Source organism: Trachurus trachurus (genome assembly GCF_905171665.1).
Source record: "Trachurus trachurus genome assembly, chromosome: 10".
Lineage (NCBI taxonomy): Eukaryota > Metazoa > Chordata > Actinopteri > Carangiformes > Carangidae > Trachurus > Trachurus trachurus.
Genome location: NC_139894.1, coordinates 37,188,832 through 37,333,010, shown reverse-complemented (window position 1 = coordinate 37,333,010; position 144,179 = coordinate 37,188,832). Strand labels below are relative to the sequence as shown.

The following is a 144,179-nucleotide window of genomic DNA, read 5'->3' as shown; positions in this document are numbered from 1 at the left end:
TTATTGCCCTCCACTCCCAGTGTATTTTGTCTCTGTGTCTTTGTTCTTTTATATACTCTCCATGTTCAGCCATAGAGCATGTATGACAATGTTTCTTTAGGGACGCACAGTTTAGTTTAGCCTTACTCCTTGAATTTATTACCAACCTGATGAATGACCTCTATGCCAATCAGAAGGGAAATGTGAGAGTAGGCTATTCTTAAAAAAAGAGAAAAAAATCATAGTTTAATTGTATCTATTTATTTGATACAATCCTAACAGAAACATTTCGGAATTAACTCTTAAAGAACGTGAAGCGTACACTGTAATAAGTTTGTGATTGCGGTCCAAGTATAAATCTGAAGCCCCGACATGAGAAATTGTTCCGCCGGTCAGGAAGAGCAGTGAACTGAGACACTGGGAGCTTCTGCTACAAACAAGCTTAAAATATAGACTTATTTCATTTTTTTCAGAACAATTTCTCATGTTGGGGCTTCAATACAAGAGGGACATTACATACGAGCAGTATGGAGGTATTTGGATGTTTTTTGGTGTATATTTTTGGACGAAGAAAGTTGGTATCCATTGACAACCATTATATGGACAAATACTGCTGTGCGGACCCCCCCGTAACTCAGAGAAGGAACAGAGGACTCTGAAAATTCTCCCAGCCCTTAGTCCACATGAGGGTGAGTAGATAATGAGTGAAATTTGAATTTTGGGTGAACTATCCCTTTAAAAAACAAAGATGAATCCGTACATAAAAAAGAAAAGAAGATTGTTGTTTTTGTTTTTTGAGAGTGGAGCAATGTTTTTCTTTTTTTTTTCTTTATCTTTGATTAATTATCCCAGCCTATTTTGAATTCTGTTGTACCATAGTGGTCTATAGTCTTTATCACAAACTAAAACTGTGAAGTTAAAAGTGTCACTGATGTAAATGGTTGCAGCTTGAAGTGGCGGTGAGGTATTAAAAAATATTGAGGTCTTAAAAACTCTTAAAAGGTATTAGAATTAACTTCAAGATTCCTATACCCTGTAGTAGAATGACAAGGCAGTGGTGTAACAGTACTGTATGTTTGCAGCAGGGAGGAGGGAGTGGGGGGGGGGGGGGGGGGGGGTTATGTCGATTGGCTATGTATGAATGCAAAACCAAAAGAAAAAAATCTCCCTGCCCTGTTCTCTAATTGGCTTCTCGTCAGGTATAATCTGAAGACGTCCCTGACAAAAACGTATTTACCTCGCTCCAACAATGAATGATACACTGGAAAAGTGGCAAGAGAGGACAGCGCACGCACATCCAAGACAGTAGGTGCAGGACAAGAAACAACAAGAAGGAAAAACAGACAGAATGTCCACACACTGCTATTATCAAGCTCCCAAAATGTATTAGGACAACGTTTGGACCCCTTGGGTCTTCATCAGGTCATCTGATGTGTGGGGGGGGGGGGGACATAAATAGGGGGAGGTTGCCAATAATTAATATCACCTGAAATCCACACATGTTTACACATCCATAACAACCCATAATCACAGGTAGAAGGCCTGGAACAATTAAAAACATCCAAAACATCTCATGGATTGTATACATCAAAAATCTGAGCGATTACAAAGAACATAACAGGATGGGACCCACATATACACATAGCCCCAAATATTATCAGTTACTAAACAAGAGGCAATCAGTAACAAGAGATACAAAATATAGTAGGCTATTATAGAGAAGAAGAATGAATAGAAACATATATATAATATGTAGAAAGATATATAGATATATCCACAAGCTGTCAGGCTCCTGAATCAGAACATGCCATGAGCATCTCTCCATCTCTCTAACCCTCAAGCCCTTTGGTTTGCACCAAGGGGGCAGTTGTGGGTCTGAGAAGTGAAGCTCACTTCCGCGTTCAAAAAACTGCAATCCCCCCGGCTTCCTCTGGGGGCTGGTCAGAGGCGCCGTTTGTGAACAGGCAAGGCAGGCAACTGCTTGGGGCCCCGAGTTGCCAGGGGGCCCCCGAGACTCGGCCCGAGGGCTGTTTTATGAATGTTTAAAAAATCAATTTGATGCCCCCCCCCCCCCCCCCCCCCCCCCCGCCGCCGCCGCCGCCGCCGCTGCCGCTAAAGACCACAATCGAAGACAGAATTAAAAAAGATACTTTTTTTTTCAACCGACCTCCTCATAAAAATAAAGTGTAAATAAACAACAACAACAATGGGCGATTTGCATTGACATCTTGAAACCTCCCGAACGGGGCCCCATGTCAATCAATCCACCTCACGTCAACCTGTGGACTGCTATGGAAAAGAAGCTGATGGAAAATGAAGAGGAGTTATCCATCTGGCAGTGAGAAGAGGAAGAAGAAAAAAGAAGATGAAGAAAAAAGAAAGAAAGAAAGTGGTAAGTGGAGCAGATAATGATATAAGCATAAGATTAACAGTAACATTAAATGGTGTTACTTTGTGTAACTAACGGGAGCCCGGCCTGAGCTAGCCCGACCTGAGCTAACGTTAGCTTAGTTAGCTTCAGAACGTGACCAACAGATGCTAATGCTAGCAATGTTTGCTGCTGTTCAAGTGTCTCCTATTAGTCTAACGTTATGTTTGAAATGTAAAAACGGTAACATTTAATTCACATTCGGTTAGTTTGCAAGCTGAGCTGGACCAGCCGCACTCCATTGGCCGTGACCAACTCGAGTGCGGCTGCCTGGCCACTGCCATGGACGCGGTTATGGTCACTTTGGTCAAGAAAAAAAAAAAGAAATGCAAGTGTCACCTAACGTTAGTTGCTGTCCTGTCCTCCTTGACAGGAAGTAGCAGCACTCTATTAAATTAATAGAGCTAGCAAAGTAATAGTATTAATTTGCTAGCTACTGTATTAGGGTAGAAGAAAGTAAATAAGCAAACTTATTAGCCTATATTACAGTTTTGAAATGGAGTATTCAATATTACAATATCAGTATTGCAGCCCCCTTAACAGCTATTTATATATGCAACCATTTTTCTTTTCTTATCTTTTTACTTTTTTATTCAGTATTTATTGTAGTTTACTTGTGTCCATGCTTGCTGTGTTTGTCTGCTGTGTGGAAAATGGGTGTTTGTTGAAGTACAACATATTTGGAGTGATTTGGAAACAGCATTTAAGCAATAATCTATGAATGCTGTCAGCAATGAATAATGAAAGCTATGCTCAAGGAGAACAATTAAAAATCTCTCTCGTATCTCTCTCCAGGATCATTACTTAAATTTATGACCACAAAACAGACAGCTGTGCCCCTACCAAATGCTGAAGATGAAAATCGTAAGTCCAGTAGTATTCCTCTCTAATTTATAGCATATGCCATGCCCTGTAAAGAGTCATTATGTTTATTATTATTTTTGTTATTTCAGTCCCAGGAACATCCTCCTCCTGTGGGACAGTGGCCACTGGGCAGAAAGAGGCACCAACAGAGGCACATCGAGCGCCCACTCAAAGTGATAACACTGATGACTGTGAGTTCAATAGAGTCTACTTCAATTGATAACATGTAACATGTCCTGTAACAGTTCTTTATGACATATATATACTCTGTTGTTATTTTTTGTCATAGCAGTTCCAGGAACATCCTCCTCCTGTGGGACAGTGGCCACTGGGCAGGAAGAGGCACAAACAGAGGCACATCGAGCGCCCACTCAAAGTGATAACACTGATGACTGTGAGTTCAATAGAGTCTACTTCAATTGATAACATGTAACATGTCCTGTAACAGTTCTTTATGACATATATATACTCTGTTGTTATTTTTTGTCATAGCAGTTCCAGGAACATCCTCCTCCTGTGGGACAGTGGCCACTGGGCAGGAAGAGGCACCAACAGAGGCACATCGAGCGCCCACTCAAAGTGATAACACTGATGACTGTGAGTTCAATAGAGTCTACTTCAATTGATAACATGTAACATGTCCTGTAACAGTTCTTTATGACATATATATACTCTGTTGTTATTTTTTGTCATAGCAGTTCCAGGAACATCCTCCTCCTGTGGGACAGTGGCCACTGGGCAGGAAGAGGCACAAACAGAGGCACATCGAGCGCCCACTCAAAGTGATAACACTGATGACTGTGAGTTCAATAGAGTCTACTTCAATTGATAACATGTAACATGTCCTGTAACAGTTCTTTATGACATATATATACTCTGTTGTTATTTTTTGTCATAGCAGTTCCAGGAACATCCTCCTCCTGTGGGACAGTGGCCACTGGGCAGGAAGAGGCACCAACAGAGGCACATCGAGCGCCCACTCAAAGTGATAACACTGATGACTGTGAGTTCAATAGAGTCTACTTCAATTGATAACATGTAACATGTCCTGTAACAGTTCTTTATGACATATATATATACTCTGTTGTTATTTTTTGTCATAGCAGTTCCAGGAACATCTTCCTCCTGTGGGACAGTGGCCACTGGGCAGGAAGAGGCACCAACAGAGGCACATCGAGCGCCCACTCAAAGTGATAACACTGATGACTGTGAGTTCAATAGAGTCTACTTCAATTGATAACATGTAACATGTCCTGTAACAGTTCTTTATGACATATATATACTCTGTTGTTATTTTTTGTCATAGCAGTTCCAGCAACATCCACCTCCAGCGGGACAGCACCTCCTATCCCTCATCATGATGCGTGCCCTGCTACTAAAACAGGTTTGACCACATCAGAGGATCCTGCAGAATGGCCAACTGTTCTAAGCCATACCGAACTGTGCGCATTAGTCACAAAAGGACCCATACAGATCAGAGATGTAGTTTTCCCCCAGAATTCGGAGAAAAATCCACGTAGATTCACAAAAGAAAACTACGAAATGGTAATGAAAAATGGGGAGAAGATACAGCGAACATGGCTTCTTTATTCACTTAGCACAGATTCTGTCTTCTGTTTTGCGTGCAAACTTTTTGGTAAACAAGAAAATGCACTTACCAAAGGAGGTTTCAAAAACTGGAGGAATCTGGCTGGACATCTAAAGGATCATGAATATTCCAAAACACACATTACCTGCATGACAAGTTGGCATGAACTCCAAATGAGGCTCAAAACTAAAACGGCAATCGATCAGCTTAACAAGGATTTAATGCACCTTGAGATGCAGCACTGGAGAGGTGTCATACTCAGAGTGGTTGCCATAATATGCCACCTTGCTGAAAGGAACCTCGCTTTGAGAGGCCAAACAAATGTGCTATATGACCCACACAATGGCAATTTCTTGTCACAGGTGGAATTAATGGCACAGTTTGATCCAGTCATGAATGAGCATTTGAGGAGGATTCAAAACAAGGAAACAAAGGTGCACTACCTCAGCAGTCAAATCCAAAATGAAATCATAGCACAAATTGGAGACAAAATAATTGATGAGATAGTCAAAAGGGTGAAAAAAGCAAAGTACTTTTCTGTCATAATGGACTGTACTCCTGACATTAGCCACACTGAGCAACTATCTGTTGTCTTGAGAGTGGTTAACTGCGAGCCATCAGTTGGTGCATCTATCTCTGAACATTTCGTAGGATTTGTGGATGTTCAAGACACTACTGGCAAAGGTCTGTGTGACACACTACTGGAGAAACTGAACAACTTGAGCTTGAGCATTGCGGACTGCCGTGGACAATCCTACGATAATGGGAGCAACATGATGGGACATAAACAAGGGGTTCAAGCAAGAATATTGCAAATGAATGAGAAGGCACTGTGTGTCCCATGCAGTAGTCACACTCTAAATCTGGTTGTTGCAGATGCTGCAAAATCGTCAGTCATCTCCATTTCCTTTTTTGGTGTTCTCCAGAGACTGTACAATCTTTTCAGCTCCTCTGTGCAACGCTGGGCAGTTCTACAGGAACATGTCAAACAGTTAACAGTAAAGTCTTTGTCAGTGACCAGATGGGAGGCTAGGATTGACAGTGTGAAAGTGGTGCGTTACCACCTGCCAGATGTCATACAAGCTTTGTCTGGTCTCCAAACACTTGCAGTGCAGAAGAAGGACTCAGAGACACTGTCCACAGCAACCAGCATTAAGGGTGAACTGATGACATGGAGTTTTGTACTATGCACTGTAATCTGGTACAACATATTGTATCAGATCAACCACGTCAGCAAGATTCTCCAGAGCCCCACTGTTTCACTTGAAACACTCAAAAGAGAAACAAGCACAGTGAGAGTGTATCTGGAGAAGTTCAGGGAAAATGGGCTAGCTGGCTCTAAGACTGATGCTAGAGAGATAGCAGAAAAACTTGAGATTGACATGACATTTCCTGAAAAAAGAAAGCGCAAAACAACCAGGCAGTTCCTGTATGAGGGCAGAGAAGAAACCCAGTCCACTCCAGATGAGCACTTTAACAGAGAGCTTTTTCTGCCCCTAGTGGACACAGCCCTCACCAGTTTGAACGAACGATTTTCAAAAATGGAGGATGTTTATGCCCTTTATGGTTTTATCTTCTCCAAAGAAAATATGTCCAAGACTATTCAGAGTGGCAAACTTGAAGACAGCTGCAAGAAACTGGAGAAAAAGCTACATGACATTGATTCTGAAGATTTGGTTCTTGAGATCAGGGCTGCTGTCCATGCTTTTCCTGATGAAGCCTCTGTCTCCCCAGAAGATATGCTGAACTACATCTACAGAGAACGGCTTCTTGATCTGTATGGGAACCTCAGCATTGCCCTTCGCCTGCTCGTGACTCTTCCAGTCACTGTTGCCTCGGGAGAGAGAAGTTTCTCCTCCTTGAAACTAATAAAGACATATCTCAGGTCAACCATGTCTCAGGAGAGACTTGCAGGACTGGCTCTCCTGTCAATAGAGCGCAATGTAAGAAGGGCTTTGGATCTGGAGGACATTGTTTCTGGATTTGCTGCAGCCAAGGCCCGTAAGAAGCACTTTTAGAGCCAGTGCCGATGAGAATTGTGTGGGTTTGTAATCATTGTTTTGCACATTTTGTAGATGTATATTTTCAACTAAGGCTTTGTTAAAGTTATTTCTGTTATTTAAATTTGTATTTTATATTTGATGCCAAATGTGCAGACAATCACCTTGTTATTTAGTTAGTTATTATATTGTTTTTATTGTTCTTGACATTTATATGCACATTTTGAATATAAAAAACGTTGGTTTCATACATCTTTCGTTGGCGTCAGATTATTTAGAAGATTATTATTGTTATTGTTTAGTCAGAAGGGCCCCACTGAAAATTTTGCTTGGGGCCCCAACAGACTCTAGAATCGCCTCTGAGGATATGGGACAGGGGGCAGGGTCTATAGATGGACAGATAGACAAGAAACGAAGTGAGGAAGAAGAGGAGGTTTGTGTGGGAGGATATTGAGTTGGGACTTCTGTGTTTCCTCCTGTCATGTTTTTGCTGTTGTTGTTGTTGTGTTCCCAGCAGAGGAGTTTATCTCGAGGATCTGGTTCTAAGTGAATTACTGTAGCCTATCTCAGCACAGCAGCTAAGCAGCGCATGCTGCTTTTAGGACAATCAGATCTGCATCAAGGTCTCAGGGCATTTTATTGACCATTGGAAAGTCCCCGTGGAGTTAATATAGAGGTTAGATTTGTGTGTGTGGCATTTAATTCCTGTCCTTTTCATGTTGTTGCTAAGTTACTCTGTCACCAGTTTACATCAACACTTTTTATTACCACAAGAGCACACAGACCGGCCCAGACACACGTGTGCGCACACACAGCCATTGTGTGTCAGCCATGTAATTTCCCACCAGAGGAGAAGGTGTGTATCTGTGACATGGTTGTGTGTCTTGCCTTTTGATTAAGAGTCATAACAGCCATTTCACAAAGAGATACAAATAAGTTTGTGTTCACTGTTTACTGCAGTGACAGTGGTCACTTCAATAACACACAGATGTCTGATTGCATACAGCACAGTCACCTCAGTACAAAAGGATTTAATTACATTGATCTTGTACAGTTGAAGGTAAAGAAATTATATAAATGTGGATGATCTATTCTATCTATTATCTATTATGTGGTTTATTCTTGATAGACAAAGTGTATATCTCAAAGTGTATATTGGAGGACGATAGGGTTTTAAGAAGATATTATTATATCTTCTTAAAACCCTATCGTCCTCCAAACAGATCGCTGTGAAAATTAAATCACAGTTAATCTTTAAAATGGGAATACAAAGTGGAATGTGTCTGAAAACAAATGTATTCCAACTTTATGGGTAACTGTAGGCCTATACATTAAACTCTAGCCAGCAGCCAGTCTGTGTAACACTAACCGTTCCCCGGGACAACAGCAACTAGGAATATCAAACCTATTGTTACATCTTTCCTTGTTTTCATTGAAGTAACTTCCTTTATCCCAAACAAATAACTACATATTAGTAATGGTCAGAGAGGCAGACACTCTCTCTATATTTAAGTCCAGGATTAAGACCTTCCTCTATGACAGGGCTTTTAGTTAGGGCTGGTTCAGGTTCAGGTAGCTCTGAACCATTTTATAGCTACGCTGCTATAGGCTTAGACTGCTGGGGGACACATCTGGTTGCATGGAGCCCTCTCCTCTCCTCTCCTCTCCTCTCCTCTCCTCTCCTCTCCTCTCCTCTCCTCTCCTCTCCTCTGTCCTTTCTCCATTATCTGTTGCACCTTAAAGGTACATTGTAGGGGTGTAACGGTACACAAAAGTCACGGTTCGGTACGTACCTCGGTTCAGGGGTCACGGTTCGGTACGGTTTCGGTACAACAGACACTATTGAATGTAAAACTAAAATCTGTCTTGTGTTATAAAAGTAAAAAAAAAAACCATTGCCATTCATTAATTCTAGAGGGAAAAAAACTTGCACTTGACAACTGACAACTATTACAAACAAAACAAAACAAGAAACTAACATCAATGTTGGTTTACACAGTTAATTTAGACTAGATGCCAGTTGCTTTGGTGATGTTTCTGGTGTCTGTGTTCATGTCAAGAGGCTTAAAAGCAGCGGGATAAGTTGTTACACACTTGTCTTCTTCCTTGCACCAGTGATTGACATGTGGGAGGGAGAGAGGGAGGGAGGGGAGGCGGGTGAACATGCGCTACGTGTTTGATGCGTTTCTAGCGACGCAGCGCGCATCCGTGAAATAGCGCCAATGGACTTTGTCCGGTGGACCAGTCAAGCCGTCGCCGTTGTGTTTCATTGAGAAACCACATGACATACGTGACATGAATGAAGCAGACAGCTCTCCTCCTCTAACTTCACAATCTCATCACTTTTCTTCTTCGTCTGTTATGACGGTTGTGGCAGCTTCGAGGCTCATTACCGCCACCTAGATTGGAGTGAGGACTCGACTTTTTAAAAAAATTTTATAATTCATTCAGACGTATTCGTCGTGTGACTGTGTGCACCGAACCGTGACGGCACAGGACGAATACATATACCGTTACACCCCTAGTACATTGTGTAACTTCTTCTGTTATCTATTCACGAAAATCGATTATTTGGTTCAAAAGTTTTTCATTCATCAATAATCCCCCCCATCAACAAAGTGAAGTGTTCCTTTCAGCTCTGAATAAGCCGTTCATATCATTCATATCTCCATGGAGCGGGTAAGCTCGGTGCTGCTGCCATGTGGTGTCTCCATGTTTTTACGTTCAGTGGCAGCGTGACGGTAGGAAACCACGGAAACTCAGCGGAGACACCGGAGCTGTCGGCTCAGGTGGAGGTGGCGTCTGTGAAAAGTCACCGCGGTAACACAGTGAGGACTGTGAGGACTGCACGTGAATGCTGCATTCGGGTGCAGTCGGAAAAACGGCCGTCGGTAACAAACCAGATGTCATTTTAGTCACAGAAGTCCAGAGAAAGCCGGTAAAACGTGGGTCAGGTCAACAATAAGACATCACCATGACAACATATTGTCACGTGTATTGTTTTGCCTCGTGCTGACGGACCACTTGTTTACATAGAGGCTTGTTTATGCCGTTACCTGCAGCGGCTGTCGTCCGTCTGCCATCTAACCGATTTCACGTGAATGCAGCATGAAAAATACGACTGAGTTGCTTGCGATCTACAACCGCACCGCTAGATGGTAGTAATTCTTTCACAATATACCTTTAAGGAGGGTACAGGATAATCAGGTCAATTTTTGTGCCAATCACCCCCTTCTGATCAAAGCCAGCAAAGCCCAGATTGTCTGATGTTTGCAAACGACATCGTGTCTGGTTTTCCTGTGGTGTGGAGTGTGTTAAGAGTGATTTTGTCCGGTCCGACCTGCTCGGAAGGAGAGATCGTAAGTAATTATCATGTTCAATATTTGCGACTAGAAATCCTGTAGTGTGTGGGGTGTTCCGATGCCGATGTCACATGTACTGGACCAACAGCCAATCAAAACGCTGACTGACTATTTTCCTGTTGCCATGGTGACTTGCTGTATCGCGAACAGGATACATTAGTATCAGTCTCTTAGGTGCACTGGACAGGGGTTTACTGTGAATGTTCTCTAAAAGTTAGTGGTCAGTCAGTCAGTCACCTGTCCGCCATCAGAATCAGAATACTTTATTGTCACTGTCAACATTGTCACCAACATTTACTGTGAAAATACGTTTAGCAGCTCCACATGGCAGTAGGACAGTAGACAAATAAAAACAATATATATAAAAGATACACAGATCAACAGTATAGAAACAAGTCTCCATACATATGGACATGTGCATTAAAGTGCAAGGTGGTGCAAAAGTGCAAACAGTGGTGGGCTCAGTAGTGGGAGGAGGAAGGGGGGTGTATTGCACTTGTGTGTGTATGTGTGTATTCACATAATACACACATACACTGTATTGTTTTGCCTCGTGCTGGCGGACCACTTGTTTACATAGGTTGTTTATCCTGTTACATGCAGCGTCTGTTGTCTGTCTGACGTCTGCCCGATTTCACGTGAATGCAACATCAAGAATACGTTCCGATACCTTTAAACAAAAATATTGTGGTGGAAAATTGCTGTGATTAGTATTTTCCTTGTAATGAGTAGTAACGTAGTCTTTGGACAATCTGATAAAACATAAATTGCATCTTGACAGCATGGAAATGTTGGTGATTTCTTTCAACGATAAGTGTTTTGCGTCATAAGAGAAAATATGATGTTTAAAAATGCCACTCTTACACTGACTCCAGTTGTTCCCATGAGAGCAGAATTCAAAATGTTTTCAAAAATTCAGTTTTTGAGATAAAATTCTGGTATTTGCCAAACTTCATCAACCACAACTCCAAAATATTGTCCTTTTTTTTCAGGAAAATTGAAAATGTTTTTAGCAAGAACTGGGTGGTGGTATACCTTGAAAACAACTCTGTCTCATAACATTCCATGATTATCTCATAGCGTGGTGAATGTGCAGGTCACAACTTGTCCACCAGAGCGTTGTGGAGTTGTTGCATTGTGTATTTGATGAGTTTGATGAGGGAAACCAAGAAATCCCATCAGCCTCCGTAGTGTAGCTCTGAGCAGCTCACGGCTCTGCTCCGCCGTTCTAAAAATAGCTTGCACCGACAATTAAAGGTAACAAACCTACTGCTATGACTATAGGGAGTATGGTAATGGGCCAATTTGCCAAAATGTTGAACTATCCCTTTAAACCTCTGCCTCTTGACCTAAAGGTCACTTCTGTGGTGGTTTAGTCTGTAAAGATGTTCCAGTGCAAAAATCCAAACACACTTGAGTCAATTTTAGATTAAAAGGACACATCAGCTGATGTTAGAACACATGTTGAACTGTGGTGACACATCTTGATCATAGTTGGTGACAGAGCTGTCATGTCTGCAGGAAAACCACTCAGACATCTAGGTGGTAAATACAGCAAGCATCTCTGTAGCTCCGACGATCTCTCTGTCTTTCTCAGTGTGTGTGAATGTGTGAACCATCACCATAATCTCAGCAGCAGCAGCGTTTCCATTGGCAGGATGTGAAAAGTTTCATGAGAGACTCATGTTGTCTTCTCAGAGTCAAATTAGTTTGTGAAAATCTGTCAGTCTGTTACTATGAAGTGTCAGCTGCTTAGCGACAGCAGATCCTTAGCCGCGGGGCATTGTTTGACATGCACACAACCATGTACAAACATACACACACACACACACACACACACACACACACACACACACACACACACACACACACACACACACACACACACACACACACACACACACACACACACACACACACACACACCAAAGCTACATGATTCCCATGTACACACTTCAGCTTGTGTATATGTACATGTGTCCATGCTTGTACTGCACGCTCATTCTCTCTCACTCTCTCAGACACACACACTCAGACACGCGCACACACAGACATACACAGCTGTGCTCGCTGCCTTCCTCATCTAAACATCAGTGGGGGTGATCTGTCTTCCCCATTCTCACCTGAGGCTGAGCCGCCAGCGTCAGCAATCTGTCGGCTGTCACTCTCCATCACTTTTCAATCCTCATTCCCCCCGATACACACAAGCCAGGGACTGGATGTGACAACTCTTTAAAGACTTTGAAATCAACTTGAATCATCTGACTGCAGTTCAACAGCTGCTCAGTAATGAAGAGACCTTGATGTTGGGAGCCCCAGCCCTGTACAATCTCCATCTCCCCTGTTCCTCTTTATTCTGTAATGATCTCTTCACTCTCAAAAAAAAGAGAGAAAGTATAAACTTTGCGCTGCATCCAGCTGTGCTGGATGGGTTGAAACGGCATCTTAAAGGTACATTGTGTAGGAATTCCTCCCATCTGCGGTTGTATATCGCAAGCAACTCAGTCGTATTTTTCATGCTGCATTCACGTGAAATTGGGCAGACGGCAGACGGACGACAGCCGCTGCACGTACTGTTGTGGCATAAACAAGCCTCTATGTAAACAAGTGGTCCGTCAGCACGAGGCAAAACAATACACGTAACAATATGTTGTCATGGCGATGTTGTATTGTTTACCTGACCCACGTTTTACCGTCTTTCTCTCGACTCGATCTGGTTTGTTACTGACGGCCGTCTGCCTGACTGCAGGTGAATGCAGCATCAGTGTAACGCTCCATTCCTCCTCACTGCGTTACCACGGTGACTTTTCACAGACGCCACCTCCACCTGAGCCGACAGCTCCGGTGTCTCCGCTGAGTTTCCGTGGTTTCCTACCGTCACGCTGCCACTGAACGTAAAAACATGGAGACACCACATGGCAGCCAGCACCGAGCTTACCCGCTCCATGGAGATATGAATGATATGAACGGCTCATTCAGAGCTGAAAGGAACACTTCACTTTGTTGATGGGGGGGATTACTGATGAATGAAAAACATATTGAACCAAATAATCGATTTTCGTGAGTAGATAACAGGAGAAGTTACACAATGTCCCTTTAAACTCCTATAATATGAAGTATGTCTATGAAAGAGCAGAGTGTCATTAGAGAAACCCCCATCACACCACCCTCACCTTATTTTTAAAGCCCATATTTGAGAGCCAAGTTCATAAATTAACCTACAACCACACATTTATCAAACGTGCATACAGCAAAAAAAAGGGTGTACGCCAAATCAACCGCAAGGATTGGCATTTATCAATCGGAACGTGAGCGTAGTACGGTGGCCCTGAGGGGTCAGGACGCTGCAAACTCCACAACACAACACATTAAGAAAAACGTGCTGCAAAAGTCACAACAGTTGTGTTGTGGAGTTTGCAGTGCGTTTTCTTAATGTGTTGTGTTAAGGGAATTTATGGGAATTCACTGAAATTGGGGGTAGTTTAAACAAACTGTATTATATCCAAAGATAAATGCAAATATTTTGTTTTATGTATTTTATTTGTGAGTAGAACTTTATCAAGTTTTAATTCTTGTATGAACAATCAATTATTTTACTGAGCAACAAAAACATGAATGTTGAGTAAAATATTACTCCCCCCACTGTGTGAATGTGATTGAGGAATAGCATAGATATTCAAGTATACTTGCATTAAATCTGGTTGTTTTAGCCAAGATTATGCTCCAATATATTTTCCCTAACTATATTTAAGTTCCCTGTAAAGGGCCAACCTTCAATTTTTTAAATTTCGGATTTATTCCTGTTTATTCCCATATATTCCCATACATTCCAGTTAATTCCCATGGAAAGTTTCCAACTTTGAAAATTCCTGGAATTTTGCAACCCTATTTGTAGCACATCCCAAACAGACACAGACACAGACACACACACACACACACACTGACCCACTGACGCACAATCAATGCAAGACGTTGTTTGCTGGTGTCTAACAGTGACTGTAATGCGTATCACTTCTGTGACAGACTCTACCTGTGTTGTAATATTGTAACACACGTAGCGGTGTAGAGCAGGTCTCTGATCTTTGACTTGTCAGACTGATCAGCAGGACGTTAGACTGTTGTTGTGGTGGAAACTACTGTATCATAGTCTCCAGACAGTGTGTGCTGTGTGTCAACAGGTGAAACAAACACTGTCCCTTCTAATCTACAACTGAGATAAGAACTCTTCTACACCTGTCATCACCTGAACGTTAGAAATAATCATCTACAATCTGTTTATGTTCATTCATTTATTGGATTTTATTTGATGAATGTGTGTGTGTGTGTGTGTGTGTGTGTGTGTGTGAGAGAGAGTGGGTCTGTGTAAGTGAGTAAGAGATTTCTGCCGCACAGCGAGTTACTAGTGGCTGATATTTTTAGTTAGCAACCATACTACGCTCTGGTTCCTCTTCCTTCTTCTGGGAACATGAGGTGGAAAATAAACACATAAAGAGAGGAATTAGTTTCCTTTAAAATACGACACAGGACGGACCCTAACAGACACCTGCACTTTTGCAGTGTGTTTGTGCGTGTGTGAAGTGTGTGTTTGTTCACCCTGCCTGTGATCAGTCTGACAGACGGAGGCTAATTCATCCAGGTGATAAGGTGTGTCATTAGCTCTTTGCACTGTGACTGTCACTACTGTGCTTAATTTGACCTGCTGTATGTCGCCGAGCGCGCTGGTCAATATTAGCTCTGCAGCCACTAACTCAAAGGGACATGTTTGTTCAAGCTCCACCCCCCCCCCCCCCCCCCCCCCCACCACAGACAACAAACACACACCAACAGACAGGGTGGAGATGGCTCTGATAGCAGCATGGAACTGTCACTCAGCAAGCCCCAGAGCCACAGAGAACACAGAGAACACAGCAGCACCAGATGTCTGTTACAGGAACATTCAGGGCTGCAGCTGGATGACACGTGTTTTCATCAGTCACCTGGGTGATGATAGTTAGGGCCCCAGCCTACCAGAAGCTGCTATAGGACCCTATTGTAATTGTACTCTTTATTATTATTCTTCATGTCAACAGTAATTTTACTTTTATGAGTGCATGGAAACTCTTGAATCTTTGCACACACATCATGCCTGCAAAAAAATGTACATCTTTTTTTCTTCTTCTTTATTTAACCAGGTAAATACGGTGGCCCTGAAGTGCAAATCACAACAGCAAAAGAGAAAACACAACGGCCAAAGAGAAAACATCACAAAAAGAGAAAACACAACAGCAAATCAGAAAACACAACAGCAAATCGGAAAACACAACACAAAAATAGAAAACACAACGTCGTGTTTAGTAATTTGTCGTTGTCTTTCCGATTTGCTGTTGTGTTTTCTCTTTTGCCGTTGTGTTTTCTGATTTGCTGTTGTGATTCGCACTTCAGGGCCACCGTATAAGCTTATTGAGATGTAGAACAGTGGTTCCCAACCCCCGATCATTTGGTACCGGGCCGCAGAAAGAGATAATTTACTTTTTTTTTTTTTTTTAATCGCTTGTTTCGTCTATTTCACACTTCCGGTCGTTTTATTTTGGAAATTTTGCCACTTCCGTTTGTGCATCTTCCCAGTGCTGCGCAATTGACAGGCAGGTCCACAAACGTAAAAGAGTGAAAAACACACGTCGCCAGGCCGGGAAAAACTCTATAATGAGACGACAGAAGATCCGACGCCTGCCAACAAGAAGAAAGCTGTTCTAAAAGAAAACGAGTCCTGTTTAAATTACGGGTTCATTGCAACAGGTGATTCACATGCTCCAAGCTCCACAGTGTGTAATACATGACCGGCTCTCTGCCGCTTCAATACTTCACAGAAAACGTATCTCCCTGCGTTCTGGATTTAAGCAGAATATCCTGAGATTGCGGTAAAATTTTCCATCGGTGAACGGTCCGCGGGGAGAAAAAGGTTGGGAACCCCTGATGTAGAATCTCTTTTTCAAAAGCGACCTGGCCAAGAGGCAGCTAAAATACAGATAAATAACAATAGTTCAATAAATAGATTGAATAGACTAAAGGAGGTGCAACATTTGATTTTAAAACAGTGAGCCCAATGCTTTGGAGTTCCTTAGTTTAAGAATCTTAACAAGGTTATCAAGAGGGATCAGGTTCGACATCTTTAATTCATCTTGCAGAGAGTTCCATGCAGAGGGGGCAGCGAAACCAAATGCCTTTTTCCCCAGTTCTGTGAAAACACGAGGGACAGTTAGAGTAAAAAAGCCAGTGGAGCGTCGTCTGTAATGCATGATTCCTAACAAGGTGAATACCAAGGTAGGATGGGACCATCCCAAGTAGAGCTTTATGAATAAAAGTCAACCAGTGAGTGGATCTCCTGACAGACAGGGATGACCATTCAGCTTTTTTGTGCAAGGTGAAATGATGGGTCAGATTTTTGCATCCAGTGACAAACCTCAGGGCAACAATGACACACAGTATCCAGAGAACGTAGACATGTGACTGGAGCATGCATATACAGCACATCACCATAATCAAGCAGTGGAAGAAAGGTTGCAGACACAAGGCGTTTCCTGGCTCCAAGAAAGAAGCAAGATCTATTCCTAAAGGAAAAGCACAATTTTACCTTAAGTTTAGAAACTAGGCTTGAAATAGGCTATACCTCTAAACAGCTCCGTCTCGTAACGTTCCGTTATTATCTCATAGCGTGGTGATTGTGCAGCTCACAACTTGTCCACAACAGCGTTTTTGAGTTGTTGGGTTGTGTATTTGATGAGGGAAACCAATAAATTCCCTTAGACTCCATAGCATAGCCCTGAGCAGCCTGCCGCTCTGCTCCGCCGTTCTAAAAATAGCTTGCACCGACAATTAAAGGTAACAAACCTACTGCTATGACTATAGCGATTATGGCAATGGGCCAGTTTGCCAAAATGTTGAACTATCCCTTTAAGTGATCAATCTAAGGCAGAGGTCTCAAACTCAAATGAGCTGGGGGCCATTGCTGGCACTGTCATCTCAGTGGGGGGCCACTAAAGTTTTCAAGACAAGTATAAAAAAAAAAATCACAAATATTTCTGAAAACGGGGTTTATTTTCAAATATTGTATGATAATTAGGGCTGTCAAGCTATTCAAATTTTTAATCACGATTAATCTCAAAATTTCCTGAGTTAATCGCGTCTTTTTCGTTTTTGCTTGAAATACCAGCAATGTGAATGGAAAGCATAGGAAACATCCAGATCTGGACATTTCTTATGCTTTCCATGCTTTCCAAATACCATTTTCATGGTATTTAAAAATCAGCTGTCAGAGAGAGAGCAGCCTCGTTTAGTGAACTGCAGGAACTCGGAAGAGAAAAAACATGAAGGAAGTTTGGCATATTGTGGCTCATCGCTGAATACGAAAAATAAATGCAGCAGCAAATGATGTTTATTTTGGAGGCAAATGAAGAGGAGGAGCCGCTGAAGATGAGTGCACATATAATGTTATAGCCTTGATAACAGTTAAACGTTATTTCCGTCACATACGAGGAACACAATTTCACACAATACAACAATCACAGCTTAATATAAACGTATTTCATATAGGCTACTGCAATAATACACAACAACAAATATGCATTAAAGGGATAGTAGCATTTTTTTAAAAGTGGGGTTGTATGATCTACAAATAGCCCCTAAGTACTTTAATTGCAGTAGAAGACTCTCTGCACTCCTCCCGTTAGCAACGCCAGCCCATAGCCCTGCCCAGAGATTTACAACATACAGTGTTGTGAACAGACCCAAAGAAACGGCCTATTTTCACGGCCTAAAAGAGGTTTTACCTGAAAAAAATACACAGTTCCATTGTTCGCTATAATATAATTTTTTCCAGCCCTTCAAAGTGCAGGAAAAACACAGTTTTTATTTGGACCTAACCAACTGCTGATCGGCGGGCGCTAACCCTGGGCGGAAGGATACGTGAGTGCAGAGAGTCTTCTACTGCAATTAAAGTACTTAGGGGCTATTTGTAGATCATACAACCCCACTTTTAAAAAATGCTACTATCCCTTTAAGACCTCAACAAATAACTTAAAATGTCTATATTCTAACCGTTTAAGACGGGGGCTGCCATGTTTTGATGTTGTCATGACATCAAGTTGGAAAGTCGGAGCTCTGAAATGATACCCGAGTTTTCAAGAGCAGCATGCTTCCCGTGCTCTACTGAGGTGATAGCAGCACTAGCAGGTGTACACATGCTCCTAATAAAATGCTAAATGAGCATACGGTGAGGTCCAAACCACTGTATATTGCACAGAATTGATCACTTGGGCATTTATGTGACAGTAAGACACTGCAATGATTGACAGGGCAGCAATAAAATAAAGTCATATAAATGAAAACTATAGTTTAGAATTTGAGTTATTTGAGAAATACGGGATGAGTCAGACATGATCACACTTCATTTCTTTTGAATTCAAAGGTAAAAAGAAAATTACATATTTGTTGTCTCACAGCGTGTGTGTGTGTGTTGAAGTGTCTAAATCCTAGATGAGGATTTATGGTGGGCAGGTGGGGGCAGACTGTGTCACTGTTTCAGCTCATATCCTGTTTGTGGAGACGGTGGCTCTTTGAGCAGCAAGGTACCAGCTCACTGGGTTTGGATTGTTTGTCATTTGGCATTTCAAGTGGAACTAACAAGCCTGTAAAATGGTAACGGTGAGAGCAACCTGGAGAGGAGGAGGGAGAGACATACAGAGGAGGGAGGGAGGAGGTGAGGAGAAGAACAGGAGATGGACGAGGAGAGACAAAGGCTATGACAGGAAATAAGAGCTGAACTTCAAAGAGATGGGAAGAAGCCGAGTAGGAGAAATGGTCAGATGTTTTTTTCTTTATTATTTGCATAGTAGGCTACGATATACAGGTGATAAGACAATATGAAACAGGAAACAATACAAGTGTAAAACAGGGGTGAAAAAGAAACATACATAACAACACAAGACAAGAGGGGATGTTACAGTAAATTATAATATGTCAAAATACGCAATGATAACTATAACCATCAAACAAAATAACAAAAACAAACAAATAAATAAAATAACACAATCAAAATAACAAAGACGATGTTTTCGCTTAGAATTCACATAAGTGTGTGTGTGTGTGTGTGTGTGTGTGTGTGTGTGTGTGTGTGTGTGTGTGTGTGCGCGTGCATGTCTGTGATATGCATGAGTATGTTGGACTTCTGAGGCAAATATGGCAAATAGGGGAGAGATAGCAGAACAAAAACAAAAGAAGACAAGGAGCAAATATCAGTATTAAAGAGATGAAGGTGGAATAAATAAATAAAGATAAAAAAAAAGGGGTAAACCTAGAGCCATGGTTTGGGGCCTCCGGCTGGCCCCCGTGGACCCAGGGCGAGACCAGTCAGTCATTTTTCAACACAATTCAATTGAAATAATTTTAGTAGTTTAATTTGGTATGATTCCTTGTTTCCTCTTTTCTTTCCTTCCTTTCCCTTTTCCTTCCATCTGCCTCTCAGCCTTAGCTGTTGCTGGCCAGACTTGGTAACAATATCAGTCTTTTCATAGAGATATGCCCCTTCTCTCCTCCTCACCACTTCTCCTCTAGGAGCAGTTGCGTGAATCACTGTTTTACTAAAGCAGAGTACACAGGTCAAGTACATTTCTAGTCCAGATCCAGATTCAGATCCAGATCCACACTGATTCTGAGACCAATTCAGTTCACTCATGATAAATGCAAATAGTAACTGTGATGTGAAAGGTCATGCGTAACAAAAAGCTGTGTTCATTTTAGTCTTGTTCATGTTCAACAGGAGAGAACAGAAGAGTCGTCAACACAACACAAGTGCGTGATGCCACCTCAATTCTGAGAGCCTCACAGCAAAGTTAATAATAATAATAATAATAATAATAATAATAATAATAATAATAATAATAATAATAATAATAATAATAATAATAGTAATAATAATAATAGATTACATTTATATAGCGCTTTTCTATCATTACCCGATACCCAAAGCGCGTAACCATTATTCATTCATACCACATTCACACACCGGTGGTGGTAAACTACGTGTGTAGTCACAGCTGTCCTGGGGCAGACTGACGGAAGCGTGGCTGCCATTTCGTGCCAAACGGACCCTCTGACCACCACCATGATCATTCATACACATGCACACGAGGCAAGTTGGGTAAGGTGTCTTGCCCAAGGACACTACCACAGAAACTGGGAGAGAGCGGGATTCGAACCGCCAACCCTCTGATTATTGGACGACCCGCTCTACCTCCTGTGCCAAGAACAAGCCTGCAGGAGAAGTGTTTTAACATCCTATTGGCTATTGTGAATAAACATTAAAGGGATACGCCAACATTTTTTTTTTTTACGTATCTTGCCTCACTCCCGAGTCCATAACAAGCTGATAGACACCATCCTTTAGACTGTGCGTGCAGTAACAAAGGAGATGCGGGCAGAGCTGGCGCACAGCTCATTAGCTTAGCTCAAACGCCGGACGTCTATGGGTAATGCTAGCCTGCCTCCTCCTAAAGTCATCAGAAACACTCTTCAGCAACTCTAAATGGACCGATCTTGGTCTCAGAGCTGACAGAACTCTCCGGTAAGGCATCTTGAGCGGTCAAATGCCGCTAACGGGACAAGATCGGTCAAAACGGAGGGTTCAAGCAAAGACGGTTTATTTTGGTTGAAGCTAGCTACATCGATCGTTGTGATGATTTCTTTACAAGTCATGGCTTCAGAGGAGCAACAGATGTGGATATCGAAGTCTCCAAGAATGAGAATGCTATCATATCGAGGGGTAATGTGGAGTAGGCAGAGGACTGGTGGGGAGGCATCAATCGCAAAGGCCAGAGATGCAAAAGATGAATATGGGCCAACTGGAATAGTGGAGCACTTGAGGTTATTTTTGTGGATTAAGGCAACCCAACCACCTTGGGTTGATGAGAATGAGAGTAGCCTGAGGGAGTGGCTTTGAGAGGGGAGGGGTCTTTGGGGGTAAACCATGACAGATACATCATTTGTTAGACAGTGATCTTACATTGAGCAGAGCAAATTTAGATGGAAGAAGAGGCAAGGATGTATTTTTTTATGCGAGCAATGCTAATCAGATAGGCAGGACTGGTAAACACACACCACCAGCTGTCAAAGGAAATCACCAAGGCAACCGGGCACGTGACGTGAACGCTTTTTTTTAGAATGCAAAACAAACGGCTTCCTCTTTGCTTTGGATACAATCTAACTGGCTCTATAAAAACATAATACATTATGTTAATTTCAAATTCAGTGGTGATGTATATAACCATGGGCATGCTCTTACATGTTTTGCTCCTCCATGAAGCCTATCTTTGTCTTTATGAGGGTGTGCTTCTCCATGAGCAAACTGTTTCTGTCAGTCTGTCCATTGTCCTCTGTCACTACATTGATTATGTCCATGGAGTAATGCTCCATGGTCATGTAGGTACAGTATTGGGTGAAATGACCTATAAAAAACAGTGTCAACTATTGATGTTCTTGCAGAAAACCTGTTTTTTAATCCATGTTGAAATCAAATTTGAATAATCAATAGCTGACCTGGGAAGTCCATCCTTGCACCACCTGAGAGAAAAACAACTACTTGATAAGCTGTGATGTAGGTTGGTGCCAAGGTTAGTGTTGTGGTACTCCAGACCAGTCTTGAGACCACATTTTCAAGGTCTTGGTCAGGGACTCAGAATCAACTACATTTTTACTTGGTCCTGCCTCAGTCTCAGTCGAGCTGGAATCAAGACCAGTCAAGACCACAGCTGCAGTGACATCTCTTTTTTTAAATGCAAATTTCACTATAAAGTGGAATTCAATTACATTAAGAAAATTGAAATTGTTTTACAGAATTATGTGTAACCATCTGAAAAACTGGTTGCACCAGAGGGAGACTTTGGCAGGTTCTGTGTTGTGTTTTTTGGTTTCAATTAAACATGGCTTGTATATTTTCAAAATGTGGCCTGATAGAACCGTTTTTCCAGGATCTCCAACCCTACCTTTAATGTTACTAGGAGGGGTAGATTAATTTAAACACATATTCATCTTGCCTCAACCAAGTTTCAGTGAGGGTTAATATGTCAATTTGGTGATTTGTAATCAAATCATTCACCAGCAGAGACTTGGATGGGAGAGATCGAATATTTAGTAAACCACATTTAATAGTTTCATTGGGTTGGTTTGCTGAAGCAGTGGTTTTGATTTTAACTACTAGGATGACTCCTCCAGATTTGGGTTTAGGCTTATAGCCTACAGCCTCGAGGCAGACACAGTTTCTATGGGGTATAATGAGGGTTGGATGGCACAAAGGAACCAGCAGAGGGCCGTGTTAAACTGCAGCTCTGCCTGCTGGTCTGAACTCTGGGTGTTTTTCAGGGGTTAGGATGGCTAACAAAATGTGCTATGTTTCTAGATAAGAGCAGTAGCGTGCGGTGGCGTTTCAGTCAGGGCCAGCAGTAACAACCCCCACCCCCCCAAAAAATAAATAAATAAATGTAAATGTACATTTCTTTTCTGAACCAAATCAATCTTTCCTTAGCCACAGGCTACGTGCCACAGGCCTTCAAGGTGGCTGTCATTAACCCTTTACTTAAAAAACCTTCTCTTGACCCAGATGTCCTCGCCAACTATCGGCCTATATCCAACCTTCCTTACATCTCTAAGATCCTTGAGAAGATTGTCCTGGAGCAGCTACATGAACATCTGCACAGCAACAAGCTCTTTGAAGCTTTCCAATCTGGATTCAGAGAACACCATAGCACTGAAACAGCACTTGTCAAAGTCTCTAATGATCTTCTTATAGCTTCAGACAGAGGTCTCGTCTCTGTTCTTGTACTTTTGGACCTCAGTGCTGCATTCGACACCATCGACCACAGCATCCTGCTGCAGAGACTAGATCATGAAATAGGGATTAAAGGGCCCGCCCTGAAATGGTTTAAGTCATACTTATCTGACAGGTTTCAATTTGTTAATGTTAATAACGACCATTCAGAGTATAGCAGAGTTACGCATGGTGTACCGCAGGGTTCAGTCTTAGGGCCAATCCTCTTCATTCTTTACATGCTCCCATTAGGTGGCATCATCCGGAAGCATTCAATCAATTTTCACTGTTATGCGGATGATACGCAACTCTACTTGTCCATGGAGCCAGATGACAGAAGCCGGCTCATCAATCTGCAAGACTGTCTGAAAGACATTAGATCCTGGATGTCCTCTAACTTCTTGCTACTGAATTCAGATAAAACTGAGGTAATTGTGTTTGGACCTAAACATCTCAGGGACACTTTCTCTGATCAGATCGCTACTCTAGATGGCATCACCCTGACCCCGAGTACAACCGCGCGGAACCTTGGAGTCATTTTTGACCAGGACCTTTCCTTCAGCTCCCACATAAAACATGTGACTAGGACCGCCTTCTTCCATCTGCGCAGTATCACTAAGATTAGGAATATTCTCTCCCAGAGTGATGCTGAGAAACTAGTGCATGCATTTATCACTTCTAGGCTAGACTACTGCAACTCTCTCCTGTCAGGATGTCCGAAAAACTCTCTAAAGAGTCTCCAGCTGGTCCAGAATGCCGCAGCGAGAGTTTTGACAGGAGTTAGGAAGAGAGAGCACATCTCTCCCACCTTAGCTTCTCTCCACTGGCTTCCTGTAGGATTTAGAATAGACTTCAAAATCCTTCTGCTGACTTACAAGGCTCTTAATGATAAAGCTCCAACCTATCTGAAAGAACTAATCATTCCTTACTGTCCTACCAGAGCACTCCGCTCCCAGAACGCAGGTCTGTTAGTGACTCCCAGTATCTCTAAAAACAGACTGGGAGGTAGAGCCTTCAGTTACCGGGCTCCTTTACTGTGGAACCAGCTCTCTCCATGGGTCAAAGAGGCAGACACTCTAACTACATTTAAGTCTAGACTTAAGACCTTCCTCTATGACAGGGCTTTTAGTTAGGGCTGGTTCAGGTAGCTCTGAACCATTTTATAGCTACGCTGCTATAGGCTTAGACTGCTGGGGACACATCTGGTTACACAGAGCCCTCTCCTCTCCTCTCCTCTCCTCTCCTCTCCTCTCCTCTCCTCTCCTCTCCTCTCCTCTCCTCTCCTCTCCTCTCCTCTCCCCTCCCCTCCTCTCCTCTCCCCTCCCCTCCCCTCCCCTCCTCTCCTCTCCTCTCCTCAGTATATTTTTAAACTGTCATTTTCTGTTGTCATTTTCTGTTGTACTTTGTAGTTTGGCCTTGGTGTCTCGCACTCTCTCTCTGTGTTTCCGCAGATCCACCGGAGCTCCATCTCTCTGCACCAGCCGCCGCCTACATCGCCCCCCTCCCACCCCTTCCCCTGCCGTTAGACCGGCCTCCCCTCCCTTCCCATGGACCAGTCTGCCACCCAGTCCTCCCATCGAGCTGACCGGCTCTCCCTGCCCCCCCCCCCCCCCCCCCCCCCCCTCACTAGAGACTGCCCTCATCAACCCCTGCTAACATTTCCATATTCCGCACATTCTGTGACAAACTGTAAACTGTTTTCTTGTCTGTAACAACATCTATTGCACGTCTGTCCGTCCTGGGTGAGGGATCCCTCCTCTGTTGCTCACCCTGAGGTTTCTCCTGTTTTTCCCTGTTAAAAGGGTTTCCATGGAGTTTTTCCTCAGTCGATGTGAGGGTCTAAGGACAGAGGATGTTGTTACGATGCCATGTAAAGCCCTTTGAGACAAACTGTTTGTAAAAACGGGCTATACAAATAAAATTGCCTTGCCTTGCCTTGCCTAAAAAATGCAAGGCCACTACTGTTCAACAGTCGTCATCACACACCTGCTGTTTTAACCCAATGGCAGCGTCCAGCTTCGACCAAAGGTTAGCAAAGTAACTGCTGCTGGCCCCAGCCGAGGAAAGGAGCTGTGACGCGTTCATAGGACATAGGAGTTTTGAGTTCCACAAAATATAACCAATCGTTTTCTAGATAAAGTTGCATACTGAACAAGTAATTGACTCCAGACACATTTCAGAATCACTTTTTAATTATGAAAAAACAGTCCAAAGTAGGATGGACGCCATCTCTGCTAAAATAAAACTAACTAACTAACTAACTAATCAGACCAGGCTTTCCCCGGAAGGTGCTCTAATTGTCTATAGGCCACGTTATTTGTTAAGAACCACCTAGACATCCAGCGATGAAACACACGCGGCTAAACATGTCGTCACTGGTCAAATTGGGCAGCAGGCCAGAGAAAACTATGGAGTCCGACATTGTTTACAAACCGATTCCAGGTTATGCAGACTAGCGAAGTTGGGTGTCACTAACTATATTCGCTGCGCTGGAGTCTCTTCACGTTCTGGAGGACAGAGTCTAATGACTAATATCTAGGGCTGCCCCCGACCAAAGATTTTGTTGGTCGACCAGTAGTCGTCACTTATGGCGATTAGTCGACTAATCGACCCCCCCACCTTGAGGAAAAAAAAAAAAAAAAAAAATTCTTTTTTTTTTTTTTTAATAATTTTTTTTTTTTTTGCCCGCGGTCAGGTTGAGAATTAATTAATTAATGCTCGTGACTCCGGCCGTGTTGGGTCCGAGATTCAACAACAAGCCGGTCGGGTTTCACCGTTATTACCGGCAGAATGCCCGTTAATCACCAATAAACACAGTAGATGAGGAGGGTAAAAAGTTACTGAGCTCAGGCTGTGACGGGGGTGCGGGGGTGGGGGTCCGCGGCGTGGAGCGGTGCGGGCATATGGGTGTGGGTCTCTGACTGCAGCGGGGACTATCATGGATCCGCTCCGTGACAATGAGACTGACCGCCGGTGAGCGCTGTGGGACGGGACCGGGGCTCAGACAGCACCCGCTAATGGTGACAGCTGTGATACGAGAGAGAGACTGCCGTGCCGTGTAAAAAAAAAAAAAAAAAAAAAAAAAAGTGTCACGTCACGACTTCCTGTATCTGGCCCTTCAAAATAAAAGCCCCATAACCTTTCCTATACAGTTCAGTCATTGATGTTGGCTTAACTTTGACAAGACACGGCTCCAAATGTTTTTTTTTCTTCCTGCGACCAATCGACCAATGAAATTTTGGTCGGCTAATGATTTTTTGGTCGACCAGTGCTTGGTCGACTATTTGGGGGCAGCCCTACTAATATCGGCTTCCCAGTGGCAGTCATTGGTCAGCCATGCCCACCCTGGACTGGAAGCTGTTTATTTTATTTTGGTTTTTACCTCGGAGTGGCCAACTGTCTATTAATCCTATCTCGATTAGCGACGGTGACCACTTGTCATGTAGGTTCTCTATCGTATGAGAATATCTCTCCACCACATATAGAATATATGTTATGGGATTTACTGACATTCTAGCAGCTGACGTGAAAACTTCTTTAAGACACACCACGCCTACCGTGGCTTCCCCTGCGCCCTATAAATGGACCCAGCTGCGCAGGGATCAGCTGATCCTCTGATTTTCACTGCAGATCAGACGGCGTGAGAGCGAAAGAGACAGAAGAGACGAATTGTGTGAGAGAGGGAGTTGATCGGTGGCTTTTTGTGCATCCACATACCTTCGGGTAGAGAGCTGGTCTGTGTTGGACTCCTCTCAGGGTGAAAAGTCGCCTTTGCTCCCTTACATTTCTTGGGGAAGAGGAGTTGAGCTGGGGGTACTGAGCGTACAGTTGGTCTGAGGAAGCGACGATGTCGCGGGTGCAGCCAGCGTCCTCTCTCATATCTCCTTTTTCCCTTTTGTGTGGGGAAGTTGTCCATTAGGAGGATTGTGCCGTGTAGGTACAGCTGGCCGGAGAAGCGACAAGTCGCGGGCACGGCCAGCACTTTCTTCCTGGGCGGCTTTCTTGCCATATAAAAAAAAAAAAAAAAAAAAAAACGCTTCCGCGCATTGTGTTGTGTCGGGGAGCGGCACAACAGCGGCAAAAGCGTCCGTTCCCTCCCTATATCCAAGTTAATTCTTGTGGGTAGCATATAATACACAACAACGAACAAGAAGTGAAACAATAACAAACTTTTCCACCATAAACTTTTCCGGGTCACGTGACGGTGACGTCACCGCCATGACGAGCCGGGAGAGTCCATTATGCCTGGGCTGTGGGGGGAAGATCCCCATAGATGATTCCCATGACTTGTGTGTTTATTGCTTGGGGGGGGAGCATGCATGGGCAGCACGGGAGGATCCGGCTGCATGTATGAGTTGCTTTTGCATGTCAGCAAGGCAAAGGGAAGCACGCTGCCGGTTGTTTCAGAAACAGGGCATAATAAGGGAGACCCCTAGTGTAGGCTTGCAGGCCACCAAGCGGTTCAAGCCTGCAGCTGCAGAAATGGGGCAGGCTGGCATGGTTTCCGCTCCAGGCCCCTTCACTGTGCGAACAGTGGGGGGGGTGCGGTCTGTGTGCAGGGCTGGCCCAGCCGAGGTGGTGCATTCGCCCCCAGGGCCCTCATATGAGGAACGCCCCGCATCCCCCTTCATAGATGTGGAGGGTGATGACGAGGATGCAAGTGTTTCCCTGTTTCCTTCAGATGAGGAGGATGTGTTTGCTGCTGACCAGCGAGAGGAGGGGGAGCTTGAGGAGAAGCGGTCGCCTCTCCTGCAAGGTCTTATTAGTAGGGCAGCAACTGCTCTTGGTGTGGAGATGCCGACTATACAGGGTCTCGGCCCTTCACGATTTGATGATGACAAAGGGGGGTCTCAACCTTCAACGCGCTTCTTGGTGCCCCTCCTCTCAGACTTTGAGGAGGTGGTCAGGAAGCAATTTAAAACGCCACGGGCAATGGGTCACTGGTCCGGCCTCTGTCGGGCCATGACTGTGGTTCACGCTCCAGAGAGGATTGGTTGTGGGCCGCCACCCTCTGTGGACGCAGCTTTGGCAGCTCTGGTGGCTCCCTCAAAGTCAGTTCTGGGGAAAGGGAAGAGCCGGAGCAAAAACTGCAACGCGATGGATGGGTTGCTAGAGAGGATGCATGGGGCTATGGCAGTTCAGACGAAACTGGCCAACACGGCGGCCATATTGTCCCTGTATCAGCGGCACTTAGTCCAGCAGCTTTCAGAGGAGTGTGGGGGGCAGCTAGTAGAGGAACTGCAGCAGGTCTCCTCACTTCTCCCCAAGCTCATGAGAGAGCAAGGGGAGGCAGCTGGCAAGGCCTTGTCAGGTCTCTGGCAAGCACGTCGTCATCTGTGGTTGTCACAGTCCCAGTTGCAGCCGGAAGACAGGGCATGTCTTCTCAGGCTGCCTGTGGAACCGACAGCTATGTTTGGGCCGGATGCGACAGCCATGATCCAGCAGGCGCAGGAGGCCCGTCGTGCGGCTCGAGAGATGGCAAATGCCCTGAGGCAGACCACAGGCTGGCAGGAGGTGCGTAGGCCACAGCAAGGGCACCAACAGCAGCAACAAGCCAGTCAGGCCCAGCCAGATCTGAGGGTCCGGCTGGATGCAGCGCGGCGTGGCAGGAGAGGACCGAGAGGGCGCGGGGGCAAAGCGCCCCAGGGCCCCAAGTCCCAGTCCTGACGCCAATTTTTCCCCTGTCGGCCCAAACCCTCAGGGGCCTCATGCAGAAGCATGGGAGTCCTTAGGGGTGGACCCCTGGGTCGTTTCAACAATGACCCAGGGCTATCGCCTTCAGTTTTTGAGCGCCCCTCCTGTGACTTCAGTGCCTGCTTTTACCATGGTTGCAGATCACCAGCGCAGAGAGATCTTGCGCTCAGAGGTTTCCACTCTCCTGGACAAGTAGTCCATGAGCCAAGACCCCAAAATTGGCCTCCCGCAATCGAACGGGTGGGCAATTTCTAGTTTGTTTTTTTGACTTGGTAGACATCTCTAGTGAACAGTTTGGCATGATAACCATTGCAAACAGGTAGCTTAGTGGTGGTTATCATGTGTTGAATAGGTGGACCGGTAGAGTGGAAACTTGAAAACTGTGTATAGCGCTTGTTCGGTATTATGCTGTTTGTTGACCACTCAGTGCCTAAATCACTTCAAGGATGTTTTTCCCTTTTATCAAGACCCTACTGTAATAATAACAGACTCACCTCAGGAATATGTGAATGAAAATGTGATAAAAAATTAGAACATACACATGAAATAGCCAACGTCTTTAGAGTGTTTTACTTTTCATGCAATAACAAGAACAAACAAATATTTTTTTACACAATTAAAATCAACTAAAGAGCTTGCTCCTTCTGTCACAAATAATGTGGAGCATACTGCCAGTACAGTATTTCAAGTGTCCCTCTGTCAACGACCTATGCCTGGCCAACAGCCTGAACGAGTTCTACTGCTGCTTTGAAAGACAATGGGACAGACCTGATATCCCCCACACCTCTGACCACCAGCCATCGATCAGCAACAGCTCCTCCACACCTGGATCACCTACACAGCCCCACACCCAAGTGCCACCCTCCCCCACACCTCTCACACCTCTCTCCATCATAGAAATCAAATCAAAGAAGGAGAGGTGAAGAGACTGTTTAAACGGCTGAACCCGTGCAAAGCTGCAGGCCCAAACTCTAGCCGTTTTCCTACTAACATCAGTGGGTCGACGCAGGTTTTTTAAATGCAGGTCGACCCGCTAACAATCAGCATTTGGCTCCTTTCCCATTGACCAAAATGAGCCGGGTCTGTCTGTCTAACCCCCGCATAAACCAGTCGCCCCGCTTTCATTCGCAGTGCGAGAAACACCGTGTCATGCCCCAGCCGCCCGCCACGGAGGACAGCGAGTTTGCCGCGGCCGCCTTATGATGGACGTCCGCGGCACAACATGTCAGTTAAACAGACTGTCGCTTCTTTTTTTTCAATCTTTTTTGGTCAGTGTTCTTTGATCTTCAAATCCCAGTCTTGAATGCAAGCAGAGCTTTGTTTTGGTAGCCTACGTGAGACGCGACTTGATTTGATGATTTGGCATCACGTAAATTAGCGGGTTGAGCCGGGTCTGGTGTTCCCACTGCAAGCCGATCATAGCCGAGCCGATTGAAGGCGATTTTAACCCGCGTCGCTTGCCGAGTCATTTGACGCGGGTCGACGGGGGGGCATACATCAGTCCGACTGAAAAGTCCGACGGCTCATTTCTCCGACTACCCATTCTACAGTGTTAAGGTTAGGTTTAGGGTAAGGTTGAGGGTTAGGGCTACTTAAGTCGGAGAAATGGGAGGTCAGACTAATGGACGCAAAAATAAAGAAATGTATGGTCGGAGAAATGGGTAGTCAGACAGACGTCCCGGGTTGACGCGGGTTGGTGCGTTTGTGGGTTTAAACAGGTTTTTTGGCCAGTGGGAAAGGGGTATAAGTCTCCCCCTCCACCCTGAAGCACTGAGCCAATCAGCTGTCTCCGGTGTTCACACACATTTTTAACACCTCAGATTATCTTCCATCGGCATCTCCCACACTCCACTCAACTGGTTCAGATTGTACCATTGTTCCAGTTCCCAAAAAGACAAGGCTCACAGGCCTTAATGACTACAGACCCGTTGCTCTGACTTCTGTGGTCATGAAGACTTTTGAGTGCCTCGTCTTGACCCACCTTAAGGACATTACAGTTCACCTACAGAGCCAACAGATCTGTAGATGATGCTGTAAACATGGCCCTCCACTAGCACCTGGACTCCCCAGGATCCTACGCCAGGATACAGTTTGTGGACTTCAGCTCTGCCTTCAATACGATCATCCCAGCTCCGCTCCGTGACAAGCTCTCCCAGCTTAATGTGCCTGACTCCATGTGCAGGTGGATTACGGACTTCCTGACTGACAGACGGTAGTTCGTGAGGCTGGGGAAGCATGTCCCTGACACCCAGACCATCAGCACTGGATCCCCCCAAGGTTGCGTCCTTTCTCCTCTGCTGTTCTCCCTGTACACCAACAGCTGCACATCTGGACACCAGTCTGTCAAGCTCCTGAAATTTGCTGACACCACCCTCATCGGCCTCATCTCTGATGGGGACGAGTCGGCCTACAGCAGCGAGACGGACCCTCTGGTGTCATGGTGCAGCATGAACAATCTGGAGTTGAACGCTCTGAAGACAGTGGAGATGATAGTGGACTTCAGAAAGGACCAAGCTGCCCTCCCCCCTGTCATCCTCTGTGACTCTACAGCGACCCTGGTTGAGTCCTTCTTCTTCCTGGGCACCACCATCTCCCAGGAGCTCCAATGGGAGCAGAACATCAGCTCCCTCACCAAGAAGCCTCAGCAGAGGATAGGCTATACTTCCTGCTGCAGCTGAAGAAGTTTCACCTCCCTGTGAAGATGCTGGTGAACTTCTACACTGCCACCACTGAATCCATCCTCACTTCCTCCATGACAGTCTGGTGTGCTGCAGCTACAGCCAGAGACAAGGCCAAACTGCAGCGTGTCATTCACTCTGCCCAGAGGGTGATCGGCTGCAGCCTCCCATCTCTTCAAGAGCTGTACATCTCCAGGACCCGGAGACCAGAGCCAGAATAGCTGCTGACCCCTCTTACCCTGGACACAAACTCTTCCAGCCCCTCCCCTCTGGCAAAAGGCTCCGGTCCATCCGGACCAGGACCTCACACCACAACAGTTTCTTCCTCTCTGCAGTCAGCCTAATGAACAATGCCCCAGTTCCCCCTAAATAACCCTAAACCTATGGATGTAATATGCTATAATGTTAATGTCATCTTTACTCACTACATCTTAGCCTTCTTAACCTTGGATGTATATATAAACCATTAAAAATGTTCCCTGTATAATGTGATTTCACAAAAGTCCTCTGCTACTTCCTGCTAACAGCAGTATTAAAGCCGATTTTCCCCCTCGCTCCCTCATGCACCCAGTGGAATTAGCGCCAACTAGTGGTGCAAACAAATATTATCTGCAGGGCCTTTCTGCAACTGCAAAGGCGCTCTAAATCATCAGTAGTGGCACACAAATTATGAAATGTGCAACATCGGAGAATGGCCATAATTGGTGTATATGGCATTTTTATGGTCAAAATAGTGAATGCATGATAAATATTGTTAAGCTACTCTTGTGCGAAGGTTATCATACCAATTAATAATCTGGACATATATAGGAATAATAAAATAGCAACAAGAATTTGCCCACCCTTTCGATTGCGATTGGTGGTCTGGCTCATGGACTAAAGAGGGCCATCAGAGAAGTGGATCACGGCGACAGGCGGGCAGGGTTCTATTCACGTTATTTTCTGATCCCAAAACGCGATGGGACACTCAGGCCTATTTTGGACCTCAGGGGTCTGAACAAGTTTCTTCGACCCCTGAAGTGCAAGATGTTGTCCATTCCACGGGTGAAGCAGGCGGTTCTTGTGGGAGACTGGTTCGCAACAGTCGACCTCAAGGACGCATATTTCCAGATTCCAATCTGGGAGGGCCACAGAAGATTCCTCAGGTTTGCCTTCGACGGCAAAATCTTCGAATTCTGTGTCCTCCCCTTTGGGATATCGCTGGCTCCCCGCACCTTTACCAGGTGCATGGATGCGACCTTGGGGCCTCTGCGGGTGCAGGGCCTCAGGATATTGAATTACCTGGACGATTGGCTCATATGCGCTCAGACAGAGGAGCAGTGTCGCCGTCATGTCCAGATGTTGTTGGTGCACATCCAGTACCTGGGTCTGCGCATCAACGAAAAGAAATGCAGTTTGCAACCATCTCAGGCCACCCAGTTCCTGGGCATGTGGCTGGATGCCAGGACTGGGTTGGTCACGTTGACTCAGGTCAGACAGGATTCCCTCAAGGATTGTCTGGAGAGGTTTCACCTGGGGGCCGGGGTCACATGGAAGCTGTGTCTTCGCCTTCTAGGTCTCATGGCCGCTGCTGTACAGGTGGTGCCGCTAGCTCTCCTGCACATGCGGCCTGTACAGAGGTACCTGTACGGTTTGGGGCTCTGCCCACAGAGGAATCTGCGGGCGTCGGTGCTCATTACCGGGGAGCTGTGCACAGCTCTCAGGTGGTGGAAGGTCCCAGAGAACTTGGCGAGAGGCAGCAGGCTGGGCCCAGTGCTGCGCCGCCAGGTGGTCTCGGTGGATGCATCCCTCGATGGGTGGGGTGCTATCCACGAAGGCAGGGGGACCAGTGGGCGTTGGGGAGCCCTATGGCAGGGCCGCCATATCAACGCCTTGGAGTTGAGGGCAATCCACCTGGCCCTGGTGCATTTCCTGCCAGTACTGCAGGGCTGCCACGTGCTTATAAGAACCGACAGCACCACAGCAGCTGCGTACGTCAACAGGCAGGGAGGCATGGGCTCTCTACACCTGTGCAAGATAGCACACAGACTGTGGACATGGGCATACAAACGGTTCCTTTCACTCAGGGCAATGCATGTGCCTGGAGTGGTGAATGTGGCGGCGGACCTCCTTTCCAGGAGGGGGCCGCATCCAGGGAACTGGAGGCTGCATCCAGCAGTGGTGGAGCAGATCTGGCGCCGCTTTGGAGTGGCCGTGGCCGACCTGTTCGCCTCGAGCGAGAATGCTCACTGCCCACTGTTTTACTCCATCGGGAGGGATTCGCCGCCACTGGGTTGCGATGCCATGGCACACCAGTGGCCTCAGGGGCTGCTTTATGCGTTTCCCCCATTCAGCCTCCTGCCCAACCTGCTGCAGAGGATCAGTCAGGAGGACGTCCAGGTGATTCTGGTGGCGCCGGGCTGGCCACACATGACGTGGTTTTCATGGGTGACACCACTGGTGCAGGGGTCACCATGGAAGCTCCCGGTTCGCCGGGACCTGCTGAGTCAGGCGCAGGGGACCCTGTTCCACCCCTTCCCGCAGGGGCTGAATCTCTGGGCCTGGCCACTGAGAGGGCCGGCTTATTAGATATGGGGCTATCAGGTTCGGTGGTTCGTACCCTGCAGAGCGCTCGGGCCCCGTCGACAAGGGCAGCGTACTCTTATCGGTGGGAGCTCTTTGTGTCATGGTGCAAGGCCAACCAGTTTGACGCGTTGTCATGCTCGGCTCCAGAGGTACTCAGATACCTGCAAGAGCTCCTGGAATCAGGTAAGTCATGCTCCACCTTAAAGGGTGTGGTAGCAGCTATAAAAGCCTCTCGTGTTGGTGAGGCTAAGCTGACTGCACAGGATGCTAGCCTCATAGCACAATTCCTCAAGGGGGCACAGAGGCTGGTGCCACGCAGTAGGCTGACCATCCCGACATGGGACCTGAGTAGGGTCCTGTCAGCTGTGGGGAAGGAGCCCTTTGAACCCCTGGAAACTGTGAGCCTTCAGTGGCTGTCACTCAAGCTGGCTTTCCTCCTTGCAATTACATCTGCAAAGAGGGTGGGGGAACTGCAGGCTCTCTCAGTGCAGGAGAGTTGCTGCCGCTTCCTGCCAGAGGATGGAGGGGTTATCCTCTGTCCGAATCCAGCATTCTTGCCTAAGGTGCTCACTGATTTCCACTTGAATCAATCAGTAGAGCTGCGAGCCCTTAGGCCCTCCGAGGGGGCAGACGGGCTGCAATGGTCAGCTCTGTGCCCGGTTAGGGCGCTAAAGATCTATATTCAACGTACAGCTGCATTCAGGACGACTGATCAGTTGTTTGTCTGTTTCCAGCCTCAGCGTCGGGGGAAGCCGGTTTCTAAGGCCGGGCTTTCTCACTGGGTCGTGGATGCTATCCACCGTGCATACAGTGAGACGGGTGAGCCAGTGCCGGAGGGAGTGAAAGCGCACTCTACGCGGGGCGTATCCACGTCCTGGGCCTTGTGGCGGGGGGCGGCCCTCTCAGAGGTGTGTGCAGCCGCCACATGGGCAACGCCAAATACTTTTACCAGGTTTTATAGTTTGAACGTGGCCACCAGTACCTCCTTTGGGGAGCGTGTGCTGGGGGCCAGGTCGACCTGAAGATTGATTCACCGTGCCCCTGGGCCAGTTGGCCTCGGGCCTGGCCAGGGTGATGTCAAGATCCTTGTCAGTGGACTGGCAGAGTGCCAGCCATCTGAGTGGCCTCTTCCTTGCACCCAGCCCTTGCGTCTGGCGGGGTTGGTTATGCGGGGATCATGTACAGGGGGTGGTGGCACGTAGCGTCTTGCGGTGTCGCCGCCTTGAGTACATCCATTTGTATATAGTTTGGGGTGATTTTGTACACACTGTAAATTTAGTGCACCCGGGGTGGGGACGTCTCATTCGAAACTACCTCATGGGGTTACTATGGGGGCGGTGTCTGCTCTGTCTCCTTGGGACCCTCACGGTGTGTCTTACAGAGCCCATAACATATATTCTATATGTGGTGGAGAGATATTCTCATACGATAGAGAACGTGGGGTTACAGTGTAACCCCGGTTCTCTGAGAATAGAGAATATCTCTCCACATCGAGGCCGCTCGGGACCCGTTCAAATCAGAGTGAATCAGCTGATCCCTGCGCAGCTGGGTCCATTTATAGGGCGCAGGGGAAGCCACGGTAGGCGTGGTGTGTCTTAAAGAAGTTTTCACGTCAGCTGCTAGAATGTCAGTAAATCCCATAACATATATTCTATATGTGGTGGAGAGATATTCTCTATTCTCAGAGAACCAGGGTTACACTGTAACCCCACGATCTCAACACTCGGTGGGCAACCACATAGCCCAAAGCTTAGAGTACTAGCCCAGTGGTTTTCAAAGTGGGGGCCACCAGGGATTAGAAAAAAGATAAGAAGATAAGAAAAAAAAGGAAAGACAAAAAATATATATGCCATGCTCATCTTTCTGATTGCCTGCCAGTCAAAACATCGTTCATGACGCCATGACGTTCCTCGTAGCTCAAAATGGACAGGTTTTTGACAAGAAAGAGACCAAAGGAACAGACCAACAGCCCTGCTGTGGAGGACACTGCTGCATTAAGTATGGCTTTACAGCTTTCAATCATAAAAATGGCCATGATTACCCAAAATATGTGCTGTCTGGTGACCCTCTCAAACGAGTGTTTAAAATCTTCGAAACTTCAGTGTTACTTGATACAAAAACATCCGGCAGAGGCCAAAAAAACGGCAGACTTCTTCAGACGTAAAGAAGAACATTTGGTCTGGCAATCTGCTGCATTCACACAGCAAGCTACCGTTCCCGAGCGGGCCTTGAAGGCATCATTTTTAGCTTCACATACCACATTGCTTGTGCAAAAAAACCTCACACAATCGGAGAGGATTTGCTTTTACCAGCTATACCAAAGACATTGTCCGAGAATTGCTTGGTGAGGATGCTGTTAAAAAAATCGATGCTGTCCCACTCTGACAACACCGTCAGCCGACGGATTGGTGACATGGTGACATGGACGTATCTGCTCAGCTTTTGGAGACGGTGAGAGCCAGCGAATACTTCACTCTACAGCTGGATGAGAGCACAGACTTATCCAATGAGGCCCAACTGCTTGTGTACATTAGATTTATTTCCCAGGAAAGATTTGTCGAGGAAATACTATTTTGTAAAGCAACTTGAAAGAAGAACCACTGCATGTGTGATAGTGTGAATTCATGTGTGATTAATTGTGTGGTTAAAAGACAGAATAAATAGATAAATACTAATAAATATGTTAATGAAATTAGATTAAAAAGAGGTAAAACAGTTCATTACAATTATTTGACATGTTAAAATGATATTAAAAAGGGTTAAAAACTCATAATTCATTTAAGGTATAAAAAATATGTGTTCATGGGTTAAAATGTATTAAAATGTGTTTAAGAGTACATGTTAAAAGGCAGAAAGCTCATAACAGTGCAGTGAGGTTAAGTGTTGTGTGTTGTGTTTTCGGTGATCGATTAAGTTTGCCTACAGGCCTGAAGGGGGAGCCCTTGCCGCTCGATGCTTCACTTGTATTGAAGCTGGCAAAGGGTTCAACCGTGTCCTGTCTCTTCATTTACATTTCCCTCTTCAGGTACGATAAACATGAGAGGACACTACATTTGGAGGCACCGCTGGGATTGAAAGTGACCAGGGCGAGTTTCCCAGACGGTGACTGCCCTCTCACTATTCATCCCTACCCACATCAACAACGACGCAGAGTGTGCGCGGTTCGGCGGCGGCTGTGTGTAGCGGTTCAGCGACCACGGTGTGCGGCGGTTTGGCAGCGTCCAGCAGTGTTCCAGCGGCAGCAGCGGAGGCCTGGTAGCGGTGAGCAGGAGACCACCAACAGCAGGCAGTGCTCCGGAGCAGCGGGGAGACAACGGCAACGACGTCTGGCAGCCAACGACAGTGCGAGGAACTACGACACCGGCCCATGGATATTCAGCATCAGCCTACAGGGGACCAGCTACAGCAAGAGGACTTAAAAAGGCGTTGAAAGAACAATAACAAAGGAGATAAGTGGCACATACACAGAAACAACAATCAACAAAAATGGATTCGTCAGCAATAGAGGACTTGAAACTTGAAGTCATAGGAACACTCTATACTTTGACAAAAGAAGCTCTCTTAGAGATTTGCTGTGACCTTGACATAAAGGAGTTGAGACAGCTAGATGTATCTAAGCAAACACGCTCCTTTTTCATTGCACATATCGGACAGTACCTTAACAGAGATGAGGTGCACGAATTAGAAGATGAGGGCACGGCAGAGCTGTTAATGTTGAAGGACAAAATCAGTGAATTACAAGAGTCTGCTCAAGCTAACATATCAAACCAAACAGGTTCAGGTGAAGCACAGACAGAAATTCAGGAACAGGCATCTCAGGTCTCAGAAGAGCAAAGGTTAAAAAGGGAGCTAGAAGCAGTCACCTTAGCTTTTAAGCTATCATTACAGAAAGATGGGAGTCAGGAACCTGAACGTGCGGGTGGGGCTAGTGCTAGCCAAGATCAGCGGATGCCACAGGGACGTTTCCCCTCGCAGTGGGGCAGGGAATTTAAGATCTCCGGTCAGGTTGGCGAACCAGGTCAGAAAGATAAACTCAGTTTCTCCAGTCTAGCCCACCAAATTGAGCAAGGCATAAATAAGGGGTACACTGAGGTAGAAATAGTTGATGCTGTGATTAGAGCTATTGCACCAGGTTTACAGCTCCGCAGCTACCTAGAAGGGAAAGCAGATTTGACCTTACCCACACTTAGGCGAATCCTTCGCTTTCATTATCAGGAAAAAGGGGCGACAGAGTTGTACAAACAGTTAACCTCAGAAGTGCAGGGTAGCAAGGAAAGCCCACAAAACTTTGTGATTAGAGCCCTTGACTTAAGACAAAAAATTCTATTCGCCTCCCAAGAAGCTGAATCAGCCTTAAGATACGATCCCGTCCTTGTGCAGAGCATGTTCCTCCACACCGTCCTCACTGGTTTACAGAATGAGAGCATCAGAAATGACCTCCTCCCATACCTACAACAACAAACCTGTAGTGATGAACTGCTCCTCGAAAAACTAAACATTGCCTGTGCAAACGAGACTGAGAGACAGAATAAAAGAAGGCAGATAACACAACAACGGTCAGCTACTGTTCATGCAGCTCAGTCCGATGATTCAATCCTGGAGAGGAAAAACAAAGAACCAAACAGAGACAATCCAGGCAAGACACAACCAGATGTATTGAATGAACTTAAAGCAATGCGCTCAGATATGGCATTATTAAAAACACTGAGTGTTGAAGTGGCACAGATTAAAGAGTCAATCCGACAGCCCTCTCCCATGCCAGTGCAAACCCCATCTCCACCAGTCATGCAAGAGTATACCCCTGCCCCTCAGTTCCAGCAGCCATCTCCAAACCACTGGCCTCCCCCAGGGCCAGGAGTGAGAGGTCACACGGCACCATACCAGCAAGGGTTTGCAAGACAGCGTTACTATAACCCATCGCCACGTGTCCGGCAGAGAAAATGTGTTGGCTGTCAACAAAACAGTGTAGAGTACTGTACTCATTGTTACAGATGTGGCAGTGAAGAACACTACCTTGCAGGGTGTAGATTCAGGGAGACAAGGCCAGAGCGACATTTAAACGAACAACGGTTACCCCCACGGGACAGGGAGTAACCAGGAGTGCTAAAGGGTCCCAACAGAACTGTTTGCGTTGTGGTGTCTCTGCAAAGTGTCAGGAACTGAGAGTATGTTCATCCTGTAAGAAGGGTACCTACTGCTCAAAGATTTGTCAAGCACAACATTGGTGTAAACATAAGAAACATTGTAGATCTGAGAACTATCCTAAAGTACACATTAGTCACACAGCAAGAAAAGACAGGCAGCCTCAGCTAGTGGATCTTGTAGGAAAACGCTGTGTCATTGACTGCTACATTCAGGGTTCCAAGACTCAGGCATTATGGGACACTGGATCCCAAGTTTCTATAGTAGATGAGAAATGGAAAAAAACATACTTACCTACTGAAAAAATGAGAAATGTGTCTGAATTAATTGATGGGCCTGATGATTTAAGAATAGCAGCCGCTAATGGTCAGGATATGCCTTACATAGGCTGGATAGAGACCACTTTTGAACTAGCTGCAGGGGGCGCTGTTGCAGAGGAAGTTGTTGTTCCTATGCTAGTTATGAAGGGTCAACATCTCTCCCAGCCCATAATAGGCTATAATGTTATCGAAAGAATAGTGACAACAGCTATAAATCACCCAGAAGAGACAAGCAGAGAACAGTTACATGTGCTCCTTAAAGCTACATTCCCTAGCTTAGGAAAGACAAGTGTCCCAGTTTTCATAGATTTAGTGAGTGCTGAAACATCTTGTGACTATGTTGTAAAGACAACAAAAGAAAGAGTCAACATCCCAAAGCACACCTCAGTTCAGATTGAATGCAAAGTAAAGACACGCCCTCAAAAAAGAGATGTCACACTTCTTTTTGAGCCAGATGTGAACCCTCAGTGGGGTGAAGGACTTGAATTCTGTGAGACTCTGGTAACTCTGAAGAGCGGAGCCCCACCTTACATTGTACTGGATGTTCAAAACCCCACAGATCATGATATCACATTGTCAGGAAAAACCGTGGTGGGCACCTTAAATCAAGTGCAAGCCCTGTATCCAGCAAGTGTTTTTGAAAAATGCATCCCACCTCCTACAGTGTCAGTGAATGAGGTCGAGACTGCCAATGAGAGACTGAATGAGAGTGTGTGGGACCCACCTGTGGACGTAAGTCACCTCAGTCCAACAGAGAGAATAGAGGTGCAGAAGATGCTGCGTGAGGAGTGTGCTTCATTCGCAAAATCTGATGATGACATTGGAAATATCCCAACACTGAAAATGAGCATTTCCCTAAAAGATATGGATCCAGTGGCACGCACTTACCTGTCTGTCCCAAAGCCGCTATACAAAGAGATAAAAGACTACCTCCACAACCTCATCGCACAGGGCTGGGTTAAAAAATCAGACTCATCCTATGCCTCGCCAGTAGTGTGTGTTAGAAAAAAGGACGGTAGCCTTCGTCTTTGTATAGATTACAGAGAATTAAATAGGAAAACTCACCCTGACCGACAACCAATCCCGAGAGTGCAGGACATTCTTGATGGCCTCGGGGGCAACAGCTGGTTTTCAGTATTAGACCAGGGGAAGGCATATCATCAAGGTTTTATGGACGAGGCTAGCAGACCCCTGACTGCATTTGTGACTCCGTGGGCCTTTATGAATGGTTAAGAATCCCGTTTGGACTGATGAACGCCCCAGCGGCGTTCCAACGTTGTATGGAAGAATGCCTAGGGGATCTGCGTGACAATATTTGTGTGCCATACCTGGATGACACATTGGTGTACAGCCAATCATTTGAGAGCCATGTGAGTCATGTGAAACAGGTACTGCAAAGACTGAGAGAGCACGGGATAAAACTGAAACCCAGCAAATGTGAGCTATTCAGGCGTGAGGTTCGTTACCTAGGGAGAATTGTCACAGCTGAAGGTAGCAAAATAGACCCAGCTGATACAGAAGCTGTGAGATCATTGAAAGATAAGAGACCAAGTACAGTGGGGCAGCTAAGAGCAATAATGGGTTTATTAAGTTATTACAGACAGTACATAAAAGATTTCTCTAGGATTGCAGGGCCACTTTACAACCTGTTAAAAAGAACACCAGACAGTGACAAGGAGACGCAGAACAGGGCCAACACAAACACAAGACATGTAAAAAGTAAAGACACAAAACATGCAAAAAGTAAAGACAAAGGTGTGCCCTCACATACACCAATTGTATGGACTGACAGACATCAAGCTATACTTGAACAATTAATAGACTGTCTGGTCGAGCCGCCAGTGTTAGGGTTCTCAGATTTTGCAAAACCATTTGTTTTACATACTGACGCTTCAAACCAGGGACTTGGGGCCATACTGTATCAACATCAAGAGGGAAAACTTCGTGTAATAGCTTATGGGTCAAGGACACTGACTACAGCAGAACAGAACTACCATTTACATTCGGGTAAATTAGAATTCTTGGCATTAAAATGGGCAGTCACGGAAAAATTTAGAGATTATTTGTACTATGCCCCCACATTTACTGTATTTAGCGACAATAACCCCTTGACATATGTGCTCTCCAGCGCTAAGCTCAACGCCACCGGTCACAGGTGGGTGGCGGAACTCGCAGACTTCCATTTCACCATTCGCTACCGTCCAGGCAGAGAGAATGTGGACGCGGACAGCTTGTCCAGGATGCCTGTGGACATAGAAACAATGATGAGTCAATGTACAGAGGAGCTCTCCTCTGAATGTGTGGCAGCAACAACTCAAGCCATTCAGACCCAAGACGTCTCACCCTGGGCCTGCACAGTGATCACGTCACCCTTGTTGTGCACCACTGACTGTGAAAACAGGTTAGCATCACTCTCAACAGCTGATATCCAGCAAGCACAACGGAATGACCAGCACATTAGCCCAGTGATTCAGTTCAAACTTACAGACACAAAACCATCAGCACGTGAACTAAGAGCCCTGAGTGATCAGAGTAAGTGTCTTGTACGTAGCTGGGAAAAACTCTATTTAGACGAGAACGACATCCTCTATCGTAAGACAGCAAATAACACTCAGCTGGTTTTACCTGAGCAGTATAAGGCCACAGTTATGAAACAGTTGCATGATGAGATGGGCCATCAGGGCATCGACCGAACAACATCACTCATCAGAGAGAGATTTTTCTGGCCATATATGCAAAAAGAAATTGAACATTATGTCACCAAAACATGTACCTGCTTGAAACAAAAGACACCACCCAGAGGAACAAGAGCCCCACTGGTGAATATTGTCACTACACAGCCTTTTGAACTAGTGTCAATTGATTTTCTTCACCTAGATAAGTGTCCAGGCGGGCAGCAGTATATATTGGTCATTGTTGATCATTTTACCCGCTTCACCCAAGCTTATCCCACCAGCTCGAAATCTGCAAAAACAGTGGCGGACAAGATTTTTAATGACTATGTTTTAAAGTTTGGACTCCCAGCCCGGATTCACCATGATCAAGGTGGTGAGTTTGAAAACCAACTTTTTGCACAGTTAAAGAGACATTGCGGTGTTTTAGGCTCAAGGACGACACCGTACCACCCCCAAGGAAATGGGCAGGTGGAACGCTTCAATCGCACAATCCTGCAAATGCTCAAAACACTCACTGAAAAGGAGAAGACAAACTGGAAAGGTTCACTCAACAAACTCATACATGCATACAACTGTACCAGATCAGAGGTGACAGGTTTCTCGCCTTTCTACTTACTGTTTGGGAGGTCACCACGGTTACCAGTTGACATCATGTTTGGTCTTGACTCTGAAAGTGGGAACATGGATCATAAGACATACGTGGACAAATGGAGACAAGAAATGCAACAAGCTTATGACATAGTAAGAGAGAACGTGAGAAAAGCGACAGAGAGAGACAAGCGAAACTATGATGGTAAAGTGCGAAGTTCTCTCCTGTGCCCAGGTGACCGTGTCCTGGTCAGGAATCTGACCCCCAGAGGTGGCACCGGGAAGCTTCGCAACCACTGGGAGGATAGTGTTCATGTAGTGCTTCGTCAAATGGGCGAGGGAATCCCAGTGTATGAGGTGAAGCCAGAACAGGGAAGAGGAAGATCAAGAGTACTACATCGAAATCTATTGTTACCATGTGACCACTTACCACTGGAAATAGATCTCCAGACAAAGCCTAAAAGAAAGAAAAACACACCAGTCACTCCTGCCACAGGCACAGACTTGGAGGAAGAGGATGAGGAAGAGGAGGATGGATTCTTCTTTGAGCCTTCTGTACATCCTTACAGGAGATCAGTCTGTGCACCGGAAGGAGGGAGAGACATCATCCATGCTGACCTACCAGAGAACTACGAACTGGAAAAACAGGTGATCAACACAGAGTTAGAACTTGAGGAGGCACATGAGATGGATGAGCACCAAAATCAGGAAAACATTGAAACACAAAGTAATGAGTCACACAGTGAGGGACAACCAGATGAGGTGATGGAGGAAGAGGAAGTGCCGTCCTCCCCTCATCCAACAAATAGTGAGACTCTTGACGAGGAAGAACCAAGAGATCAGCGGTCAAGGAGAGAAAGGAGACCTCCAAAAATGTTCACTTATGACCAACTTGGGACTCCAGCATGTTACAGTACAGTACAAGCAGATCACTTGTTTAATCAGTACCAGCCCAGACCATACACAGAAGTTCAACCAATGACAATGTGGGCAAATCCATTCCAGTTTTACCAGCCTGTATTTATGCAAGGATATTAGACATAAAACTGTTGAACTGTTTAGCACAAAGAGACACTATTGGGTTAAAGAGAGAGAATCACTAAGTGAAAGTATGCTTGGGTAGTACATCCAGATTTATTGTCATGTCAAAAATGTTATTGAGTTGATATTATATTCAAGAGACAGTAAAGGCATCAGTATGTCAGCTTTTGAATCTTCGCTCCGAGAGTAATGTGATGTCGGGACGACATCTAATTTTGCAGGGGAGTGTGTGATAGTGTGAATTCATGTGTGATTAATTGTGTGGTTAAAAGACAGAATAAATAGATAAATACTAATAAATATGTTAATGAAATTAGATTAAAAAGAGGTAAAACAGTTCATTACAATTATTTGACATGTTAAAATGATATTAAAAAGGGTTAAAAACTCATAATTCATTTAAGGTATAAAAAATATGTGTTCATGGGTTAAAATGTATTAAAATGTGTTTAAGAGTACATGTTAAAAGGCAGAAAGCTCATAACAGTGCAGTGAGGTTAAGTGTTGTGTGTTGTATTTTCGGTGATCGATTAAGTTTGCCTACAGGCCTGAAGGGGGAGCCCTTGCCGCTCGATGCTTCACTTGTATTGAAGCTGGCAAAGGGTTCAACCGTGTCCTGTCTCTTCATTTACATTTCCCTCTTCAGGTACGATAAACATGAGAGGACACTACACATGGGAAAAATATTTTTCAAGTTTTGGACGATTACATCGAGTCTAACTTATTGGACTGGGCCCGTTGTGTGGGGGTGTGTTCGGACGGAGCCGCGGCAATGACCGGCAAGATCAGTGGAGTGACCGCTCTCATTAAGCAGAAAGTAGTGTGTCACACACACTGCATGCTCCACCGTGAGGCACTTGTCGCAAAAAGGATGGATAACGAGTTAGGTACTACAGGAGGTTGTACAAGTGGTGAATTGTATTAAAGCCCGCCCCATGAAACACAGACTGTTTACCCTGCTTTGTAATGAGATGGGCCGTTTTGAGGGGCTGCTGCTTCACTCGAAGGTGCGCTGGCTGTCACGGGGCACAGTTTTGAACCGTGTCTATGAGCTGCGGAGGGAGGTTGGAGAGTTCCTCTCTTCTGAAAAGCATCAGCTGGCAGATCGGTTCACTGATGCAACCTGGATCCACAAACGTTCATACATGTCAGACATTTTCCAGCATCTAAATGTACTGAATCAAAGCATGCAAGGATGTAGGGTTGGGCTGCATGAGCAAAATCTTATATCATGTACGAGTCATTTCATATCACGGTATCGGTGTATATGACGGTGTATATAGTTATAGTTATATAGTTTTCCCCCCCCTGTAAATTCAATCAATGGCTTGAAAATAACCATACTGTCACATTTGATCATTTTCCTCTTTTATTTTTGAACTTGGATTTCTATAAAAAAATGCCAGACCAATCGGCATCACAAATTTGCATTTTAGAATATCAAAGAAAAAAAAGACCTGAGTTTTTAAACTTAACAGTCATGTATATAACACCAGCCTGGCTTCAGTCAGTGCAATATATTTGAAAAATAAATCACACACACACACAGCATCACACAAATGTGTATCTCAGTATACAGTATGGAAAGAAAAAAACCCCCAGAGTTTTTAAACTCGGCCTCGCTTCAATCTGTGCAATATGAACTCATAGCAGCATAACATTATTTTAAAGAAAATATAATACAATAAATAATAAACCACAAAGAATGAGCAAATGTCTGGTAAACATTGAACTCCAGCTTTAACTGAAGCTATAGTGTGTGTGCAAATGTAAACACAGAGCTTCAGCTTAAAAAAAGTTCACCCAAAAGTGAAATTGCTGAGTTACAGGGGGTCTCGGCGTAGCAGTGCATGTCCATATAACGGTTGCAAATGGATACCAACTGTCTTCGTAACAAAAAGACACACCAAAAAACATCCAAATACCTCCATGCTGCTCGTATGTAATGTCCGTCTTGTATTGGAGCCCCGACATGAGAAATTGTTCAGAAAAAAAAGTCTATATTTCAAGCTTGTTTGCAGCGGAAGTTCCTCTTCAAATTACCTTCCAAAAAGGTATTTGGATGTTTTTTGGTGTGTCTTTTTGTTACGAAGAAAAGTGGTATCCATTTGCAACCGTCATATAGACATGCAGTGCTGCACGGAGCCCCGCTGTAACTCAGAGAAGCCACGGAGGACTTCTCCCAGCGCTTAGTCGACAAATTTCAATTTTGAGTGAACTATCCCTTTAATAAGAAATAAAAATAACAAATGAGAAAACGTATTTTCAAGTTTTACACAAGGTAACAGGTGCATAACAACAAGTGCAATATAAAATCACAGCATCTCCTAAATGTTCTGAAGGACACTGTCACTAGTGTGCAAATGTCTGGCAATTGCGTAATTACAGATTGTGTGCAAGAACCACCAGCTGATCAACTCTCTCTGGTTTCAGTGCTGATCTGCGGCAAGACAAGTGTCAGGGTTGGGGGAAGCAGGACCCAAATGCAGACCAAAGTTCAAAGTAACAAAAACTATTTATTTCAAAAACAAACGTAAAACAACACAGGGATTCAAAGTCCAAAGAGAAAAGTATCAACTAAAAAGTCAACAGGCCTAAGTCCTGGACATAAGTATCAAAGTAGCAAAGGAATACAACTCAAAAACAGAACTATTGACTCACAAGGAATGTTGAACAACACTGGACAGCACGGTGACAAGACGAAGACGAATGAACCAACAAGAGACAAAGGAAACACAGAGGTTAGATACACACGAGGAAACGAGACACAGGTGAGACACATGAGGTAATCAACCAGGAGGGAGAACACAGGAAGACAAGACACAAACTTCAAAATAAAACAGGAAACAACTCAACACAAAGAAACAGACACCAAGACCAGACACAGAGACACAGACCATGACCACAAGGGCACTTGTGGCTTGAATGCACAAGTATTTCTTTGCCAGGCTGGCCACTCGTGGAAAATTGGCCTCATGCTGCCTCCACCATTCCAGGGGGTTGGTCTCCCCATCAGCCTCCACTGTTCGAAGGTACCTGTTCAGCTCCAGTTCAATGGACTGTCTGCCTGACTGAGGGACAGTTTGGTCTTGGTGTGATGGAATCTTGAAGAAGCTGCCCAAACTCCTCTTCTTCTTAGCAGAATCTCTGGCACCTCTGTGCAGTGTTGTGCCTGAACGCGTTCAATGAACGATCGTTCATGAACTCGTTCATATTTTGGGCGAACGTGAACTGAACGTAGGTATTTCTGCTTGATGAACGTTATTGTGAACGCGTTCATTCTGGCGTTTGTGAACGCCGCTCTCGACTTCGTTCAGGAGTGTGCCAGATTTCCATAGAAAACCCAGCTAAAACACACTGTAAACAGACGTTAATATGTAGCGGAAAAACCACCCAATCTGGCAACACCTATCAGCTGTTTGGATCAGCGGCGCATGGAAGAGACGGAGTGATACAGCGCGTCGCGGAGCCTGTCTGTCTGGAGGAATACTGACCCAGTTGTTAGTAAAAGCAAAGATACTCTATTTATTTTATAAACCGTCTATGGTTAAATATAGGGGTTACGCCGGGGCCACACCGGACGCGCGAGCCGCGGCCCTCCTGTTCACATCAGACGCTTCTCCACGCGGTCGAGAAGCGCTTCTGCCCCTCAGCTGTGTGTGTGTGTGTGTGTGTTTCTCTCTCACGCTCTGTTTGGATTAATAAACACAAATAGGCTACAAACGTACACACATTGGACTCTTTGTCGCGTTCTAACTCAGTTACTTTTTGGGTAAAGTAAAGTAGTAACTAATACTACTGGTTAAAACTGCTAAAATAATTGCTGTCTGTGGTCCGATATGGGCTGAGGCAATAATTTTGAAAAATAACAGCTTGTAGAAACAGATTGGAAAAAAAAGAAAAGAAAAAAGAACTATGAACTAGTTCAGTTTTGGAACCGTGAACTTAGTTCAACATTTTGAATTATGAACTATGAACTGAACTAGTTCATTTTAAATTTTGTGAACTGAACTTTGAACTAGTTCATGTAGAAAGTGAACTTTCCCAACACTGCCTCTGTGGCAGCTTCAGCTGGTGGTATGGAGTCTCCCCCTGCAGACATTTCCTGTTCAGCCACCAGGTTCTCTTCTCCAGGGTGGAGAAGGGAAGCCATATCAAGCAGATCCTGGGGGGATGGGTCAGCATATTTTTCATCCAGGTACTCCAGAATGCTTGCTTTGATTTTCTTGGTGAGATCGACATCATCATCCTGTGGCCTAAGAACTTGCTCACTGAAACGATGGAGCACGGGTTTTAAATATGAGACAGTCACATACTGCTCGCCGGACAAGGCATCTGTAAACGCAACGAGAGGGCTCAACGCTTTGCTAACAGATTCCAGTACATCAATGTCCTGCCATGTCAGAACCAAATGCCTGGTCTTCCTGTCAGCTTGAAGGACCTGTGTCAGAGCTTTCTCCTGCTCTAGGATCCTTTCAATCATTTGTTGTCGAGAGCCCCATCTTGTTGGGGTCTCTGTTATGAACCGGTGAGCAGGCAATCCCAGCTCTGCCTGAGCAGTGGCCAGCTCATGCTTCCTTTTCCAGGAATTGCAGAAGGCACTCACAACTTCTTTGCTATACCCCAATGGCATGTTCCACTTGTGGCTCTTTCACACTTCTTTCTGTTTACAATAAACACAGAGGAGAAATGTATTTGGTAAATTGTTGACAGATGCTGACAATTAATACACTTAAGGACAAGCGGCAAGCATTATCATTTTGCATTTGCTATTATGTATATATTATAATTAAAGGACAATTCCGGGCAAATTCAACTCCTGGGTGTATGTTCCTACCATTTTAGGTCTAAAAGAAGGAATCTGAAGATTTTCAGTTTAATTGCTCCTGTTTTGCGCTAGTTGTGTCTGTCCCCGCATCGCCACGGCAGCAATGAATGGGAGCGGATTGAAGTTCTGCTGCTTAGGCTGTTTACATCCCTCAAAGCCACAGACAGCGTCAGATGGCGACTCAAACATGCACCGAGAAGTTTATTTACTTCAAGCAAGCCGACATGTTTGTAAAACTAGATCTAATTCAAAGTCTCCCAGAGTCTCGCGCGAGACCCAAGTTGCCGCTCGGTGTGTTCAGGTGCAGTGGGAGCTACCGTTTGTGTCAAACACAGGAATATCAACTCTTGACTTGCTTCAAGTAAAAAAAAACTTTTCGGTGCATGTTTGAGTCGCCACCTGACACTGTCTGTGGAAAAAAAAGTACACTTGAAGCAAGTCATATATTATACACATATACATTATAATATATACACATATTCCTGTGTTTATGACACAAACGGTAGCTCCAACTGCACCTGAACACACCGAGCGGCAACTTGGGTCTCGCGCGAGACTCCGGGAGACTTTGTATTAGATCTAGTTTTACAAACATGTCGGCTTGCTTGAAGTAAATAAACTTCTTGGTGCATGTTTGAGTCGCCACCTGACACTGTCTGTAGAAAAAACATTGCGGCTTTGAGGGATGTAAACAGCCTAAGCAGCGGAACTTGCATCCGCTCCCATTCATTGCTGCCGTGGCGATGCGGGGACAGACACAACTAGCGCAAAACAGGAGCAATTAAACTGAAAATCTTCAGATTCCTTCTTTTAGACCTAAAATGATAGGAAAATACACCCAGGAGTTGAATTTGCCTGGAATTGTCCTTTAATAATCATAACTATTATGTTAATTTTTGACTGAGGATAACTATTTATTTTTGAGGCTTAGGTGTCACTTAATTTGAACAAAGTCTGTCTTTCTGAAAAGGTGTTTATTTTTTATTTCTTTACAAAAATGTGAAATCTTTCAAACAGCTATACAACTGTTCAACAAAGAAGTCCAGGATACATAACATGGCTTAATAATACTGACCTTATTGTAAATGTCAAGGTATACAAACACCACAGTGTAGTATCTTATAACTAGTTGGGGTAAAACAACAAGCAGGTAGTATTTGTCATTGAATAATATCTAATGAAAATCCAACATGATTACCAGTCACTCAGTACGTTTACATGATGGCCAAATGAAGACGGTGTCCAAAACACTGTATAGTATAGCCTTGTCCAGTCGTTCAGCTGGAGTGCTTTGTCGTTGTTGGTGGTGTTATCTGTGGTTACGCAGACTTGATGGGCCTCCGGTAATCCCCACAACTCCAGTGCCTCCCTTAGGTTTTGGGCTATCATCTCCCCTGTGTGGTCCTCCGGGGGCGCATGACGTCTGTCCGACTACCCATTTCTCTGACCATACATTTCTTTATTTTTGCGTCCATTAGTCCGACCTCCCATTTCTCCGACTTAAGTAGCCCTAACCCTTAACCTTACCCTTAACCTAACCTTAACACTGTAGAATGGGTAGTCGGAGAAATGAGCTGTCGGACTTTTGGGCAGTCGGACTGACGTATGCTCCCCGTCCTCCGGGAAGTAAGAGGTCTGAAGACACCTACTCTTCAGTTCCCAGTCTTTCATAAAATGGGTCGTTAGGGGGCGGTGCGTGGCGCAGTGGTTAAAGCGGCCGCCCCATGTAGAGGCTGCAGTCCTCAACGCAGGCATCCCCGGTTCGAATCCCGCGTCAGGCAGACCTTTCCTGCATGTCATTCCCCCTCTCTCTGCCTCCCCCTTTCCTGTCTATCTCACTATGTGCTGTCAAATAAAGGCGAAAAAGCCAAAAAATATACTTAAAAAAAAAAGAAGGGTCGTTAGGTTCATGTAAGGCTGTGTGGTGCGGTTCGACCGCATGTCTGTTGTTGTAGCAAAATGAAGAACATTTTGAAGCTCCTTTTCAATTTTGCTCCACATAGTCGTGGCAACTCCACCTCTGTAAAGTGCTTGCGGCTGGGCATTACATACCCCGGGTCGAGGGTGCTGAGTAAATCTCTGAACCCCGCATGAACGCATCTGGACAAGGGGGGGCCATAATTTAAAGTCAAGCGGGGGGGGATAGATATATTCAGATGCTAGACAGCCGCATCTACAGTAGGTTACAAACATGGTGCATGCTCAGATTAACCCCTCTGATCCCAAGCTAACGTTTACACACATCAGGCCAAGACTACTAACAAGCACAGATGAAACTATAACAAACAGCAAAGTAGTGTCAGTCCACAACCAAAACTGGTCTTGCCATCATTTCTCACTACAAGTCATGACGTGTAAAGCCGCAGGCATGCGTGCTAGCGCTCGCGCGGGCACACACACATACACGTATCCAACAACAAAACAAGCGCAGCTGCGCACTTAATGAAAAGTAACCAACACAACAAAGTGTGTGTTACAAGACTGACTTACATTAGTGGTCCTTAAACTTCCCGAAGACCAGTCTGCGTCGCTCATTTTGCTTGTACCTTTTTTGTTTTTATCAGCACAGCAGGGTCGTGTTTCGTGTGGTTGGTGTGGCTTGGTCAGATCCCTGCAGCACTCACTTGTGCAGTGGCTCTCGGGAGCTTGTGTTGAAGCAGCCGGAGGAGAGCAGCTAGCCGTGGGTTGGCAGGTCGGCGGGGTCAGTGTTGGACTTAGGTGAAGAGAGGATGGAGTTGGACGCTCCGGGTCTTTTGTTGGGACCAGTGCCACAGTGGAAGCTGGATCATTTTGCTTTCTTTGTTTATTTGTAAAAAAAATAAAAAAAAATCAGATGGACTTTTGTCTCTTCATTTTTGTAGACGCAGCCAGCGGTTTGGCAGCTGCCAGCAGCCGTTTGCTCAGGACACTCACGCATGACGTATTGATAAACAATGCACTTGATAGACTCATCAAAATGCACCACTCGGTGACAGTTTTTTTTATCGGCAGCAGTGAAGGTCTGTGGTGACTTGGCTCTTAAAATCACAGATACAACTTTTTACTACAGCTTTTATTCATAAAATAATCAGAGCACAAAAGTTACCCGGGCCATGGCCCCCCTGGTTCTATATATACATATACATAAACCCTTGTCTTTGAATATGTGCGTTGTGATGGCCTCCGTTATCTCCCTCCATCGACGTGATTTTTTTGTCATACTTGTCATATTTGACCAAGCTCTTTTGGACGAGAAGAGCTGCTGCAACTTTTGTTTTTGATGCAGCGGGTACGCCACACATCCTTTGGCTTTCATAATACTGCTTTGCATGTTTTAACAGAAGAAGTGGTGGAAGAGGTTACTGGTGTTTCCACCTCCAGCAGCAACAGTCACGCAACACTCTTTGCAGAGTATCACTTTTAGTTCGTTGTTGGATTTTCTAAATCCCAAAAAGTTCCACACAACAGATGTAGCGCCCTTTTTCGGAACAAGTTCCTCCTCCTCTTCATCATGGGTGGGTCGGGCACCCAAAATAAAAATAAAATAAAAAATACCTCCATGCTGCTCGTATGTAATGTCCGTCTGGTATTGAAGCCCCGTCAAATTTGGACGAACCAGGATCTGTCCTTCCGCTACAAACAAGCTTGAAATATAGACTTATTTAATTTTTTTCGGGACAATTTCGCATTTCGGGGCTTCAATACAAGATGGACATTACATACGAGCAGCAACAAGTTCCTCCTCCTCTTCGTCATGGGTGGGTCGGGCTGCCTCCGTTTCCTCGTGACTCCCACTTCTGCTTTCACTCTCCGCCTCGGCCATGATTGTCATCACTCCGGTAAAGATGTTTCTTCTTCAAGCAGTCTGCTGCAGTGTCTGCAGTGCCCCGTGTGTCGAGGCGGTGTAACTATAGTGACCCAGAGAGATGCCGCAGACATCTGCTCTTTCTCAGGTTATATTAACTCTTTGACTGCCAGCCATTCTCACAGCAGCTTCCTCCAGCTTGCCAGGCATTTTCCAGCTTTCTGACTGATTTTCGTGGGGGGCGACCGCCATTCCGAAGGACCGCCATTCCGACGGTCTGCCAGTCCGAAAATTCCCGAAGGTCCGTCATTTCGAACTTCCCGAGGGGCCGCCGTTCCGAATGTGTTTTATTTTGAAAATTGACCGGATTCTCTCGTGGTTTGACTTCCTGCTCGGCTTGACACGACGCGCCGCGGGGACAGCGCCCGACCGGCCCCTCCCCCTCCCCCTCCCCCTCCGCCTCCAAAGTTTCACCCAGGTGCGAGTCTGATGCATTACATCCATGGTCTGATGCAGCCGCGGCACTCCTGCTGAAAATAAATGTCCTTGCTCTGTGCTTTGGTTAGGTTTAGGCAATGTAGAAAGGAGTTGGTTAAGTTTAGTAAAAAGGTTAGGTAGAGGCCAATAAAATCGCAGTTAATATGTATCTCCCCCGGGAGTCGAACCCTGATCCACCGCGTCAAAAGCAGATGCTCTGACCACTACGCTACCACCGCAATTAGGCTTGTTTACTCCGTGCCGTAAACCATTCAAGATTTTTTCAGGTTCGGAATGGCACCCTTTCTTTCAGGTTCGTAATGGCACCCTATTACCATAGATAATTAAGGGTCGGCATTCCGACAAATTAAAGTAAACGTTCGGAGTGGCGGCCCTTCGGAATGGCACCCTGGAACCGATTTTCGTAGACCCACCATATATTATGTACTCTATACACATTCAACCCATCAAAGGAAAGATGAGGGTCTCTACTTTCCAGCAAAAAAAAACAAACAGTTTGTTTCTATCTTGTTCCAGTCTTGTGAAATTGGTGGTTGAATATAGGTCAGTTTAGCCCAAAATGCCATTTTGGCACCAGAATCTTGAGAAAAAGAGGTTTTTGTGTCGGCTGCAGGGCTTAAAGTATTCCGGCCCCGTGCCGGATCTCCGGCGTTTGAAAATTTCAGAAAAAAAAACAAAAAAAAACACACACAATATTTGGCTGCACACAGAGAAGTTCATGGCTGGAGAAGACGGAGGACAAAGACAAAGCTAAATGTGTCGTATGCAAGACAACTCTGGCCTGCCTGCGCGTACTGTATGAGCCTGGTGACGTGACTCAGTCACTCGCTGGAGGCAGTGATACGCCAGGTAGCGTCGGGTCTCTTGCCGCTGTTGACGTCGGCACAAACGAACCTGGTGGTCCGAGCGGACGTAACGGCGCGCATTCGATTTCGTTTTTTTTTTTTTTTTCCGTGCATGTCCGCTGCGCAACGCTGCACGGACGTGCCCCCCCCCCCCCCCCCCCCCCCCCCCCCCCACGCCCCACAACAGAGGAAACGGGCCCTTGAATGGCTGGTCCAGACCCCTAGATTACAATTGTAAGGCAACAAAGCTATAGGACCCTCAGTCAATACTCAATGTGCTTCTTTTTTTATTTTTTTTATCTGAAACAAATTTTCCCTTCATGTTCTTCTCAGAGTAGCTACACCAGAATGCTTCAATGTGTTAAAATCACATTTAATTTTTTTTCTGGGGGGGAATGACCATTGTTGTGAGGTCAGACACACCTGGATTAATCAGTTTGTCTGTATGTAACAATGAAACGGGCTTGAGCTCAGGAAGTAGTGGAAAAAGGATAAAGCCCATTGTCATTAGATCTATTTTGACATTTCCACTTTTTATTTTATTTATTTATTTTTTTTACACATAGTTTTCATACATTTCATGCATATATTGATGTTTTAGAGGTCTTGTAATGTCATGGTAACTTGTTGCCAAGTCATGGAAATTTGTTGGTTAAAATGTGTGTGAACCCTGTGTACATCACCAAGCACAATGCCAAAAAGTTGTTTTCTAAATTGCCTATAATGTGTAGGCTATGCGTCGGATCCACTGCACCCCCGCTCCTTGGAAAAAAGTTCAGGCTCAGGATTTTTTTTTACTTTAAGCCCTGCGGCTGTCATTTTTAGGTGAACCAGTACAATTGGCTCCATTATATTTTTGCTTTAGTGACGCCTCAACATCTGTACAGTTGTTCTCTTGTAAACAACAACAAAATCAACACTGACAAATGACTTTTGATGACAACAGACAAAACATTTAGTTACTGACACACACTACTGCAGCCTTTTTTCTTTTTTCTTTGAGTTACAACTTTTTCTTTCCTTTTTTTAGTGCGTGTGCATGTACGTGCGACGTGTGTGTGTGCGTGCGCTCGGATCAGTTCGACAGGTTTTTGTAGATCAGATCCAGCTTCCTGCGACCCTCTGGTCAGCAGGCAGCGGTCTAACTCACGCTCTCTGTCTCACACACACACATTTACACACATACAGCCTACAGGTCTGGCTGACGTGCCCCCTGAACTCACAACCACAGACAGGCCCAATTCCAATCCGACCCCTCACGGACTCACTGACTTAGAGGCGCGTTCACGGGAAGTCCGTGAGTGTGTGTGTGTGTGAGGGCTGTTCCATTGTCAGATCATCAAGTCAGTGGCCCAATTCCGATTCTATTTTTCATCCCTACCCCTCCCCCTAGCCCTACCCCTAGCCCTTAACCCTTGCCCTTGAAACGGAGCTACAAGGAGTAGGGTTGAAAGTCAACCCCTATGAATTGGGACACCACTTCAACAATCACATGCGTCATCAGTCGTCTCTGCTGGCTTTCACATAAGCAGACATGACGAGCTTTTGCCACAAATCATCTATTCAGAACCACGTTAACTTAATAAAATAAAATGTAATGTAATGAAGACTGATCGGTTCATTGTAAAACATTTATTTATTGATGTAAATGTGGTGATTTCTGTATAGGCTACAGAGCCCCCAGGCAGTGCTGCTTCTGTGTCCAAAACACATGAAGCTTCACTTTTAATTCAAACAAATTAATGCGACAATTGTTACATTTTATCAATGAGACGAGCATTTATCTCCTGAAAAGAATGTAACTACGCGGCGGTAAACCTTTAAAACCCTGCGGGTAAGTTAATTAGCGGTCGTCTTTTCTACCGGGACGAGGTCGGGAGGTTGGCCGGCTGACAAGCTCTCCGGACCGGGTGGTGTCTCCGTGACGAGCCGCTGATCTGCTCCACAGGTGGAGGCTCCAACGTGGAGCTTCACTTCTCCCAAAAACATCGGAGCAAACGTCTAAACAGCCTCATGTGGATAAACCGACTGCACGTTAGGGATCTAAACAGCTACTTTCTCACATGAAAAAATATTAAAACTTAACAAAATGACGTAATAACAGCGCTACAGTGAGAAATAAAACAGCTGCCGGTTGCCGCAAGATGCATTCTGGGAAACTTGCCATAGCCCTCGGTCCGTAGTGTGCCCCTGAAAAATCTCTGTTTCGAGGGCGAGATAGCCCTACCACTTCCCCCTAACCCTCGTCTGAACCAGAATTGGGACACCCCTACCACTTCACGTGAACGCGCAAAATGAAGGGTTAGGGCCAAGGGCTAGGGCTAAGGGGAGAATCGGAATTCGGCCAGTGAGTCAGTGAATGAGCCCTTACTGCCCCCTTACCGTCAGTCAGCACTGATGCTGACTTTGGGAAGCAAATTACCCACCGCTGTGAAGTCAAACACATGGGATGCCGTCGGAACGCGCGAGAGCTCCGCCGGTCTCTTTATTGTTAATGGACAGGAGCAACAACCAAAAAAAAGAAAGAAAGAAAAAAAAAAGTTTACTAACGTGTGCAGTTTGTGATTATTGATGATGATTTGATCAGATCTGATCCAGGATTTTGTTTTGAGTCCGTCCCCCTCACACACCTTGTGCGTATTGAAAGTACAGTAAATTATCGGTCCAAGACCGGAGTCAACAACATGTTGTTGTCAAGGTAACGTGTCGTGAGAGTGGGTAAGTGCTGTTCCATTCATGTTTACAGCATCTGGACCCTCACAGACTCTCACACTCTGTCACTTAGAGCTGACGTCACTTTAGTCAGTGAGGGTTCAGGGCCTGAGTCTTTAGGGGGCGGATTGGAATTGGGCCACAGTCCGCTCACAACAGACACTCCCACCACCTTTAGCTCACGTCAATCACGCACGTCGGCGCCGTTCGCTCCTCAAACACACTAGTTGCGGGATTTTCAAGCTGCTTTCTGTGTGATTTCTCACAAAATCTGGCGACTTTCCAAACGCTCTTGACGACTAGCGACGAGCGATCAACGGGGTTGTTGTTACTAACGTTTGTGCTTTGTATCACTGGAGCTGCTGCTGAGCCGCCATGAGCCCCGCCGCCGCCCCCTAGGCGGCCAGAGTGCCACGGAGCGGCCCCCGCTGCAGTCAGACACCACACACAAGGGGGATAAATACGCTATATTTTTTATATCTATCAATCCAAATGTGTTTTTCTGCACTTTATTTTGATGATACAAGTCTGATCTTCACAGAGGAGTAGGACAAGACATTCAGCATGGCGTTGCCATTACAAAAACACTAAGACGAGTTATCTCATCTTTGGCAGTCTACGCTTGGATTCCCTAACGCCTGATTTCCACCGGGGCCCATTGCCATAATTGCTATAGTCATAGCAGTAGGTTCGTTACCTTTAATTGTAGGTGTAAGCTATTTTTAGTACAGCGGAGCGCAGCAGCAGGCTGCTCAGAGCTACGCTATGGAGGCTAAGGGAATTTCTTGGTTTCCCTCATCAAACTCATCAAATACAAAATCCCAAAACTCCACAGCGCTTTTGTAGACAAGTTGTGACCTGCACAACCACCACGCTATGAGATAATGACGGAACGATACGAAACGGAGCCGTTTTCGAGGTAAATTCATACAAAACCGCTGCTGCGCGTTGCGTTCAGGGACAGTTTTTCAGCAAGCAGTCTCCGTATTTACCCTGTATTTACCTCGAAAACGGCTCCGTTTCGTATCGTTCCGTCATTATCTCATAGCGTGGTGATTGTGCAGGTCACAACTTGTCTACAAAAGCGCTGTGGAGTTTTGGGATGTTGAATTTGATGAGTTTAATGAGGGAAACCAAGAAATTCCATTAGCCTCCATAGCGTAGCTCTGAGCAGCCAGCTGCTGCGCTCCGCCGTACTGAAAATAGCTTACACCTACAATTAAAGGTAATGAACCTACTGCTATGACTATAGCGATTATGGCAATGGGCCAATTTGCCAAAATGTTGAACTATCCCTTTAATGTGGCCATGAATAAATTAATTCCAGTGTTTTGCCTGTTATATATCAGTGTTGCCCAAACGCAAATCTTGAATAAGTCTCCGCTGTTTTCACATTTAAAAAGGTCTTTGTTGTCTTTGTACAGAGGCAATAGCCTATGAGATTTGCTTGTAGTGTAGCACCTAAAAAAAACCCCACTGTAACCTATTCAGCCTCGCTTCCAATAAAACACACACTCGCGTTATAATTGCGATCAGTGGAATATATAACAATATAAAACACAATTTAAAATGACAGTTGATGTTGCTCTAGTTTATTTAGTTTAAATGGATAAAGCTTCATATAATAGCGCAAGAACTGTCAGAAAAATTAAAAGCAGCCTCCTCTCGTCGTATTTGCAGCAACACTGTTGCTTCAGGCTGCGATCGTGCTTTTTTTTTTTATATCGCTCATACTCTCTCCATTAAAACAATTGCACTCCTCTTGGCTGAAATCAGCCCGTTGTGGATCAATTTCGTGCAGAAGTTGAATCATATGACGCCAAATGCCCCCTTTGATATGAACACGCACAGACCATAAAGATGAGAGCTGGACTTAACAAACCGACTTGAGGTTTTGTTGAGCTGGAAGATGAACACAAAGCCTGGCCATGTTGAGCCTCCTTCGCAGTGCTTTTGCACCTAGTCCAACACAGCTGACTTTTATTCTCCGACGTAATGTTGTTGTGAAGTTAGATGACGTGCATGTTGTGTTTTATTTTGAAAGGGGGCGGAAGTGTTTTACTTTGATACAGTGTCTGACTTCCTGTCTGGTGCGATCGGCTCTGTTTAGCTTGACGCGATTTAGCAACGGTAGCGTCAAAAATAGAAGTGCTACGGATTGATAGCGCTGCGGCGCGGAGAGCCGCGGCTGGGACGCTGCTGAGACGTGTCGCGGCGCTTCCGGTGGAAATATTAATATTGATTAGAGTGGCAGCTATCGGCAGCGGTGACCGCGACGCTGACGTTCCGCGGCGGTGACGGCCCCCGGTGGAAATCAGGCGTAAGTCGAGATAACTCGTCTTTGGCAGTGAAAGAGTTAAATGGTATTGCAAAATCTCTACTGGTAGACACTTTTATACCGTCACACGGCATATACCGTCATACCGCCCAACCCTACAAGGACGTGACACGTACTTACTGCAGGTGCAAGACAAAGTGCGTGCTTTTTCCAAAAAGATTATGCTGTGGTCAAACAAGCTCCAGGAGGGAGTCACAGAGATGTTCCCACTAGAACTCCAACAGGCTGGACAAGCTGATCAGGCGAGCTAGCTCTGTGGTCGCTGGTCGGCAGCAAACTGGACTCCCTGGTGACAGTTGCTGAGAGGAGAACTCTGAACAAACTTCTGGCCATCATGGATGATGCCAGTCACCCTCTGCACACTGTCATCAACTCACAGAGAAGCCGGTTCAGTGGAAGGCTGCTTCTCCCCAGAACCAAAACAAACAGACTTAAGGACTCTTTTGTCCCTCGAGCTATCAAGCTCTAGAACTCTGTAGGGGGGAAAGGGGGAGGGGTGGTGGTGGGAGAGGGGATGGGGAAAATTTAGATTAGGATTGATGTATTTATTACTGTTGTTCTAGCCCTGACTGCACTTTATATTTTATATTTTTATATTCTATATCTATCTGTGCCTTTTTAATGTATGATCAGTACTGTGCTGCTTTCTGGAACCTCAATTTCCCTGAGGGTAACCTCCCAAGGGATTAATAAAGTACTATCTATCTATCTATCTATCTATCTATCTATCTACCTACCTACCTACCTACCTACCTACCTACCTACCTACCTACCTACCTTACCTACCTACCTACCTACCTACCTACCTACCTACTTCACCAGGAGCTGCTGCCATGTGATGATTTGGGCTCCATTGATCCAGTCCCACCTGGAGCACCTCCAAGGATATTTTACGTAAAGACTATTTCCCTGACCTTGAAAACACACATTTAAACTGGGTTAGGAACCCCCTTTCCCCCGGTGTTGGTTCTAGTCTGGACATAAAGTCACAGGAGGAGCTGTCAGTGTAGGACTTTACTGTAACCTGTCTATTTTGACCCATTGTATGCAGACTAATCTTTGTTTCTTTCCAACTTTCACAGTAGAAACTGTCCCTATACCTCCAGAATCCAGAAACACTTTGAAGTAATAATAATAACTTCAATTTATATAGCGCCTTTCAAAAAACCCAAGGTTGCTTTATGGATGGATTAGGATCCTGAACCTCATACAGTCCATTACTACTGCCCTGCATCTGCTGGCCCGGTGGTGTCTTCTGTCAGAGTCACAAGTAGCTGCTACGATAATGGTTCCTGTAATTCCCTTTTTCTGCTATTGCTTTGTTGCAGCCATTTAGTTTCAGGGTTGAACTATGGTCTTATTGTTATCTTACATGGTTTTATTTATTACAATAAGTTTTTATGAAGTTCCTAGCAGAGTCTATTTATTACAGCAGGTTTTTTATGACGTTCTTCTTGGTATGGAATTTTTTATTGCACTAGCACTGATTGTCAGCATCAGTAAAAAATGGTAAGGCCTCCAGATGTGGTCACAAAGAGATAAAGGATGTCACTGCACAGGCTGTATTATGATGTCACAGTGGTTTATATTTGTTGTGATGTCACTCCGCTGCTCACCATATGTCTTCCCCTGGGGAGAGGATGCTCTCACTGATTAGCTGAACAGCTTGTTGCCCAACAGGCCATGAGGTTCAATGACCTCTGGGGGTGAACAGAAGGGCATGTAATCTACTTGATGGGACAAGGTTGAAGGTGTAACACTTCAGTGTGTGTGTGTGTGTGTGTGTGTCTGAGCGTCGTCATGAAAATTGACTCTAGTTTACATTGTATAAATCAGGCTGAAGGAGCTGTTAACATGAATAAAGTGTTTCTCAATGTGCTCTGTTCAATTTCACACAACTGTGCAGGTTTCATCCGTGCCTCCTCAGCATTTAGTACATGAGCATCAACAAACTAATTCCTTGTCCATCTCAATTTCAATCATCAGTGTATCATTCTAAAAGAAGACCTGCTCTGCTCTCTTTTGGATTACATCTCTATGAATTGGAGATTTGTTTTTTTAGTCCAGTCATTTTATGAAAAAAGGTTGAACAAATTGCAACAGAAGCAAACTCAACTGATTTTGTATCCTCAACATGTCCTGAGTGAGGGAAAAAAAGCCCCGAAGAATCCCATTAGGGGAAAGTTTAGAAAAAGACCCAAATATATCCCATTCATACGCCTATTAATTATTTTTCTCACGTGAATAGGGTAACATTTGTAACCTTTAGATATCTCCATGAAAATTACTGAGTTGGTTACTTACATTAAGACAAACAAAAAATGTATTACAAGTTTTTTTGAAATTCTTTGTTAACATGAGCAAATGTGCATACATTTGCATAAATTCCACAGTTTTGACGGCACATGTATATATAAAGGTGCTGTGGTGGTACCAGCATGAAAATTGGAATGAGTTGACTCAAGAGGTTCGTAAAGGGACCTGTGTTTACTTTCACTTTCGTCAACTTACCAACTGTAGCTTTAATGAGCTAGGGCCCTTAGGCTACCATGTAAAATGAGTGCTTCCCACAGCGACGGATTCAAATCCAGTCCACGTCCTTTGCTGCAAGTCCTTCAATCTCTCCACCCCCCTTTCACAAATATCTCTCTATCAATCATTAAAGGAGACAATGGCAAGTTTTTTTTTTTTTTAATAACTGTTCGATCAAAACAACCATCAAAAGATAAGTGACCTTCTCCTGATAGGAGGCGGAGCATGTCATACCTGCTCTACTAAGGATGTGACTATCTTGAAAAATTGCAGTCATCTTGAAATTTTAAGTGGTTTCTTGTCGGTTGACCAATGGAGTCAACTCACTCCAATTTTCATGCTGGTATCACCACAGCAACTTCATATATACATGTGCCGTCAAAACGGTGGAATTTATGCAAATGTATGCAAATTTGCTCATGTTAACAAAGAATTTCAAAAAAACTTGTGATACATTTTTTGTTTGTCTTAATGTAAGTAATTAACTCAGTAATTTTCATGGAGATATCTGAAGGTTAAAAATTTGACCCTATTCACATGAGAAAAATAATGAATGGGATATTTGGGTCTTTTTCTAAACTTTCCCCTAATGGGATTCTTCTGGGCTTTTTTTCCCTCAGTCAGGACATGTTGAGGATACAAAATCAGTTGAGTTTGCTTCTGTTGTAATTTGTTCAATGTTGACCCCCTTTTTTGGCTTAGAATTACTGGACTACTCCATCTTCGTGACAACTGGGACAGGATCTCCTTCCTCTATGATGATCAACTGGCTCATGCTCATGACAGCTTTCTGCCCTGATGCTGCTCCTTTTGCCAGAAGAATTGCCCCTGGAGTTGGTGAAAGGATTTCAAATCACTTCTTCCACTCTCGTTGAAATCTCCAGCATTATGATCACCAATGTCAATCTATCATCCATGACCCTTTCTTCACACTGGACATCAGCGAAAAGTTTACAAGCCTTTCTTGATCAGAATAACATAACCTTTCCATTGTTTGAGCTCATCACCTTAATTACCAATTCCAACCTCCATTATGACTCCTAAAACAAGTTTAAAGGGATAATTCACCCAAAATTCAAATTTCACTCATTATCTACTCACCCTCATGTCAACTAAGAGCTGTGAGAATTTCCGTCCTCCGTTCCTTCTCTGAGTTACGGGGGGGGGGTCCGCGCAGCAGTATTTGTCCATATAATGGTTGTCAATGGATACCAACTTTCTTCGTCCAAAAAGACACACCAAAAAACATCCAAATACCTCCATACTGCTCGTCTGTAATGTCCCTCTTGTATTGAAGCCCCGACATGAGAAATTGTTCTGAAAAAAATTAAATAAGTCTATATTTTAAGCTTGTTTGTAGTGGAAGCTCCCAGTGTCTCGGTTCACTGCTCTTCCTGGGAAATTTGCATTGACCGTTGGAACAATTTCTCATGTTGGGGCTTCAATAAAAATTCTCACAGCTCTTAGTCGACATGAGAGTGAGTAGATGAAATTTGAATTTTGGGTGAACTATCCCTTTAACACCACCTGCCCCCTGTCATGTTATTTGGCCTTCTTTGGCTTCAGGCTATTCAAATTCATCACATCAACTGTCCCACTTTGACCCCTAGTACCATGCTGGTATTCCAGGACATTTCATCAGTACCACTCTCAATGGAATGTTTTCCTCATTTATGGAGGTTTGTGGATTTGCTGTTGCCTGATGCAGTAATGAATTTCCCATGAAACATCCCGACAATACATTTAGGAAAGCCCAAAAATCCCCAAATCCAATAAATAAAAATAGACCAGATCCAAACAGAATTCAACAGAATTCATTCAGCACAACCCATCGGAATTCGACATACAGAACCCAACCTCAAACTCTGTAGGAGTCTGCATAGAACCCAACAGTACTCAGACAGGCACAAGAGAATTTAGTAGAACTTGGAAAAGCTCAACAGAACCCAAAAAATCAGTGGGTTAGGGATAGAACCCAACAAAGAAGTCAAAAGCAGAGGTCATTCAAGGATATCATAATCTGAGAAGTCAGTAGTGTCATGCTGTGTACCATACTCAATTCATTTTTTTTTCAATTTAACAAGCTTTATTGGCATGACTGTTATACACATAAATAAATAAATAAATAAACAAATGAAGAGTTAATTTGCAAAAGCAGATAACTGTTTTAAAAAAATAATAAAAAATGTAAGGTGATATCAGTCAAACCAAAGTTGAGTGGCTTTGACCAAGGAGATGAGACGTAACAAAACAGAAGTAGCTAAAAAAATAATAAATCTTTATTGAAAACAACACTATGCAAAGAATAATTCAAAATCATCAGCTCATCTTTTTCAAAATGGCATTTATCTGCTTTTGCAAATGAACTTTTCAAATATATAATAATAATAATGACAGTGAAAATATAATTTAGCAGGTAAAACTCAACAGGACTTATTCTACTCTATTTGTTTCAATAATAAAAGGGAAGATCCTGTTTTACAGGAAAACATCAGAAACTTCTAAATAATAGATTCATTAAAAAATAATTATTACCACTCAAATATAATGACCTCAAATACAGGACTTCCTCTCCCTTAAGGTGATACTGATGATGTTTTTTTTTTTTTTTTGGGTGGGGGGGGGGGGGGGGGGTCTCTCTCTCTCTCTCCAGATAATAGCCCCTGCCTCCTCTGCTTGTCAGCATCATAATGGTGCTGAGCGGGATTATAGGTCACACTCAGAAGTGATTGATAGAGATATGTACGTGCTGATGAATTGATTGAGGGAACCCATGACTGATATTATTATTTTTGATATATTGTTTTTGTCTTCTTTTGGCTTTTTTCTTTGTTTGTTTGGCATGTTTTTTTTATTTTTTATGGTTGCCGTTGTTTTTGATTTCTTTTTCTGTCTTCTTAAATATTCTAAAATTTTGGTTTTCTGATTTATTTTTTTTACACGTGTACTATATAAATCTAAACAAACAAAAACAAAAGACTATTGTTTGTCTACTAATACCACTTGTAAAATGAATCGTCCAAATGGTTGCTGAATTAAAGGGATAGTTCACCCAAAATTCTAATTTTACTCATTATCTACTCACTCTCATGTCGACTAAGAGCTGTGAGAATTTTCAGAGTCCTCCGTGCCTTCTCTGAGTTACGGGGGGGTCCGCGCAGCAGTATTTGTCCATATAATGGTTGTCAATGGATACCAACTTTCTTCGTCCAAAAAGACACACCAAAAAACATCCAAATACCTCCATACTGCTCGTCTGTAATGTTCCGCCGGACAGGAAGAGCAGTGAACCGAGACACTGGGAGCTTCCGCTACAAACAAGCTTAAAATATAGACTTATTAAATTTTTTTCAGAACAATTTCTCATGTCGGGGCTTCAATACAAGACGGACATTACAGACGAGCAGTATGGAGGTATTTGGATGTTTTTTGGTGTGTCTTTTTGGACAAAGAAAGTTGGTATCCATTGACAACCATTATATGGACAAATAGCTACTGCTGCACGGACCCCCCGTAACTCAGAGAAGGAACGGAGGACTCTGAAAATTCTCACAGCTCTGAGTCGACATGAGGGTGAGTAGATAATGAATGAAATTTGAATTTTGGGTGAACTATCCCTTTAATATTGTAAAAGTGGTTGTGAGGAAATAATAATAATAAAAAAAGAATTATTACCACTCAAATATAATGACCTCAAATACAGGACTTCCTCTCCCTTAAGGTGATACTGATGATGTTCTATGTTTTTTTTTTTTTTTTTTGGGGGGGGGGGGGTCTCTCTCTCTCTCCCTCTCTCTCTCTCTCTCCAGATAATAACCCCTGCCTCCTCCGCTTGTCAGCATCATAATCGCCCGCAGAATGCGCCGGGACTTTCTCAGCGACGGAGCCGCATCATGATGACTTTCCGCGGGCAGAGCTGCAGCTGTCGCCCGGTTGCGCCTGGTGTCTTCTTCTTCCACCGTGTTCAGCACTAACCGATTCTCTCCTCGCTGCGCCGCGTCAGGCTGGATCCCCGCTGCTCCAACATCCTCTCCTCAGTCAGTCACCGCGCTCCGCTCCGCTCACAGAGGCTGCTCTGTCCACCTTACCCCGACGCTGTGTGGCTGGGGATTCAAACTTGAGGGACTTTATACCATCGCCAAGCACAGAGAAGAACAAAAGGCAGGCAGGCGGGCGGACAAGACGCTGGATCAGCCTGGTGAATGTAGCGGCGTACTAGGAGTCTATCTACAGGGTCAACAGCGGTGCACCTGGACCAGCCGAGTCCCGGACGCACCGGTTTCCCCCCGTCCCACATCTTGTTCTGTCCACTCCGTTGTCCCCAACACGAACACAACATGATCCTGCCCGGGATTGTGCTGGCACTCTTCATCTCAGGTGGGTCATAAGGAGATGTTCAACCTGCTGTCACATTGCTCCGTCTGTTTCAGCTCAGAGTGAACTGTCTCTTCTCTTTTCACACTCACCTTAAACTAAAAAATGATTTCTTCTCCACTTTCTGACTTTCTTATTAGTCCAGATCTGGTTTGCTCAGATTCACTTTTGTGTGGATGTGTTGACAGTCTGTCAGTAGAAGAGGGATTTCTCCGACTGTGACTGACAATCAAAACCTTCAAGTGGAAATATTATAAAAGGAAAGAAAAAAAAAAAGATAAATGTCCGATGCTTGTTCCTAAACCCCGCTAAGGCTACGCCCTACAGCCCCACGTCCTGATTCCAAACCCTACAGACAGAGACAGGCTGACTCAGGGTCAGGTCCTCAGACTCCACTCATTTATTCCAACAGCAAGAACTAAGACTTATATCATCTATGAAGGTATAGAAAAATATGAAATATATTTTGTAAAAGGCTAGAAACACAAAAATATTAAATAGAATGTGCTACAAAAATAATTGTCATACAGCTCATAGGTCATATTTATATAGAAAACGTCCAAATATGAATACAAATATTAAAATATTTTAAATCTAAAAAGTGAATAAGAAAAAAAGTTGTCAGACAGAATGTCCTAATTATTCATTCTGTGTATCCTGTTGAAATCTTGTAAAGCTCTAGACTCTGTGAATAAATTACTTAAAGGAAAAAACAGAGGACACTGATTCCCATGGAGCAGATCCTTATCTCCAGGGTAGACCAGAACCTCCTTTGTCTGAGGCGTTGAATCATACCTGCCAAATTTGAGCAGCTGCAAATAAGAGGAAGAGGCCTGATTAGTAGCTACGCTCACTGACTGATATTTGTCTCCAGTTGTGCTGACATGTTATTTTCCTGTACAGATCTTTACATCGCTGCAGATCATTTTCACCGCCACAGGAACATTTACGGCACAATTCTGGTAGAAATCGCTTCGTGTTCTTCTTATTGTGCAGCTGGTTTTTATTTTATCTTCATATACCTCTCATTATAGTTTTGACTGAAACGATTCTTGAGGATTGGAAATAAATAACATCACAAAACAGAGAAACAGAATTTTTGAATTGTTCATATTTGAAAGAAAATCTGATTTTTGTGGATATGTGAAGGATGAATGTGTGAGCTCATACTGACAGTGGAGCAGCGTTTTAATGATCACTTCAGTAATTAAATTACTAGGTGGGATGATGTCCTGAGTATGACCTTGTTCACTTTAGTCTTTCTCTTTGTGTGCTTGTATAGCAGTCCTGTGAGTCCGTGTGTGTGAACACTAAATGGGAACAAAAGAGAATTTTTAATGGCACAATAAAGTCAAAGCCTGTGGTCAGGACTACATGAGCGCTCTGTGCTGTTACATGTTACAGACAGGCCGATACCACAGAGCTGAAGGGACAGATTAGATAACAGCAGATTGGTAAACAGACTCTGCAGTTTGACCATGTATATGGAGGTTAGTGTGGAAACACTGCGTGACCAAAGAGCAGGTTAAATACTGTCACATCTCTATCTAAAGGCTGTGTTTGAACCTGTCTCCTAGTTGATTTGTTGTTTGTGGTTGTGAATTTGAAAGGACAGACCATGATCTCTTCTGACTGTTAGAGTCAGATCCTGTACATGACTGAAGCTGGCAGAGCTGACAGACACCTGACCTCACTGAGAACACCGACACCTACATTCATGGTGACATTAAAGGGATAGTAGCATTTTTTTTTAAGTGGGGTTGTATGATCTACAAATAGCCCCTAAGTACTTTAATTGCAGTAGAAGACTCTCTGCACTCCTCCCGTTAGCAACGCCAGCCCATAGCCCTGCCCAGAGATTTACAACATACAGTGTTGTGAACAGACCCAAAGAAACGGCCTATTTTCACGGCCTAAAAGAGGTTTTACCTGAAAAAAAATACACAGTTCCATTGTTCACTATAATATAATTTTTTCCAGCCCTTCAAAGTGCAGGAAAAACGCAGTTTTTATTTGGACCTAACCAACTCACGTATCCCTCCGCCCAGGGTTAGCGCCCGCCGATCATCAGTTGGTTAGGTCCAAATAAAAACTGTGTTTTTCCTGCACTTTGAGGGGCTGGGAAAAATTATATTATAGCGAACAATGGAACTGTGTATTTTTTTTCAGGTAAAACCTCTTTTAGGCCGTTTCTTTGGGTCTGTTCACAACACTGTATGTTGTAAATCTCTGGGCAGGGCTATGGGCTGGCGTTGCTAACGGGAGGAGTGCAGAGAGTCTTCTACTGCAATTAAAGTACTTAGGGGCTATTTGTAGATCATACAACCCCACTTTAAAAAAAATCCTACTATCCCTTTAAATAAAATCACATTAAACTGACATGAAGTCTTTTCTAAATCTTTGTGTGGAGCTACCCCTCATGTGTGCCAAACCGCTGCTGTACTGCTGGTGAGAACAGTATGAGGGTGGTCCATGGCACGCTGCAGCACGACCCTGCTGTGTTCATTAGCCACGTTAATGATTGTCCAACTTGTAGTGACTGTAATGTTGAGTGACAGGCTCATATATCTCCCTGTCTCTCTGTGTCAGCCCCCTTCCCCCTTCAGACTTTCAGGTCGTGTCGGATTTTTCCATCTCAATCTAAATTCCCCCTTGGATTTAGTGGCGCGTCAGAATAAATTGTTCAAGTCGTTCAATGAGGAAGTGCAGTGAACCGACGCCGGTGTGCAAACACATTTGAGCAGCAGTAGTTGACGTCTTATCGGCATGCACGCAGGTGTGCATGTTAGTGTGTATTTTTAAGGGGTGTGGGGGTGTGACAGAACTCACACTGCATAGATACCACCAGTGGATTTCTGAAGACATCCCACTGATAGCAGTACTTTAGTAGTGAAATATTCCCACTGGGAATCAGCTGCTCCATCAGCTTCTTATCACAATGACAGGTTTCAACATAGGGCTGGGCGATATGAGAAAAAGTCCTATCACGATAATTTTTTTCATATCAGTCGATATCGATATATATCACGATATGACTCAAGTCACTGTTTTTGTCAAGCCTAAATGTTCCATCATACTCACAAGTGAGATTTGAAGATATCAGAAGGTTATTTCTGATTTAAATATTTATTTTCCGTCAAAAATTGAACATTTCAGATGTAATGATGATGAACATATAAAAGCAATGAGTAATAACAGTTTCAGATAAATAAAACTGATATTATATTTAAAGTATATATTTTTTTGGCTTTTTTTGCCTTTATTTGATAGCACAGTTAGATAGACAGGAAAGGGGGAGGCAGAGAGAGGGGGAATGACATGGCAGGAAATGTCTGCCCGACACGGGATTCGAACCGGGGACGCCTGCGTTGAGGACTGTAGCCTCTACATGGGGCGGCCGCCTTAACCACTGCGCCACGCACCGCCCCAAAACTGATATTATATTTATACAGTTATAAATAATAATATAATTATTATTATTTGATTGGACAAGAGACATACATGAGTGCTGATATACAGTACAACAGCACTGGGTCTTTTTACAGACATTATCACTCCACTGTTCAGGCGTTCTTTAACATTACATCAGACAGGAGTTAAATCAGAGCCACGTTCCCCATACAGGAGCTACTCCATCTCTCTGCTGCTGCTACAGTTATACACGGACCTGAAAATTAATACCCGGACCTGACGTGGTCCGTCTAATTAGCGATCATTCACAGCCTAAACCCGGCGGGAAAAGAAAAAGGAAGAGAAATCGCCGCGGTTAGCGCTTGCTTCGCAAGTGGCCAGTGTTTAGGTCGGCACAACAGTTGCGGTGCGTCTGTCTGTGTGTCGCTCCAGTGTGAGCAGCAGCAGCAGCAGCAGCACAGCAGCAGCAGCAGAGCGGACACGCCGTCACTGCGCTCCCTTTGATGTGTGACGGCGGCTGGAGCTCGAGCCGCTCCGACTGCCTGCTGTCTCCGTGGTTAAAGTTTAGTGTTGTTTACACCTACTATATTAGAGTTCCATCAATCGGGGTTAATGTAAACATGACGTACCACGCCTGTGTTCGCGGTCACTCGTCCTAGTTCTCCTCCATTTTTTCTTTCGAGGCAACGCTCATTCTCTCTCTCTTTTTTACTGGCGATGCCCCGCTGCTGACGCCAGGCTGCAGCAGCCCAAACATTACCACGTGTTGTTGTGCTGTGTACAGTCTTCCTGTGCCGTGTCAACCTAACCTGGCTGGCTCAGCCATTGGTTCAGCGCGGCGCAACTCTCGTTTTCATTGGCTGTTTCAAAACATGAATGAATGAAACCTATCGACTTTCTATCGACCACGTTTCATATTGCTATTGAGTAAAAGTTATATCACGATATATATCGTTATCGTTTTATCGCCCAGCCCTATTTCAACATGAACAAATGAACATCTGACATATGACATCTACATAGGGTTGCAAAGGGGCGGAACATTTCCAGTAAATTTCCGGTAAATTTCCAGAAACTTTCCAGGGGAATTTTGGAAATATTCCAAATTGGAAACTTTCCATGGGAATTATGGGAATTTATGGAAATTAACTGGAAATTGGGGCTAATTTAAACAAACTGTATCATGTGAATATTTAGTTTAGTCATAAGCACACATCCATGCAAAATAATACAATTAAAAACATGACATTTCAACAGATTTTGCTTCATGTGATTGAGGAATAACATAGATATTCAAGTACTTGCATTATATCTGGTTGTTTGAGCCAAGATTATGCTACAATACTGTATATTTTCACCAACTATATTTAAGTTCCATGTTAAGGGCCATCCTTGAATTTTGTAAATTTTGGATTTATTCCCATATATTCCTGTTAATTCCCATGGAAAATTTCCAACTTTGAAAATTCCCAGAATTTTGCAACCCTACATCTACATATTTTCCGGATGGCGTGCAGTGGCCATTACTTTTGTCCTACAGAGGATTGGAGTCCTAGGCCTTGGGGCTCTGTGATAGGTTGATGGCCTGGCCAGGTTTAGCCGATGGTGTCCACATTTAAAAAGTTTTTTCTGACCGATAACTGACGCTCGTTAACCGATTATTAACTGTTAACTGGTAAGATTAAAACGCTCTCGGGGGCGATCGACATTGTTATTTTTTTGTTTTGATTTGAACACACTCTCATGCCTGCAACACCTGAGCAGCCACTTCCACTGTGCTCTGGCTCATCTGGTCTCGCTCAGAGGCCGGCTAGATCGTCCAATGTTGAACTGTTTTTATAGCTACAAAGTGCAGCCAAACAGCAGGCTGAAGAGAGAGGAACGGCAGAGCTCCTCTGAAGCTGCAGGAGAGCTGCAGGTGAACCGGCTGGAGGCAGCACCGTCCTTTTTTTTTTGCAGTGCTGTTGTTACAGGTGATGCACATCTGTGTCCGTGTTGGCTATTGACTGTCTGACCTTCCTTCACGGAGAGGAAGGCACATGGCACATACTGTCAGTCCTCCTGTCTAACTTTTTGCTGCGAAATATGACTGACGTTTTCACTACATTTAGTTGTGGCTACCGCTGCTGCTTCTTAATTATCGCCGCCAATATTTCATAATGGGGTCGGAGCAGATGCACACTGCACAGTAATAATCTACCGTCACTTTGTAAACTTCTTGAAGTGTCCCGACCCGCTGGACGACGCTCTGTTTATCAATAAAGAACGTCAACGTGGTTAACACCACATGTCCGTTTCTGTCTATAATCTCTTTGTCACTCCCTTCACGCTGGTCTGTTGACCTCATGTAACGGTGGCGACCGACGCTGCACGTTTTTAATCTGACATTTCAGCGAGGTGTTTTCTCATTGCTCTGGTGTGTGTGTGTGTGTGTGTGTGGGTGTCATTAACTCAGGTGAAAAAATAACAACAGTCTGGTCGCACTGTACGCGGAACCGAAGCGCAGTTTCAGATAGGCGCACATGTTAACCGGTCTGCCTGGTCACACATCTCGCGCTGTGGAGCGCAGTGCGCGCGGCTGCAGCGCTGTTCGATAGATCAGCACGCTGCTGCCGGTGTGTCACCAGCTCAGTCCCTTGGTCCCTTCCTGTCACAGACTGGATGGGGTGGAGTCACGTGACTACACACGCTGAACGCGGAGTACGGCTCTTAAAGGGACATGAACATAGCCTACCAGCACACACAGCCAAAAAAGACAAAAACGACTTTTATTTTGTTGTTTTGTTTTTTTCTTTTTTTTAAGACCGAATATACCAACATGGGCAAAATGACGTCGGTTATCGTCGTAAATTTCGGTATCGGTAAATTTTCGGTTTATCGCCCAGGCCTAGTAGAGAGAGCAAAAGAGATGTTTGTATCATTGACTCCTGCCTCATAACATCCAATCCCATAACAGGTTAAATAATAGTGAATGACAGCAGGTGGAATTTCACTGGAATTTAGTACATTTTTAAAAACCAGTGTGATCAGTAGAGATGATGGGATATAGATCTAGGTCTGACTCAGACAGTGGTCCACCTGTTTGTGGACTCAGGTAATGGCTAGTTGTACACTTCTCACCAGAAATCAATTCTTGTCACTGCTGAGTAGTTGCTGCCTATAGGCTACTGGTTTAAAACACTGAGGGAGAATCGATTTCTGCCATTTATTCTGAGTGTGAAAAGCTGATCAGTACATTACATATCAGAGCCACTGTAGTGACCAAGACCAAGCTCCTACTGAGCTGATTCCACCGAGAGCAACAACCAACCTCAAACATCAATCATCACCATCAATTAGTGGCTTTTCTTTACAGAATCAGAATCAGAACTGTTTTTATTGCCGAGAGCAGTAAAGGTCAGTTTACAGCACGAGGAACTTGTCTTGGTGTCAGGTGCATACATAAAGGTACCAAAAATAGTTTAAAAGGAGGGGGAAAAAATGTGTGATTGCATTGTCTAACCATGTTTTCCTGAAATGTGTGATTGTATTTTAATTGTATCTTGTGTGTTGTGTAACTATTTTGCTTTTGGGCTGCCGTCTTGGCCAGGAGGTTTTAAATCTCAATGAGTTTTTTTTACCTGGTTAAGTAAAGGATATTGATTGATTGATATTGGAAAATAGAATTTAGAATTTGAATAAGATAAAATAAAATAAAAGAGAATGAACTAAAATATTCTAGTGCAAAAGATACGCATATACTATATGCAAAAAAATACTATAAATATGCATAGAATAGAATAAAGATCTATACAAAATGCTACTAAATAAGTTACATGAAAGGAAGTAAAAAAAAAACTGATACATGATCTCAACTAAACACACGCATGCACGCACACAGGTGTCAGGTGTTTGGTCTTACCTCGGTAACACAGCTATTACTGATGATTCCACAGCATTGCAGGGGAATATGCTGTGAACAACAGGAGTCCTTCCACCAGAAAGAGGGGGTGGGGGATGGGGGGACAAGGAGAGAAGGAGAGAGAGAGAGAGAAAGCGTCCTATCTGTACTGACCTCCAGTGACAGACAACTCCTATGAAGAGCGATGAGGCCAGAGCAGTGAACATTATAAACCTGCTTTGATGATAAGTGTAAAAAAAAATGCAGGAAGAGTAAAGGCGGTCGTCCTGGGTCAAGAAGGGCAGTGAGGGAGAGAGACCAGGAGGTGAATGAACCAGCTGAAGGAAGAGAGGAAATCCATCTTCCTTCTTCTGTCATATTTAATGAAAAACGAGCAACTTAAAGGGACATTGCGTAACTTCTCCTGTTATCTATTCACGAAAATCGATTATTTCGTTCAAAAGTCTGTTTTTCATTCATCAATAATCCCCCCAATCAACAAAGTGAAGTGTTCCTTTCAGCTCTGAATGAGCCGTTCATATCATTCATATCTACATCAAGCGGGTAAGCTCGGTGCTGCTGCCATGTGGTGTCTCCATGTTTTTACCTTCAGTGGCAGCGTGACGGTAGGAAACCACGGAAACTCAGCGGAGACACCGGAGCTGTCGGCTCAGGTCCAGGTGGCGTCTGTGAAAAGTCACCGTGGTAACGCAGTGAGGAGGAATGGAGCGTTACACTGATGCTGCATTCACCTGCAGTCGGGCAGACGGCCGTCGCTAACAAACCAGATGTCATTTTAGTCACAGAAGTCCAGAGAAAGCCGGTAAAACGTGGGTCAGGTCAACAATACGACATCGCCATGACAACATATTGTCAGGTGTATTGTTTTGCCTCGTGCTGACGGACCACTTGTTTACATAGAGGCTTGTTTATGCCGTTACGTGCAGCGGCTGTCGTCCGTCTGCTGTCTGCCCAATTTCATGTGAATGCAGCATGAAAAATACGATTGAGTTGCTTGCGATCTACAACCGCAACGCTAGATGGGAGGAATTCCTACATAATGTACCTTTAACCAGCCTCCATTCGCCAGGTTCTATCTGATCTGGGTGCAGAGGTGTGTATGTGTGTGTGTGTGTGTGTGTGAGAGAGAGAGAGAGAGAGAGAGAGTCTGAGTGCGTGGTGGCGTTGGTCTCTGGTGGATCCAGTGGGAGGTTTGGACGTCTTCTGTGTGTTTTGTTGATAACTGGGATTTGGAGCTTGAACACAGGGGTGGCAGATGGTGTGTTGGCTTAGGCATCCTTTGCTTTTGTGTGTGTGTGTGTGTGTGTGTGTGCGTGCGTGCGCATGAAGAAGCATTACATGTAGTATACTGTGTGTGTGGATGTGTTGGTATGTCCTTACCCTAACTTAGTGTCAGAGAGGAGTCAGTGGTGGATGAAGGTAGCGCTGCTCTCTGTGGTCAGGGCTTGTTGGACTGATCCCAGGTCTGACCTCAGGCCCATCTGCTATCATTATGACAGATGTGTCAGAGACTGGCTTCAGATCTGTGGCTGGATCCGCAGTCCCTGGTTAGTCTATCTGACAGACTGCCTGCCTGTCTGTCTGTCTGCCAGACATTTAGTCCAGAGCTTCAGATCCAAAACATGTCTGGAATGTTTTCATCTTCCTCTGTGACTCTAGAAGCAGGAGGCTTAAGACACAGAGGTCTGACGCACAAGTAAACACTCTTCTTCACAGACACATTCAGCACAAAGTCAGTGTGACTAGAGTCTCAGGTTTCTCTGCCAAGAAGAACGAGGCCTAGACAACAAAACAGAAGAGACTGAATAATACAGAATGATCAACAACAGGATGTAAATACAATAAATAAAATAAAATAAAATAAATAATACCGAACTGAGAGACACATACCAATGTACCGAATCCGATGTACTGTTACACCGCTAAAACATAGTCATTAAGGGTGGGAGAAAAAATCTATGCACATAAATATCGTGATATCTTTTTTGATGATTTTTAAATCGATTTTTTTTTTCAAAAATCGATATTTTTTTCTTTTGAATTTTTTTTTTTTTTTTTTTAAAGGTACATTGTGTAAGAATGGGCTCTTTGCACAGCTCCACCACTTCCTGAACTTAATGCTGCTCCTTTATTTCCTGCCTTACATTATTGGACAACCTGATTAATCCAGGTGTGTCTGACCATTGTGACTACTCAGACACACCTGGATTAATCAGTTTGTCCAATAATATAAGACAGGAAATAAAAGAGCAGCATTAAGTTCAGGAAGTAGTGGAGCTGTGCAAAGAACCCATTCCTCCCATCTAGCGTTGCGGTTGTAGATCGCAAGCAACTCAATTGTATTTTTCATGCTGCATTCACATGAAATCGGGCAGACGGACGACAGCCGCTGCAGGTAATGGCATAAACAAGCCTCTATGTAAACAAGTGGTCCGTCAGCACGAGGCAAAACAATACACCTGACAATATGTTGTCATGGCGATGTGGTATTGTTTACCTGACCCACGTTTTACCGGCTTTCTCTGGACTTCTGTGACTAAAATGACATCTGGTTTGTTACCGACGGCCGTTTTTCCGACTGCACCTGAATGCAGCATTCATGTGCAGTCCTCACAGTCCTCACTGCGTTACCACGGTGACTTTTCACAGACGCCACCTCGACCTGAGCCGACAGCTCCGGTGTCTCCGCTGAGTTTCCGTGGTTTCCTACCGTCACGCTGCCACTGAAGGTAAAAACATGGAGACACCACATGGCAGCAGCACCGAGCTTACCCGCTCCATGGAGATATGAATGATATGAACGGCTCATTCAGAGCTGAAAGGAACACTTCACTTTGTTGATGGGGGGGGATTATTGATGAATGAAAAAGTACTTTTGAACTAAATAATCGATTTTCGTGAATAGATAACAGGAGAAGTTACACAATGTACCTTTAAATATTGTGCAATGTGCATTTGTTCGCCTTTTTTACATACAGAGAGTACAGGTTTTGAAAAGGGTTTAAGTTCACTTTATAATGGTGTATGTTAATGTATAGGCTCCTACAGTATTTGTGTGCAGATGTTAAAAATGCAGACTAAAAATCTAAAAATATCGTAGAATCGCAATTTAAATCGAATCGCCATCCAAAATATCGTAGAAGAATCGAATCGGGAGAAAAGCATATCGTCCCAGCCCTAATAGTCATCACAAATTGCGGAGAGATTGGCGAGTTGACTCGTGGATAGTGTTTCTACCTGAAAACATTGTTATACAACATTTTGACTGCCCAGCCCTAAATGTAATTGTAGAGATCTCATCTCCAATCAAATGTCATGTCATTATTTTGGCCATGCCCCCTGACAGAGTGTGTGCACATCATGTATACGCTGGCTGCAGCTAACTCAATGACCAGCAGGGTGATCAAAAGGTTCTCTAATGTTACTTTTAGTAAAGCGAGTATGATGCAGTTAAATGTATGAGTCGTTCTGGTTCAGTAGTGGTACTAGTGGTTAGGATCTGATTGGACTGCTACATTATGTTCACATGACACAGTTACTGTTTCCATGACTTATTTGTTTAAAGGGATAGTTCACCCAAAATTGAAATTTCACTCATCTACTCCCCCTCATGTGGACTAAGGGCTGGGAGAAGTTTCAGAGTCCTCCGTGGCTTCTCTGAGTTACAGGGGGTCTCGGCGTAGCAGTGCATGTCCATATGACGGTTGCAAATGGATACCAACTGTCTTCACAACAAAAAGACACACCAAAAAAACATCCAAATACCTCCATGCTGCTCGTATGTAATGTCCATCTTGTATTGAAGCCCCGAAATGCGAAATTGTCCCGAAAAAAATTAAATAAGTCTATTTTTCAAGCTTGTTTGTAGCGGAAGCTACTCGAAGCTCCTCTTCCCGGTTCGTCAAATTTGGACTAACTGGGAAGAGGACAGACCCTGGTTCGTCCAAATTTGACGAGCTGCGTTTCCATTACAGATTTTCGCAAAATAAAAGCGATATTTCTGAAACTTCGAAAAAGTGCAATTGCTATTTCCGGGTGTTTCCATTGAAAGGTGTTTTGCGAATGAGCCGTAATCAGAATCAGAATCAGAATCAGATTTATTGCCAAGTATGTACAGACATACAAGGAATTTGACTCCGGTTTATGCGCTCACTTGTACACACATAAGAAAGACAGCAACAAGAACTGAGCAATGACATGATACAACAGAGAACACGTACAAGTACAAACATAGATAAGTAAAGTGGCAGGTGGATTAAGGTGGTCAGTCGGTAGTGCAAATAAACAATGAGGTAGGATAAATAATAAATACTGGATATATATATATATATGTTATTTACAGCAGGGTTGCAATATCTATGGCAGTGACAGTGGGACATGAAAAATTATTTAGTGATGAGTAAGTGGGTTGATATGATATAGATGGTTATTGACAATGTATGACACAAACAGGAGTTCAGGTGTTCAGTAGAGTGACGGCCTGTGGGAAGAAACTGTTCTTGTGTCTTGTTGTGTTGGCATACAGTGTTGTATAGCGCCTACCAGAGGGGAGAAGTGTGAACAGGTTGTGTCCGGGGTGTGATGGGTCAGCAGTGATATTTGCTGCCCATTTCCTGAATTGCGTCTTGCGTTTCTATGGTGACAGCACAGCGATCTCAGCTGCTACAGCTGTTGTTTTTAACAAAGGCGAAAACAGCGCTTGATTTGTTGAAAGGCAAAGCCCGTGTGGCGCTGCAGCGGCCACAAATAAGGGAGCATTCACACTAGGGCCAGTTGTTCTGTACCGTGCTGAAGCTCTAATGCCCCCTCCTCTGTCCCCTGCTGGCCCGCACTCGCACCACCTCCAACCCAAGCCTGCAAGCACGGTTGCCTCAGACACATACGTTGATATAGAGGGAGGTGGTTGTGTCCACACACCCGTACTGGTTTATGTGACTAAAGGTGACATTTCGGCGCAGGAGGGAGTGGGAGTGTGGATGCGAGCCAATCTCCTTCAACCATGCACGGAAAAGGGGAATGATATTAAAGGTTTTCTAATTTAATGAGAAACAATGCCCAGGTCAGCAATACATGACAATAAACATGTGGTTCATTTGTCCCCTCAAGCCACATAAACCAACACAGCGTGGACACACACAACTTCGGTGACGTTTAGAAAAGCGAAAAAAAAGTATTTCCATTACACTTTTGCGATACACGTTTGTATCGATACGTCTCAAAACCACCTCATGAGAGCGTAAAAACTTTTTAGCGATATTTGAGAGTTTTTTTCGAAATGTAGGTGTTTCCATTACCAGTTTTTCATTTCGATATTTAGGTTTTGCGCATTTCGAGGGGTAATGGAAAACGCACCTAGTGTCAGTCCTCCTGTGTAACTTTTCGCAGGAAAATATGACTGAAGGCCTGTGGAAGTCTGCATGTGTTGACACGCCCACATGAGTTGACGACATAAGGAGCTAATTAAAAAAAATTAAATAAATAACCGATAGTATTAAAGCAGAAGTAAGCGATCCGGTCGTTTTGGCTAATGCTGCGTTCCAGGCAGGCTTTTGAAACCGTAAATTACAGCTTCAAGTCACAACTTACGACTTTGTAGCGTTTCAGACAACCCACTCGTGTTTTCCCGACCTGTTTTACCGGTGAAAGTCACTATAACGGCCACTCGTAACTTCCGACCCGTGAACTCGTACCAGATCGAACTGGTACGACTTCACAGGTCGGAAAAACACGAGTTACGGGCTGCCTTGAACGCACCATAACAGTCCTCGTCCCTACGTCACCACATTCACGCGCATCCCTTGGCTGCACACACAGCCCTGCATGCCGTTCTCTCTCCTCATTGGATAAAACTTGTAGGATACGAGAAAAGTTTTCTCCTCGGCTCAGAGCAGAGCAGAGTGACTGACAGACCCGTGTTTTCGGTCCAAACACTCACAATGTAAGTGATTGCTGTCGGAAGATATAACTATTTAAGACTTATATTAACACAAAAATATTGCTTACTTCTGCTTTAATTGGTCAAAGTTCTTGTTAACGGTTAATCATGTGCTAAATGACATCATCACGTTGCACCCCCTTCTGCTATGGTTTAATGACACATGACACATAATATTTCACGACTACATTTCAATGAGCATCTATTGACATTAGCATCATGGATTTAGTCGCAAAGCCATGGGCAACGGCTGAGTTGCCTATGTCTATACAGACTCTACCTAAGCTATTACTATAATAGTGGCATGTGATGAGGAAAAGACAATTAAATCATAACATAATCACAATTGTGTGTATGGCATCGTCAACTAAAATTGCATGATTGTGTCATCTCTGTGTTTTGTGTAAGTAAGGCTTCACTGTCTTAAAGTCTGACATCACAGTCCTGAAACAAATCCTGCAGGAAAATGTTAAATTAAATGGCAGCATTTATCACTGAGACCTGTGCAACAATTCAGACATTATTAATTATTGTGTTCTTTGATCATAATTACACAAATTGTGGCTCATCTATTACCTCAGTTGTTCAGGGAAGCAGATGAATGAGGGTGTTAGCGATTCAGAGTCTTCAAAAGTATGTGGCATGTGATCAGAAATTAGAAAACATTCCTGACGTTGCATGTTCCCTGGTTTTTGGTCCCTAGACTGAGGAAATGACTGTGGTGAGTGTGATGGCTGACACCCCACTATGGCTGTGATCCTGTTAAAACTACAACTGCAGTGATATAGTGAAGGATCATCAGAATTATCACTGTCAGTTATCCAATAGCTGCTCTTGAGAAAAATACTCTCTGATGAAGGGGTAAAGGATGGTCCTCCTCAGTAGACAGGCTTCCTCTTGGTGTGATGTCATTACTATTGAACATGGTGACAGATTTCCAGCTGCCTGCCTCTGTTGGACCGGGCTGCCTGGGGTGTGATATGACAGGAGCTATGAGTTGAATGTGAAAGTGTTTTTATTTCAATCCACCCATCCATTTGTTATACCAGTTTCCTGTGCAGGGCTGTGGGGGGCAGCTGACAGGGTGAGGGCAGGGTACACCCTAGACAGGTCACCAGACTGTCACATGAGGCGCGTTTCCACTGCAGGAACTTGGGGGTCATTTTACGGGGCCAGCCCCGTTGGTGTGTGTCTCCACTGCAGGAACCTCCCCCACAGGGCCGCTTACAGGAACCTTTACGGGGCCGAACGGAGTCCCTGCCTGGGGGTAGGTACTCGGATCGGCCCTGAAGAAGTCCCGGTGGGGCTTGAGATTTACTCTGTGCTGATTGGTCAGACTGAAAGCAGGATCATGTGACGCTAAGAGAAAGCCCCAAAATAAGATGCATTTTTATAGCCCAACGTTACTAAAAACGGAAAAACAACCGGAAAAAAAAAGAGAGAATAACTCAGTAAAAGAAGAGAGTAGCAGTAGGCCTGGTAACAAAAAGAAAAAGAAAAAGAAAAAAAGAGTGACGTGACGATCGAGACGGAATTTTTTTTTTTTAAGAAAGCGTCTACTGACAGAAAAAAACAACAAGAGCAGTTAAAAAAAAAACGTTGCACAACGACCACGCAATGATCGAAACTGTTGCATGTCGCCATAAGAGCCCGGTGGGTCCTGTCTGCAGTGGAGACACGACCACTGAGAGGACCGAGTGAGAGGACGGTTCCTGTAGAAGTTCCTACTCTCCTTTTACCAGGAACTCCTGCAGTGGAAACACGGCTATACAGAGACAAACAACAGGTTCACTTTCACACCTGTGTGAAATTAGGAGTCACCAATCAATCTTAGACTACGTTTACACGTGTCTGGCTATTTTCATGAACGGACATTTCACCCTCTCTGTTTACAAAAAAAAGTTAAAACTGCGTGCACACCAGTCCGTTTACAGAAAACGTTTCGTTTACACTAACCCGTGTATATATGCCGTCAAGAGCATCCCAAACCTGTAGGTGGCAGTGTAGCGAGAAGCTCAAGCCCACGTCAGCCAATCAGAATCCCGCACAACAACGTCACCTGCCCTCCTTGTGTGTAAAGTTTTAATATTTTTTCATGCAAGAAAGTAACTGTTTAGATGCCAGTTTATCCAAATGACGGTTGTTTAGAAGTCTGCTCCGCTGTTTTTCGGAGAAGTGAAACTCCATCTGTGGAGCAACGACCGGGACATCACAGCGGCAGCAGCCGGTCTGCAGAGCTCACTCGGTCGGCCAGCCTCCATCGTCATCCCGGGGGACAAAACGGTCACTAATTAACTTACCCACAGGTTTTTAGAGGTTTACCACTGGCTAGTTAAATTATTTTTAGGAGATAAATGTTGGTCTCATTGATGAAATGTAACAATTGTGGCAGTAGCATTGGTTTGTTTGAATGAAAAGTGAAGCTTCATGTGTGTGTTGAACAGAGGAGCAGCGCTGCCTCGGGGCTCTGTATGTACAGAAATCACCACATTTACATCAATAAATAAATCAGCATGTATGCATGACCTAACAGAACTGCAACAAATCTTGAGGATACATCTTACTTACATTCAAAAACCTGTTTTCAACGCAAAGTAAATTCACTGGAGCGGTAATTTCTTTCGATGGATCAGCTGTGTTTACAGTTTCAGGTGTCATAGTTCTGATGGTTAGACAGATGAGTTAGTCTCTAACACATCCTACAGTTTGACTTGTCAGAGTTTTTCTGTATAGAAGCAGCTCAGGTTTATGTTGGGAGTCCCATTTGGGACGAAAGTAACAGCTGTAATCTCGTCCCTCTGCACAATAACAATGATCCTCTCTGCCACTCTGCCGGTACCGCGGTCACACAGTGTGTGTTACAGGACTGATTAAAACACACAATGTAAACAATGTGACTGTATCAGACATGTAGATACTGAAGGAGGAGGCAGACACCAGTGGTTGGCTTTAGTTTCTGTTTAAATCTAATGGCTGATTAGTTTCTGGCAACATGTCAGTGTCCGTGGACCAGATGGTTTTGGGTTCTGGTACAGATCATTGTCGAGTCCTTCTGACCTCAATTTGTTTTGATACTACATGTTTTACCTGGTTTCTCTGTGTCCACCGCTCCTTCACCACGATGAGGGAGGTTTGATTTGCCACTCAGTCCGAATGAAAGGAGCGTGTCCCAGGGCAACGTGAAGTAAACGCATATCCTCTATAGTCGATTATATAGTGACTACGCCATTTTGTAGTGCTGTCTGAATGCATAGTGAAACTCATAGTTCCCCAATGCAGCGGGAAAGGTAGTTTACAACTGATGGTCACTACCATAATGCATTGCAGTTGTGCATTTGGGGGTGAATTTATGGAGGAATAAGTACATTATAAATGGAGATTCAGGGGGGATTGAGTGACCGATTGGCTGCTGATGTTTATTTCTTTATTTCTCTAATTTATTTATTTATTTTCCTTGTTTTGCTCCTTATCACAGTTTATCTCAATCCATTGACTTGCTTGCTGTGTTGCTGTGTCATGTCTTGTGCTATGTCATGACTTGATGTTTGCTTAATGTTTGTCACTGGTATTGTACAATAAAATAAATGGAGATTCAAGTACAATAGTAAGAGAATAGAAATGAAGCTAAAATAGAATAGAATCATTTTAGCAGCTGATGATGAAATGTCCAAAATTGCAGTAACCTGCACAACTCTACACATAAGAAATATGACCCACTCAGGTGAGTCAGAGACTGTGGATCATTGTGGATTACCTACAGTTGTGCTTTGTAATCTGAACTATGAATATGTAATTATGATGTTTTGTAATATGGAAATGTAGGCTGAAAAGGGGGCAAGACTGGATAAGCCTTTTCCTCTTCCTGTGCCTTTTTGAACACTTTCTTTGTATTGCTTTTTTCTGATGGGAACTTTGATGTCTTTCTTATTTTCATTTTTCTGTTTTTTTCTGTTGTCTTTTTCGTTTTTGTTGTTGAAATAAACTAAACCCCTGGGGGATTAAATAAAGTATTTCTAATTCTAATTTCTAATTCTAAACTAAACTAAACTAAACTAAACTAATCAAGCAGCATCCACATTTAACCCAGCCCCATGACTAATACAGCAGAGTTACAGCAAGAAACTTTGCTGTGGTAGGTCAGAGCTAGTAAAGATATCTGACCATCTTTACAAAAAATTGTTTCTGGTTTTAATACTAAAGCACCACTTGAGCAAAGTGCTAATGAATAATTGATCCATTTTCCTGTTAATAACTGATTATCTCAGGCTTCAAAATTTTAAACAAAATTTCAAAAACACAGACACAGCTCTTAAAGGGATACGGCAAAAAAAAAATGTTCGTGTCTTGCCTCACTCCCGAGTCCATGACCAGCAGATAGACACCATCCTTTCGACTGTGCGTGCAGTAACAAGGGAGATACGGGCAGAGCTTGCGCACCGCTTAGCTTAGCTTAGCTCAAACGCTGAAAGTGCATGGGTAGTGTTACCTAAAGTCATCAGAGAAACTCTTCAGCAACTCTAAACGGTCCGGTGTGCTCGCGTTATGTTACGTTATCTATTTTTAGACTAATATTAGCAGATAATGTAATTTTCCGAAAGAAATACACACAAAACTTAACCGCTGGGCGCATGCGCAAACCACCGCCGATGTGCTTGTAAGTAGGTCAACAAAACAAAGCCTCTGTTTACGAGTAGAAGAACGATCGCTAGATAGATAACGTAACATAACATGAGTCACAACAAGCACACCGGTCCGTTTAGAGTTGCTGAAGAGTTTCTCTGATGACTTTAGGTGGAGGCAGGCTAACACTACCCATACACTTCCAGCGTTTGAGCTAAGCTAGTTAGCGGTGCGCCAGCTCTGCCCATATCTCTCTTGTTACTGCATGCACAGTTGAAAGGATGATGTCTATCTGCTTGTCATGGACTCGGGAGTGAGGCAAGACACAAAAAAAAATGTTGGCATATCCCTTTAAGTAAGTCTGTGTGACCTTGATGCTGGCCAGTTGCTGTTTGTGTCAGTATATTTCACAGTAAACAGTGGACACTAATGATGTCTTTTTCCCAGGAGTCTATTCTTTTGACTGTTGTTGCCCACACTTTCATTCTGATTGACCTCAGACACTTCCTCATCTAACCAAAGCAGAATAAATGTTCACCCAGACAAACGAAACCTGTTTCTCCACCATGTCAAATACAAGAAGAAGATCCAAATAAAGAGGAGGATAAGGGCTTACAACAGCAGCCAGTAAACAGTATACCCAGGTGAGTCAGAGACTGCACCTGTAATAAGAAGAGAAGAACCGTGGATTACCTGCAGTTATGCTTTCCACTCTGAACTAATCCAGCAGTCTGCACATTAAATCCAGCCCTGTGGCTCATGGTGTAAAATACACTATAAAGGCTGGGAGTAGGTTTTTATGCTAATTATACGGCTTCAGAATGAATGTAGTAATTATTTATGATGGCGAAGTGTATTATTATTAGAAATAACTGTTTTATAGGTGAAGTTGCCTCAAATGATATGTCACAGTTGAATCAAAGTTCATGTTGTCTGTTCATCCACAGTGACAGACCTAAAAAAAGATGACAATTTACTGCTATCAGGTGTGTTTGTTGCATGTGTGTTCTACGTGTTAACCTCGTACTGTTTCCTTGAGTGTAATTATGTAAGGTAGCAAATAGCTGATAAACTGTTTGTTTAGTGTAAACTGGAGCTTTCAGTTTGTTCTTTGTTCTTCGTCTTGACGCTCAGGACTCGCATTGAGTCCACCTCAAGTACGCACGGACGTCTGTGGAGTCAAGTATGCCCGTGTATGTAGGGGCCTTTACTGTCAGTGTGTGTGTGCATGCACGCATGTGTGTGAGATATGCGTGTTAATCCATCCATCCATCCATCCATTTTCATCCGCTTATCTGGAGTCGGGTCGCGGGGGCAGCAGTCGGAGCAGGGATCCCCAGACTTCCCTCTCCCCGGACACTTCCTCCAGCTCTTCCGGGGGGACCCCAAGGCGTTCCCAGGCCAGCCGAGTGACGTAGTCACTCCAGCGTGTCCTGGGTCTTCCTCGGGGCCTCCTCCCGGTGGGACATGCCCGGAACACCTCACGAGGGAGGCGTCCAGGGGGCATCCTATACAGGTGCCCGAGCCACCTCAGCTGACTCCTCTCGATGTGGAGGAGCAGCGGCTCTACTCCGAGCTCCTCCCGGGTGACAGAGCTCCTCACCCTATCTCTAAGGGAGCGCCCCGCCACCCTGCGGAGGAAACTCATTTCGGCCGCTTGTATCCGGGATCCCGTTCTTTCGGTCATGACCCAGAGTTCATGACCATAGGTGAGGGTGTTAATAATTTCAAAAAATCAATTTTTGGTTTAGGAGGACTTTAAAGGGATAGTAGAATTTTCTTTTAAAAAGTGGGGTTGTATGATCTCCAAATAGCCCCTAAGTCCTTTAATTGCAGTAGAAGACTCTCTGCACTCCTCCCGTTAGCAACGCCAGCCCATAGCCCTGCCCAGAGATTTACAACATACAGTGTTGTGAACAGACCCAAAGAAACGGCCTATTTTCACGGCCTAAAAGAGGTTTTACCTGAAAAAAAAAACACAGTTCCATTGTTCACTATAATACAATTTTTTCCAGCCCCTCAAAGTGCAGGAAAAACACAGTTTTTATTTGGAGCTAACCAACTGCTGATCGGCGGGCGCTAACCCTGGGTGGAGGGATACGTGATTTGGTTAGGTCCAAATAAAAACTGCGTTTTCCTGCACTTTGAAGGGCTGGAAAAAAAGATATTATAGCGAACAATGGAACTGTGTATTTTTTTTTTCAGGTAAAACCTCTTTTAGGCCGTGAAAATAGGCCGTTTCTTTGGGTCTGTTCACAACACTGTATGTTGTAAATCTCTGGGCAGGGCTATGGGCTGGCGTTGCTAACGGGAGGAGTGCAGAGAGTCTTCTACTGCAATTAAAGTACTTAGGGGCTATTTGTAGATCATACAACCCCACTTTTAAAAAAAATACTACTATCCCTTTAAGGTATTCCAGATGTTTCACAAAACTGCCTCAGACAGGCAGGGAGATGGGAGTGAAAATTAGGGGTGTCCTTGACTAAGGATTGTCTTCGTCGAATCTAATTCGTCAGATTTTGCCTATAGTCAGCTAATGGTCGAATCATGTTGTTTTTTTCCTCATTGATTCATGATTTCATTTGCATCTTTTTCTGCTCCGGAGAAAAGAGTTAAAACACCCGAATGAACACATTTTCAGTTGGCATTAGATAACAGGTCATTCTCCATCCATCCTTCACCTGATCTCACTCATTAGGCTTGCGTGCACGCCATCACCGTCTCTGTTTTGGGGACGGTTTAGCGAGTATGAGTGTGTGCTGTGATTTAAGTGTGTATATGGCGTATAAAAACGTGTCCCAACGTTGTGTGGCCATGATATGCGCATCAGTACTTGTATCTGACGGTTCAGAGGTCGAGTGTCACAGCACCATGGACAGCGTTGTTTTTGTTGTTGTTCTGTGTGTGTGTAGGTGCTGCACGATCGATAGACAGAGAAGGTGTCCCTTAGTTTAAAGGGATAGTTCAACATTTTGGAAAATTAGCCCATTGCCATAATCCCTATAGTCATAGCAGTAGGTTTGTTACCTTTATTTGTCGGTGTAAGCTATTTTCAGAACGTTGGAGCAGCTGCTCAGAGCTACGCTACGGAGGCTCATTATGGGATTTCTTGGTTTCCCTCATCAAACTCATCAAATACACAATCCAACAACTCCACAACGCTCTGGTGGACAAGTTGTGACCTGAACATTCACCACGCTATGAGATAATAACACAACGTTACAAGACAGAGTTGTTTTAGAGGTAAATTCATACAAAACCTTCAGGGACAGTTTTTCAGTAAGCAGACTCCACCAGAGCGTTTTGGAGTTTTTGGATTACACCGACAATTAAAGGTAACGGACCTACTGCTATGACTATAGAGATATGGCAATGGGCCAATTTGCCAAAATGTTGAACTATCCCTTTAATATTGTAATTAAAGGGATTAATATTAGAGAGAGAGATGGGTGCGGTGGTCGAGCACTCACTGTGATGTTCGTATCAGAACAGTCTTGCCTATATATTACAATTTGTAACGATTCGACGACGAGGTTGATAGTCTAATCAGACTTCTGTCAGAGATCTAAACACTGTGCTGTCCAGCTCTGATGGCAATGACAGTATGATCATTCTCCCTCCACACCACAGATGCGTGTCACACACGCTGAATCTGATATCCGCCACAGACACAGAAAAATGTCTGCCTTCCAACTGTGCCACTCGAGCAGTATACAGGAGTGCCATCATCACTAAATGTCTGGCGCTCTGGACCAAAGCAAGCAGATCAACAATAACATCAGAAATTGTGGAAAAATTTAGCAAGAGAAAGCTGCTGGTTCCCCATGACGACAAGATGGAACTCTTTTTATGAGGCTTTGTGCAGAGTTATAGATATCCCCATCACTGACCTGCACAACTTACGCACCCAACTACTGACAGGGAGTACCAGTTTATTAAAGAGTACTGCGTGATTCTCAAACCACTGGCCATGGTTCTGGATGTTCTTCAAGGGGTTTATGGAACTATCCTGCCAACACTGGAGCCTGAAATTCATTTTCCAAAAGTGGAGGGAATTCATCCCCTAAGGGCTTCACATTAGGGGGGATTTTACTCTGTTTAGTATTCTCTGAACTTTATACATTGCTGTTCTTGTCTTTAGTGGCTCCCTCTTCTTTCTATGTCTCCTTTCCCTATTCCTTACAGAGAATATCATATGCTATATTTGATGCTTCAAATATAAATGATGCTGCAGCTACACAGCAGTTCAAAGTTTTATTTATCACATACTGAGGTAAAATACTCAGTAAGCAAACTCAGGGTTACAGGCTTTTCCCTAGCTTGACAGTTCTACTTTCAGATATTGCCTCCCATCTATTAAATATGAAAGGAGGCTGAACTCCACAGGACATGTCTGTTCTAATGATACAGTGATGATATAGTCAGTGGTTCTATAGCCTTACCCCTTGGTCGCACTGCGCGCGGCTTCTCGGGCGCTTGGGTGGTCGCACTGGGAGTGTACTTCTCCTCCTCTCTCCGCGCTGGTCAGACATCGACTGCAGTCGCCCATACTCGTATTCACTCGGTTTTCCACACACACGTCATTTTAAACATGTGTTTGTGTGTGTGTCTCGTGTGCAAACACAACTGACAAATACTTAGGCTATAGATGGACAAGCAACACCTTAGTTAATCATCATTTTATTTATTTTATTTTGAAAATTGACCGGATTCTCTCGCCTTTTCTGTGCCCGACTTCCTGTCTGGTACGATCTGGTCTATCCAGCTTGACAGACGGCGCTCTCGGCGCTCGCGGCTCGCGTGAAAAATAGAAATGAACCGATCTGAAGCGCTGCAGGCGCGCGCACTGCGCTCCACAGTGCGAGATGTGCGACCAGGCAGACCGGTTAACATGTGCGGTGCGCCTATCTGAAACTGCCTCCGCTCCAGGGCGCTGCGCTTCGGTTCCCGTCCAGTGCGACCAGGCTGTAATACACATTCTACATCTTGGAGGCGATGTCTTTCCACATACGGGCTTCCTTCTCCTTTCAGGGGTCTTGTGCAAGACACAACATCTGAACGGCCCCTATACTATGCACGCTGTAAATATGAAGGTGGTGGCCAAAATCACCTTCTGGCCCAGACACACTGCCCGCGGAACTGCAGCGCAGCGCCCTGGAGCGGAGGCAGTGTCTGATCGGCGCCCATGTTACCCTATCTGACTGGCCGCACATCTCGGGTTGTGAGTGCGTCCAGGCTGTTAGATAGACAGGAGCACCAATCAGATGACCCAGTGAGCTGTGGATGTGGCGCTGCACAGCTGCAGCTGCGTGTGTGTTTTGTAACATCGGCAAGTATTTCTGTGCTTCAATACACCACCACCCTCCAGTGCCCCTGTGGAGAGGCTTCTCAGCCTCTGGAGTCTCGTCTTACTCCCAAGAGAAATCCACTGTCTGACAGACGTTAGGAAAATCTCCTTCTCCTACGATTTAATCAGTAGAAGAGTAAATGTAAGTGGACAGTGGTAAAGTGAATTTAGGCCTGTGGCTTGAATAGTATTTTCATAGTTCATACAATAGGCTATTTGTCATTTGCCTGTGTGACAGTAAGCAGTTTTATTTGTTTGTATTATTATTTTTATTATTATTATTGTATTATTCAGCCTATAATTATTAGTTTACATAGAGACAGTGGTTAAAAATTCTGTTAGATCGTTGACTGGTCGTTAATTTCTAAATGGATGTGAATCTGCTCCCTGTTTACCTTCTACCTACCTACTTTAGTACTTATGCACACTTCATAACTGCAGTCGGGTTGAAAAGAATTCACGTGTTATAGGCCTAATCTTGTTTGGTACTCATGTATACCCACTTGATCATATGCTTTGTGATCAAACATAAAATGTTAAATAAAATGCTATTAAAGGGATAGTTCAACATTTTGGCAATTTGGCCCATTGCCATAATCACTATAGTCATAGCAGTAGGCTTGTCACCTTTAACTCATTGAGTGCCAACCACGTAATTTCTCGTTTTTCGTTCCCATGCGTTGAGTGCCAAAAACGAGATTTTACGTTTTTTGCTTTTTTAAAATTTATGAAACTAGACACTTTAACCACCTTATGTGTAAATTTGGGGACTCTACTACGAGTAGAACTGAAATAGATGACGATCAAAAACTCATGACAGCTCATGATCTGGAAGTTTTCATCATAACTCGGCTTTTGCAAACAGTGTTCTGCATGTGGATGCAGCAGCTGCTCTGCTCTCACCCACGAGGCTCCTGCAGCTCGGAGCCGAAACAGGAAGCTCTCAGCCGACAGTCCGCCTGGTCTTCATCTGGAGCAACACCGTGTCCTCCCCAAGGTCCTCCCGCGGTAAAATATGATGGTCTATGGGCCAAAGCAGGCCAGCACCACCGACCCGTACCACAGAAGGACTGCGACCACCGGTGGGACCGGTGTTCCCGACCTGCTGTAGCCGAGTGACCATCACGTTCCGTGGCGAGAGGCTGTGTTATTGTTGTTTAGTGGTGCCCCCCCCGCCCCCGATGGTGGTTTTGTGAATAGAACAACAATTGTTGTATATATTTATCTTACACGAGCCCTTTGATCCAGAAATGCGAGTGTCAGAAGAGCGACAGACACAAACAGAGCACCTTTCATAAAAGACGCTCTATCTCCTTTTCTAGAAAAAAAGGAGGGATTTTGGTGAAACCCAGCCATGTTTAGCTTGACTTTTCTCAGGAACGGAGGCACGTAGAGACAAACGGTTTGTGGCCATTTGAAGCATAAAGTTTCACCTTTCAAATGAGCTACAGTATGTGTTAGTGGCAATAAAATTGAATACACTGTGGCTCTACAAAAATCGTCAAAAATGGTCTAAATTGCCGGTACACTTGACTAAAACTTTGGAAAGGAGCGCGGCACTCAATGAGTTAATTGTCGGTGTAAGCTATTTTTAGAACGGCGGAGCAGAGCTCAGAGCTACGCTACAGAGGCTCATGGGATTTCTTGGTTTCTGTCATCAAACTCATCAAATACCAGACAGAGTTGTTTTAGAGGTAAATACAGAGACTGCTTGTCAAAAAAACTGCCCCTGAAGGCAACGTGCATCAGCGGTTTTGCATGGATTTCCCTCTAAAACAACTCTGTCTGGTAATGTTGTGTTATTATCTCATAGCGTGGTGAATGTGCAGCTCACAACTTGTCCACCAGAGCGTTTTGAAGTTGTTGGATTGTGTATTTGATGAGTTTGATGAGGGAAACCAAGAAATCCCATTCCTCCGCCTCCGTAGCGTAGCTCTGAGCAGCTCCTAACTGTCTCACATGCAGACTCTCAAGAGGTGCAACAATTTACTCCTCTCTTCCCTAAATGCCTGATGTGCAGGCTATCAGTAGATGCCTTGATTTACTGATGTTCATCAAAGCTTCACATGCACATGTATTATGTTCTCCAAGCACTATCAATATATGCTGTACTTTACAGATGTTCCTTTAAACTCCTGTTGTCCTCCTGGGTCAAGGAGGAAAGGAAGGATGAAGGGAAAGATGGGAGGAAATAAGGAAGGGGGAAAGGAAGGGAAGATAGGGAAAAAGGACTGTGGAAAGAAGGAAGGGAAAAGGAAAGAAACAAAGATGGAGGGAGGAAACAGATCCGTTCAAGGAAGGAAGGGAGGGAGGGAAAAGGATTGTGGAATGAAGGAAGGGAAAAAGGAAAGAAATAAAGATGGAGGGAGGAAACAGATTTGTTCAAGGAAGAAGGAAGGGAAAGGGAAAGAAAGATGGAGGGATAGGAAACAGATCAGGTCAATTGGATCAAAAGAGGAAGGAAGAAGTAGTAAGGACGAAGGAAAGGAAGAAATGAAAGAAAGAAGGAAGGGAAAAGGGATAGAAATAAAGATGGAGGGAGGAAACAGATTCGTTCAAGGAAGGGATGGAAAAGGGATTGTGGAAAGAAGGAATGGAAAAAGGAAGGAAAGAAAGATGGAGGGAGGAAACAGATTTGTTCAAGGAAGGAAGAAGAAGTAAGGACGAAGGGAAGGGAAAAAGGATTGAGGAAAGAAGGAAGGGAGAAAGGAAGGAAAGAAGGAAGGATGGAGGAAGGGAACAGATTTGGTCAATTTGACCCAGAAGGACAACAGAAGGGTTAATACATCACACAAAAACTAGCGGTAGATTTTTCCAATGTTCCTGAAACACTTTATGCAGATTAACATCGGCACTATCTGGGAGCTGCACTCCTCTAGTCTCCACATTTGTAAAAGAGTGAAACAAGACATTAGTGTGGAAGAGTAGCTGAAAGCAGCATGATGTGACCCCGCGGGGAGCTGCAGACATCACAGGAGCCAGTTCATCTGGAAACGTCTGTAGATCAGCAGAGACAAGAGGTGTGTGGTGAGTCTGGTCAGAGAGGTGAGGAGCTGAGCTGAGCTGAGCGCTATAACTCTCAGGTGTTTGGCCTGTGCTGCTCCACAAAGGCTGTTTGTTCAACCAACAATGTTTTATGTATGTGCTTAGTCTTTCATCAGCACACTCAGTATTCAATTTACATACTGTCTACTGATCCACTGCTGAATGTTAAGCTGTTTATGCGATCTCAGCCACTTTACTCTGACTCTGAGATGTGCGAGTGTGTGTGTGTGTGTGTATGTGTGTGTGTCTCAGACAGATTGCTTTGCCCCCTCACCCCCTCCCCTCCTGGTTGTGCAGTATTGTGTTCTGGTAATAATGATGGGTTCTGTGCCTCCCAGTCTCCCTCCCAGCAGGACACACACATAAAAGGGTCCTTCTCAGGGCAGCTTTCTGTGTGTGTGTGTGTGTGTGTGTGTGTGTGTGTGTGTTTGTATGTGTGTGTGTGCCCGCTCTTTGTGTGGTTCTAAGAACATCATTTTCAGCGCTGCATTTTGATTGTGCCTCATACTGTGTGCGTGTCCAACCCATCAAGGTTCACACAGGCGCATTCACTGTGCCTGTGCCTCTATCTCTCTCACCTGCTTGCTCTCTCCCACCTCACCCTTTTTTCCATCTATCTTTCTGTTCCATTATTTCTCCTCCCTATGTGACATTTCTGCTGTCCTCACACAACTCTTCCCTTCTTCCGCTGTGCGTATCAGTCATTGGAGTTTACCAGTGAGCCGTTCTTCCTGTCTGCTGCTCCACATCCAAACAGCCTCAAAGACTAACAGGTCGGGGCGTCGGTCAGCTCGGTCGGTAGAGCGGGGGCCCCGTATACAGAGGCTATAGTCATCGCTGCAGCCGGTCCAGTATCGAATCCCGACTCGGGCGACCCTTTGCTGCATGTCATTTCCCCTCTCTCTTCACTATCACTTAAAGGCAAAAAGCCCAGAAACTATACTGATGATGATGATGAAGTCTTGGCTCCACAGTGTTGTCTGCTTTAGGTTGGTTGGATTCTGCACTCTGCTCTGGTTCCTGGTGTTAAAGAGAAACTGAGAGATGTAGCTAGCTGTGCTACATTTTTACTAGTCCTGTCAAATGACTGAAATTTAGAATCACGTTTAAAGGGACAACGAGAAGTTTCTCCATCGGCAGAACGGAAAATTCTGCAACAACAAAAAAGTCTCATATTAATGTGGATGAATCTACGTTACCACTTGTTAATGGGCCCATTTTCGATACATATCTGGTTTTGTCTCTATGGTTATTTTGTTATTATTAGTGGTGGTGGAAATGCTGGGCGAGCCGACCAGTGTTTCTTTACTTTGGGTTTCGTTGCGAGTCATGAGAATAACGCCGCTGAATCACCGTTTATGGTGGGAACTACGACGGTATGTGATCGTCTTCCAACCTCTGACTTTAATTCTTGATGAATGAAAACATGAGTCTGTCTTGCACCGGTCAAAGAATTTCACGGTGCGGAGGCTCATAAATGTAGTGTGAAAACACTTCGCTTTTCCAAAACTCCTCGTTGTCCCTTTAAAGTCAGAATTTCCTGAGTTAATAGCGATTAACCGCATTTTTTTTTTATTTTTTGCTCGAAATAACAGCAATATGAATGGAAAGCATATAAGCAACATCCAGAAAATAAGTGGTACTTCAAAAATTAGTGAAGCAGCAGCGTTTGGTGACAAGAGGAACAAGTTCTCTAGTGTAGGAACATGAAGCGCAAAAACATATGCAGGTTTTCTGTAACATTATAAGATGGTGCACTGCCCCCAGGTGCTGGGTGGGTGGGGTCCTCCATGATACAGGCAGCTCTGCTCCTGCACCTGCTGATGTAGATGTCCCAGATAGAGAGGAGGCTGCCATGCAGGATTTTCTTTAGGCAGATTTGACCACTTCTCAGTGCCTTCTAGTGGGATGCTGCTGCCAGCATGCTTCAGCTTCTGCAAGAAGTAAAGGTGTGCTTTACCTTTGTTACGTTGCAGGCTGTGTGACCGGTCCAGTTGTGGTCATTGGAAACGTTCATCCCCAGGTATTGAAGCAGGGCACCATGGCAGCTGCTCCACTGATGTAGCCAGGGGAGGAGGGGTTGTAGCCACTCCACCTGAAGTCGTTGATGGAGAGAATGTTTGCTTTGCACTAGTCCTCTAGTTTCCCCACTTGCTGTCTGAACTGGTCTTTGTAGGAGATTAATCTCACCAAAGCTGTGCCATCTGCAAATTTCACAGTGTGACTGCACTGATGTTTGGCTGAACGGTCACTGGTGAGAAGAGTGGAGACAGCAGAGGGCTCAGGACACATCCCTGGGGGAGGAGGAGAAATCCAGGAATTTGACATTGCAAATTTGTACTGGACTTTTTTGACAAACAGACCAAAGACAGAGGGATGGGTGAAGTCTAAGCAGCAGCAGTTTGTTGATTTAAGTCGGCAGGATAATTATATAGAATAAGGCAGAACTACAGCCCAGGAAGAGCAGACTAACACAGAAGTGAATGAGGGCTGATTTGATGACAGATGAAAATGCATCAGATGTGGAACAGTTCTTCTAAAGACATACCGACAGGGGTCCACATTGATGTTGACACTGCCCTTAATGTGGGCTATCACTAATTGTTCAATGCATTTCATGATTATCAGGATGAGAGACACTGGACAACAATCATTCATGCCTGACAATGCAGATTCTTTCTCAGTCTTTTTTTGACAGAGGGAATGTTGGGGTGTTCAAACCTCTGCTATCATCAACACAGGCTGCTGGTGCACAGCTGACTGCTTGCAACTGGAAGGGAAGGGGTCATGCTACTTTGTGCTGCACATGACCAAAAGGGTCATACCATGGAAAATATAGTGGTTCAACTCTTCACACCTCATTAGGGGTGTAATGATTCGTTTTAACAACGATTCGAGTCGAATCACGATTCGTGGTTGCCGATTCGATTCAAGGACGATTTTGGTTCATTTAGAACGATCCGATCCAGTGATTTGAAATCGATTCAGTAACTTTTTAGCCAAAAATTCAACAGTGCGACTATGAAATAAATACCTGGGTACTGGACAGTTTTCGAAGACAATGAGAAGGGAGCGGTAGCTCAAAAGCTCCCAGGTGTGTAGAATATATTCTGATATTCACAACAGCAAAAAGGAATTATTAATAACACTATAGCAAGAGGCACACAGGAACAACTTTTCTACTATACATAGGCTACCATAGTGCAGTCTTTTAAAACCATCTGCAAAATGTTCAGCATCTGTACAACTGAGAGACTGTGTGAGTCTCTCTCTCACACACACACACACACACACACACACACACACACACACACACACACACACACACACACACACACACACACACACACACACACACACACACACACACACACACACACACACACACACACACACACACACACACACACACACACACACACACACACACACACACACACACACACACACACAGCAAGAGAGAGGGAGAGGGGGGGGGGGGGCGTCAGCTGTCACTTTGTCACTCTCAGCGTCAGCATGGTCCAGTAAAATACGTTAGTACATTATTAAGCATGAATTAACTGTTAACGGATATATTAACAATCATAATTAGTGTATTACTTAGGATTAGGAAACACATTAATTAATGTTGCCTATTAGTAACGGTTAATTAATGTTTACTACTCAAAGTTAATAAAAGTTGAATAACGTAATTAGTTATCATTATGTATGCATTACTCAGCATTAATTAATACATTCGTTTATATATTAATGCTTAATAATGTACTAACTAACGTCAATTAAGGGACCCTTATTGGAAATTATAACCTCCATTTTATCTGTTGTTTTTATTTATGTTTTACTATGTTTTACTACCATATTGTTTTAATCTATTGCACTGATCTCCAAGTGGTGGATGTGTGACACAATTTTTTTGTTTTTGACGCATAAGAATGACAAATAAATCTAATCTAAAAAGCAAATGTGTAAACAATACGGTTAGGGCAACTATCAAGCTTGTGAGTTCACCTACATGTGTTTAGATAGGGAAGTGTCGTCGATGCAGCACATCTAAAACTGGCATCACAAGACGAAGACAGGTTTTCTTCTGGATCAGATGCTACCATCAAAACACAGATTAGATACAATGCTGCTTACACAGTTGTAGATATTGTTGTAAAGTGGCCACAATCGCCATATAATCCACAGATGAACAGTAGGGAGAATGGTGTGAGGCAGCGCTCTGAAAGGCAAACAAACATCTGGAGCAGGTATAATACCTCCATTACAACACGTTCAGGAGGTAGTCTATGTCAGATGATTTTTAGTTTGTTTGTTTTTAATTTCTTTCCACAAGTTCCACAAGAGTGATATTACATTTGCATATTTTTATTGTAGAAATGAATCCATCTGGGTTGACACAAACCATCATTCATCATCATTTCATTATTATTATTATTATTATTATTATTATTATTATTATTATTATTACTACTGCATGCAGAGTGTTGTTTATGTCAGTGCATCAGCCACAGCAGTGGAGTTGCACTTTAAGCTTAGGGGGTTTTCCCTCAGTAAAAGTCAACAATAAAAGTCAAGTTAACAACCTGAAACAGTGATTAACACTCAGAGGAAGTCAGGTGTTGCTTAGACCTCTGCAATGAGGGTTAAGAGCGGCAGCTTTAATGACGCCAAACTAATGGATGTGGTTGTCTTTGTTTTGTACATTGTTATCTTTTGTTTGTAGTAGACTCTAAAGGGAGGAAGATCAGTCAGTCAAATCATTCAGTGAGAGGTTTTTGTTGTCAGTGAAGCAGAGTGAATCAGCTGTAACGAGACACTGCGGTTGGAGGTGTGTGTGTGGGGCGGGGGGGTGGGGGGGGGGGGGGGGCTGCAGATGGCCCGTTTCACCATCAATCATTAACCTCAGGCTGACAAATAAAGTCAACACTGGAAAACAAAAACTCCAGTTCCTCTTATGGCCACTAGAGTGTGGCTCCAACAGTGAGTCAGTTACTAGCCTACAGTATATACTACAATGTTGTTCTGTCCAACAACGGAATGTTTACAGCCTGCTACTAAACTGTTTTGGTCTCTACAGCTAATTTCATTCTCCATGACAACTGTAAAGACTGAATTTTTATATAACCTTTTGTATACCTGACATTTTGTTAAAGGGATAGTAGCATTTTTTTTAAAGTGGGGTTGTATGATCTACAAATAGCCCCTAAGTACTTTAATTGCAGTAGAAGACTCTCTGCACTCCTCCCGTTAGCAACGCCAGCCCATAATAGCCCTGCCCAGAGATTTACAACATACAGTGTTGTGAACAGACCCAAAGAAACGGCCTATTTCCGCGGCATAAAAGAGGTTTTACCTGAAGAAAAAAAAACACAGTTCCATTGTTCACTATAATATAATTTTTTCCAGCCCTTCAAAGTGCAGGAAAAACGCAGTTTTTATTTGGATCCAACCAACTGCTGATCGGCGGGCGCTAACCCTGGGCGGAGGGATACATGAGTTGGTTAGGTCCAAATAAAAACTGCGTTTTTCCTGCACTTTGAAGGGCTGGAAAAAATTATATTATAGCGAACAATATTATTATTATTATTATTATTATTATTATTATTATTATTATTATTATTATAGCAGGTTCGTTACCTATAATTGTCAGTGCAAGCTATTTTTAGAACGGCGGAGCCGTGAGCTGCTCAGGGCTACGCTATATGGAGGCTCATGGGATTTCTTGGTTTCCTTCATCAAACTCATCAAATACACAATCCAACAACTCCACAACGCTCTGGTGGACAAGTTGTGACCTGCACATTCACCACGCTATGAGATAATAACACAACGTTACCACACAGAGTTGTTTTAGAGGGAAATTCATGCAAAACCGCTGATGCACGACACGTTGCCTTTTTCGGCAAGCAGTCTCTGTATTTACCTCTAAAACAACTCCGTCTCGTAACCCTGAGGCATAGCTCTGAACAGCTCGCCGTTCTAAAAATAGCTTGCACCGACAAATAAAGGTAACAAACCTACTGCTATGACTATTGGGATTATGGCCAATTTGCCAAAATGTTGAACTATCCCTTTAAGGACACACAGTGCTACTGACACTATCATTGGTGTGAGGCTGCAACTCATATTTACCTCTACATCTTTTCTGGTTGTTATGTCATGATGGCTTGGCCCTCAAAATCTGATCTCTGACCTGTTCCTTTTCTAACATGTCTCCTCCCTGTCTCTTTTGTCTCCTAGATGTGTTGCCATCCTCAGCACCCATCCCCCCCTTTCCTTCCTTCCCTACCGACTGTGTCGAAGCTCATCGGGGTTGTGCGGCAGATTCCCAGTGCGAGGCGCTGTACCACGGCCTAGAACTGTGTGCGGCTGACGCGGCGGTGACCCCACTGGGGGAGCAGGTGGCGGCCGAGTGTCTTGAGAGGCAGGATGCTCTGCTGGCCAAACACCCAGCTCTTTTGGCCTGCAAGTGCCAGCGTGGCTTTCGAAAGGAAGAGCAGTGTCTGCGTATTTACTGGAGGGTCCGCCTGCTCCCAGGTCAGTCCATGGTAGGGTGCTGGGTGGGGACGGGGCTGTATGTTGCCACTTATTTACAGCTGGATTTCTATCACAATGTATTCCATTTTCAAAAAAGAATTATGACAAATATGACGGACTTCAAACTCCTACTTTGAACACATTTTTTAATAGTGATTATTAAAGGGATAGTTCACCCAAAATTTGAAATTTGTCTGAGTTACAGGGGGGTCTCGGCGTAGCAGTGCATGTCCATATGACGGTTGCAAATGGATACCAACTGTCTTCGTAACAAAAAGACACACCAAAAAACATCCAAATACCTCCATACTGCTCGTATGTAATGTCCAAAGGACAAAGCGAGACACTGAGGTTAAATACATGAGGGAATGAGACACAGGTGGTGCAATCAGACAGGTGAGACACATTAGGTAATCAAGGGCAGGGAGCACACAGGAAGACAAGACAAGGACTTCAAAATAAATCCCCCACAGGATAATCAATGCCAAAAAAATCTCCCACCTCTAAATTGTCTACAACAATTGTCTCCAATATCCTTTTTTCTCTTGATAGAGAAATACACTCCAGAAATAAAATTATGAGGAAAAATCCAATAAAAACCCATGTAGATTTATTTCTAAACAATGCATTTCTGTTTCTGCTGTTATAAACCATTGTTTTCTACCTACATTTCCCCAAACTGCATTTTCATACTAACATTTTGTTACTAACAAATGTGCTAAGATATTGACATTTTCAACATAATGAAGTCCCTCTGTCCACATTCGTGGACATCATGTTTAGCAGCATAGTACATCGTTACTGTTTCAAACCTTTGTCAAATTTGCATGCCAAGACATACATAAAACACTTTTATGAATATCTGAACAAGAATCAGCCATGAAATTTGATTGGATTTTTTACCTGGTCGACTCTTGGGTCGGGAGTGGCCACCTGAATTTTCCAGTGTGTCTCCCGCCATCTTGGATTTTACCTGTAGTGTGTAGGAGTAAATCCTCTGACACCACTAGTTGGCAGTGTAAGCGTCCATGTACGTGCACACCGGTCCCGTTAAGCATATTTAAGTATTATGGTTTAGACAACCCAAAATGTGTTGTCCACGGTGTACGCGGGGTCTTAAGAGGTTAAGGTGTTGTTTCACATTGCTGTTGCAGTTTATTTAAAACCAAAAATAAAAAAAAATAGCTGATGTTACAGCAAATGCATTAGCTGTTGGATTATTTTGTAACTTTTAGTAGGCCCATATGACATTTAGTACTATATCACTTTGAATATTAAAGGGACAACGAGGAGTTTAAGAAAAGCGAAGTGTTTTCACACTACATTTATGAGCCTCCGCACACCGTGAAATTCTTTGACCGGCGCAAGACAGACTCATGTTTTCATTCATCAAGAATTAAAGTCAGAGGTTGGAAGACGATCACATACCGTCGTAGTTCCCACCATAAACGGCGATTCGGCGGAGTTATTCTCATGACTCGCCGGGCAGCTTCCGCGAAACCGAAAGTAAAGAAAAGCTGGTCGGCTCGACCAGCTTTTCCACCACCACTAATAATAACAAAATAACGATAGAGACAAAACGATATATTTATCGAAAATGGGCCCATTAACAAGTGTGGGTAACGTAGATTCATCCACATTAATATGATACTTTTTTATTGTCGCGGAATTTTTTGTTCTGCCGATGGAGAAACTCCTCATTGTCGCTTTAAGCAGGTGCCCCATGTGTTGAGGCTGTAGTCCTCACGCAGGCTGCCCGGGTTCAGGTCCCGCATCGGGCAGCCCTTTCCTGCGTGTCATTCCCCCTCTCTGCCTCCCCATTTCCGGTCTCTCTCGACTGTACTATGAAATAAAGGCATGAAAAAGCCCCCAAAGAAATATATATAAAAAAAAAAATCAGGCTTCACTTCTGGCTGAATTTGATACCATTTCAGATTAACAACCATAGGTAAAACATTCCAGGCTAGGATGATGATCCGTAATGACAGATTAGAAAAAATTAGTTTGTAGTAGGTGTCTAAATGATCAATAATCAGTATTATTGGCAGTAGCCTAATAGAGGGTCCCAAAAATAAAATAGTGCTTAGGGCCCCATGGAGGCTCGGGCTGGCCCTGATCACAGATCAACACGGCTGTCAGGTAGGACTATTTAGAAGAAAAACTAAACAAAACAGTGACTACATGGACATTTTCATGAATTTATAAAACCCGCCCCGGCGCCCCGGACAGGATGTAAAAAGTGGACATGTCCAGCCAAAAGGGGACGTTTGGTCACCCTAGTAATTACTCTAGTGGGTCTATAAGGGTACCTCATTGACAACCACAGAGTTGTTGACACAAACACCAGGCTGACAAATAGCATCATCTCTATATTAATACGCACACATATACAAAATACACAAAACAGCCTTTAAGAACCACTGTTAATGCTAATATTATTAATAATATTAATATTATTAATAATATTAATATTATTAATATAAACTAATAAACCCAAACCAGCCTCAGTTTCAAAGACCTGTGGACACACACACACACACACACACACACACACACACACACACACACACACACACACACACACACACACACACACACACACACACACACACACACACAGTCACTGGGCTGCCTCTCCCCTGTGGCCTATTAGTCACTGGAGCATTAGTGTAATTACACACTCTTCAGTTCCTAAAGCTGCTAGGCTGCTCTAGCGTGTCATTACCATAAATATATAGCTTGGAATAGGATTTACATACATAAACACTTAACATGCCATTACATTCTTGATGGAGTTTGTACTTTGGAGTGTGTTTAAATAATTTTGAGGAACAAATGACTTGTCCGGTCATCAATCAAAGCTCTGCTAATGGTTCTCACAATGGGACAAAATCTACACCCAATTACCTGATGGCATGATGACTGTTAGTTTACTCTCATTTTGGTCTTCATTCCACCCACCCTGATGAGACTTGAATGGCAGTGATATGGGTTATATACATTACAGTAATACAGCACCAGAATCATTATATTAAATCCCCAGCCCATCTGAGCAGGAAAGAAACACTGACTACTCACAATCAGTCTCAGCTCTGCTGTTAACAGTCCTAATAATCACATAGTATTAGCAGTAGCAACTTTCAGGTAAACACACGGCACTCAGAGATGACATCATCCAGGTCAGAGGTCAGTAGGTCAAACTACAGACCCCGGATGTTGATAACAGCTAACCCCGGACTCAGAGGGGAATATTCTATTCTATTCTATTCTAAATGCTAACTCAAGTGTGCATGTGTGTGTGTGTGTGTGTGCTCTCCAGGGGAGGATGACCTGGAAATGTCTCCCTATGATGACACCCTAATGGATACTCGCATGGCATCCTTAGTGGCAGGTAAAACACACTAACACACTTCTCTGTCCATCAGCATAATCACTCCTTTTTTTTTTTTTTTTTTTAGACTTTATTTATTTGCACATATAAAATAAAACAAAACATTTACTTATCTCTCTTACTTGTAAGAAAGATACGATAAAAGAAATGTGCAGGTGAGGTCTGAAACGCGAAAGGCTTATAACATGACCTCACCTTGATCTCACAAATAATTGAAGCACAGTAAAGAAATAATAATCACATACCTTGTGTAAGGTATAGAAATAACAAAATTAAAAAAAAGATAGGAAGAAAATGAAAAGATGGGAAAATCTGACCCACCGTAATACTGACCTATAACTGAGGGTCAATCAGTTACACTGTGTAAAACACATTATCACAGTCGTCTGCTCCTGTACCAGCTTACACATGAAAACCTACAGCTATTAACCCTCCTGTTGTCCTCCTGGGTCAAGGAAGAAAGGAAGGAAGAAAGAATGAAGGGAAAGAAGGAAGGAAGGAAGGAAGGACAAAGGGAAAGATGGGAGGAAAGAAGGAAGGGAAAAAGGAAGGAAAGATAGAAGGAGGGAGGGAACAGATTGGGTCAATTGAGTCAAAAAGCAAGGAAGAAGTAAGGACGACGGGAGGGAAGGAATTAAGGGGGGGAAAAGGATTGTGGAAAGAAGGAAAGGAAAAAGGAAGGAAAGAAAGATGGAGGTATAGGGAACAGATCAGGTTAACTGGATCAAGAGGAAGAAGAAGCAAGGACGAAGGGAAGGAAGGAAGGAAAGAAGGAAGGGAAAAAGGATTGTGGAAAGAAGGAAAGGAAAAAGGAAGGAAAGAAAGATGGAGGGAGGGAACAGATTCATTAAAGGAAGGAAGAAGAAGGGAGGTAAGAAGGAAGGGAAAAGGGAAGGAAAGAAATATGGAGGTATAGGGAACAGATCAGGTTTACTGGATCAAGAGGAAGAAGAAGTAAGGATGAAGGGAAGGAAGGAAAGAAAGAAAGAAAGAAAGAAAGGAGGGAAATTGGATTGTGGAAAGAAGGAAGGGAGAAAGGAAGGAAAGGAGGAAAGATGGAGGAAGGAAACAGATTGGGTCAATTTGACCCAGAAGGACAACAGGAGGGTTAAGATCAAGGAAGAGTTACTGTTTTGTGTTGTGTTCCTCTCTTCACGCCTCCTCAGCTTCTCACATGCAGCTGGATGGTGAGAACCGGTGCCTGAAGGCAGCACAGGACTGCGGCCTGTATGAGAAGTGCGGCTCTTTGCGATCAGAGTACGTGCTGGCCTGCACCAAGCGAGTTCCCGGTTCCAACCGGTGCAACCAGCACAAGTGCCATCGGGCCCTGCGGCGCTTCCTGGAGCGGGTCCCTGAAGAGTACAGCCTGGGGGTCTTGTTCTGCCCCTGCACCGACGCTCTGTGTGGGGAGAGGAGGAGGAAGACCATCGTGCCCTCCTGCTCCTACCAGGACATGGAGGGACACCAGCCCAACTGCCTACACCAGCAGAGTTTCTGTCGCCGCGACGATCTCTGCAGGTTGGTCACATGTTTGAAGCTGATACCGTCTGTCTGAGTACTAACACATCGTTGATTATCATATGGTTGGTTCATGTTTATAATAATTAATAATTCTTTTAATTTATATAGCGCTTTTCAGTAACCCAAAGACGCTTGCAAAGAAACAGGGTAGAGACATGGTGGCCAGGTGGTGGAGGGCTTTGAAGGGGAGCCAGTGGAGAGAGTGGAGGACGGGAGAGAGGCAGTGTCTGATTTTGGCGATGCGGCGGAGGTGGAAGTAGGAGGTCTTGACGACGGAGCTGACATGGTGATCGAAGGAGAGGGTGGGGTCCAGGATCACGCCAAGGTTGCGGACGCTGCCCGGCGGGTCATGGGAATAACGCCGCCGATTTGTTTTGATGAATCAAAACATTCTTGGCAAATGTTTCGGCTTTTGTCCGCCTTGCGCCGGTCCAAGAATTTCACAGTGCATGCAGAGGCTCATGGGAAATGTAGTGTGAAAACACTTTGCTTTCCAAAACTCCTCGTTGTCCCTTTTAAAAAGGAAGGAAATCTTTCAGACACATCTCCCATAGTGTCATATGGGTCTGAGGGAACAGCAGGTCCAGGGTATGAAGAATAAAATAATGATTAAAAGACAGACAAATATGTCAACACTCCTACTACACTAGATTACTGACCCTACATTTGAATGAAACACTCACATCCTCATCTCTACTGTTTGATGTTATTGTCTGTGTTGTTGCCAGGTCCAGACTGGCTGACTTCCTCAATAACTGCCAGCCATCTACTCTGACAGCGAGCGGCTGTTTGAAGGATTCAGCGGGACTCTGCCTTCGAGCCTATGCTGGACTCATAGGTACAAGACACAACAAGACGGGTTTGGGGGGTGGGGGGTATCTGCACAAAATGGCCCAATGTTAAAGGGATAGTTCAACATTTTGGCAAATTGGCCCATTGCCATAATCCCTATAGTCATAGCAGTAGGTTTGTTACCTTTAATTGTCGGTGTAAGCTATTTTTAGAACAGAGCCGTGAGCTGCTCAGAGCTACGCTACGGAGGCTAAAGGAATTTCTTGGTTTCCCTCATCAAACTCATCAAATACACAATCCAACAACTCCAAAACGCTCTGGTGGACAAGTTGTGACCTGCACATTCACCACGCTATGAGATAATAACACAACGTTACGATTTTTGAGGTAAATACAGAGTCTGCTTGATGAAAAACTGTCCCTGAACGCAACTCGCATCAGCGGTTTTGCATGAATTTACCTCCAAAACAGCTCCGTCTTGTAACGTTCCATTATTATCTCATAGCGTGGTGATTGTGCAGCTCACAACTTGTCCACGACAGCGTTGGGTTGTGTATTTGATGAGTTTGATGAGGGAAACCAAGATGGTCCAAATAAAAACTGTGTTTTTCCTGCACTTTGAAGGGCTGGAAAAAAATATATTATAGCGAACAATGGAACTGTGTATTTTTTTTTAGGTAAAACCTCTTTTAGGCCGTGAAAATAGGCCGTTTCTTTGGGTCTGTTCACAACACTGTATGTTGTAAATCTCTGGGCAGGGCTATGGGCTGGCGTTGCTAACGGGAGGAGTGCAGAGAGTCTTCTACTGCAATTAAAATACTTAGGGGCTATTTGTAGATCATACAACCCCACTTTAAAAAAAAATGCTACTATCCCTTTAAGATGTAAAACTAGTGAAAGGGCTCTCTGTCTGTCTGTATGTCTGTCTGTCTGTATAGAAATATGACAAAAATCATCATCTTTAACCTGTCTGTCCTTCAGGGTCACATTTCATTGTAGAGTCTGGTGCAGATGTTTCCACCTCATTGTGAATCCTTGATGTTAGGATATAACTTGTGGTCTGACTGATGACCTCTGACCTGCAGGAACCATCATGACACCCAACTACATCAGCAACAGCTCGGCTGACGTGTCTCTGTGGTGCCATTGTGACAGTAGTGGGAACCAGTGGCAGGACTGTCTGAAGCTGCAGCGCATGTTCACCCATAACAACTGTCTGCGTGAGTCTGAATGCACCCTTCACACAGACCCTGCTCACCCCTGCTACTGAAGTCCTAAGGTCATGCAAGTCCAACTTTTCGTATAATGCACCCAAGATGCGTTCAGGATGCATTTTAGATATGATCTGGTCTGGGCCACAGTAGGACCAACTTCTCCACTGATGTCCACTGTCACACTTTGATTAGTCCTGACACAGCATATTAAAGGGATACGCCAACATTTTTTTTTTTTTTTTTTTTACGTATCTTGCCTCACTCCCGAGTCCATGACAAGCTGATAGACACCATCCTCTAGACTGTGCGTGCAGTAACAAGGGAGCTGGCGCACAGCTGATTAGCTTAGCTCAAAAACGCCGGACGTCTATGCCTCCTCCTAAAGTCATCAGAAACACTTTTCAACAACTCTAAACGGACTGATCTTCGTCTGACAAAACTCTCCGGTAAGGCATCTTGAGTGGTCAAATGCCGGCAACAGGACGAGATCGGTCAAAACGGAGGGTTCAAGCAAAGACGGTTTATTTTGGTTCAAGCTAGCTACATCGAGGGTAGGTTAGCTTCCTATTTCAAAGTAAAAGCACAAATTCTATCGTCATGGTTTTCTGTATGTAAAGGGCAACGGGTGTTTTATTTTGTGAAAGTAACCAGAAGTGCGTTGGTCACAACGGCTAGCTTGAGTAGCGCCGAATTGTCCGAACAAAATTGTAAACAGCTGGTATTTAGACAAATGAACGACACACTGCTGATCTAAACGGCTACTTTCTCACCTAAAAATGATTGAAATGTTGATAAAGTGATATATTTACAGAGTTTAGAGCTAAAATGAAATCAGCTTCGGCGCTACTAAAGCTAGCCGTTGTGACCAACGCACTTCCGGTTAACGTTACTTTCACAAAATAAAACACCCGTTGCCCTTTCCACACAGAAGTGCTTTTACTTTGAAATAGGAAGCTAACCTACCCTTGATGTAGCTAGCTTGAACCAAAATAAACCGTCTTTGCTTGAACCCTCCGTTTTGACCGATCTCGTCCCATTAGCGGCATTTGACCGCTCAAGATGCCTTAGCCTACCGGAGAGTTTTGTCAGCTCTGAGACGAAGATCGGTCCGTTTAGAGTTGTTGTTGAAGAGTGTTTCTGATGACTTTAGGAGGAGGCAGGCTAGCATTACCCATAGATGTCCGGGGTTTTTGAGCTAAGCTAATCAGCTGTGCACCAACTCCCTTGTTACTGCACGCACTGTCGAAAGGATGGTGTCTATCAGCTTGTCATGGACTCGGGAGTGAGGCAAGATACGTAATTTAAAAAAATGTTGGCGTATCCCTTTAACCCACCCCCTACTCTCTCTCTTGTCCTCACATACACAAGCACATTGACAACAGAGCTGTCTGTTGGTTGTACAGATTTCTTTTGCATGTAAAGCAAGGAAATGAGATCCAAAATGATCATCAAGTGAGATAGAGGGCTCTAGTTTTGTAGATGAGCTCCTCTCCTCACCTTTAAATGCGCTGTGGGCGAGGCGCACTGCAATTTTGTAATTTTATATTTTGACATGGACAAGGGAGACAGCGACGCCAGACAGCCAAACATTTTCCAGGAAGAAACTGATGTTTTGGCCCGGGAGGTCCAAGCTCCCAGTGGCCGAATATATGGTAACACGAACAAACCTCCACAGACTGATGAAGCAGAAGTAGTCTGGGAGGAGGAGAGCTGATTTCCAAGCTGCGTGATGCAGAGGTGTTTGTGGTTGGCGAGGAGAGATGTGAATTTGTTAGTTTGCAATTTGTTGCTGCTCACTCTTTCCACAGCAGCACCGCTGATGGTCAGCGGGGGGTGTTGAGTGTGTCCTCTCCGGAAATTGACAACTATCTCCTTGGTTTTGTTGACATTCAGCAGGAGGTTGTTGTCTCTGCACAAAGTGGTTAGAATGTCGGCCTCCTTCCTGTAGGCAATATTTTATTTCGTAGGATAGGTCCGGGAAAGTCCCGCCTTTCCCGACTCTGATTGGCGAGATGAGCTCTCGTCTGATTGGTTATTTGATTTGGCCGTCCAACGTCATTTCGGGGCTTCAATACAAGACGGACATTACAAACGAGCAGCATGGAGGTATTTGGATGTTTTTTGGTCTTTGTCTTTTTGTTACGAAGAAAAGTGGTATCCATTTGCAACCGTTATTGGACATGCACTGCTACGCCGAGACCCCCTGTAACTCAGAGAAGCCACGGAGGACTCTGAAACTTCTCCCAGCCCTTAGTCCACATGGTTACATGCTGCTATTCCGACATGCCGCTATTTCGACATTGACTTCTAATTGTCGGAATAGCGGCATTAACATTATTTTTCAAGCGTTCCACTATTCAGACTTTTTTTTTTTCATTGTCGGAGTAGCGGCACTTTACTATTTTTCAAACATTCCACTTTTCCGACATTGATTGATTACGTTATAGTCAGACGTGTCCTTCTGATTTTTTTTTTTTTTCATCTGTTTCTCATACACAAATACATAGGCCTATTAGAGAAGAAAAAACAAACCCTCCAAGTTTAAAAACACACCGGCAGCTGAGATTTGGGAGGTTTTTTTTTTTATTGTAGCTTATTAAAATGCAAGATCATTTTTCTGACTGATTTATTGCCCGATGCCATGTATCTCGCTTTCTTTCCCCCACCCTCCGCCCGTTGTCTTCGTTGTCACTTTGTTGTTGCTCCACAGAGCACACATGGCTAATTAATATGCACGTGCTGACCATATATGGTTGTGTCTAGGCATTCCGGGGGCGGAGGTGTGTTTACGTGCTCTTGGATCCAGTTTGATTTATCAAAGAGAAATTGTGGAGAGTTGTGCGTACGCACAGTTTGATAGATCTGAAAAAGGTGTAAATATTTTGGGTGTCTTTTCGCCCTAGGCCTAAGCAAAAAAATTAGTAGCAGCAGTTTTACACTGCTTACTTACAGTTTTGATAAATGAGGCCCCAGGCCCTAAACCCAGAGACGCTCACAGCTGCAGCTCCGCGGCTCATCCGCGGCGCTGTCCGTGGTGCTGAAGGTGACAGGTTAACTTGACAAACAAACTGCAGCATAGTTCTGTTTGTTTATCATGTGTGTCAGTTTTGTTTGTGACTTGATAGTTTAATTGTTGAGATTAAGAACATCACTCCCTCATCAAACCAGTGATAGGCATGCTGAAAAGAAAAGAGAGAGAGAGACGCGCCTGGGTATCGCAGCTGTAAAAAAAAAAAAAAAAAAAGACGACGTGTCAGAATAGCGGTATCGAAAAGTGTCGGACTACCGGCATGTCTAGATAGAGGGATGTCGTAATAGCGGGATGTCTAAATAGAGACATGTCGGAATAGCGGGATGTCTGAATAGCGAGCGGACCCCAGTCCACATGAGGGGGAGTAGATAATGAGTGAAATTTCAATTTTGGGTGAACTATCCCTTTAACAGATGTGTACTTGTGATCTGCTTACTGAAGACACACGTTAATTCCAGATCTGTACAGGGCCATACTGGTTTCAGTCATATGAGGTTTTCTTTAGTCATAAACACTTGATCCAGACATTTTGACCAGGCCGTTTATTATGTTTTTCTGTAGGATTAGATTACTTTTTTTTAGCTTTTTGCTGATTGGTCAAAGTAAAATAATGTTATAGTTGAGTTTGTCATTTCAGTTAGAGTCCTTTTAAGATTAATAATTTGGGATTTTAATCAAAAGTTGTTGATGACTCATTAGTGGAAAAATCCATCACTGATCTGGGAAATGACAATGTCTGACTGTGTCTTCCTTATGCTAAGCTATGCTAACCACACTTGACTCTACCACTGTTCTTAAAACACATCTAATGCACGCTCCACAAACCACTGACCTAACCTGACAGGAAAGAAACACAATAAACATTTTTTTCACAAAAACAATGAAACAAAATTGCTCCTAATGCATGCAGATGAACACTGGGTCCAAAATCTTATTTATACAGAACAGGTTTCTGTGAACAGAACTTGATCTTAACTCTAAACATTTATTTTTCTATTAAAAATGTCATAAAGAAGACAAGGATAAGATTTCCCATGATGCTCTGCCTGCTGTTTCAGATGCTTCTTCTCCAAACGCATCGAAGTATTTGGGGGATATTTGGAATATGGAAAGAACGGCTGCTGTCATATTGTTTTAATAAAGCCTGTTTTAAATAATGCATCTGAAGATTAGAATGAATGCATCACCAGCAGTGAACCTCTGAGCTGCAGCTCAAAGGGAATAAATGAAAACGACTTGGACGTGATGAGTGTGTCTGGATGGCAGCTCCTGCACTGATGTTCACAGCTTGAACTCAACTCCACGTCTGTGTGTGTCAGCAACATGCTAAGAGTTACAGTGTGTCTGTGCGCACGCAAGAGGTGTGAGGCGAGGAACCTCCAGCTGTCACTCAATCACAGCAGCTGTCAGTCAGAATGTCGATACACACTGAGCCATGATGTCCAAACACTAAAGTCTGGATCGATGCGTCAATGCACTTCCCATAAAACTCTGATTTATCAAGCTGCCGACAGCTCTGACAATAAAGCTGCCAAATAGATGTGAAGGTTCATACCCACTCAGCTGCAGAACACACACACACACACACACTGACGGCCTGTGTCTCTGCAGGTAACTCTATCAACTGGATGGGGAATCCTGGCTCCCTACCTGCAGACATCACCCCCCCTCCTGCTCCCAGACCCTCCCCATTGGTTCAGGAGGACGAGCTGCTGAGAAACAACCACCTGCCTGAACACAACAACATCGTGAGTACACTTCAGTTCATCGTCCATGAAAGAGTGGATAACTGTTCTCCTGGTTAATTGTCACTACAATGAATCGTCAGAAAAAAGAGCAGCAGTTTGCAGCCATGCTAGCTGCTAACATGGTTACATCCATCTGAGTTCGGCATGCTAATAGGAGAAAGCACAGCTGAGGTTGATGGAAATGTCAGTACTTTGGACAAAATGGAATTTCGACTTGAGCATAGCATTTGACAGGCCACGAACCACACTGATATTGTGGCACTTAAACCGTCACATTTGTGTTTCTGACTGATACAAAGATTTTCAATTTACAATAATACTGTACATAGGGTTGCAAAATTCTGGGAATTTTCAAAGTTGGAAATTTTCCATGGGAATTAACGGGAATATATGGGAATTAACGGGAATAAATCCAAAATTTACAAAATTCAAGGTTGGCCCTTAACATGGAACTTAAATATAGTTGGAGAAAATATATTGTAGCATAATCTTGGCTAAAACAACCAGATTTAATGCAAGTACTTGAATATCTATGTTATTCCTCAATCACATGCAGCAAAATCTGTTGAAATGTCATGTTTTTTATACGGCTAACCCCAAAAAATCGAAGCTTCAAGCTTCGTTCGTTGCCATGGTAATCGATCATGAAGTCCGTGATCGATTGTTTATTTTTTCTTTCTTTTTTCCTTTTTGACACCGGTTCTCATCGGTAATTGTTACATTAAAATGAGTAGGCTACTTGGCACCTGCCTGATTTTGGAGATATGCAGTGTTTGTTTGCCATTACTTTCATTATTTCCGCTACGATCGTCGCCCCCCCCCCCAGACATTAGGGCTGTCGTTGCCACCCCTGGCGGCATTACAAACGCCCCCCCCCCCCCCCCCCCCGGCCGTCAAAGCTTCGATTTTGATCGATTTTATGTCTGCGAAGCTTCGATTATCAAAATATGATAATCGGGTCAGCCCTAGTTTTTTAATTGTTTTATTTTGCATGGATGTGTGCTTATGACAGAACTAAATATTCACATGATACAGCTTGTTTAAATTAGCCCCAATTTCCAGTTAATTTCCATAAATTCCCAGTAATTCCCATAAATTCTCATAATTCCCATGGAAAGTTTCCAATTTGGAATATTTCCGATATTCCCCAGCTTAACTTCCCATGGAAAGTTTCTGGAAATTTACCGGAAATTTACTGGAAATTTTCCGCCCCTTTGCAACCCTAACTGTACATCATAAAGAAAGAATAAAGTCAGACATTCATGCAAGTAGTTCATTTTTTATAGAGAGTATTAAATATAAAGTCATTAACATGCAGAACTCAATATGATGGGATATATTGCTAACACATGAAATGACAACATGCTAATGCTCATGGGGCATGTAGTATTGAAATCCATTAAGTGAGTGCGTAATGTTAGTAAGCAGTTTGTAAAAATAAAATACCACTGGAAGGCTTTTACTGTGCTGACAGGAAAATCAGAGAATATCAGTCATGCTAATAATCTGTCAGCGCATCATGCGGATCTGAGGATCTGTGTGTCGTCAAAGAGTCCAGACACTGGCAGTCAGCAGGAACAGGCTTTGGGACTGAGGCCCAGATGCTATGGGGAATCCTCATCAGTATTTACAAATAGAGTTATCAGATGGAGGAAATTCAGGTGAACTTAGGACACACAGGTCCATCAACACCCTGCCTGCTAGCATCTTACACCCTTCTTGCATTTGCTTGATTGTCTCGGGGGCATCTTCGCCCAGTCTGCACCTGGGGTCCTGCCTGGTGTGGTAGACCTCAGCCTCTATCCAACTTGTGCTCAGAGCCTCTTTCTGTGTTGCTGTGACTGTGCTGGTCTTCAGTCTGCCTTTTCCAGCCACTGGTAGGATTTTTCAGTATCAGCTGCTTTTACCTGCCAGTGGTACTAGGGGTGGGAGAAAAAATCGATTCACATAAATATTGCGATATCCTTTTTGACGATTTTTAAATAGATTTTTTTTTTCAAAAATCGATCTTTTTTTGTTGTTGAAATTTTTTGAAATATTGTGCAATGTGCATTTGTTAGCCTTTTTTTTTTTTTTTTACATACAGAGAGTACATGTTTTGAAAAGGGTTTGAGTTCACTTTATAATGGAGTATGTTCATTTATAGGCTCCTACAGTATTTGTGTGCAGATAAATGTTAAAAATGCAGACTAAAAATCAAGAGAATCGGCAATATCGTAGAATCGCAATTTAAATCGAATCGCCATCCAAAAAATCGTAGAAGAATCGAATCGGGAGAAAAGCATATCGTCCCAGCCCTAAGTGGTACATCCTGTGCAGGTACCTGTCCTCCAATGATGGTTTTATCTGTTCTTCCTCATCGGGCCTCTGCTGCCCGAGGTATTCAATAAGCAACTGATCACTTGGGGCCATCCTCTCAATGTACTTATTGATCTTTGTTGTTTCATACTGGCCTGTGGCTCTGATCTCCACTAGTCCTTGGCCTCCTTCTATCTGCCTAGTGTACAGCCTGAGGGTGCTGGACTTTGGGGCAAAACCCTACATACATTGTGAAAAGCTTCCTTGTCTCGATGTCTTGATCTATCTCTTCATTTGGTCGTCTTATTATGCCAGTCTGATCTGATGACCACCAGGGTATTGTAGGTGTGGATATCCCAGATCTTGCTCTTGCCATTCAGCTGACCTTTTAGGACCTGTAATTGTAGCCACCCATCTGACCCTCTTTTTCCTTTGTTTCAATCAGGGGGGTTGGGACTACTCAATTAACTGAGTGGTTTGGAAATGTCAATATTATGGCATGATAGATAATTGACTTAAACTGATTAAGTACATCTCAGCTAGAAAAACTAACTGCAATGAATGAGATCTCTCCAGAATAATGACACGTCAGTTACATGATCAAACTTGACCTTTGAACATGCAGCGGCTCCTCTAAATAAACTAGAGCAACCCTGTGTCTTTACCAAGGCTTTTACTGGCGCCAACCTGTGCCAGTAAAGACCAGAAAAGATGTGCCAATTACAACATAAATGCTCCATTATACATGATTCATGAGACAAAAGTCCAGGCTTGAAATGGAGAGTGCCTACCTGTATCTACCTGATGGTGATTTTATTGCATAGTAAAAAAACAACTGATGGTGAGGAGGTTGTGGTGAATGTTGGCAACCACAGTTTCCTTTCTGTTGACAGTCATCATCTTTTTTTTTAAACAGGAGCTGATGATGAAGGCCTCCTGACCTCATCAAGTCTTTTAAAGTGTCTGTTTTGTGTCTGTATTTAAACATTGTAATAAAACAAGAAACAGATGGGTGATACTGTTCCCTTCACTGAGGCAAGGAAGGCAAAACATTTTTACAGTTTGTCTCAAAGGGCTTCACATAACAACATGTTGTTCTTCATAACAACATCCTCTGACCTTAGAGCCTCACATCCACTGAGGAAAAACTCCTAACTCCAGTTAACAGCTGCTTGTTTTCATCAGTTCAGACTATACTTTGACCATAGTGTGAAAATGGAAGCTTAAAGCTATAGTGCGTAACTTCTATCGCCCCCTAGAGGATTTCTGCGTTATTACAACAATATGGCTACGACTCTTTCTTGGCCAACAGACCTTCTGCCGAACGGGAAGGCTTTTTCTTATTAGTAGGATCGCTTCTTTGGGTTCTCCGCCATGTTGCTTCTAGCAGCGCTCTCCTCCCCCCTCCCTTCTCGTTGCCTGATAAAACCCAGTAGAGTGCGTTATGCTGCGTTCCAGGCAGGCTGTTGAACCCGTAAGTTACGGCTTCAAGTCACGACTTACGACTTTGTAGCGTTTCAGGCAACCCGTTACCCGTGAAAGTGCACTTTAACGGCCACTCGACCCGTGAGTTCACGGGTCAGAAAAACACGAGTTACGGGTTGCCTGGAACGCACCATTATTTCCTGTGAGCCAGCGCGGGAATGTCGCCAAACGTCACCAAATACAAAAAGAACAAATACTGAAAAATAACCCGAGGTGTTAGAGGAGCCGAACGGCTTAATCAGTGTTGTATCATCTCCTCTTGTAGTGACTTGGGTCAAACGGATATTCACAGACACGTAGAAGTTACGCACTAAAGCTTTAACAAATATATAATAATAATAATTGACAGATGATGGCACACTAATATTAACATATTGGCCTAATTGGACACCAATGATTAAAGCCACCAAGAACCATACACCCTTCAAATGTGCTGCAGGACCTGGTCTATTAACTCATTGAGTGCCAACCACGTAATTTCTCGTTTTTCGTTCCCATGCGTTGAGTGCCAAAAACATAATTTTCTTGCTTTTTTATTTATTTATTATGAAACTAGACACTTTAACACACCTTTATGTGTAAATTTGGGGACTCTACGACGAGCAGAACTGAAATAGATGACGATCAAAAACTCATGACAGCTCATGATCTGGAAGTTTTTATCATAACTCGTCTTTTCCAGCAGCTCGGAGCCGAAACAGGAAGCTCTCAGCCGACAGTCCCGTCCGGTCTTCATCTGGAGCAACACCGTGTCCTCCCCAAAGTCCTCCCGCCATAAAATGTGATGGTCTCTGGGCCAAAGCAGGCCGCCGGCCAGTAGGCGGGGCCGGTGTTCCGGACCTGCTGTGGCCGAGAGACCATCACATTCCTCGGCGAGAGGCTGTGTTATTGTTGTTTAGTGGCGCCCCCCCCCCCCCCCGATGGTGGTTTTGTGAATAGAACAACAATTGTTGTATATATTTATCTTACACGAGCCCTTTGATCCAGAAATGCGAGTGTGAGAAGAGCGACAGGCACAAACAGAGCACCTTTCATAAAAGACGCTCTATCTCCTTTTCTAGAAAAAAAGGGATTTTGGTGAAACCCAGCCATGTTTAGCTTGACTTTTCTCAGGAACAGAGGCACGTAGAAACAAACGGTTTGTGGCCATTTGAAGCAGAAAGTTTCACTTTTCAAATGTATGTGTTGGTGGCAATAATATAGAATACACAGTGGCTCTACTAAAAAGGTCAAAAATGGTCTAAATTGCTGGTACACTTGACTAAAACTTTGGAAAGGAGCGCGGCACTCAATGAGTTAAAATGTCCAGTATAAGCTGTTAGCCCTCCTGGTACTGTAGTAAGGCAATAGATGGTAGGAGTCATACTTACTGTGTTTCATGTGTGTGTGTGTGTGTGTGTGTGTGTGTGTGTGTGTGTGTGTGTGTGTGTGTGTGTGTGTGTGTGTGTGTGTGTGTGTGTGTGTGTGTGTGTGTGTGTGTGTGTGTGTGTGTGTGTGAACTCAGGGGAGAACACAGGGGACCAGGGTCCGACATCAACTGTGAGCAAACTCATGTTCACTCTCTGTCCTGACTATGACTAGTTGCTGTCTCCCAGCCAATCAGACATCATCTGTGGCTCAAAGACAAGTCTTGGCCCTGAAGTGTTTTTGTTCTGGTCCTGTTGGATGAAGCTTGTGTCTGCAGCTCACACACACACACACAGGCTGTGCTGTTCCCATCAGTTTCTGTTAGCTCCTACATCTCAGAGACACAGCTCCTGGCTGTCCTTCGTCAACACTGACCATTAAATGTGGTCCAATCCAATCCCGGTCCTGGCTACTGTAACCTTGGCCAGACCACAATCTGCTGTGGCTCACTGGCTCCCAGCATGCCTCACTGCCAGAGATAATCTGGGCCTCCAGACAAGAGGGTATTCCAACTAACTCTTCCTCCTCTGCTTCCTCTCTTTCCCTCTCCCTCTCTGTGTGTGTATATGTCCATCTGTGTCTCTTTCCCAGTGAGCGGATTAGATGAGGTGTTGGTTAGAAGCAGAGCATCAGTCAGGCTTCATTAGTATGAATTTATTCAGCACCATATGTCTCTAGCTTTTTTCTCCTCCATGCCCAAATCCCTCTCTTCCCTCCTTACACTCTTCTCTCTCTCTCTGGTTTCCTCAGCTCCCCCATCCTCCCGCTCCTTCCTTTACGTGTTCACACAGTTCATTCAGTAATACTTCCTCGCTGCGCCTCCACATCTTCTCATCGGCCGTCACTCGGCAGTGCGTCTTGTCTCTCCAAGCAGCTTTGGCTTGTTACTCCAAAGTGATTTCTTTTTTCAGAATTTAAAAAAAGCTCAGAGTCTCTGCTGCAGAAGTGGAGAAAAACGGTCGTATTCAGAGGAATAGATGAGCCGTTTGTTTTCATTGTTACGCTACAATCTATGTGCAGTGGGGGAGGGGAGGGGGGTATAATGTGCTGTTCATATTTGTTTTGAGCTTTACTGAGAGAACATGTGAAAATAACTTCAAGTAAAGTTCCCCTGCAGACACTGGAACACCTTGTCGTGGTTCATATTTGATTTACAGAAACAAAATCTAGAACTGTGCATTTAAAGCTCATCTACTCTTACATTTCAACATTTAAACATCTGGATCATGCCTTATGCCGTGCTTGCGTCTCCTTCAGTGACTGTGTGGTGTGGGTCCATACTAGGGTTGCACATCTCTCTGTGATAAACAATTCGATATGAATCTATATACACAGATTACGATTCGATTCAAAAAAGATATCCTTTTATTACAGACCGATTCGATCCAATTCGATACAGTGTAGGACGATTCGATTCTACGGTTAATATTGTTGTAGATATTTTATAAAATAAAGAATTCTATGAAAGTGACTATCTTACAGTAGCCTATAGGCTACAGTACAATATTTTCTTTTCAAATATAGTAGGGGAGCGCCGGGTCGATTGATACACGGGACGATTGATACACAGCGATTTCCTCGAAAACCACACAAGCTTGAGCCGTCAGATTTGGTCACCACCTTCAGCACTCAACACCGACCAATCCTGGGAAAGCTTGTGAAATTACGTCACGCCATTCAAAAGTTATTAGCGCGAACCTGTTTTTGACTACGGAAAGTAAAATGTTACGTGCGGTAGTTTTTTTGTGATCAAAAGTTGTATTGTGTGTTTCATGCAATAATAATATGACCTAACTAATTTGAATTCTTACATAAACAGGTCCTAATGTATGCAATGTCATAGTTTTGAAGTTTAGAGGCAAAACTGGTTGAAGTGTCAGTAGTCGCTGCAGGGATGATTGATACAGCTGTTTCAAATGTCCCTCACGCCACCGTGCGTAGTGATGTGGTCACATAGCGCGATCAATATCTGTATATAAATCACCGAATTAATACCCTATTGTTCTACAATAAACAACAACCGATTTGAATGAACAACATGTATTTTTAATAAACACCACACATTTTTAATGAACAAAACGTGTTTATGACATGAATCAACAGATATTCAAAAAAGTGAGGGGAAAATGCCGAGGGTAAAATGACAATATGTTCAACTGTGTATCCATAAACATGACTTAGGACAGGGAAATAAGTAAATGAAATGAAAATGCAGTCGTCCAACAACTCGTACAAAAGAAGAAAGGTGAGTTTAATCGAAATGCGGATCTTGACAATTACGCACGGGACAAAAATATTTTGTCAAAATCACATGTCAATGTATTTATTTTTTGACATGGACCGATTTCTGTGAGAACGTTTTTGTTATTAGCCCTTTTCCACCGAGCTGGTTCCGGTGCTGGTTCGGAGCCAGTGCTGCTCAGCACCAGTTCTCGGTTCAGCACCAACTCCTTGCTGGGTCAGAGCTAAGAACCGGTTCTTCCAGGGGCTGGCAGCGGAGTTACCTTAGCAACAAGACCGCTACGTATTACGTTTGTTTATTAATGAAGCTAACTAGCTGAGCTACAGGCAGTGGCTAACAGCAGCTAACGCTCATATCAAAACATATAGGCTACGTCGAAACGTAGTTGCCGGTCGCGGCGATTACAGCGAAGACAGCTGCTTTTTTTCAGCCGGGTTTAGAGTTATGGCTAATTAAAAGCCTTGTCTATGCTTCCACGTCGGGTCCGGTGTTCAACGCCCGCAGGTCGGACCAGGTTGTCTAACTGTAGCAGGCAGCAGAGACAGGAGCAGTTCCTGGATGGGGAGTGCTAACAGCAGCAGCAAAGCTAACATCAGGACGTCATCTGTTAAACCCCCCTCCCACACGTTATGGGACACAACATGAAACTACTCCAGTTAGCGAATCGTGTTGTAACTAAGATATTCGCTGAAAAAAATAGTTTTTACGTGGCCCGTTGATTGATTTATGAGTTATTAAAGACACCGCTAACGGCTATGCACTCTAGCCCATAGCGATAACCGATCCATGACTCTACAACCGATTCATCTAGGAATTCATGGCTAATTTGTATCAGGAGGCTGCTACCGATACAGCCGAACCTCTCACTTGTTAAACCAAATATCCGGTCGCATCGGTTTATCGTTCACAACCCTAGTCCATACTGGTCCTCTTATGCAGTCAGCTTGATTTCTGTTGAAAGGATCTCTTTATAAATTTAGCCATAGCCAACTACTTAGAGAAATGTGAGCCCAGCATTAAACTTTGTTTCTTTGCTCACCAGCATCATGTCTTCATCTTGTCTTTCCTTCTGCTGAACTAGACGTTTCTCCTGAAGTGAGCAGACAGCAGGTGGGTGACATGGCTTGTAATGGCGATGAAGTGTAGTCACAACAGCTGAAGTTGAAGAGTAGCAGGCTCTTCACAGGAGCAGGCAGCAGCACTGCAGATGATGATAACTGTGATAGCAAGAACAAGGCAAGGCAAGTTGTATAGGCCACTTTTACAAGCAGTTTGTCTCAAAGATCTTTACCCAGCATCATATCAACATCCTCTGCCCTTAGACCCTCACATCCACTGAGGAAAAACTCCATAGAAAAAACAGGAGAAACCTCAGGGTGAGCAACAGAGGAGGGACCCCTCACCCAGGACGGGCAGACGGAACATAGATGTTGTTACAGACAAGAAAAACATGGGATATGGGAAAACATGGAAATTGAATTGTTCAGTCAACGTGGAGGAGGAGACATGTGAAAAGAGGACAAACAGAGAAAAACACTAGGACTGGCTCAAATCACATCAAGGCCATGACAGGTTGCTGGGTTTTCACAGTGAAGACTGTAAATACCAACACTTCAAAGTTACCATCCCAGGCGGCTCCTTTTTTGACTAAATTATAAAAATCTGAGTGTATCTGAGTATTAGACAGTTTAATCAATGACATAAGTGATTTGACATATCAGTGACGAAATTTGGTCATCTGTGGAAGGAGGCAAGGCAAGGCAAGGCAATTTTATTTGTATAGCCCGTTTTTACAAACAGTTTGTCTCAAAGGGCTTTACATGGCATCATAACAACATCCTTGGAAAAACTCCATGGAAAACCCTTTTAACAGGGAAAATTTGGAGAAAGCTCAGGGTGAGCAACAGAGGAGGGATCCCTCTCCCAGGACGGACAGACGTGCAATAGATGTTGTTGAATGAAGCACACGCATGAGAAGAGCAGTGGGGGCATGGTTTTGGTGATTCCTGATTGGACGGAGGGGGCGGGTGCTTATCAGCTGTGAAATTTGAAAAAAAAATCAGAAGTCCAGCTGCCTGGGATGGTAACTTTAAAGTCCACCTCCCGCGACCCTTTTTGGTCATTTTAAAACCAGCTCATTAGCAATGCACATTAGCAATGCACCTCTGGAGGGTGGGCGGAGACTGCGCTGCTCTGCACCCGCCCAGCCACCTCCTCGCACCCCACCCCCCGCTCGCTGACAGCTGGACATTGTACAATTACAGATTCAGCGCGTCGATTCAACAACTTGACACTGGGATTCAATCCCAGACTGGAACATAGTCCTTGCTCACAGTGCAAGCTGCTCTACCAGGTGAGCTATACCTGTTATACCTTGACAGCTACACTGAGCTGTGAAGGCTTTCACCTCTGAGCCAGATGCAGAGCGGGGCGGGAGCTTGTAGCACTAGTGCCCTCCCCTGGAGCTGTGACACATCAGCTCCAGTCTCCCTGAAACTGCCAGTTTGAGTCTGCCATTGGTTCACAGCAGTTTGAAGGCAGAAAAACTCAGAAATGCAATTTTGCACTTCCTTTTCTGCTGATATGTGCTCTAACACAAGAAAAATGCCACAGGAACATGTGAAAAGCACGAAAAACACGAAAAACACATGAAATTTTTTTTTCGTGTTTCGTCCCGATTTATAGTAGAGATGTAACGATTACCGGCATTACAGTCAATCTCTGTGAAATTTTACACAATAAGAACAACCATTGATTTCTAAATAGATTTCATTATCTTGGTGGATTGTCGGGATTTGTAATAACTTGTCAACGATGTATACCGAGGGTTTGAGCTATATCTATCTTCCTAAAACGTGACAGCAATTTCCGTTTCATTTTGAGACACTTACTGTAGCGGATTTTTTCCTGAATCAAAGCTTCTTTTAATTAATTTCACTCACATTTTCGGCATACTCTGCTTGTGTTATGGATGGACCTTTATTACTGACGCACAGCGTCGTCAGAATTCAGTGGGGCAATCAGAGGAAAGATGGAGACAGAAAACACTTTAGCCCAAGGAATCAAAATAAAATATATACATATATAGCTCTCCTCACTTTACACAGTTTATTGTGTTGAATTTGTCAAGTTTACTCAAAGTTGTTAAACTATTCATTTAAACTTGCACCGCAGGACCTTTGAATGATGAAGTTTAAGCTTTATTCCTGTCATTTGTGTACATATTTTGTTGGTTTGCTGTAATATACTTGAATCATGTTTAGGTTTGCTTACAGTGGATTGTATTTTTAATGTTTTACTGTGATGTTTTGAATTATTTTTTAAAGGTAGTTCAAGTGTTAATCTAAACTTGAACTGAAGGAACATTTCCTGTGCATTAGTGCCTGCTTCAGCTGACAACGGGTTGAGTATTAAATCAACAGTTTTCTTTATGACAAAAGCATTTTTATACATTTTATATTGTGCATACAAAATACCTCTACCTGTTCTGTCAGTAACAGAACAGAAACTCTGTGTGAGGGAGTCATCTTAAAACATTCAGACAGACCAAAGTGGATCAAGCATATGTGAAAAAGTATTGAATGACAGTGATGAAAGAGGCGTTCATATCCCGCACTGTCTTTTTGTTACTAGAGCTCAACAGAGAAGTCTTGTTTTGGCTTCTTAAAACCTTAAATATATCTTCTCATGGATCAACACTTCAAATAAAACACAAGAGAAGAGGAAAATATTGAATTTTTAAGTGAATGAAAGGGATCTCAGACTCTGTGTGTTTATTAAGGCACATCAGTTCTTCCAGCAGAATCCTCCTTTTCCAAATAGATAAATGAAAAAACAAGACATCCTCTGGTGTTTTATTTTTTTTTGCATTTTCAGACAGGAGGAGAGAAGGTGAGGCATACAACAGTTACACATTCACACATGTAGAATAGACAGAATGTGCAACAAAAAATTTAAATGTCAAACCAGACAGTGCAACCATGAATAAAAAGAGATTGTAAATTAGCATTAAAAAAATAATAACTAGAATAAATAATGTTAATAATGAAATAAATAAAAAAAAACACCATACTCCATGTAGCATGAAGACGTTTGAATCTTCTCTGCAGAGATTCAGAAAGTGTTTTGATCAAAGTCCATATCCCACTGAACACATTGAAAATAAATTCTGTTTGAATGCTAATTGAATGCTAAGCACCTGCTTAGTTTGCTTGGCCCCCAAGACCAATAACCTTTCTGTGTAACTTCTATCGACCCCTTGAGAAATCCTGTGTATTTACAAAAACCCTTAATTGTTGTGGTTGCACTTTAAAGCAGAAGTAAGTGATATATTTGTGTTAATATAAGTCTTAAATAGTTATATCTTCCGACAGCAATCACTTCTATAGAGTGTTTGGTCTGAAACACGGGTCTGTCAGTCCCTCTGCTCTGCTCTGAGCCGAGGAGAAAACATTTATCGTATCCTACAGTTTTTATCCAATGAGGAGAGAGAACGGCATGCAGGGCTGTGTGTGCAGCCAAGGGACGCCGTGCATGTGGAGACGTAGGGACGAGGACTGTTATGGTGCGTTCAAGGCAACTCGTAACTCCTATTTTTCCGACCTGTGAAGTGGTACCAGTTCGATCTGGTACGAGTTCACGGGTCAGAAGTTACGAGTGGCCGTTATAGTGACTTTCACAGGTAAAACAGGTCGGAAAAACACGAGTGGGTTGCCTGGAACGCTACAAAGTCGTAAGTTGTGACTTGAAGCTGTAATTTACGATTTCAAAAGCCTGCCTGTAACGCAGCATTAGCGAAAACGACCGGATCGCTTACTTCTGCTTTAAGTTGTTGTTTCACATGGTGTCGCAGTTTGTTTAAAACCAAAAAGAAATGATGAGATGTTTACAGCAAATGCATTGGATATTGGTTTATTTTGTTACGTTTAGTAGGCCCACATGACATTTAGTAGCCTACTACTAAGCCTATATCACTGAATATTAAGTGTAAATCAACCCCAACACCCGCCCGGACATGTGGACACCCTAACTTACACAATGTCTCCCTCTCAGGTGGTGGACCATGAAGAGGAAGAGGAAGACCTGATTCATACAGAGGAGGAGGACGAAGGTGGCCAGTTTGATGTCATCCCTCTGTACTCGGAGAGGGCCACCATCTCCAACCTGGGCTCCACTGGGACCGGAGTGGCTTCAAGCCTCAACACTGGCCCCACTAAACCCACTGTACTGCTGCTGCTGCTGCTGCTGGCCTCCCTTAGCTGGGGGTAGATACAGGATACATAGACACACACTCACACACACAGCCACACACACATGTAACGGACCCTTCAATAATCATGGACTGATTGCTGTAAAATGATATGTGAAGAGATGGACTTCACCTTTTGTCATTAGCATCCTTCACTTCCTTCTTTGCTTCCTTTCCTCCCTCATTGGGTCAACATGGTCTGACTGCAGCTGCAGGGATGCATTCATGTCCTGCAGACAGGAGAGCCGGCGTATGCATGCTACCATCCATGAGCCTCATATAGATATTCAGTATTCCGTTAAAGGGATAGTTTAACATTTTGGCAAGTTCGCCTATTGCCATAATCCCTATAGCCATAGCAGTAGGTTCATTACCTTTAATTGTGGGTGCAAGCTGTTTTTTGATCGGCGGGGCAGAGATGCGAGCTGCACGGTACTTTTACATTTCCCTCATCAAACTAAATACACAATCCAACAACTCCAAAACACTCTGGTGGACAAGTTGTGACCTGCACATTCACCACGCTATGAGATAATAACGTATAATTATGTAACATTACGACACATGAAGCAAATACTCGGAACTACTTGCGCTTTTGAAATCACTCCGCTGAGCAGGCGTTACGGGAATGTAGTTCCGGCTACGCATTTGCGTTGAAAACAACTCAGCGTGGTGAATGTGCAGGTAACAACTTGTCCACCAGAGCATTGTGGAGTTGTTGGATTGTGTATTTGATGAGTTTGATGAGGGGAAGGCAGAAAGGCAGAGCTTACGTCTGCCACGCCGATCTAAAAACACCTTGCACCCACAATTAAAGGTAACGAACCTACTCCTAAAACTATAGGGATTATGGCAATGGGCCAATTTGCCAAAATGTTGAACTATCCCTTTAACGTGAGCAGCTCCTTAGGTGTTAGCATGCTAGTGGGATCAAACCCTGGCTCACAGGTATGGTGTCACATCAAACAGACGAGTGGATCTGCTGCTGCAGCCAATCAGTAACAGAAGTCTGATAAAGGGGCGTGTCCGTCTGATGAGAGACTGAGGTGGAAGATGAGCCCATGTGTCCTTGACCCTTACTCCTCACTTCTCACTCCCTCCTTACCCTCAGTTCCTGATCAAAAGTCCTTCATCCTCAGCTCTCAGTCCTAACTCCTGGCTTCCATAGTGTTCAGTCCTCGATCCCTCGATCCTCACTCTCCAGTCCTCAGTCCTCAGTCCCTGCTCCTTACTCCTCACAACACAAGAGTGTTAGCTTTCAGGAGGGCATTGTTTTAATGTTTCGAGGTAAACATCATTTCTGTTGGCAATAGGGTTGCAAAATTCTGGGAATTTTCAAAGTTGGAAATTTTCCATGGGAATTAACGAGAATATATGGGAATAAATCCAACATTTACAAAATTCAAGGTTGGCCCTTAACATGGAACTTAAATATAGTTGAGGAAAATATATTGTAGCATAATCTTGGCTAAAACAACCAGATTTAATGCAAGTACTTGAATATCTATGTTATTCCTCAATCACATGCAGCAAAATCTGTTGAAATGTCATGTTTTTTATATGGCTAACCCCAAAAAATCAAAGCTTCGAAGCTTTGTTCGTTGCCATGGTAATCGATCATGAAGTCCGTGATCGATTGTTTTTTTGTTTTTTCCTTTTTGACACCGGTTCTCATCGGTAATTATTACATTAAAATGAGTAGGCTACTTGGCACCTGCCTGATTTTGGAGATATGCAGTGTTTGTTTGCCATTACTTATTATTTCCGCTACGATCGTCAGACGTTACTGTCGTCGCCGCCACCCCCGGCGGCGTTACGAACGCGCACCCCCCCCGGCCGTCGAAGCTTCGATTTTGATCGATTTTATGTCCGCGAAGCTTCGATTATCAAAATATGATAATCGGGTCAGCCCTAGTTTTTTAATTGTATTATTTTGCATGGATGTGTGCTTATGACAAAACTAAATATTCACATGATACAGTTTGTTTAAATTAGCCCCAATTTCTAGTTAATTTCCATAAATTCCCAGTAATTCCCATAAATCCCCATAAATCCCATGGAAAGTTTCCAATTTGGAATATTTCCGAAATTCCCCAGCTTAACTTTTTAGTTTCTGGAAATTTACTGGAAAATTTCCGCCCCTTTGCAACCCTGGTTGGCAACCAAGCCTTTTATTTCAATGTTATTTCATTTTCTCATAACACAACACCTACTGTATGTATATATGACTCTGGTATATGGAGAGACAAGTGGTGGTATTGACAAGTGAAGCAGCAAACATTAGGTAGCTACTGTGTGTTAACTCTATGACCTGACCACCTCATTCTGATGCCCCCAAGGCAGGTGTAACATGTTAGCATGCTAACAGCTGCTAGTTATAAATGCTGTATAAAATTGTCTTTAATGTAAAAAAAATATATATATATAGAACATCCCCAAACTCTGCTGCAGTCAGCAGCTCACTGTGGTCACATCCATCCTCATGATGCGAGGAACCAGGACAGAGACAATGTGAGTGGTGGATGTGAATACCCCACAAATATAGAAATGCCCCCAGCTGCAGTCAGACGTCTGTTTCTGCTTTTGTAAAGAGAAAGATTAAATTTGTTTTGAACATATTGATGGATGAAGACTTGTTCACTGGTGGAAGACTCACCTATGTGTGGATCACCTGACAGCAGCAGAGTGAAGGGACGTTGGCTCACAGTGCATCAATCAAACTTTATCCTAGTGATGAATGGACGCAGTCTGCTCTCTCTGCTCTACAGCCGCGCTGAAACACAAATCACACACTTGTCTCTTATTGTTTAATGAACATCGAGCATTGAGTGTGTGTGTGTGGGATCCGCAAACAGCAAACAACTGGGTAGAGCTTTTTTGTTATAATTTAAATCTGCACTTCATCGTTCCCACCCACGTCAGCACACACACACAGACACACAGACACACACACCATATATCGAACTGATGCAGCTCTGTCTCGCTTTATAGATCCCCCTCCCCCTCCCCTCCCCCAACTGACTCAGGACCAGTTCCAGTGCTGCCACAGGCTCTGATATGAATAAAGGCAGCATAATAAAAACAACACACCAGAAACAATATGAGCTCTAAAACAGCAGAACAAATCAAATCACTCCCCAGCAGGCGAAAGCGCACACTACTACTGACACTGACAGAGAGAGGGGGTGGGGAGGGGGGTGGGGAGCTAAAAGCAAAATAAGGCTGAGTCCCTGCCTGTGTGGTCCTTGTGTGTTTTATGTTTTACTAGCTCATAGTTGGGGGGTGATAATCAGTCCCTGACAACATTTCTTTATCATCTGACAGAGGTTGGCTGCTGCTGCTGCTGCTGCTGCTGGTGGTGGTGGTGGAGTAGGGGGGGGGGAGTATAATGACAACAGAAAGACCCCGGAGCACAAACATCTTCAGCATCTCCTGATTCTGTGTGTCTTATAAATCTTTTTGGAGACACTAATGTTTTTTTCTTCCTCATTCGTTCCTATTTTTGTATTATAATGTGTAAAATTAACTTCATCTGCAGGGGGGAGACGGAGACGGTGGAATGCACAGAGACATAGGAGGGACAGAGAGGGGGGAAAAAAAGGGTGAGGTGGGGGGTGGGGTTGAGACAAGATGAAAGTGCAGAAAATTGGAGAGGTGGCGAGAAGCAAGGAGAGGAACAAATTCGAAGAAAAAAAAAAAAGCAGAGAGCACACAGAAATAACTTAAGAGAAAATAGAAAAGAAGAGAAAGGAACAGATGAAGATTAAAGAACTAGAATAGGTAGAAAAGGAGAGGAGGAGGAAGAAGAGACAAATGGCAGGATGATTAAGAGGATAGCTTAAGAGAGTTAAGGGAGAAGAGGAGTGGAGTGATGAAGTCAGAAAGTAACAGTGAAAGATAAGGAGCAGAGAAAGGAGAGCAGAAGGGGAAGATGCACCCTTTTCCTTTCTTTTTCACTCTATACAGAGAGTATAAAGATGGAGGAAAAAAAGAGGAACACGGGAGGGAGGAGTCATTTCTGAAGCCACTGGGGGAAAAATCACAAAAGAAAGGATGAGGAGAGAGAAAGAGCAGGCAGGTCTGCAGTGAACTTTACCCTCTTTGTCTGCATTTGTGTACAACTGCTGAGAAACACACACACACACCTACAGTTCTCTGTGTGTGTGTGTGTGCGTGATGGTTGATACTGTGAGGAGTTTGCTGTAGTCATAAACAGTAATCAGGCTGTGACCGCACAGAGGACTGATTACAATGACTCATTTGTTGTACTGACTGTATTCATTATATAGACGCAGGTCCTGACAGCTGTGTAAAAGGTTCCATTCAATTCTACATATTGTCAATAAATGTCATGAATAGATTCAGACTGTGCTCCTCTTGACACACACCATGTCACCATCAACAACACACACTGGAATGGAGTTTATTTTTGCTTCAGTTCCACAAAGTCCTGCTGTCACAAATATTACAACACTAAATAAGGATTAGTCCACCACTGAACATTATCCCTACCAAACACACTGATAAGAAAGGCAAACAGGAACATATTCAAGTGAAGCTTTATACAGCTTTATGAAGCTTTACAATAAGGGTCCCTAGTTAGCACATTATTAAGCATTAATATATAAACTAATGTGTTAATTAATTCTCAGTAATGCATACATAATGATGACTAATTACATTATTCAACTTTTATTATTACTTAATCATTTATTAACTGACTTTGAGTAGTAAACATTAATTAACTGCTTACTAATAGGCTACATTAATTAATGTGTTTCCTAATCCTAAGTAATACATACTGTAATTATGATTGTTAATATATCTGTGTTAATTAATGCTTAAAGGGATAGTTCAACATTTTGGCAAATTGGCCCATTCCCATAATCGCTAGCAGTAGGTTTGTTACCTTTAATTGTCGGTGCAAGCTGTTTTTAGAACGGCGGAGCAGAGCCATGAGCTGCTCAGGGCTACGCTACGGAGGCTAATGGAATTTCTTGGTTTCCCTCATCAAATACACAATCCAACTACTCCAAAACAAAAAAGTCATGCAAAACCGCTGATGCGTGTTGCCTTCGGGGACAGTTTTTCTGCAAGCAGACTCTGTATTTACCTCGAAAACGGCTCATCAAATACACAATCCAACAACTCCAAAACGCTCTGCTGGACAAGTTGTGACCTAATAATAATGGAACGTTATACGAGACAGAGTTGTTTTCGAGGCAAATGCATAGCTGGAACAGAACTACATTTCAGACACAGCTGCTGGGCGGAGTGATTTCAAAATGTGTCGTAATGTTACATAATTATACGTTATTATCTCATAGCGTGGTGAATGTGCAGGTCACAACTTGTCCACCAGAGCGTTGTGGAGTTGTTGGATTGTGTATTTGATAAGGCTGACCCGATTATCATATTTTGATAATCGAAGCTTCGCGGACATAAAATCGATTTAAATCGAAGCTTCGACGGCCGGAAATAATGAAAGTAATGGCAAACAAACACTGCATATCTCCAAAATCAGGCAGGTTTCCAGGATGCCAAGTCGCCATCTCATTTTAATGTAACAATTACAGATGAGAACCGGTGTCAAGAAGGAAAAAAGGAAGAAAAAAAAAACAATCGATCACGGACTTTCATGATCGATTACCATGGCAACGAACGAAGCTTTGAAGCTTCGAATTTTTTGGGTCAGCCCTAGTATTTGATGAGTTTGATGAGGGAAACCAAGAAATCCCATGAGCCTCCGTAGCGTAGCTCTGACTATAGTGATTATGGCAATGGGCCAATTTGCCAAAAATGTTGAACTATCCCTTTAATAATGTACTAACTAACCCTTATTGTAAAGTGTTACCTTTCATTTTTATTCATTTATTATTTGCTTATTTGTAACGGGACTCTGCATATTCATGAACATACAATATGTAGCCTAAATATGCCAGATTATTTCCATCTTTCTCTCATTTCCATTTGGGACAAGTTTCCATTCACACTCTGACTTTGATGTTTCCTTGTGATGAGTGAAGGTTGCAGCCATGGAGGTCTCTGATCATCATGTAGCAAACATTTACACTGGGATCTGTTCTGTTCTGTTCTGTTCCACCTGGATCAACTGACTGAACCACATCCCCCTATACCACCCAGTAGTTGGGGTTAATTGAGATCAGCAGGGGAGGGCAGCAGGCAAATGATTGACGGGGGGGGGGGGGGGGGGCAGGAGGTGATGAAGCGACAGGGGGGGGAGGCATTGTTTAATTGTCTCAGCTGTTTGTTGTCCAGTGGCAGGAGAACAAGAGGCACGGAGACAGAGGCAGAGAGGGGGGGGGGGGGGGGGGGGGGTTGGGGGGCACAGGTGATTTACATTAATATGTACTGAACTGAACAAGTGGAGAAGCCATGCATTAAATCAACCAGAGAGGAAGAGAAGAGGAGAGCCTCCAGGGTGAGGAGGAGGATTTGTGTGCGTGTGTGTGTGTGTGTGTGTGTGTGTTGGAAAGAAGCATATTGTATTGTTCTATTACTGTGCAGTATATTTACAAATAGGGAAGTCACCACACACACACACACACACACACACACACACATCATGTCAGATTTGAGCATGTAGTGTGTCTACTTTCTCTTTCCAGTACTTTAGTATTTTAATCTATCATTGGCCTGACACAGGGAAGCTGTCTCTCTCTCTCTCTCCCTCTCTCTCTCTCTCTCTCTCTCTCTCTCTCTCTCTCTCCTCTCTCTTTTCCGGTGTCTCTCTCTCTCTCTCCATGCTGCTGCACATAGACTGCATCCTAATGCAAGATAAAGACAGAGCAGGGGGAAAAACAAACTCCACAGCAGGGAGAGCTTTATCCACAGAGATAAAGCGGTGGAATAAAGTGGTGACAAAGAGATATAGAAGTGTGAGTGGAAAAGATGGAAAGAGAGGAAGACGGGGAGATGAAGCAGAGGCAGAAAAATAGCAGGAAAAGGGGTGGAAATGGAAGTGGGAAAAGCAGGGAAGGAAAGGGACATGAAGGCAGAGAGGATGGAGGGGTGGGGGGGGGGGCGCAGGGCCAGAGAGGAGAAGATAGAGAGATGTGTGTGTGTGTGTGTGTGTGTGTGTGTGTGTGTGTCTGTGCGTGTGTGTCGCAGCTGAAGTCCTCCCCGCTCCATTTCACACTCTGTAGGTCTTGAAGCATCGGCGCTCAAAGACTCACACACTCACACTCACACACACACATGCTGTGTCCGTTTTCAATTTCTAATTCTCTCTCTCCGTCTCTCTCTCTCTCTCTCTCTCTCACACACACACACACACAGACGCACACACACACTGGCATGCCACCATTTCTCACTCATGCTTGCAGATAAACAAAGATGCACAAACACACAGTCACTGTGACTACAGTGCAGCAGCAGCAGTCACAAACATGATGTCTCTAAAACGTGTCAGTGTTTGAGCTGCTGCCACATGCTTCAGATGCTCAGCTTTCCTCTACACCAGTGACTGACACAGACAGAAATGAATACTGACATTACTGTGTTTGTATTATAAGAACTTTCCTCATAACACTGTAACTTTGTTGTTTTAATATAACAACTGGTTATGTGCTTTTTAACCATCTGAAGAGCCACTGGCTTAAGGTCAACTGCTAGCTTCTACAGTAGGTGGAGGTTTGCTCTGTTCCCCTGGACCAGACTGAATGCTGGTGGATCTGCTGTCAATCAACTGATGATCTTTTTTTGTTCTTTTTTTCTAATGTAGTATATATTTTGGCTTTTCATGCCTTTATTTGATAGGACAGTTGAGAGAGACAGGAAATGGGAGGCAGAGAGAGGGGGAATGACATGCAGGATAGGGCCGCTCGATGCGGGATTCGAACCAGGGCAGTGAGGACTCTAGCTGAAACACATGGGGCGGGTGCTCTAACAACTGAGTTAATTAAACACCGCCAGGCCACGCCATGCTTGTAAAAGAGATTTTTTTATCTCAAGCAATTTGCCTGGTATAATAAAGGTTAAATAAATAAAGATAATTTTCTTTTCCGACTGGATCAGATGATATGATAAACAAGGCAATTTTATTTCTATAGCCCGTTTTTACAAACAGTTTGTCTCAAAGGGCTTTACATGGCATCATAACAACATCCTCTGCCCTCTGAAAGGAGAGGAGAGGAGAGGAGAGGAGAGGAGAGGAGAGGAAAGGAAAGGAAAAGAGAGGAGAGGAAAGGAAAGGAAAGGAGAGGAAAGGAAAGGAAAGGAAAGGAAAGGAAAGGAAAGGAAAGGAAAGGAAAGGAAAGGGCTCCATGTAACCAGATGTGTCCCCCAGCAGTCTATAGCAGGAGGAGAGGGAAGAAAAGGAAAGGAAAGGTGGGGTGAGGAAAGGAAAGGAAAGGAAAGGAAAGGAAAGGAAAGGAAAGGAAAGGAAAGGAAAGGAAAGGAAAGGGCTCTGTGTAACCAGATGTGTCCCCAGCAGTCTCAGCCTATAGCAGCGTAGCTATAAAATGGTTCAGAGCTACCTGAACCTGAACCAGCCCTAACTAAAAGCTCTGTCATAAAGGAAGGTCTGTAGTTAGAGTGTCTGCCTCTCTGACCCATGGAGAGAGCTGGTTCCACAGTAAAGGAGCCCGGTAACTGAAGGCTCTACTTCCCACTCTGTTTTTAGAGAACAAAGGTCGGTGTTTTATATTTACCATGTTATTGCAGTTGTTCATCAGACTAGCATCTGGTCGAACAGAAGAAACCTCTTCTTTCCTTTCACTCTTTTGTGTTTGGACTAGCTGCATATCAGTCAGTGTTAGAGTGTCACAAGGGAATCATGTGTGTTTTCTGATATGACAGTATATTGTTTCATATCATCTGACATCCTCGTGAGGATATTTTCTCTGTTGATTTTTTTCAGTTATGTAAGTGTCTCACACCTGTTCAAACACCAGGACTGATTTATGTAGTGAATGCGATCTGGGACTTCCTGGAGTTTTCCGAACCGCAACCCCCCCCCCAGATATTCTCTGCTGGACTTCTGGACTTCCTGGACTCTCTTCTGTTGTGTATTATGTCTCTCCTATGTGAAGGTTTTTATTTTATTAAGCTGGATGTTTTTTTTTGGTTGACACAGATGCACATGTTTGTCACTCTCCTCATGCATGTCAGGGTTACCCCCGTCTCCTGCCTGCGCCTGCTGCACCCTGGGTGATCCCAAAAGCTAAATGGAGCTGAATGAGCTGTGGAGCTTTGATTCTTTTCAACGCTCTGACACCTGCTGAGGAGCTGGAAGCCATTTGATTCTTCTTTTTCCTGCTTGACTGAGTGAACCCGTTCCTATCTCCTCCTCCACCTCTTATCCCGGCAGGTGCCTGGCTGAATGGGAGATCATCACCATGGAGATTGAAATGATGACACTTTTCACACCCAGACAGACACAAACACACACACACATACATACACATACACAACACGGCCAGAGATTCGGCAAAGAGCTCTCTTTCATCCGTCTGTGTGAGGATGGATGGATGTCTCAGTAAAACCTTGCTCTCAGGCTGAGGTCGCAGAGACGAGCAGATTGAGATAAATGCTCCCACCCCTCATCTCCACCACCACCACCACCACCACCACCACCTCCTGTCTGAAGCATGTCGGTGTACTGTGAATGAAGGCGGCACATGAACCAGAACCACCCCTTTTCCCCTGTGCTCCTGCGCTCATTGCCTGTGGGACTGTTGAGACTCTTTCTGAACTCCGGCACATGAGTAAAAAAAAAAAAAGTAGAAGTAAACCTGTGTATCACTAGGGGATATGCCCCTGCATGAAGTCTCCTGATCATCTGTTGACCTTTAGTCCTGCTGGATGTCCCCCTGAGGGGACAGGAAACGCTCTCTCAATGCCTCTGCTGTGTTCACATGTGAAAATAAATGTACGAGCTGACATTTCCTTACCCCCACCCCAGTGTGTGTTCTTCTCTTGTTACTCCAACTCTAGATTTATATAGTACAGTATGTTGTTTATGACTTTGTTTTGTAGCACATGGATTAAAATGCTGGAGTCTCACTCGAGGCTTTATTGGAACAGACTACAGGAATAGTAGATCTTCATAAATGAGGGTCTTAAATGGATATTTCAACATTTTGGCAAATTTGCCTATTGCCATCCCTATAGTCTTAGCAGTAGGTTCCTTACCTTTAATTGTCGGTGCAAGCTATTTTTAAATCGGCGAGGCAGAGACGTGAGCTCTGCATGGCACGCTGTATTTTCCGCCTTTCCCACATCAAACTCATCAAATACACAATCCAACAACTCCAAAACGCTCTGCTGGACAAGTTGTGTCCTAATAATAACGGAACGTTACGAGCAGTGTTGTGCTAGTTACTGAAAAATAGTAACTAGTTACAGTTACTAGTTACTTCATAAAAAAGTAACTCAGTTAGTAACTCAATTACTTAAACCAAAAAGTAATGTGTTACTGAGAAAGTAACTTTTTCGTTACTTTAAAAGGTTTTTTTTTTCCAATGCTCCCATTAAATAAAGGTTGATTGAATTCCCCTCTAGCCGTCATTTCAGTTCTGTAGCCTACTGATGCTGATGAAGAAACACGTGTTTTTATCTTCTTTTTACAGTCTATGGTTTTTATCTGTAAAATTTTACCATCATCATCATGCTGCATTGCTGCATGATGTCAGTTTAAGACCGTTTTCAGTGACGGAAGTAAATTCACTCCAGCGGTATTTTTTTATCGATCGATCAGCTGTGTTTACCCAGAGCGATCAGCTGTGTTTACCGTTTCAGGCGTCATAATTCGAGTCCGTCTGTCGGACTCCAACCGCTGCTGCTCGGGTGGAGTGGGTGCTGGTGTGTGCGCGCTGTGACTCGAGCTGTGTCCCAGTTCAGGGGCTGCAGCCTGAACTGACACACAGCTTCGGTCTCGGATGCTGCGTTAGCAAAGTTACCTTAGCTCGCCGTCATGCCCTGCCCAGAGAATCACTCTGACCTGTCCAGTCCTCTTCATGAAGCGTGTTTGATTACGTGTGGGACGCTAGAGGGCGGCCACCAACTAGTGCTTAGTGTCTGTGCTCTGTCTTTCTTTCAATTCAATGAAACTTTATTGATCGCTGAAATGTTATAGGAATTTTGTGTGCCGCTGTAAAACCTCACCAAAAGGAACGGAAAGGAACGGAGTAACGCAGCGTTTGGTAACGGGAACGGAGTTACTGATTTTAAAAAAACAACGCGTTACGTTATTAGTTACTGAAAAAAGTAACGGCGTTACGTAACGGCGTTACTAATAACGCGTTACTACCCAACACTGGTTACGAGACAGAGTTGTTTTCGAGGCAAATGCATAGCTGGAACAGAACTACATTTCAGACACAGTTGCTGGGTGGGAGTGATTTCAAAATGTGTCGTAATGTTACATAATTATACGTTATTATCTCATAGCGTGGTGAATGTGCAGGTCACAACTTGTCCACCAGAGTGTTTTGGAGTTGTTGGATTGTGTATAGTTTGATGAGGGAAATGTGGAAATACCACGCACCTCTGTTGCGTTTGCTGAGCAGCTCACGTCTCTGCTCCGCCATTCTAAAAACAGCTTGCACCGACAATTAAAGGTAATGAACCTACCCCTAAAACTATAGGGATTATGGCAATGGGCCAATTAGTTGAAATATCCCTTTAAGTTGTAATGGTAACAGGTGGAGCTCTGTGAGGCATGACTGTAGTCCTGTTGAAGTCAACACTGATTTCAGATCCAGTCTGTTGAGGTTCATTATTTATTTATTTATTTAAGTTCACGTTGGTATGTCTGGCTCTCCTTTGTTCCTCAGCTTCACTCTCATCGGTTGTTTCCAGTTGCAACTATTTTTACAGTAAGAGCTCTGATACACCGCTGCCCACTTCCTGTTCAGCTCCAAACAGACTTCGTTTTCATTCATTTCATTTTATTGTTTATTTGACAAGGACACTGCACATTAATGAACAATTTGTGACGCGCACATCACGTCATGTAAATATGCCGGATTTAGCTCAAAGCTAATTTCCATCCGTAGTCCTCACATTTAAAGACGGACAGACATAACATACAAAAAGATAACAGTAGGAAGCTACCTGTGTAAGTATGAAAAAACATAGTATTAGCAGCAGTTACAACAATAAGAAAACAGATAGCAGCCTGCATAAATATAAGAGAGGACAGAGTACTAGCAGCATTTATATCAGTAAAAGATAAGAAATAAGAAAACAGATAACAATGCCATGCAGCGCTGCATGGCATTGTTATCTGCATAAATATAAGAAAAAAACAGAACATATATATATATACATATGTTCAACTTGTCACATACAGGAGGCTGGTGGAGACCAAAACCAGAGCGAAGCATAATCATGATGATGACTTATATATGACTATATATATATATATATATATATATATATATATATATATATATATATATATATATATATATATACACTGTATATATATATATATATATATATATATATATATATATATATATTATTATTATTTTATTTTTTTTACTTTTTGGATAGGATTGATTTGGCATTCACCATATAATTAACAAAGTTAACAACTGTCTCCAAAGTGTCACAGCAACTGGTTTCACAGGACTGCAACTCAAATGCAAAACTCAAGACAGATGTTTGTGGAAAAAAAAACCCAAGTCTTTATCCAAGCAAAAAGTTTGGTGTAGAAAAAGATGTAAGACAATGAGGCAGAGTAAAAAATAAAAAAAGGCAGCTGAGTCAAAAACTGGGCAGACAACACTAAACAAATGGTGCTCAATGGGCTCTATGCACAGCTCCACTACTTCCTGAATTTAACACTGCTCCTTTGTTTCCTGTCTTACATGATTGGACAAACTGATGAATCCAGGTGTGTCTGACCATTGTGACTACTCAGACACACCTAGATTAATCAGTTTGTCCAATAATGCAAGACAGGAAATAAAGGAGCATGCGTTAAAGGGATAGTTCAACATTTTGGCAAATTGGCCCATTGCCATAATCCCTATAGTCATAGCAGTAGGTTCGTTACCTTTAATTGTAGGTGTAAGCTATTTTTAGAACGGTGGAGCAGAGCCACGAGCTGCTCAGAGCTACAGTATGGAGGCTAAAGGAATTTCTTGGTTTCCCTCATCAAACTCATCAAATACACAATCCAACAACTCCAAAACACTGTCATGGACAAGTTGTGAGCTGCACATTCACCACGCTATGAGATAATAACGGAACATTACGAGACAGAGTTGTTTTAGAGGGAAATTCATGCAAAACCGCTGATGCGCGTTGCGTTCAGGGACAGTTTTTCAGCAAGCAGACTCTGTATTTACCCTGTATTTACCTCGAAAATGGCTCAGTTTCGTAACGTTCCGCTATTATCTCATAGCGTGGTGAATGTGCAGGTCACAACTTGTCCACCAGAGCGTTGTGGAGTTGTTGGATTGTGTATTTGATGAGTTTGATGAGGGAAACCAAGAAATTCCTTTAGCCTCCATAGCGTAGCTCTGAGCAGCTCGTGGCTCTGCTCCACCGTTCTAAAAATAGCTTACACCTACAATTAAAGGTAACGAACCTACTGCTATGACTATAGGGATTATGGCAATGGGCCAATTTGCCAAAATGTTGAACTATCCCTTTAACGCATGCTCCTTTATTTCCTGTCTTGCATTATTGGACAAACTGATTAATCTAGGTGTGTCTGAGTAGTCACAATGGTCAGACACACCTGGATTCATCAGTTTGTCCAATCATGTAAGACAGGAAACAAAGGAGCAGTGTTAAATTCAGGAAATTTTGTTGAAATATTGCCCATATAGGCAATTATGCTATTGTATGCTAATTATGTCTGTTATGCTAATTGCCCAATATATATAAGTTAGCATCCAGCAGTTTCTGAATACTGGGGACCCATACTATATGTTTCTAACATAAAACTTTGGGGTACTCAACATTTCCGGGTTCACAGTGGGGCCCTATGGGCTGGCAAGTAGACTATTATGGCAATGGGCCAATTTGCTAAAATGTTGAACTATCCCTTTAAGTTCAGGAAGTACTGGAGCTGTGCATAGAGCCAATATACTGGCACAGGAGGGAAAGGGACATGGGCTTATATGTGGATAGGACACAGGTGAGACTAATTAGACAATCACACAACAGCAGGGAAACACAGATAAGAAGGAAGTGAAAAGCAAGAGACACACACAACACAAGCAGGCAACAAAATAAAAGAGGAAGTGCACACAATAAACAGACGGGGACCTCTGACGGACTGTGACACAGAGTGTCACTGAGCTGTCACTATCAAAAGCTGGGATGTGGTGTTGAGATGATTGTGTGTCAGTTGATGGAATAGAAGCTGTTAAATCATAGAAGGGACTAGCGGACATAAGGGTGTGAGTGAACAATGATGGATGAGGTTTACTGCTGTACGGACTGTTGCTCTGAACATTGAACACCACCACAAATAGTCACTGTTTATTTTCTATGCAAAAGTTGTGCATTTATCAAGTCTCCCAGCGGCAGAGTGATATTCAACACTTGCTGCTGAGAGTGTCTCTCCAAGCATATGGTGGCAGTAATAGGCATGTGCATAAATAATGATGCACATGTACTATACAGAGGGATCAGTGTAATTTAAATTGAATGTACAGACAGATTGATTTTCCTTCAGGCAGGAGTTTTAAGTACAGGACAGATTGCAGCCAACACAAAGGGCCTGATACAGCAAGATCCCAGCCTCAGTGACAGCATCTTAATTATAGCATTCTGCAAGATCCAAGCCTCTCTGACGGCATCTTTGTTATTGCATTCAGCTCGCTGCCAGGTCAGTCTCAGCTCACCATTAGCTCAGCTTCAAGCTCACCGTACCATCGGGTCAGCTTCACCTCACCATCAGGTCAGCTTTAGAAGAACAACCGCTACACGGACCGAGCTGCCGGATCGCCGTTTGTCCAGCGGCTTCTTCTGTTTACCAAGCCAAGGAGCCGTGCGTTCACACTGGCCTGAGGTAAATAAATCAGAATATAGAAAAACATTAGACCTGGTCCTGGATCAGCGTTAACTCCTGTCTGCTCCTCGCCTCGTCATCCTGCTGCCGTGGGAACAGCTCCTGTCACACTGAGATGAGAATGAGTCCAAGGGTGTTTTTAATAGAGGCTGTCAGTTGGACTGATGAAAACACACTGATAACTCACAACTCATTTTAAGATGGCACAAAAGAAAACAAGCGTCAAAACACACACACACACACACACACACACACACACACACACACACACACACACACACACACACACACACACACACACACACACACACACACACACACATTGCTACTGCAAGTGTGAATCGGCAAGTGTGTGTGTCTATATGTGTCTGACAGTTAGTGCCAGGTTAATACTTGGTTAAAGGAGTCATCACCTGGAAATTGTTTTTTTCCTTGTTAACACATGTGAAGAGTTCATTTGCAAAAGCAGATAACTCTGTTTAAAAAAATATATTTGTAAATTTTTAATTATTATTTACATGAGGTGATATCAGTCAAATCAAAGTTGAGTGGCTTTGACCAAGGAGATGAGATGTACAATGTACAAGATGGTCTTCAACCACCCCGACTTCCACCGCGCCGCCATTACGTGTTGTTTTATTTCCCACTGTAGCTCTGTTATTTCATCACTTTATTAAGTTTTAATATTTTTTCATGCGAGAAAGTAAGTGTTTAGATCCCCAATGTGCGGTTAGTTTATCCAAATGACGGCTGTTTAGAAGTTTGCTCCGACGTTGGGAGAAGTGAAGCTCCACCAGAGGAGCGTCTCCTCAGCAACCCGCCTGCAGAGCTCGTTAGCCGGCCAAACTACGTCGTCATGCCGGGGGAGGAAACGGTCGTTAATTAACTTACCCGCAGGTTTGTAGAGGTTTACCGCCGACTGGTTAAATTCTTTTTAGGAGATAAATGTTGTTCTCATTGATGAAATCTAACAATTGTGGCAGTCGTATTAGTTTGTTTGAATGAAAAGTGAAGCTTCACACAGAGCAGCAGCAGCTCTGCCCCGGGGCTCTGTAGCCTACGTACAGAAATCACCACATTTGCATCAATAAATACATGTTTAACAATGAACCAATTAAATTTTGTTTTATTTTATTAAGTTATATAACATGGTTACGGTACACGACAGAGAGCAGCATAGTATGCGGCTTCCAATACAGCCTGCATGTAGCCTACTATCAATGCGCACCTCATTACATATTAATACAATGAACATCCGGACCAGTCAAAACCTTGCACTGACTCTCACGAGAGAAAGTTGCTGTATGAAAAAGTGTCAGAACAAGCTCTGTTTGATTTCTTTTTTTCTTTTTTTTTTATGTTTCTAATAAGTTTTAAGAATTGATTCAAAGCAATTCAAGGGGGACTGGATACATAAAAAAAATGATGATGACTCCTTTAATAGATGGTGACACTCTCTAAAGCAAAACCCTTGTTACATAAAAAAAAAAAAGGATTACAAGACTATGAAAACCAAACACATTTTATTTTATAGTGATTATACACTTATACAAATATATTCATGGGTAGTATATTCAGATTTTGCCAATAAACCTGGTTAATTATTATACACTGGACCTGTGAAGAATTAACCAAAATTTGGAACTGGCAGAAAGTTGCAATAAGAATCTCTTTTACCAGTTACACATTAATAAAACAGTGAACGTCAGTGCCCCCGTCTCCAGACCTGATTACAGAGGGACCTTTGGGACATCCCAACAGGTCGTATGTGTGTGGTGTGAGCTATGTTCCACAGTGATCTCATCCTGTATTACCCCCCATTTGTTCATAAAGTGGTGGTCTTCTAACTACATGGTCATTCTGCACAAGATGGCTGCTGCTGGCTGATGTGATTGGCCATCGCAACACCAGCTGTTAATGTATTCTGACTAATTCCATGCTGTATGCATCTCTGCTGCAGTAACACTGAGTACTCAGCATACAGGAGCAACACCCTGTGATCCTGAGTTAAGCACAACAATAGACCCAAGGTGTCTAAGGGAGAGAGAATCACTGTGACTCTGTGATCAACAGTCTATTTAACTTTTTATTATTTATTTTTTTATTATTAATGTCAGTGGTCAGTAACACATAAATATAAAGACTCTCTCTCTCTTCTCCCCTATCCCTTTTCTTATCAGTTTGACAGTTCTTACATTGATTTCTATGATTCCTTCACACCATGGTTGCCTCTGGTCATATGTGTAAAATAACATATAATAACATTATATTGACATAAAAGACAGGACTTGTGACATCGGATGATTCACAGAATCCAGAATGTGTAAAAAAAATAATTTGTTTTGCACATCCTTAGTTTTTGCCTTACTATACAAAGGGCTTGCTACATCCTGAACTACGTATATTTTGGTCCTGGCACCTAAATTAAGTGAGATTGAATTGTCGTAGTTAGGACTTCATTAAAAAAAAAACTGGGTTGTGTCAAAATTCTTGTCCCTCTACAAACTCTTTCCCATGAGCGTCACCAGACCCCTTTAACTGGGGCACAAGCCCCAGTATAAATGAGTACTGCCTCAGTATGTCATACAGTATAGGCAGTACACTTTAATGCTTAAAGGGATAGTTCAACATTTTGGCAAATTGGCCCATTGTCATAATCGCTATAGTCATGGCAGTAGGTTCGTTACCTTTATTTGTTGGTGTAAGCTATTTTTAGAACGACGGAGCGGATCAGCAGGCTGCTCAGAGCTACGCTACGGGGGCTAAGGGAATTTCTTGGTTTCCCTCATCAAACTCATCAAATACACAATCCAACAACTCCACAACGCTCTGGTGGACAAGTTGTGACCTGCACATTCACCACGCTATGAGATAATAACACAACATTACCACACAGAGTTGTTTTAGAGGGAAATTCATGCAAAACAGCTGATGCGCGTTGCCTTCAGGGACAGTTTTTCAGCAAGCAGACTCTGTATTTACCCCATACTATTATCTCATAGCGTGGTGAATGTGCAGGTCACAACTTGTCCACGAAAGCGTTGTGGAGTTGTTGGATTGTGTATTTGATGAGTTTGATGAGGGAAACCAAGAAATCCCATAATGAGCCTCCGTAGTGTAGCTCTGAGCAGCTCACGGCTCTGTTCCGCCGTTCTAAAAATAGCTTGCACCGACAATTAAAGGTAACGAACCTACATGACTATAGGGATTATGGCAATGGGCCAATTTGCCAAAATGTTGAACTATCCCTTTAAAGAAGAAGCAAAGTCAGTGCAGACCATAGACACCAATCCAATGGGTGCTCCGATTGAAAGGGAGCACCCATTGGGGGCAGGGTTTTATTTGACCCGTCGATCGGACTGGATACCGGATTGGATACCGGACCTCCTCTGTCAATCAAAATCTGTAAATAAACTATGAGTAATATTTAAAAAATTCTGTCTGTGTTTTATTTCTCTTTGAACTTACTCATAGATCGCCTGTTTGGGATGCATTTTAATCTGGTACCACTTTGAAAAACATATTTTTGGGACATTTCATGCCTATATTTTTATGATTTTTTTTATCATTGTTGAGTGTTAAGGGTCAGGCCCTGCCAATTATAACGAGTAAATCTTCAGTTCACTGTTTCTTTTTGAGCACCTCTCAGATCTTACGGTCACACTATATCAACTGTGGCCCTCAACAAAATTACTTCATCAAATTCAAATAAGACTTACTTCTTTTCCTCTGCTGCACTCATTATTCCCTTGTCCCCCCTCTTCCTCTTCTCTCACAGATCTATTATCTAAACAAAGTGATTCTCCAGAGCTCTGAAGGACAAAAGCAGAGAGGATGATGATGGTGTGCAGGGGAAGGGGGGTGGGGGGGGATGAGGAGTAGGTAGAGGAAACAAACTAAAGCTTTTAATCTGTAAATGGAGAAGGGTAATGGTCATTTAAGCATTAAGATATCCCCTCTGTCTGTCTGCTCTGTGTGCGTCTCCTTAATGCTCCTTAAACATTTATGAAGGCTGATAACAACGAAAGAGCATAGCCGCGGCCCGCACACAGTAATCAAATCACTACTGGTTATAGGGCTCTACTCGGAAGAGGGATGGAGGTGGAAGAGAAGGGGAGGAGGGTTGTGAGAGAGAGAGGGGGGGCTGGGAATTAAGGGAGAACACAGACTGATGGTGTGAGAAATAGAGACAGAAAGAGAAGACAAAGAAAAATACACCAGCTCTTAAAATAGTCACCTGGCAATGTGCAAATAAAGTACACATTTGTCAAGGAGAATAAACCTGGACATATATTAGACTGTGCCACTGGGACTCATCCAACACACCTTACATCCATTTTACACAATGTTCATTGAGATTCACACCTTTGAAAACTCTGTGATTTAATCCACTCGGCTTTTCAGAATACTCTTGATGAGATAATACAGTTTGATACTATTACGATATATTAATATACTCCCAGAGCTGTGGTGCAGTCATGTGTCAGGAATGACAAAACCTGCACATACACTGAACTGTACTGACTCTATAATCTGAACTGTTTATTTGTATTATGATGAAGAACTCTGTTCAATCTGTCACTTCACCTGTAAACATTAAAATGATAAAAACCATCACCCAGCAAAGAAGCTGCAGTGTATAGGCCTACAGTATGTATATAAGAACACTTTAGATAACTTTAAATGATCTGTAAAACACACCACTTTTTTTTTCACTGAATTTATTTTTCTTCTGTAATGTAACCTTCCTCTTGTCAGCTTTCTGCTGCCATCTATAGTGTTGGGGTCAGTTTTGACCCAAGTCTTAAATCAGCTGAAAAACACACTAAAACAATTATTTATCATCCTATTTGCTTCTCATCTCTTGGTTACGTTGTTACTGTGCGTTCACACCAAAAGCTTCCAAAGCGTCAAAAACGCCGGAAGTCAAGTCATTTTCAATGAGAGCCCGGCGACACTGAGCGTCCAAAGCGTCAACAGGCGTCGCCGCGCTTCCAAAGCATCCAAAGCGTCACCAGATGAGAAGTTGAGCCAGGTTTAACTTTAGGGTAATTAGCTATGACGCAGTTAAGCGGCAACCGGCGGCAGCCTGTCAGAATAGAGATGTCCGTCGGCTGCCTTTTTTTCCCCCTTTTTTGTATTTCGGCTCCCCAATGACCAGCGCGATCGAACTTTGACGTCAGTCACGTGACGAGCGGCCAAAGCTGTCTTGTCTGACGCCCACCCTCGAGCGTTTTTGACGCTTTGGAAGCTTTTGGTGTGAACGCAGAGTTAGGCTTCCTCATCCATGAAAAGGTTGGTTTTGCACTCATGATTTCAGTTTTAACTCTCATTATTGTTCTTATCGTTATAACCGGGTCAAAATTGAACCTAACACCACTAATGTCATAATTTTAACCAGAGCATTTTGAATCTTGTGAAAAAAAAAGGTTTTATTTTGTTTGAATAGAGGTTCCTGTCAAAGTCAAAAAGCCTTGATGCTATAAACAAATTTATGTGGTACTTGCATTTAAAACTCGAAAATGGGTCACTGGTGACCCGAATACAAGAGAAGGGTTAACTTTTAAACTGTGCAAGCTGTCTCTGCCACAGTTGGTGCAGAAGTCAAACGTAGCTTTATCAGTGCCCACAATCATTGTTGATTGTTTTGATCAAGTTTTTTATTAAATAATTAATCGTTAACTTTGGAAACACATTACATTATGGGCGTATTCACACCAGGAAAGTCTAATAGTTCACTTCATTTTTTTTTACTTGGTGCAGTCTGTATTCACATTGCTTTTTTTTTTTTTAAAGCGGATCACTGTGTGTCCCACAGTCACTCAATCCTTATCGGCGGGATCTTCCACGAAAAGTACACAATGACAACAAAGCGTTTCTTGCTGCACTTTTAATTTGGTATTTCCAGTTGCACCTGTGTGACACATGTGCTTGGACCTCCTGATTGTACATCGTCAAGGACAAAGATGTGCAAGACGGCTACAAGGGATGCACACCGTTAACTGATAACAGAACTTTGCCTTCATATTTCGCAGCAAAAAATAACATGGGATTAGGCTACTCAGCTGACTTGGGGCGAGGGGCGGGGTACAACCTGGACAGGTCGCCAGTCTATCACAGGTTTAACATATACAGACAGACAACCATTCACACTCTCATTCACACCTATGGGCAATTTAGAGTCACCAATGGGCTCTATGCACAGCTCCAGCACTTCCTGAATTTAAGGCAGGTCCTTCATTTCCTGTCTTACATTATTGGACACACTGATTAATGCAGGTGTGTCTGAGTAGTCACAATGGTCAGACACACCTGGATTAATCAGTTTGTCCAAT

At 43.7% G+C, this 144,179-nt stretch overlaps 1 protein-coding gene and 1 long non-coding RNA gene across 2 annotated transcripts; both read left to right on the top strand.

Moving 5' to 3' along the window:
• Window positions 1-65,110: 65,110 nt before the first annotated feature.
• gfra3 (GDNF family receptor alpha 3) lies at window positions 65,111-123,514 on the top strand. The gene is made up of 8 exons (XM_083980134.1): window positions 65,111-65,673; window positions 98,173-98,469; window positions 101,789-101,860; window positions 103,027-103,378; window positions 104,110-104,219; window positions 105,259-105,393; window positions 110,030-110,166; window positions 122,651-123,514. Exons 1-8 carry the CDS (start codon window positions 65,634-65,636, stop codon window positions 122,864-122,866), a joined length of 1,359 nt encoding a protein of 452 aa, XP_083836260.1. The 5' UTR covers window positions 65,111-65,633; the 3' UTR covers window positions 122,867-123,514.
• A 7,601-nt stretch (window positions 123,515-131,115) lies between these two features.
• On the top strand, window positions 131,116-132,759 carry LOC310992147. Its single transcript, XR_014595667.1, has 2 exons — window positions 131,116-131,195; window positions 131,256-132,759. It is a non-coding gene; the product is annotated as an uncharacterized lncRNA (long non-coding RNA).
• Window positions 132,760-144,179: the final 11,420 nt, after the last annotated feature.

Coding starts and splice junctions, on each gene's coding strand:
- gfra3 (XM_083980134.1), top strand. CDS start 65,634: ATGATCCTGCCCGGGATTGTGCTGGCACTCTTCATCTCAG. Junction 65,674..98,172: donor GCTGGCACTCTTCATCTCAG/GTGGGTCATAAG, acceptor TTTGTCTCCTAG/ATGTGTTGCCATCCTCAGCA. Junction 98,470..101,788: donor GAGGGTCCGCCTGCTCCCAG/GTCAGTCCATGG, acceptor TGTGCTCTCCAG/GGGAGGATGACCTGGAAATG.